Source organism: Notolepis coatsorum (genome assembly GCF_963971535.1).
Source record: "Notolepis coatsorum genome assembly, chromosome: 15".
In the NCBI taxonomy this organism is placed as follows: domain Eukaryota; kingdom Metazoa; phylum Chordata; class Actinopteri; order Aulopiformes; family Paralepididae; genus Notolepis; species Notolepis coatsorum.
In genome coordinates this window covers 83031513-83170921 of record NC_140179.1, presented here as the reverse complement: position 1 = coordinate 83170921, position 139409 = coordinate 83031513, and the positions used below count along the sequence as shown (strand labels likewise).

At 44.6% G+C, this 139409-nt stretch overlaps 2 protein-coding genes across 2 annotated transcripts in view; one reads left to right on the top strand and one right to left on the bottom strand.

Annotated features, from left to right (window-relative positions):
• The window catches only part of LOC311242115 (receptor-type tyrosine-protein phosphatase beta-like), a gene marked incomplete at its 5' end in the record, with an annotated part of 12875 nt that extends 12119 nt beyond the window's left edge, over nt 1-756 (top strand). Inside the window, one exon of the mRNA XM_084331071.1 lies at nt 1-756. This exon is cut by the window's left edge and continues 1430 nt beyond it.
• Nucleotides 757-52665: 51909 nt separating this feature from the next.
• LOC311241357 (calcium-activated potassium channel subunit beta-4-like) lies at nt 52666-126974 on the bottom strand (the record flags this gene model as incomplete). Its single annotated transcript, XM_084330144.1, has 4 exons — nt 52666-52984; nt 58489-58616; nt 118073-118243; nt 126810-126974. 4 exons carry the CDS (start codon nt 126972-126974, stop codon nt 52666-52668), a joined length of 783 nt encoding a protein of 260 aa, XP_084186270.1.
• Between the last annotated feature and the right edge of the window lie 12435 nt (nt 126975-139409).

Sequence of the window (139409 nt, the reverse complement as noted above, 5' to 3'; positions counted from 1 at the left end):
AGGAGTAGGAAGACGTTGGGAACTAGGCTAATGGAGGAACCTACTTCCAGTGACTGACGCTAAGCTAGGCTAACGGTGCGCGTCTTCCTACTCCTACTGCACGCACAGAGAAGAAAAAAGGTATGTATCTCCTTGTCTAACTCCAGGGTAGATGGCAAATAAGCGAATTTCCCAAAATGTTGGAGTTTTCCTTTAATACCCTTTTTTTAATATATATGTAATATAATTTAAAGATGATAGATAACATTCAGCCACTAGATGTCATTTATCCAATCAGGTGCATTCCACATGGGGGGGGGGGGGGGGGGAGTAGGGAGGGCGTACTGTACATGCCTGCAACATGTAAACAACAACAACCCGCAAAACATTTTAAAATTTTGAATTCATTAATCAATATTATTTTGGGGGGGGGGAAAAGCAATACTTTTATTCCACACCGTTCTAAAAAGGTCTGTGGATGTATACTTTTTTTTAATGATTACTCAACATAAAATGTTATCTATAGCAGCAAATAATGTTAATAATAATATAGTATCAAATGATGGACATAAACGTGTTGAAAGACAGTCAGTGTAGAGGTGTGTTCTGTCAATCCATTCTAAACATGTATACTGTCACTTGTAAACAACATTGAATGTTAAATTCTTACTAATTAAGTGCCAACATAAATTAGCCTCTTTATCAATATTTCTGTTTGTATAAAGCATTCAAATGTGCCAAAATGTCTGTCCAAAATGTTAATAAATGCAACTTACATTTCCCTTGATATTGTCTAATTTGCAACTGAATTATTAAGGTATTGGATGCAATATTTTCCATATACATTAGTTTTGTATTGCATGATGATACAGAATGCCAAATATGCAACAAGCTCACGAGTTTACTGTATATAAAAAAAATATGAATATTCAGGAAGCTGATTGAGTTTCTAGGAGGGCAGTAGGAGTGTCCTGGCTTCCAGAGGGTTGACGCTCATATCATGTATTCAAAAAACAGTGGGTTGAATCTTTGAATCTTGATTATGACCTTTGTCACATGAACTCTCTCTCTATCTATCCCCTCTTTCCATCTCTCTCTCCCTCCATCTTTCTTTCTTTCTCTCTTTTCTTTCTTTCTCTCTCTCTCCCCCCCCCCCCATATCTCCTTTATCTCTCTCTCTCTCTCTCTCTCTCTCTCTCTCTCTCTCTCTCTCTCTCTCTCATCCATCCATCCATTTGAGTTGCTGTGTGGAAGTGTGGGGTAACATGTATGAAAGCAACATAAAGCCATTATTTATATTCAGTTTGGGTGGACACTCCTCCCCCACAGCTAGTCTACCGTATGGGGTCCCCCAAGGTTCCATCCTGGCCCCCATACTCTTCTCCATCTATATGCTCCCCCTGGCCGAAATCATCCAGAAACACAACATTTCATATCACTTTTATGCCGATGACTCCCAAATCTACCTTCCCCTCAACCCCTCTGACACAGCTAACCTAGACTCTCTTAAAAACTGTCTTAGGGACATAAAAAGCTGGATGGCCCTCAACTTCTTACAGCTAAATGAAAATAAAACAGAGATAATTTTGTTTGGCCCCCCCTCTTCCACCAAAACACTCTCCAACAGCCTAGGACAACTCTCCACCCACCTCAAACCCCACGTCAAGAGCCTGGGTGTAATCTTTGACCCAGAGCTCAAATTCGACCGGCAGGTAAATGCCGTAGTCAAGTCATGCTTCTTCCAACTTCGCAACATCAGTCAAATAAAACCAATCCTTTCACCCGTCGACCTGGAAACCGTAGTCAATGCATTCATCACATCACGCCTTGACTACTGCAATGCCCTCTACACCGGCATCAGTCAGGCAGCCATGTCCCGCCTCAAAATGGTCCAGCACTCTGCAGCTAGGTTCCTTACCAGCACCAGAAAGAGAGAGCACATCACACCAGTCCTAGCCTCCCTACACTGGCTCCCAGTCCCACTTAGAATAGATTTCAAAATCCTCCTCCTCACCTTCAAGGCACTATCGGGTGCAGCACCCCTATACATCACCGAGCTCATCACCCCCTACGCAGCACCCAGGTCACTAAGATCCTCCAACCAGGCTCGGCTGGTCCCCCCCCCCGCACCAGACTAAAAAAGAGAGGCAATCGCTCCTTCAAGGCCATAGCCCCCAAACTATGGAACCAGCTTCCCCTGGAGATTCGATCTGCCACTACGCTGGAGACATTTAAGGCCCGTTTAAAAACCCACTTTTATTCCCTAGCCTTCGATTAATCCTGATTCTCCCACACCCTAACCCACACACTCCCATGCAATTTTATCCTGCCCCCACCCTCTTGTATCTCTTCTTGTGCTCCTCTGTCCCTGGTGTGCTATACTGTACTTTGTGCTCCCCTATCCGCTTGTCCTACTTTTTTAATGTACTGTCCTGTCCTGTTGTGCCTTTTTGTATTTGTGTATTTTATAGGACATTGATTTTATGCTTTGACTGTACTGTACAGCACTTTGGTTGGCTCTAGAGCTTTTAAATGTGCTCTATAAATAAATTACTTGACTTGACTTGACTATATTACAGAAGAGAGCAGTAAGAATAGTTCACAAAGTAGATTCAAGAGAACATACCAATGAATTATTTATTAAATCCAGACTATTGAAACTTAAAGAGTTAGCTGAAATACAGACTTTATTCGTTTTGTTTAGAGCAAAATGCAGAGTATTACCAGCAAATATACAGAGGTTGTTCGTTCCTTGTCCAGATGACAGCAGAAGGAAATTCAATTTTAAGCACCAATTTGCACGAACCACAACAAAGGTGCACCTCAGTTATAGGTATCAAACTATGGAACTCTTTGCAGAATGATGAAAAGAGTTCTACTAATATATTTCACTTCAAAAGGTTGTACAAAGAAAAGATAAATAGACAGTATAGCAGTTTAGTATAATATTGCAGTTTAGCATAACAGGATAACATAGCATAGCATTGCAGTATAGGATAGTATGAGTATAGTAATATAGTATATAGCATGTAACATAGAATAATAATATATACAAATATTGTATAATACTGTATACTAATATGGTGTAGTATAAATAGTATGATTTAGTTATATTATAATACAATTAAAATTATAAAATCATATAGTATATAGAAGTATAATATAGAATAATACATTATATAAATGTATAGATAGTGTGTGTGTGTGTGTGTGTGTGTGTGTGTGTGTGTGTGTGTGTGTGTGTGTGTGTGTGTGTGTGTGTGTGTGTGTGTGTGTGTGTGTGTGTGTGTGTGTGTGTGTGTGTGTGTGTGTGTGTGTGTGTGTGTGTGTGTGTGTGTGTGTGTGTGTGAATGAACCTCAATATGTAGTTTGACTGATGGGTTTATTTATGTTGATTTAATTTAGTTGTGTTGATGTTTCCATTTTTGCAAAATGGGTATATTCTGTTTGATTTTACGCAATAAGTCTATCGGTGCGCTGTATGTGTGTAGGGGCAGGCATTGAATTTGTCTTCTTCCTGTTCCTTTCAGCCATCGCATTTGGTGGATTATATGTACTGTTGGACTGTGGTAAATAATTCCATGTACGAATAAATAAATGATGATGATGATGATCCCTCTACATGTATCTCTCCCCTTCCTCTCACTTGACATTTTACATGCTATTAATCTTTCTTTCTCTTTTATTTATTTCTCACTCTTTCTCTCTCTCTCTCCCCTCTCTTTCTCTCTCTCGCTCTCTTTCTTTCTTTCTCTTTCTCCCTCTCTCTCCCCCCTCTCTATTTCTCACCCCCTCTCCCTCTCTCTCCCCTATATCTCCTCTCTCTCTCTCTCTCTCTCTCTCTCTCTCTCTCTCTCTCTCTCTCTCTCTCTCTCTCTCACTGGACATTTTACATGCTATTAATCACTATTAGAAACACTGGAAGACGTGAATTCCCTCGACTACAAACCGCTGTTTATTGGACCTAAGCACTTTCTACTAAAGATCAGAGGATCAAGGCTGATCCAGAATCAGTGTCTGCAGCAGAGCTCCCATTACTAAACACTTTGTCTAAAGGCTGGATATACGCATTCAGTAAGCTGACTGGGTTCTACTGGGAGACCCTCCCCACAGAGCAGGACAGAGGTCTGAAGAAGAAGGATGTGATTACGCTCCACTGGCTCCAGTAATAAGACTAGTCGTCATGAGGACAGGATTCTGAGACGCCAGGGCAGGGAGCAGGTAGAGGACCATGAACTCTGATCAGTTGAACATTGATAGTTATATAATGTAGCTAATCTACATGTGTTATTATGTGTATTATGTGTTATCTCTCCACCCCACACAAGTGGTATACAGTACATTTGTTGAAACAATATCTTTGTTGGCTCCTTCTGATCAACACTGCTATCTAACGTTAGCAAGCTAAGCATGTGTAGCAGGGTGGATTATCCCTGCTTCGTGGGAACGGTTGCTGGCAGTCACAAGGTACAGTAGCTGGACACAGTAGAGCTCCGTCTGACTGCACCCGACTGGGGAATGTTCAGGAGGAGTAACAGTGACGTCAGCGATTACACAGACGCTGTGGTGTCATTCATAACAACACTGGCTGATAGTATCGTCCCCACAAAGAAGGCGAGGGTGTTCCCAAACCAGAAACCATGGGTGGACAGTACCATCAGAGCAGCCCTGAACTCTCGCACCACTGCTTATAACTGGGGCAGAGAGTCAGGAAACATGGAAGAGTACAAGACAACAGTCTACACTCTGCGCAAGGCTGTCAAACATGCTAAGAGGACGTATGCCGACAAGATGGAGGCACAAATGGCACAGAATGACACAAGAGGCTTATGGCAGGGACTGAGGGCTATAACTGACTACAAAGTCAGCGCCCCCTCAATGGGGAGCGACGACGCCTCCCTTGCGGACCAGCTCAACACCTTCTACGCGCGGTTTGGTGCAAACAGTGGCACTGCTAGCCCAACGGCTAGTGACGTCACTGGTGCGCCGGCTGTTGTGGAGGGGGGGGGGGCATCCGCGGGGGGGCGGGGACGCTCTCTCATTGACGGTACACAGTGTGAGAAGAGCATTTATGCAGGTGAACACCAGGAAGGCTGCTGGCCCAGATGGTATAACAGGATGCATACTTAAGTCCTGTGCCAACCAGCTTGCCCCGGTGTTCACCGCCATATTTAATCAATCCCTGGCGGAGTCAGTGGTCCCTGCCTGCTTCAAGATGTCTACCATCATCCCTGTACCGAAGAAACCCTCCCCAACACGTCCAAATGACTACAGACCGGTGGCACTCACCTCTGTGGTCATGAAATGTTTTGAGAGGCTGGTCAAGGACCACATTTGTGCCTCCCTCCCCAGTGATATGGACCCTATGCAATTTGCATACAGGACAAACAGGTCCACTGACGACGCGGTCTCCCAGGTACTGCACAGCACCCTCTCCCACCTTGACCGTCAGAAGGGGGGCTATGTGAGACTGTTGTTCATTGACTACAGCTCAGCGTTCAACACCATAGTCCCCACCAGACTGGTGGACAAGCTGATCGAGCTGGGTCTGAGCTCTGCCCTGAGCGCCTGGGTACTGGACTTTCTGAGCGAGAGACCCCAGGCGGTCAGGGTGGGGGGTCAGACCTCCAACACCATCACCCTGAGCATCGGGTCCCCCCAGGGCTGTGTTCTAAGCCCCCTGCTGTACTCACTCTACACACACGACTGTGTGGCCAAGTTCAGCTCCAACTCCATAGTGAAGTTCGCAGACGACACAGTGGTGGTGGGGCTGATCTCGGACAACGACGAGAAGGCCTACCGGGAGGAGGTTGAGGTACTGGAACACTGGTGCCAGGACAACAGCCTGCTCCTGAACATTGGTAAAACCAAGGAGCTGATTGTGGATTATAGGAGAGGACAGCAGGAGACACACACACCACTGATGATTAACGGGGCTACCGTGGACAGGGTGAGCAGCTTTAAGTACCTGGGGGTCCACATCTCAGAGGATCTGACATGGTCAACACACATAGACACAGTAGTAAAGAAGGCGAAACAGCGCCTCTACCACCTGAGACAGTTAAGGAAGTTCAGAGTATCGGGGAAGATACTCCAGTCCTTCTACTCAGGAGCTGTAGAGAGCATCTTGACCGGAAACATCCCTGCCTGGTATGGAAACAGCACGGCACAAGACAAGAAGGCCCTACAGAGAGTGGTGCGCTCAGCCGAGCGTACCACGGGTATTGCACTACCTCCCCTGCAGGTTCTATACAACAAGAGGTGCAAATCCAGAGCCTGCAGGATAATGAAAGACCCTCACCACCCCAATAACAGCCTGTTCCAGCTGCTGAGGTCAGGCAGACGCCTGCGAACCCCAGCTACTAGGACAGAGCGGCTTAGGCTCAGCTTCTTCCCCCAGGCCATCAGAGCCCTGAACAATGAACATTGAGTGCCACAGAACACTGAACTACCCACACACAAGCACACATGAACACACACACGACACGCACGCTGTGCACGCTCACACACTAGCAGCCACTTAACACTTTAACATGAGCGGGCACACACTCATGCCGCACACACGCACACTTATGGCCAAAAGGAAAGGCCACTTTAAATTAGAATAACAGGAACAGTGTATTGCACTACCAAAGCTACCTAGCATGTCCTATATGCTCTGTAAATAACTATGTACAGATACCGAGATGTCACACCATGTTACGTGTTACCTGTTTATTGCACAATGTTGTTTTTTATTGGATTCTATTATATGTTGTACCACTGTATTGCACATCGTTGCGGGCAAGACCATCCGCATTTCATTGTATACTTGTATGCCGTGACAATTAAAACTCTTGACTTGACTTGACCCTCGTCTTTGGGCCTGGAGCGTCAACCTGGGACCCGGTAGTGGGAGGGAATGGGGCCCGGGATTTACCAACCTGGTTTGGTACTCTGGTCCTCCTCGCGTCAGCAGTACTCCCCAACTCGCTCTCACTTCCCTGATTACCTCCATGGGCCCTCCCACACCTAGTGACTGATATATCTAAATAGATTTGTCCCTCCCGCAAGCAGTACCCTCCCTTGATGACCACTAGAAACCTTACAATGAAAAGGGGAGAGTGGGGTAGGAAGGGGTTAATTATGTTAACGTTACCCACACCAAAAGAGTTGTTAAACGGCTCATGGATAGACACGCACACAGAACTCCCATCTAATTCTTTAATGTTAATTCTACTGTCAGTTACAATGATTTAATAATAGTGACCAAATGGACTGAAGTCCCACTATAGTTCCGTTTGTAACTCCATACCTCATAAACACGTATATTATACACCCACCTCTGGGTTAATATCAGGGATAATATACTTCAATGTGTTTGACTCATCGCCCACGTCTGGGTCTTCACCCTGTATAATACCTCTGACAGGCTTTAATTATACGGCAAGAATAATACCTCTCTAGGCTTTATTTATAATACACCAGGTCTGTAACCTCCCCACAGGGAAAGGGTTAATTAGATGGGGAAATATTATTAAACACAAACACGTTATCACCCTCAAAGAAAATGAAAAGAAATCAAAAGGTGGGCCCACAAATACCTAACAAAGTCCTATGCTAATGCCGGCATGTATTGTTAATGGGGTACCCCTAGAACTGTGGTTAGCAACGTTAGCTTCGCCCGCAGGCTGCACCACACTGTGTACTGTGTAATAGATCCGGAGCATTGATGCTCAATTGTACTCAACCCAAAATGGCGGCCGCGCCGCGCCACCACCGTCCGGGTGGCAAGATGGCGTCAAACGCTCTCGTCACAGGTGCTAGCAAGCGGGGCTGGAGCAGGGGCAGTAGTGAGCTGAGAGCGTGTGCTGGGTGTTGGCGACCTCTGCCGGTCGGGACGATCTCCCGTGTTGGCCTGAAGTCAGCCGGTGCAGAACGGTTGTAGACAGCCGGAGCAGACTAGACGGCGCGCATCCATAAGCTTGCCCTCAATCACACTGAAGCTACACTCTGGGTCCCAAACAGCTCACCTGCTACACGATTATACTGTGGCGCAACGTGGTTGACTATACCACCGGTCGTCTTCAGCGCCTCGCGCTAGGGTTGCACTGGAGTCGATATAGCCGTTAGCCGCATGCTAATTATACCGTCACTCTGCTACTGTAACCCGATAACTATGGACGTCCGTCCTGTGGCTCAGTCTCTCTTACTCACGCACTATCACGGATACTCCTATGATAACCCGTTGCTCGCTCCGGCGGGGCTCTCTGGGGGTTCTTTAACGGGGCTATTCCAAAGCACCTCCCGTTGCAGCTGCGACCGTTCACAGCAACATCCCAAGCAGAAGAGAACTCGTCTCCCCTCTTCCGCCTCCATTTATTTCCTTCCCATCTCTCTCGGACACTCTCTGCCTGCCACCGCCCCCTGCTGGTACCGCCTGCTAGTCACACAGGGAAAAGGATGATGAATATGGTCCAGAGATACTGCGTATAATCCATATTCCAGCCGATAGAAGAAAGAGACACCCGCGTCATTGTTCGTGAGAATATCAATGGAAACTAGTCAACTGTAACACTTCCTCCGGCCCTGGCCCTGTGGGACCAGGACTCAGACAGTATTCACAAGTACCTCCCATTAACAATAACCCTCAGTCTACATTGCCACCCGGTGGGCTGATGCCAATCTGGCATCAGCTCACACACCAACTTATTGTTATTTATTGTCAGTTGTGTTTGTTGTGTTTATTATCTGTTGTCTCCACTTTGTTAGTCTTGTGTTCCCCTGTCTGTGGTTTGTAATTATGTTTTAGTCTGGTTGTTTGTTATTGTTTTCCCAGTACTCTGTGCTCTATTGTTTCTGTCTACCACACCTGTGTCTTGTTTGTAAATTACCCTCTGTGTCTTGTCAATTAGTCTTGTGTATATAGTCCTGTCTGTCCTGCCCTGCTGTGCGCGGTCATTGTTAAATGTTACCTGTGTCGTGTATGTACCTTGTGTGTTAGTAAACTGTTCATCGTCACGCTCTGTCTCCGGTCTCATCTATACTCTGCCATCTGGGTCCATCTGTCCATCATGCCAAAGAAGCGTAGGACTAATCGTAACAGAATGACCGCGCCGAACTTGGACCCGGCAGAGAGGAGAGACGGAGCCAGCTTCACGCTCGGGATCCTGGGCGCTTCCGTCCTGCGTGCCGACCAGGCGACCGCTATGGGTCTGGCACCATGGGACGCAGTGGCTGGGCCAGCGGCACCGATGATATCGGGTGCTTGCGCCGCGGCCACCCCGGTGCTGGATCCCTGGGTGGGAAGTCGCCTGGTCCGCAGGGGAGCGTCGGGGACGGGGCGCGGATCCCGACGCCACAGCCCCAGGGGAGGGGGTTTCCAGGACCGCAGGTCTTCCTCGCCGGCCTGGTCGAGGTCTCCTCCGCCCTGGGAGGTTCCAGAAGACGAGCCACCACCATGGCAGACCTGGAGGAAGACGTCGGATTCCGCTGCCGGAGGGACCCCGGTTGGGGGTCCTGCACCGCGTCCTGTCGCCAGGGAGCCTCCGGTTCGGGGTTCGGCGGGGGGTCTCGCCACCGTGGAGACCCCAGCCCCAGGTCGCGCTCCGGAGCCGTCGTCTCTTCCTCCCATCCTTCCCTGCTCCAGCCCTCCTCGTCAGCCCCCTCCCCCTGTTCCTGTTCCCGCAGGCCCCGTCCCTCGAACCCCCATCCTCCCCCCTCTTCTTTTCGCCGATGCGGCTTCCGTCCCCCCCACCCTCCCCGTTCCCGGGGGGCCTGTTGGGTCGCCTGGGAGTCGACCTTCGAGGGCGGGGTACTGTAACACTTCCTCCGGTCCTGGCCCTGTGGGACCAGGACTCAGACAGTATTCACAAGTACCTCCCATTAACAATAACCCTCAGTCTACATTGCCACCCGGTGGGCTGATGCCAATCTGGCATCAGCTCACACACCAACTTATTGTTATTTATTGTCAGTTGTGTTTGTTGTGTTTATTATCTGTTGTCTCCACTTTGTTAGTCTTGTGTTCCCCTGTCTGTGGTTTGTAATTATGTTTTAGTCTGGTTGTTTGTTATTGTTTTCCCAGTACTCTGTGCTCTATTGTTTCTGTCTACCACACCTGTGTCTTGTTTGTAAATTACCCTCTGTGTCTTGTCAATTAGTCTTGTGTATATAGTCCTGTCTGTCCTGCCCTGCTGTGCGCGGTCATTGTTAAATGTTACCTGTGTCGTGTATGTACCTTGTGTGTTAGTAAACTGTTCATCGTCACGCTCTGTCTCCGGTCTCATCTATACTCTGCCATCTGGGTCCATCTGTCCATCATGCCAAAGAAGCGTAGGACTAATCGTAACAGTCAACATGTCTTTGTGCACAAAGGGGAGATAAAAGGCAAGTCAGCACATCTGAATAATAGGCATATTTTCAGGTTGCTACACATGCATAGCGCGACCTGTGTAGCATTGAGTAACTTGTGTTCTGCTGGGAAAGACCGTTCATCACTGTACAACTTGGTTTAATACCAACATCGGTAACACTTTATAATAACACTCAGTTATAAGACCTTTATAAGGTATTTGTAGATAATGAACTAATCATGGACAAACCATTTATATTAGGGATGTCCGATATTATCGGCCGACCGATATTATCGGCCGATATCGGCAGTAAAATGTGATATCGGAAAATATCGGTATCGAAAAAAATAAATAAAAAAGAAACAATATTTTTTTTTTTTTTACATTTATTTAACCTTTATTTACCCAGGCAAGCAAGTAAGAACCAATTCTTATTTTATTTATTGTCAAAAGTATGCATGTTGGTTTAATTCAACAACAAGAGATATGTAATGTTAATTTTTACTTTTTTAATTATCATATTTTGCACAGATAATGCTTACATTTAGAAAGCCTTTTGAATGCATCCAGTGAAATTATTAATTACCTGAAATTATTCAGTTTTTTTGGGGGGAAACCCTACATATATCGGTATCGGTTGATATCGGTATCGGTATCGGTATCGAAATTAAGAGTTGGACAATATCGGAATATCGGTATCGGTAAAAAAGCCAATATCGAGCATCCCTAATTTATATACATTCGTAAATTATTATTAAATCATTTATAACTATATTTGTATAACATTCACAAAGAAGGGTGTATCCGAAAGCCGTCTGCAACATTTGTAACAGGTGATGAAAAAGTCAACCAATAATGAACTGTATTAGACATTTGTTAATGATGAATAGGCTTCACTTCAGATTAGGGTGCACAATAGCATCTGCAAATGATTTATAGGTGTTTTATGAATGTCTTAACAAATCATTTGTTGAACATGAACAAATAAATGGAGGTACAGTATAGTTGTTTTTTCATATACATTTTTCAAAGCATCTACAAATGTGTTACTACACATTAAACAACATTATTTAATGATGAACAAATCAAGTACAAACAATGTTGATAATGAGTTATAAATAATGTAGAACTAATTTGAAAATGTTATACAAATATAGTTATAAATGATTTAATAATAATTTACGAATGTATATAAATGGTTTGTTCATGAGTAGTTCATTATCTACAAATACCTTATAAAGGTCTTATAAGTGAGTGTTATTATAAAGTGTTACCCAAACATCTATTCAGAAACTTTGTATTATGAAATAAGACATTCAGGGATGTCTGTGGCATGTTCCCTATGCCTTGGTACAAATATGCAACAGGCTATTATTCCAAAAGTATCGATACTAATAAAGTATCGAACCGTTTTTAACTGGGTATTGTGATACTTTTCTAGTATCGATGTGTCGTGCAACCCTAGCAGGCAGACTGAGTAACCTTAATTCACACTTTAACAACATTAGTCTTTTTTAATTAAACTTCTCAGCTGTTCTTACACAGCGTCTCAGTGTAGAAGTTAAATAAAAGTTTGATTTCCTATTGATGTAGGCCATGTTGAGGCCGACGTAGAACTAGGTAACCTAGATACAGCAGGACCTAAATGAGCCAGAACTCCCTGTCAGAGCCAGAACCAGAACTCGGGCCAGAGAGGGTCCCCAGTGGATCCCGGCAGAACTGTCTGTATTAATAAAAAGTTAGTTTATGTCAGAAATAACTAGATATGCCCTTAATAGGTGTTGATGAGTTTTAAAGTATTCAGAGAGACAGCTTTAGAAATCATTCAACACTCCATATATATGTATAGCTTTGCGCTCTGCTCTATTGGAACTGTCCCTTTAATCATATGCTATCATGAAAACTTTCAACCACATGCACGCTCATCACCTGCCTGCCCACGCCCACATCCGCTCATACATAAGCGGGGCCATGGCCATACTACTAGCTCCTTCCCTACTTTCACCACCGTGAAGTCCTTGTATAGCACTGCTTCAAGTTTAGTGCTTTAAAGTAGTTAGTTAGTTATAGGAGCTGTGTTGGCGTTGTCTTTTGTTTCTCCCTCTCTCACTAATTTACGGGAGAAAGAAAGGATAATGTCGTCACCACCGGAGAGTCTAGAGGATTATTCTGACCTCCACCGGCGCTTCACATTTGGGGAGTGCGCGTCGCTGGGCAGTTCCCCCGCCAACGTTGCGCTCCGGCTGTGCAGCTGGATACTATTGCATGAGAGGCAGTCGGCTGGCCGACAGTCTCTCTGGGCGGGTGGTGTTTTGTGACGCGGGCCTCAGATGTGTCAGTTGTGCATGACAAACCAATAAAATCGCTACAGAGCTCTCATATTTGCTATGAGTGGCGACGACTTGACTTTCACTTTCGTATTTCACTTTCGTCTTGTTTAATCAGCCGCTTCTAAAGTCGCTGTCGAAGCCTGTTTCCGCCTCCGCGTGCTAAAGTTATGGTAAGTTTAAAGTGCTAAGTGCTGCTAAGTGCTTTATAATATTGTATTTTATAATATTGTCGCGCATCACGCGCAACGCCACTCTGAGTCAAGAGCTCTGTCATTGAAGTGGGTGGTGTTACCAACAGCGTTCACCCTGATGTAAAGTAGCAATTTTATTGGTTTGTCATGACAAGGCGTAGCGGCAGGCGTGGATAAGGGGGCGTGCTAGCGCGGGGTCACGTGGGCGTCGTGGCCAATCAGAGGAACCCGGAAACCGAACTGCGTTGTATTTGGCATAGGGGAGGGGACGGGAGGTTCTTGTTTGACGCCCCACAAAAACAGAGGCTTTGTTTTCCTGGGAGCCCCGATTCCGAGTCTGGGTTCGAGTCCCAAGTCTCTGAGGAGGGATGCCCTCTGCCAGCCGCACTGGACGTTGGCCCCTGCCTTTCAAGAAGAAAGTGGGCTGGCCTCCCGGCGCGAGGGGTGCAAGCTTGCATGTTTTTTAGCCCGAGCTCAAGGCGGCAGCAGCCCGCATAAAATGGGGCTTGGCTGCCGACGCCACTGTATCTCTGGTAACGCTGTCCGGTGAGGGAGGCGGGTGTTGTCTGCCCTTTTTTTCTTTGGGCTAAAGAAGAGGCAGTCGGCTGTCTGAAGTGATCAGGCCTGCATCGCTATTCCTCACATTACACAGCTTCAGTAGTAGCCAGTAGCTAACAGTGGGCCCATGAGAGCTAGCTGTTAGCTTGCTGCTGCGTTAGCCGGTAGCTATCGGTGGGCCGGTAAGAGCTAGCTGTTAGCCGGTAGCTGGCCGTTGGTCGGAGCCGACGGTGGGCCTGTGAAGGCTAGCCGTTAGCTTGGTGCTAACCGTCAGCCTGGAGTTAGCCGTTAGCTTGTGCTAACCGTTGGCGTTAGCCGTGGGGAGGTAGCGGGCCCTGAACACTCTTATTCGGCGTCATCTCTGGCAGAAGATGTCGTCAGCCTGCACCATGGCCGGCCGCAGGATGTGGGCGAAACGCCAGAGCGAGACTCCAGCCCTCGCCACTTCTGGTCCCGCCAGCAAGAGGCCTCGTCAACAAGGTGGACCAGCCATTGTTGCGGCCATTCATCCTGCGTCCGGGGGTCAGGTAGGACATGTTACACTATGCCCCACTCTCCCTCCCCCCCAAAAAAGGTTTTTGGTTAATAACAATGTTTTTGTTTAACAAAACGTGTGTTTACTTCACTGTATTGTGGGGGATACGACGTGTGCTATGTGAACCCACAGCTACAAATGCTGGGGGCGCCTTCTTGCTTGGAGTTTGTGCAGATTTCTCTGAAATATGCTTGGTTGCTGTTGTATAACTTGCAAGGCTGTGTTCTAGCACTTAGCCGGGGCTTGTGTCCTTTCTCTACTTAAGCCGGTGTTTTTTCTTACATGGTAAGAGTGAACTTGACGGCTTCATTGTATAATGAGGGTTGTGTGTGTTTCATGAAATACGTTTTTAGGTTAAAACGTAGCTTTTGAGTCCGCAACTGGTGTGCATGTGAACCAAGGACTTTTGGTCCCTCTCTTCAGTCTGTTAATTTTTTCTTTGCTTAAGGTTAAAGGTAAAAAAAATAGCAGGCGGCAAGTTTTTTCGCACATAAGAAGAGCCGTGGATAAAGCCAGTTTTTTACAGAAACGAGGTTATCGGCTGAGGTTGGCGTGCATGATGTAAAGCTTTTACTCTACAGGTAGAAGTATGTGCTTTCATGTAGCGCGCTATGCAACTGGTGTCACGGCTCTGCTTCTTTATGTCGTCGTATCAGGGGTGAGGTGTTGAGGGGGGTGGACAGAATAACCCCCCCCCACCACGGATATTGTTATATCCTTTACGTAACTGATTGGCCGGGAGGTTGTGCCTTTCTACCTATCAGTTTCCCTGACAAGGGTGTTCTCTCTCTCTTGTCACGGGGAGGGGGGGGGGGATTTCCCTGTTTCCCACACCAAATTAGGGTAGGTGGGATACAGGATTCCCCCAGCCATTTGAAGACGAACACAGGCGCGTTTTCTTATTGGCCAAGAGACAAGTCCGTGAGTTACAGGGCCTGTGCCATTACAGGCCGCTGTCATTGTAAAGGAGGGGATGCAATGCAGTCGAGACTATTGGTTCTTCTGCTTTTCTCCCTACCAGTAGTGTATATTGGGCCGTTTTGAGTTTTCAGAGCCTCCTCAGAGAGTTTCGGAGCCTCCTCAGAGAGTTTCAGAGCCTCCTCCTCAGGGAGTGTCAGAGCCTCCTCCTCAGGGAGTGTCAGGGCCTCCTCCTCAGAGAGTTTCAGAGTCTCCCTCTCAGTGAGAGAGCCTCCTCAGAGGAGCCTTCTCCTCAGAGAGTCTTAGTCTACTTAGTCCAATTGTTACATGAACCTTTTTCAATTGTACTCACGTTGAGGTCTCTCTGGGAAAATCGCTGTCTTCTCCTCTTACATAAAGAGCAGAATTGACACGCTTTTATTCCCAGGCTCGAGAGGCCATTGAAGACGCCACAAGCGCGTTTTCTTATTGGCCAAGAGACATGTCCGTGAGTTACAGGGCCTGTGCTGCAGACCGCTGTCATTGTAAAGGATGGATGATGCGATGCAGTTGAGACTATTGGTCCTTCTGCTCTGCTCTCTAACAGTAGTGTATATTGGGCCGTTTTGTCTACTTAGTCCAATGTGTTACATGAACCTTTTTCAATTGTTTTACTCATGTAGAGGTCTCTCTGGAAAAACCGCTGTCTTCCCCTCTTACATAAAGAGCAGAATTGACACGGTTGTTATTCCCAGGCTCGTCGTATGAGAGCCCGTGTCTGTGTCTCTAGACCGGCTTCCTGCTCGTCCCAGACAGCGAGGGGAAACATTGTGGGGCTCTTTCTTAAATTCGCCGTCACTGTTCTCGGGTTCTTTACGAGCATACACGCTGTTTCATAAATCAGCGTTTGATCAGCGCTGGCCCAGGGTGTTTTTCAATGATTGAATCCGCTTTTTGGGACCGGCGCGCCTTGGTTGCCCAACATCATAAAAACCGGCTGGGAAGGGGATTTTTGTCTCTACCGAGCGCCAGTGCACTAGGTTAGACTCGAGGACTCGCATACATCTCCGGGGGGAGATGACGGAGTAGATCAAAACATTGGCAGAGGGGTTTCACACCCGTTAGGTGGGCCACCGGGAGCAGTGCGTTCGCGTACTGACCGTCTTGGTGGCGCCCTCTGTGATGTTTTGGATCGACAGACACGCGTACCTACCCCCCTCTTAGGACTGGGGGCGGCGGCGTGACAAGGGCACGGGACTTGTCCTGGTTGCGCCGGACCGGATTAGTTTAACCCGTTGTCCGCCGGGGCGCAGACGAGTTCTAGTACCCCGAAGGACCCTGAGCTTTCCGGGGGGAAAATGCCAGGGCGGGCCGGACGTCACAGGGATTGATGTCATGAATGTGTGTGTCATATAGGTGCCACTACGAGTGGTGTGCATTGGTCCATACTATGTTGTACCTTTTTTGCACAATGTTAGGTGGGTTGGTCCTTCTCCATTCGTTTTCACCCCTCCCTCCCTGCTAAATCAGGGATGGGAGGGGGCTGTCGGGGAGGCTGCTTCTGTCAACTCCTCTATGCATCCCTGTGTAGGTCCCGGTCCTCCAGGCCCAGGTCGGGCCTCCCCCTCATTGACCTGTTGGCCTCGGTTAACCCTTTTTAAACCTGAAACGCTTGAACTGCATTGTATAGCCTGTGTATACACGCAGTTATGTTTCCGGGGTTTCTTAGTGGGTTAAGGTGAGCAACCACTTTCTGTTAATAAACATAGGGGGGTGATTGTCTCCTCAGTGTGTTGGTAGCAGAGTCGACTCTCTGGTTGAGCCCGGGTCTGACCCCGGCTGCCCGAGAGTATGCCCCCGCATCTTTCATGACGTCTGCCAATTGTGTCAAACTCTTTCTCCGAACCTCGACCCCGCAGGATTAATAAATTGGCTGGGTCAGGGTTCGTGGTGGAATCTGTTCGCTGGCGGAGTTGGCTAACTCCGACTCCGCGAGGTTCGTGGCCCCATGAGATTGTGACATGGTGCACGGCATACCGAACACCCTTTCCGCCGGGATACTGTTCTTACAGTAAGCCCCTTAGGCGCCTGTCTAGTCCGCAGTGCTCCAGGCGCAGGTCGAGTTCTGCTCTTAAGACCTGTCGACCTGGATTGAGGGATCGACCTCCTTGGAGGGTTGTCTCCCCGGCGCGCCAGCTGGCCCCACGACATTGTGGGCGGGAAGCCTCCTTGGGAGCGCTTCGGAGCGGCGTGCCAGGGGGAGAAGGGCCTTCACTTATTTTAGGCCTTGTCCGACACGCTGGCGATGTGGGGTGTTGTGAAGGGCCAGATTAAACCGAATATATATATTTATTTATATATATATATTTAATTGTATTTGTATATTCTCTAATATTCCCTGATATCCCTTGTATATTCCTTGTACAATATGCATTGAATATCCATTCTAGCCTACTGAACATCCCATAATAGTCTCCATTCTACTATTGGTCGAGACCTTGGTGCCAGGCTGCCATACCCCTCAGACCCAGTTCAAACGTACCGCTCCACATGTACGAACAAGTCCTAGTTCCGCGTAGGAATCTGACTACCGCACCACTAATGGGACTATTTGTTCATAGTGCGTATATATACTGCGCTACTAAAGTAGGACTTTCTTTTCAGTCCAGTTTCTTACCCTCCAATAGAGTCACAGACGTAAAGCCTCCCCGCGACGCCACGTGTGGGAGTAAGGCCAAGTTCGCCTACCATCGGTATTGAGACATTGTGTATATTAATATTTGAATAGTCATATTTGGCACTATATCGTCGAGTTGGACGTAGTCTATTAAGCTAATAATAGTCTGTTAATATATAGTGCTTCGTGCGGTGAGAATACTACCGTAGTCAGTACCCCATCGTTTCGGGCAGAGAACTGGCTGCTTACCCAGGGTGGTTGACCCCATGTGAAGCTGCACCCGAGGAGCCCCAGAGCCGACGAGCGAGTGGACCTGTATACCGGATTATTCTACCGACGACAGCCCGCCTTCCCAGGCACGGATTATGCTTTGTATACTTTGATTATTCCATGGATAAAGACCCCCGACACTGCCGTGTGTTGGAACCCCCCCCCCTGGAGAGGACGCAAGGTGAGGAAACGCTCTGCAAGACGAGGTCGCTTCACGTCTCTCCCCCGTGGACCGGAGAGAGCCGGCCCACAAAGAGTCCACCTGCTTTCATCTGTGGTCCAAGGATCGCCGGCGCATTGAACGGCACTACAGTGGGTTCACCTGGGATACCCTTGGCCGGACGAGGCAGCCGGATTCTACCCCCCCCCCCCCTCCTACTCCTGTCGGCTTACAAGCGACCGGATTAACCCCCTCTAGTGTATCTAGTATGTAATCATTAAAGTATCATTGCTGTTATTCCTTAACTTCCTTCATTCCTTAACCACCCTCACCAGATCCGGACCCATCACACTCACCATCAACGACTCCACCATCACCCCCTCCCCCCTAGTCCGCAACCTTGGTGTCCTCCTTGACCCCACCCTCTCATTTGACCCCCACGTCCGCTCCATCGTCAAAACATCCTACTTTCACCTCCGCAACATCGCAAAAATCCGTCACTGCCTCTCCCCCCCCCGCTGCTGAATCCCTCATTCACGCCTTCATCTCCTCCCGCCTGGACTACTGCAACTCCCTCCTCACTGGTATCACCTCCCGCTCCCTCCATAAACTGCAAATGGTCCAAAATTCAGCCGCCCGCCTCCTCACTAACACCCGGTCCCGCGAACACATCACTCCTGTCCTCCACTCCCTCCACTGGCTCCCGATCAAACACCGCATTAACTTCAAAACACTACTCCTCACCTTCAAAGCCCTCCACAGCCTGGCCCCCCCCTACCTGACTGATCTCCTTCTCCCCTACCGCCCAACCCGTTCCCTCCGGTCCTCCTCCACTGCCTCCCTCACTGTCCCGACATCCAAGCTCAAATACTTCGGAGATCGGGCCTTCTCTCGCACTGCACCCCGACTCTGGAACTCCCTCCCCCAGTCCATCAGAGACTCCCCTACACTCTCCACCTTCAAAGCTCGCCTCAAAACCCACCTGTTCTCCCTTGCCTTCAACCCCCCCCACCCCTAAACCCCCCCCTCCCCTCCAACCTGATCGATATGTCTCTAGTCTTTTTTTTTTGTGCCATCAGGCTGTCTCCCCCGTTCCCCCCATGGTCTCATGTTCCTTTGTTTTGTTTCTTTGTTGTTTTGTTTTGTTTCTTTGCTTTCGCCTCTTTGTTTGTACCCCTGCTCCCGACTACTGTCAGCGACTTCGGGTTATTGAGAAGCGCTATATAAATTAAATGAATTATTATTTATTATTTATTATTAACTATTCCAGGTCGTATATTTACCACCTGCGCCTTCAGAGATTGGACATTCTCTATTGATATACCGACGAATACTCTTTGCCATAAAAGTGCATACTATTTCAATTCATAAATGTAATTAAGTGATTAAGTGCTTGTTCTACACACCATCGCTGTGTAGAAATAAAGACCTGTTTCGACTTCGTACATTTGTGTTGGATCCGTTTCATCTACGTGAGAGTGTTTATGATAATATATTTATGCCGTGTACTGGGTGGCCGAATATTAAGTACAAAGGTAGTGGTAGTAAGTATCATATCTAGTAATACAGTCAGGGAATTGTACCCCTCAGTTACAATTGGTCCTTCGAGCCGGAGGGTAATTAGTGTAATATTAATATAGTGTTATTAATATTGAAATGGCCTATGATGAACACTCCACGAAACGATCCTCCTAACCAACGCCCGCAGCGCGAACGACGGCTCCCTCAGTACTTAGAGGCTTACGCTGTCAGTCAACAACCTAGTCTTCTACTAACAGTAAACGCGGTAAAACTAGAAAGTAAAAGTATGTCTAACCCCAACGCCCAGACTACCCCGACCATAGAGGCCCCTACGGGCTCTAATGTAACTGACCAAGTTCACGGTGGGGACCAGTGGGAACCAGACATGACTTCACACCCCGCCAGTACTGAAGAAGTAGTCCCCGATGAGTCCCGGGAGGAATACAACGCTACCGAGAGAGAACTCGGCACGGAAGAAGACGGGGAGAGCACCGTGGAGATAGAGCTCCAAGGCTCCGCAAGGAGTACCCCGAGGGAAGGCTCCCCTATACAACCGCCTTCTCCCAGCGAGGCAGAGAGGACCCTACAGCAGGCCTTCCTCATCAGCCTGAACGCCGCTGCTGAACGCGACCGACTGCAGATCCAGCAGCGAAGCGAACACGAGCAGATACGTCTAGAAATAAGACGCATTCAGATGGAAGAGAATGTGGCCCGAGAACGAGCCGGTGCTCAACGGGACGCAGCGCGCGACAGACAGCAGTCGCAACTAATAGAACAGCTGATCAGACGGACAACACCCTCTCCCTCCGCCAGAGGCTCCAGGAACTCGTCTAGACACACCTCCAGGGCGGCATCCCCTAGCCGAGTAAACAACCCTGAACTTGACCAACAGACGAGGTCTATACCCCCCACAGACCACCTCCCCCCACCGGTCCAAGCGAGACCTAGCAACCGGGAAGGAGCAGCATATCCTGTGGAGAGGCTAAACCAGAGACTACAAGCACTGGATGACCTAACTGAAGACGAAGAGGAAGAGGAGGAGAACCATGCCCGAAGACAGCACAGTACTCTACCGGACCAGGAGGCCCGGTACAGCCCAGGCTATACTCCCGCGGAGCTGCGCTACAGACCCCCGACTCTATACCCGGGTGAGCACGACGCACGACCCGCACCGAGGAACAGCACCTGGACAAGCGGGCCATGGTACACTGCCGGTACCAGCCCATACCAAGGAGCGGGAGGAGACTCGCCTAGGAGGCCTCTCCCCCAACGCTCGCCGATGTATCCACAGTCAGCGTCATACATTGGCACGCCTATGGTACCCGACTTCACCCAAGAGAACCGGGCCCAGTATACAGAACTCCGCATGTGTCTGGAGACCATGTTGGTGGATGTATTGGATGAACGCCACAAATACGCCATCCTACTGAAGCACTTAAAGGTACCCCGCGCACATAATATAGCGCTCGCCTACGCGACAGCAGCGCTGGTAGCATTGGACCAGAGGTATGGGCGCATATGGGATTACGTGATCCAGGAGATCCGACACATCGACCGCTTACCCCCAGCAATAGACAATCGAGCACTGGACGACCTGTCCATCAGAGTGCAGTCCCTGGTAGGGATGTTGGGAGCGCAAAGAGAGAAGGGGAGGCATGAACTTTACGCCAACTCAAATGTGGAAAGGATTCTGGAGAAGCTGCCGCCCGCTCGTCAGGAGCGCTTTAGGCGGCAGAGGGACCACAGAGACCCGAATGGCCCCGAACCGAACCTCCTCGATCTAGCAGACTTCCTGGCGAGAGAAGTCAGCAGCCTACGGCTAGATACATTCGGACGGAGCACCCCTGGCTCCAGAGAAGGAACCAGACGACTAAATGATGGAAGAAGATCGGTGACTGTGATGCACCAATCGGAGTCAGTACCGAGCAGCAGGAGCCACAGTACCCCCTCCAGAACGGAGAAGTGGAAGATAGTGTGCCCCTACTGTGAGAAAGAACACTGGCTAGCGCAATGTGACTCCTTCCCCAAGCTGAACGCGGAGGAAGCAGGTCAATGGATAAAGTCCAACAAGCGCTGTTTTCGCTGTGCGCGCTCACACATGGCAGCCGAATGCCGCTTAAAGAAAAGGTGCACCAAGTGCGATGGAGCCCATCTGGACATACTTCACGACAGTAACAGACGGCGCCCTTCACCTGCACCATCCAGCTGCAAAGCGAGCGTCATGTACATCGATCCCGCCAGCAGCAGTGGAGCCTGAGTACTCCTAAAAGTAGTGCGTGTGACACTAAGCTACCAGAATAAAGTCCTGGACACTTACGCCGTCCTCGATGACGGGTCAGAGAAGACCCTGCTGCTCGCCTCCGCTGCGGCCCAGCTAGGGCTGCGGGGAAGCAAAACCCAAATGACAATTCGGACAATAAGATGAGATTTGAAGACGATAAAGGGCGAGAATGTCTCATTCTCTATCGCAGCAAGCGGCCAGCCTGAGCGACGGTACCAGATTGCAGACGCTTTCACCAGCCAAGAAATAGGACTGTCGCGGTACACATACCCCGTCGCCAAGCTGATGGAGAAATATGCACATCTGCGCAAGTTACCGATCCCGCTCATAGACAATGCTATGCCGACCCTGTTGATAGGCTCCGACCATGCAGACCTCATTGTCCCGATAGACCGGGTTCATACCGGACCCCGAGGCTGTCCTGCAGCAGTCGAGACCCGTTTGGGATGGACTCTCCAAGGCCTGCTCGCCAAATCTCTCAACCGAAGTACAGCCACTAGATGTCTCCACTCCCGAGTCACAGAGGGAGAAACCGCACTCCTGCAACACGTAGAGCGGCTATGGACCTTGGAACAAATGCCCTTTAAGAACGGAAAGAAAGACATTCGCTCTAAAGATGACATTTACGCCATTCACCTCCTCGAGACAGGGACCAAGAGAGTCCCGGTCAACGGCGTGTTGAGATACGCCACGCCACTCCTGCGGCGAGAAGGAATGCCTACTTTCCACGCCAAGACAGACGCCACAGAACGGTACCTGCTGAACACGGAGCGGCGCTTAGCCAAGAACCCCGCCCAAGAGAGTGTATACCGCGCTGAGATTGAGAAGCTCATCACAGCGGGACACGTCACAAAGATGGACATTAAAGAGGCTGACCAGACCACTGAATCGTGGTACGTGCCCCACCACAAGGTCCATCACAACGGTAAAGACCGCATAGTATTTAACTGCAGCTACCAGATCGGATCCCAAAATCTGAATAAAGAGTTACTGCCCGGTCCCACACTCGGCCCCTCCCTACTCGGCGTTCTACTCCGCTTCCGCCAGGAAAAGGTGGCCATCAGCGGGGACATTAAAGGAATGTTCCTGCAGGTGAGATTAGTAGAGGCGGACAAGCCCCTGTTACGGTTCCTATGGAGAGAGAAGCCAGGAGATGAGCACCCAGCCATCTACCAATGGGAAGTCCTCCCCTTCGGAACGACGTGCAGCCCCTGCTGTGCGACATTTGCACTACAGAAACATGTAGCAGAGGACCCAGCAGCGGACGAAGAGGTCCGACACAGCGTAAAGAACAGCTTCTACGTAGACAACTGTCTACAAAGCCTTTCAACCCAGGAAGAAGCCGAGGCTCTCCTGATTAAACTCCGCGCCTCATTGATCAAAGGCGGCTTTGATCTCAGGCAGTGGGCCAGCAGCGATCCGCAAGTACTGCGCAGCCTCTCCTCCGAGGACAAGGCAGCCAGCAGCGAGACCTGGATGGCTACAATCCCGGGAGAAGCCCAGGAGATGACCCTGGGATTGGTGTGGCGATTCAAAACAGATTCGCTTCACTACAGACACAAGCCCCTGACTACGGAGCAGGGAAGGCCGGCGGCGGTGCCGACCACCAGACGGAGTGTGTACACAACACTCGCCCGACAATATGACCCGCTAGGATGTATTCTACCGTACACCACCAGGGCAAAAATGATTGTACGAGCATTGTGGGACAAGGACAGGAACAGTGTATTGCACTACCAAAGCTAACTAGCATGTCACACATGCGCTGTAAATAACTATGTACAGATACCGAGATGTCACTCCATGTTACCTGCTATCTGTTACTGCACAATGTTGTTTCTTCTTTTGATTCTATTATATGTACCACTGTATTGCACATCGTTGCGGGCAAGACCACCCGCATTTCATTGTATACCTGTATGCCGTGACAATTAAAACTCTTGACTTGACTTGACTTGAGGGCTGGGACGACCCCATTCCCGCACACCTTGCATCCACCTGGAGAGAGTGGGAGATGGAGCTCCACTCACTCCCAGGCGTTAATATGCGCCGAAGCTACTTCCCACCCACGGTGAGGCCAGAGACATGTAAAATGGACTTACACGTCTTCAGTGACGCCTCAGAGGTCGCATACGGATCAGTAGCCTACTTGCGGGCCCAAGACTAGGGGGGAGAGATCTACACAGCATTTGTCCTCGCCCGCTCGAGAATAGCCCCACGCAAGCAACAATCTATCCCACGTCTAGAGCTCTGCGCAGCCCTAGCCGGAGCGCACCTAGCCACGCTCATCCAACGTGAGCTCACCATACCGGTGTCTAGAACAATCCTGTGGTCAGATTCCACGACGGTACTCGCCTGGATCAAATCGGACTCATGCAAGTACAAAGTCTTCGTGGGAGTCAGAGTCACCGAGATTCAAGACTTAACCGAAGAGTTAACCGGAGAAACAGAGTGGCGCTACGTTGATACAAAACAGAACCCAGCTGACGTCATCACCCGGGGGATGCCCCTGGATGACCTCACCCGTCGCAATGTCTACAGTGACGGCCCCGCATTCCTAAGACTCCCGGAAGGACAGTGGCCCATGCCTATCCCGAGGGAAGCAAGTCCAGAGGAGGTGGAAAATAAGAAGTCTGTGTTCTGTGGATTGAGCACCGTAGCCTCCACCGACCCTAACATAGACGATTGCACGTCCATAGAGAGTGCACAACAAAGAACATTCCTGCGGTACCACCCGGAGTGCAAGTCCCCCGCTGATATGTCAGCAGCTAACTACGAGGAAGCAGAATTGCTTCTACTGCAGCGAGCCCAGAGAGACTCGTTCCCCGATGAATTGGCCTGTCTACAGGGAGGAAAGCCCGTCCCATCCGACAGCAGATTAATTCACCTGGCCCCCGAGAGCGACGCTCATACCCTCATCAGAGTGGGTGGTCGCCTACGCAGAGCCCCCAATCTACCGGATGACATTAAATACCCGATCGTATTGAACAGCCGACACAAGGTCACAGAGCTGATTATAAAGAAATACGATGAGGATGTACATCACGCAGGAGCAGAAAGAGTCTTCGCGGAAATCAGACGTCGTTACTGGATCCTACAAGGAAGAGAGGCGGTACGACGCTTCCAGCGAACATGTCTAGACTGCCGCAAGTGGCGCGCGCAGCCCAGCATACCAAGGATGGCTGACCTTCCTCCATGTCGCCTCCGAATCGGTGACAAGCCATTCCACTCAACGGGTATGGACTGCTTTGGCCCGCTGCACATAAAGAAAGGAAGAGGAACCGAGAAGCGGTGGGGTATTGTATTCAAATGCATGACCACCAGAGCGATACACATCGAGCTTCTCCCGACCATGAGCACAGACTCATTCCTTATGGCCTTCCGAAGATTCACATCACGGAAAGGAAGACCGTCTACCCTATTGTCCGATCATGGGACAAACTTCAAAGGCGGCGAAAGAGAGCTGAGAGAGAGCTTCCAAGCTATGGGCCCAGAACTTAAGACCCACCTCGCTCCAGCACAGGTTGATTTCCAATTCAACCCCCCAAACGCACCCCACTTCGGTGGCACTTGGGAACGAGAAGTGCGCTCCATAAAGACAGCCCTGTACGCAGTACTTGGGGCCCAGACTGTGGCGGAAGAAGTCCTAATGACAGTCCTCACGGAGATTGAGGGAGTACTTAACTCGAAACCCCTCGGATATGTCTCCAGTGATGTGGCGGATATCGACCCAGTTACCCCCAACACACTCCTGATGGGGCGGCTAGATCCTGCATTACCCCAGACAATGTACCGGCCTGAAGAAGCGAACGGCCGACGAATGTGGAGGTACAGCCAAGTATTAGCCGACAAGTTTTGGAACAGTTTCCTACTGCACTACCTACCGTCTCTACAGACCCGCCAGAAGTGGGTAAAGGAGAGAGACAATTTGACAGAAGGAACAGTCGTCATGATTATTGATCAATCACTGCCCAGAGCTATGTGGCCGGCCGGCCGCGTAAGCAAAGTGATCACCGGTGCCGACGGCAAGGTCCGAGCAGCTGAAGTGCTCGTCCAGGGTCGCACTTACACCCGTCCCGTGGCGAGGCTCATAGAACTGCCTCGACTCCCAGACACAATCGATGATGACCATGACCCTACAACCCTATGACTTTGTGAAGTTGACTGACCCCTACAGCAAACCCTTATGTGTAAATAGACAACGCGATTAATCTGTCTCTGTTTAACTGATTAGGTCTGGGACCTATTCAGGGGGTGGCTGTTGTGAAGGGCCAGATTAAACCGAATATATATATTTATTTATATATATATATTTAATTGTATTTGTATATTCTCTAATATTCCCTGATATCCCTTGTATATTCCTTGTACAATATGCATTGAATATCCATTCTAGCCTACTGAACATCCCATAATAGTCTCCATTCTACTATTGGTCGAGACCTTGGTGCCAGGCTGCCATACCCCTCAGACCCAGTTCAAACGTACCGCTCCACATGTACGAACAAGTCCTAGTTCCGCGTAGGAATCTGACTACCGCACCACTAATGGGACTATTTGTTCATAGTGCGTATATATACTGCGCTACTAAAGTAGGACTTTCTTTTCAGTCCAGTTTCTTACCCTCCAATAGAGTCACAGACGTAAAGCCTCCCCGCGACGCCACGTGTGGGAGTAAGGCCAAGTTCGCCTACCATCGGTATTGAGACATCGTGTATATTAATATTTGAATAGTCATATTTGGCACTATATCGTCGAGTTGGACGTAGTCTATTAAGCTAATAATAGTCTGTTAATATATAGTGCTTCGTGCGGTGAGAATACTACCGTAGTCAGTACCCCATCGTTTCGGGCAGAGAACTGGCTGCTTACCCAGGGTGGTTGACCCCATGTGAAGCTGCACCCGAGGAGCCCCAGAGCCGACGAGCGAGTGGACCTGTATACCGGATTATTCTACCGACGACAGCCCGCCTTCCCAGGCACGGATTATGCTTTGTATACTTTGATTATTCCATGGATAAAGACCCCCGACACTGCCGTGTGTTGGAACCCCCCCCCCTGGAGAGGACGCAAGGTGAGGAGACGCTCTGCAAGACGAGGTCGCTTCACGTCTCTCCCCCGTACACCGGAGAGAGCCGGCCCACAAAGAGTCCACCTGCTTTCATCTGTGGTCCAAGGATCGCCGGCGCATTGAACGGCACTACAGTGGGTTCACCTGGGATACCCTTGGCCGGACGAGGCAGCCGGATTCTACCCCCCCCCCCTCCTACTCCTGTCGGCTTACAAGCGACCGGATTAACCCCCTCTAGTGTATCTAGTATATAATCATTAAAGTATCATTGCTGTTATTCCTTAACTATTCCAGGTCGTATATTTACCACCTGCGCCTTCAGAGATTGGACATTCTCTATTGATATACCGACGAATACTCTTTGCCATAAAAGTGCATACTATTTCAATTCATAAATGTAATTAAGTGATTAAGTGCTTGTTCTACACACCATCGCTGTGTAGAAATAAAGACCTGTTTCGACTTCGTACATTTGTGTTGGATCCGTTTCATCTACGTGAGAGTGTTTATGATAATATATTTATGCCGTGTACTGGGTGGCCGAATATTAAGTACAAAGGTAGTGGTAGTAAGTATCATATCTAGTAATACAGTCAGGGAATTGTACCCCTCAGTTACATGGGGGGTGGTGTCACCAGTGACCGTCTGGTGGGGTCTCGATGCCGCGGTCTCGTTGTCATGCACTTGTCCTAATAAACGAACCTACACTGTAACACGCAACACTTGAACATTGTTACTCAGCTGATAGAGTTGTACCCTTCTTGCTGTCTTGTTGTACAGAACTTGTAAGTCGCTTTGGATAAAAGCGTCAGCTAAATGACTAAATGTAAATGTAAATGTAAATGTTGTCCTCACCAGGCCCCTTTTTCAGGGGGGCCTAGCCCCCGGGATGTGGCCTGGGGCTGGGACCTCCTCCGCGGCCCGCTGCTACGGCCTTGCCACAGGGTTGGGGCTTTTTGATCCTGACCCCGCGATGTTGGGGGCTGTGACAGGGTTTTTTTGCTTCACGTCCGTTCCCTGGTGGTGTGCGGGATGCGCGTCCGAGTAGTCGCGGGCCCCTCTTAACAAAGGTAAGTCCCACGGTCTGCTCACCCTGTGCGTTTGAGGTGCTAAACCCTCTTCGCACAGTCGGGTCCGATCTCCCTCCCGTCCCTCACTAGGGGGGGCCGGGGGGCCCGGATCCTCCCCGGATTCTGATGGTTGTAGGGGGCCTCAGCGGGTACATCTGTCAGGCTTTCCACTCTGCTCCACTCTTGTGTTCCAATAGAGCAGAGCGCAAAGCTATACGAAAAATAACGAAGGTTATCCTATAACCCTAGTTATTTGAGTATAGCGAGCGCTCTGCTCTGACTCACTGAGGACCCTACCTGTCTTCCGTTTCGGCGGTGAAAGACTAGGGAAGGAGCTGGTAGTATGGCCATGGCCCCGCTTATGTATGAGCGGATGTGGGCATGGCCAGGCAGGTGAGGAGCGTGCATGTGGTTGAAAGTTTTCATGATAGCTTATGATTAAAGAGACAGTTCCAATAGAGCAGAGCGCTCGCTATACTCAAATAACTAGGGTTATAGGATAACCTTCATTATGGTTAGATTAGGTTAGGGTTATGGTTATCGTTAGGTTAGGGTTATGATTAGATTAGGTTAGGGTTATGGTTAGGTTATTGTTACATCCCAATGTATATATTCCCCAGTGTGTGTCTCCATGTGTGTGTGTTCTCCATTTTGTTTCCTCCCTCCAGCCATTGTTCCCTTCCCCATTGGTCCCTGCCAGGCCAATCCTTCCATTATTGCAACACAGCAGTGATTGGTGGTTGGCTTTCCAGACTCTAACACTCAATCCACACCCCCCAATCATGGATCACCCCACACCTGTTAAAACATGGCTTTCTCCCTTCAGTCTTTCTCTCTCTCTGGCATGAGGCTAGGCTTGTTGTGATTTTGGTAAACCTGTAACTTTGACAGCATTGCATTTCGTTTATTGGCCTTTGGTGCTTAGTAGTAATTTCCTTGTGTGTGTATGGCCACAGAGAGAGCATTGTTAAGTTATAGTTTGTTTTTGTATATATTCTGCTTTTGTTTCTGTATAATTAATGTGTTTTTCTCTCTTTCTCAGGAAGCACAGATGGGGTGAGCTGCCATTTCCTTTGGACATTGTTTTCTCCTGTTTTGGTTAGGTAAGAGTAGTTTAGGTAATGTAATCTCTTTTACCATAGATTAGATTGTGTTTATTTGGAGTATAGTGGTGTTTGTTTGTTGTTTTGGCCTGGGCTCACCCCTGAGCTACATGTGCTTCCTTTGCATTTACCAATAAATATCATTGTTGTTTACAAACGTGGTCCATCTTTTCTGTCAACCAACTGTTATGTTACAGCCCTTTACCCTTAGACACACAGGGGTCGTAACATAAATGGGGGCTCTGCCTGGATCTTGTAACCCGTGTTCAATTGTTGGTTGATGGATTTGGTGAACTGTGTTTGTTTACACTTGTATAGTAATTAATTAATTTGTGTAAAAATGGCATTTGTGTAAAAAATAATAATGGCAGTTAGTACTTTTGATCTGGGGAAATTCTTGAGCAATCCTACTTGGGAAGCGCTAGATAGCTGCCGCAAGGCAGACTTAGTGGAGATTGCCACACATTTTAAACTCTCGGTTCAACAAAAGCATCTTAAGCAGGATATCAGGTGTCTTGTGGTAGATAAGCTGTTGGAGCAGGGGGCGCTTGTTTTACCTGCGGTCTCTGATGAACATGCAAGTCCTCCTGGTGAACCTACGGAAGCACCGCCTTCTGAGGAGCAAGCCCATGGTGCTGAAAAGGCAGGTGTGAACGTCACATTGCCACATTTTCACTTGACCTCTCCTGTGTCAACTGGGTCTCGAGAAGGGGCCCAGGTCAAGGTTAGAATAGCACGTCTCCAGATGGAGGCTCAGGAGAAGGCACAAGCACGTGAGGCGGAGTATCGGCTTCGTAGAATGGAGCTTGAGGCAGAAAATGAAAGGGCTGTTAACATTCGTAGGTTGGAGCTTGAGCATGAAGTGGAAAAAGAGCTCAGACTGCGGAGGTTGGAGCTGGAAGTCCTAAGGAGTGAATCCAACTCTGCTACACCGACTCCTCCACAAGGCCCTGGTATGTCCTCCTCCACAGCTTATTCATCACACACTTTTGATATAAGTAAACACATTGCTTTGGTGCCTCCGTTCCGAGAGACAGAAGTTGATACTTATTTTAATGTGTTTGAGCGTATTGCTGCTTCATTGCGCTGGCCAAGAGAGGTCTGGCCTTTGTTGCTTCAATGCAAATTGACTGGTAAAGCCCAAGAGGTTTGTTCAACACTTTCCCTAGAAGATAGTCTATTGTATGATACTGTGAAGGCTGCCATCCTTCGTGCATATGAGCTTGTGCCCGAAGCTTATAGGCAGAGGTTTCGCAGTCACAAGAGAGCTGTCAACCAGACCTTTGTAGAGTTTGCTAGAGAGAAGGGAACTCTCTTTGATAAATGGTGTGCAGCAAGCAAGGCCTCAGATCTTAACTCTCTCAGAGAACTCATTCTATTAGAAGAGTTTAAGAATCGTTTGCCAGAGCGTATTGTAATTTACCTGAGTGAGCAGAAAGTGTCCACTCTGCAGCAAGCTGCTGTATTAGCTGATGAGTTTGCGCTAACCCATAAAACTGTGTTTGTTGATAGGCGTGACTCGTTTCCCCCCCATGATTTCTCTCAGAGACCTTCTGTCCCCAACCATTCAGAATTCACACACCCCCGACCAAGAATGTCACCTCCACGCTCAAAAGAGGAGCGGACATGTTACTACTGTCATAAATCTGGTCATGTTATTTCTGACTGTTTAACATTGAAACGTAAGCAGCAACCGTCCTCTCAGAACTTTAGACAACCCAAAGGGGTTGGTCTGATTAAAATGGCACCTGATTCCGATCAACAGATGCACAATGATCAGGATGTTCTCGATCCTTGTTTCAGGCCATTTATTTCCAAGGGTTTAGTTTCCTTGACAGGGGATCCAAAAGATCAGTGTACAGTTCAGATCTTACGAGATACTGGAGCCTCACAATCCTTTATCCTCTCTGATGTACTACCTCTGTCTGAGAAATCTTCCTGTGGTTCTAGTGTCCTGGTTCAAGGTATTGAGATGGGTTTCGTGCCAGCCCCGTTACACTGTATTCATGTACAATCTGATTTGGTCACTGGTTTCTTTAAAATAGGGGTGAGACCTTCCTTGCCAGTTAAAGGCATTTCCTTTATCATGGGAAATGATTTAGCTGGAGGACAGGTGAACGCTGTGCTGGAAGTGTTGGATCACCCAGACACAGATTCTCTGCCTGATGACTTGTCACAGAACTTCCCTGAAGTTTTTTCTGCAAGTGTTGTCACTCGGGCTCAATTGAAAAAGAGAGGTGATGAAATTAATTTGTCTGACTCTGTTTTTGCTTCAGCCTTTGTCAGGGAGGAGTTGCTGGCTCCAACTTCTGATACCGCTGACAAACCACCGACTCATAGTAAGGTACCCCCACAGACAACTGTAACTAGTTCCGACGCATTGAAGTTACCCGTTACTCGTGAAATGCTAATTACTGCCCAGAAGGCTGACCCTTCTCTTGCAAAATGTTTCTCTTCTCTTGAAACAGAACAGAGGAGAGAGTTGCATTCTTATTTTGTGGATGAAGGAGTTTTGATGCGTACATGGAGGTCCCATGGTACTAGACTGGCAGAGCATGCACAATCGGAGATAGGGCTACCAGATCAGGTACCAGACTGGAGCACTGTTTATCACAGTGTTGTCCCTGCAGTTTATCGTCAGCATGTACTGTTCTTGGCCCATGACCACCCTTGGTCTGGACACTTGGGAGTCACTAAAACATACAACAGAATACTTCAACATTTCTTTTGGCCCGGTTTGAAGTCCGATGTAGCACAGTACTGTCGTACCTGTAGTACTTGTCAGATCACCGGAAAGCCAAACCAGGTAATTCCACCTGCTCCCCTCTGTCCTATACCAGCAGTCGGTGAACCATTTGAACATGTCATAGTTGACTGTGTTGGTCCATTGCCAAGGACCAGAGCCGGCAATCAGTTTTTGTTGACAATAATGTGTACCGCCACCCGTTTCCCTGAGGCTATCCCTCTTCGCAGAATTACAGCGCCTGTAATAATTAAGGCTTTGACGAAGTTCTTCTCCACGTTTGGACTGCCTAAGGTAGTACAAACGGACCAAGGCACCAACTTCCTGTCTAGGTTATTTGAGCAAGTGTTACAGTCCCTGGGTATCCGACATATAGTGTCCAGTGCCTACCACCCTGAAACTCAGGGGGCTCTAGAACGTTGGCATCAGACCTTAAAGTCCATGCTGCGTAAATATTGCTTAGACACAGAGAAAGATTGGGATGAGGGTGTCCCCCTTGTTCTATTTGCTGCGCGAGAGACCATACAGGAGTCTCTTGGTTTCAGTCCTGCTGAGCTCGTTTTTGGGCACACTGTTAGAGGGCCTCTGAAAGTTCTTAAAGAACGGTTCATGTCAAAGGGTGCCAGCACACCCACTAATGTGCTAGATTTTGTTAGCCAGTTTCGAGAGCGACTGCATCAGGCGTGCTCTCTCGCAAAAGAAGCGCTCTCTTCTTCCCAGAGAACTATGAAACGGCACTATGACGAGAAAGCTGTTTCTCGATCTTTCCAGCCAGGTGATAAGGTTCTAGTCCTGTTACCTATCCTTGGTTCTGCTCTTTCCGCTCGTTTTTCCGGACCGTATGCAATAGACAAGAAGATAAGTGATACAGACTATGTGGTTCGCACCCCTGATCGTAAACGTCACTCTCGTGTTTGCCACATCAATATGCTTAAACCATATTTTTCCAGAGATAGTGTGCAGGTGAAGACCTCAGACCAGACAGCCGGACTGGCCGTCTCTGCTGTTGCCTCAACTCCAATAGTTCCGGACTCTCCTGACGTTAGTGGTGAGGACGTAGATGGCTTGGAGTTGCGCAATGCAGCCCATCAGGGTGCTAGATTGTCCAACACTGAGATGTTATTGAACCTGCCCACTCACTTAGCACACTTACCTGAGGAGCAGCGAGAGGACATCACAAATTTGATTCAGGCCTACATGGCTCTGTTTGGTGATGTTCCCTCCTGTACTTCTGTATTGGCCCATGATATTAAAGTTAACAATGCTGTGCCTATCAAGCAACATGCATACCGTGTTAACATCACCAAGAGGGCCATGATGCAACAGGAGGTTGACTATTTGTTAAAACATGGTTTAGCCAAGCCAAGTTGCAGTCCCTGGAGTTCACCTTGCTTGTTAGCTCCCAAATCGGATGGAACTCCTAGATTTTGTACTGATTTCCGAAAGGTAAATGCTGTCACCGTGCCTGATTCCTTCCCACTGCCCCGCATGGAAGATTGTATTGACAACCTTGGATTTGCCACCTATGTTAGCAAACTAGATTTGTTAAAGGGTTACTGGCAGGTCCCTTTGACCCCCCGTGCCTCGGAAATCTCTGCGTTTGTTACTCCTGACAATTTTTTGCAATATACTGTAATGCCTTTTGGAATGCGTAATGCCCCGGCCACTTTCCAGCGACTGGTGACCCTAGTCCTGGCTGGTGTTCCAAATTGTAATGCCTATCTCGATGACCTGGTTGTCTATTCGACCAACTGGCGTGACCACATGACAACCTTGCAAACTGTCTTTGACCGCTTAGCTGGAGCCTCCCTGACCCTTAACCTTGCCAAGTGTGAGTTCGGCAAGGCTACGGTTACCTATCTTGGTAAGCAGGTAGGACAAGGCCAAGTGCGTCCGGTGGATGCAAAAATATCTGCAATCACAACTTTTCCAGTGCCTACTACTAGGCGGGAATTGCGTAGATTCCTTGGGATGGCTGGGTATTACCGTGGTTTTTGCCGGAACTTTTCTTCTGTCGTCACTTCTCTCACTAGCCTGTGTAGCCCGTCCAAACCATTCATTTGGACAGCTGATTGTCAAAATGCATTTGATAGTGTTAAAGCTCTCTTATGCAGTTCCCCTGTTCTCTCTGCTCCAGATTTCTCCCTGCCGTTCCAGCTGGAGGTGGATGCCAGCGGGGTGGGAGCTGGAGGGGTGTTATTACAGGAAGATCACGATGGTGTCAGTCACCCGGTTTGTTATTTCTCCCGGAAATTTAACAAACATCAACTAAACTATTCCACTATTGAAAAGGAGACTTTGGCTATGTTGTATGCGTTGCAACATTTTGAGGTGTATGTCGGTTCGAGCGTATTACCAGTGGTAGTATACACCGACCACAACCCATTGATTTTTCTGTCGCGGATGTACAACCACAATCAGCGCCTCATGCGTTGGGCGCTCATAGTGCAAAATTATAACCTCAGCATAAAGCATAAGAAGGGGTCTGATAATGTGTTGGCGGATGCTCTGTCTCGTAGTTGAAATCTCTGTTGCTGTCGACTCGTTCTACTGTATATTGCTGTCGACTTGTTCTATTTTGCTGTCGACTCGTTCTACTGTATATTGCTGTCGACTTGATCTATTTTTTCTGTCTACTCGGTCTATGTTGCTGTGGACTCGTTTTATGTTGCTGCTAGTTTTTTCATAGCTCTTTGTTTTGGAGTGCATGTTATCTCGGGATGTTATCTCGTTGTTAAAGAAGAAAAAAAAAACATGTTTAGTTGGTAGTTTATGTAGGCATGTTTTTTGTCTTATGTATGGGGGTGTTACATCCCAATGTATATATTCCCCAGTGTGTGTCTCCATGTGTGTGTGTTCTCCATTTTGTTTCCTCCCTCCAGCCATTGTTCCCTTCCCCATTGGTCCCTGCCAGGCCAATCCTTCCATTATTGCAACACAGCAGTGATTGGTGGTTGGCTTTCCAGACTCTAACACTCAATCCACACCCCCCAATCATGGATCACCCCACACCTGTTAAAACATGGCTTTCTCCCTTCAGTCTTTCTCTCTCTCTGGCATGAGGCTTGTTGTGATTTTGGTAAACCTGTAACTTTGACAGCATTGCATTTCGTTTATTGGCCTTTGGTGCTTAGTAGTAATTTCCTTGTGTGTGTATGGCCACAGAGAGAGCATTGTTAAGTTATAGTTTGTTTTTGTATATATTCTGCTTTTGTTTCTGTATAATTAATGTGTTTTTCTCTCTTTCTCAGGAAGCACAGATGGGGTGAGCTGCCATTTCCTTTGGACATTGTTTTCTCCTGTTTTGGTTAGGTAAGAGTAGTTTAGGTAATGTAATCTCTTTTACCATAGATTAGATTGTGTTTATTTGGAGTATAGTGGTGTTTGTTTGTTGTTTTGGCCTGGGCTCACCCCTGAGCTACATGTGCTTCCTTTGCATTTACCAATAAATATCATTGTTGTTTACAAACGTGGTCCATCTTTTCTGTCAACCAACTGTTATGTTACAGCCCTTTACCCTTAGACACACAGGGGTCGTAACATAAATGGGGGCTCTGCCTGGATCTTGTAACCCGTGTTCAATTGTTGGTTGATGGATTTGGTGAACTGTGTTTGTTTACACTTGTATAGTAATTAATTAATTTGTGTAAAAATGGCATTTGTGTAAAAAATAATAATGGCAGTTAGTACTTTTGATCTGGGGAAATTCTTGAGCAATCCTACTTGGGAAGCGCTAGATAGCTGCCGCAAGGCAGACTTAGTGGAGATTGCCACACATTTTAAACTCTCGGTTCAACAAAAGCATCTTAAGCAGGATATCAGGTGTCTTGTGGTAGATAAGCTGTTGGAGCAGGGGGCGCTTGTTTTACCTGCGGTCTCTGATGAACATGCAAGTCCTCCTGGTGAACCTACGGAAGCACCGCCTTCTGAGGAGCAAGCCCATGGTGCTGAAAAGGCAGGTGTGAACGTCACATTGCCACATTTTCACTTGACCTCTCCTGTGTCAACTGGGTCTCGAGAAGGGGCCCAGGTCAAGGTTAGAATAGCACGTCTCCAGATGGAGGCTCAGGAGAAGGCACAAGCACGTGAGGCGGAGTATCGGCTTCGTAGAATGGAGCTTGAGGCAGAAAATGAAAGGGCTGTTAACATTCGTAGGTTGGAGCTTGAGCATGAAGTGGAAAAAGAGCTCAGACTGCGGAGGTTGGAGCTGGAAGTCCTAAGGAGTGAATCCAACTCTGCTACACCGACTCCTCCACAAGGCCCTGGTATGTCCTCCTCCACAGCTTATTCATCACACACTTTTGATATAAGTAAACACATTGCTTTGGTGCCTCCGTTCCGAGAGACAGAAGTTGATACTTATTTTAATGTGTTTGAGCGTATTGCTGCTTCATTGCGCTGGCCAAGAGAGGTCTGGCCTTTGTTGCTTCAATGCAAATTGACTGGTAAAGCCCAAGAGGTTTGTTCAACACTTTCCCTAGAAGATAGTCTATTGTATGATACTGTGAAGGCTGCCATCCTTCGTGCATATGAGCTTGTGCCCGAAGCTTATAGGCAGAGGTTTCGCAGTCACAAGAGAGCTGTCAACCAGACCTTTGTAGAGTTTGCTAGAGAGAAGGGAACTCTCTTTGATAAATGGTGTGCAGCAAGCAAGGCCTCAGATCTTAACTCTCTCAGAGAACTCATTCTATTAGAAGAGTTTAAGAATCGTTTGCCAGAGCGTATTGTAATTTACCTGAGTGAGCAGAAAGTGTCCACTCTGCAGCAAGCTGCTGTATTAGCTGATGAGTTTGCGCTAACCCATAAAACTGTGTTTGTTGATAGGCGTGACTCGTTTCCCCCCCATGATTTCTCTCAGAGACCTTCTGTCCCCAACCATTCAGAATTCACACACCCCCGACCAAGAATGTCACCTCCACGCTCAAAAGAGGAGCGGACATGTTACTACTGTCATAAATCTGGTCATGTTATTTCTGACTGTTTAACATTGAAACGTAAGCAGCAACCGTCCTCTCAGAACTTTAGACAACCCAAAGGGGTTGGTCTGATTAAAATGGCACCTGATTCCGATCAACAGATGCACAATGATCAGGATGTTCTCGATCCTTGTTTCAGGCCATTTATTTCCAAGGGTTTAGTTTCCTTGACAGGGGATCCAAAAGATCAGTGTACAGTTCAGATCTTACGAGATACTGGAGCCTCACAATCCTTTATCCTCTCTGATGTACTACCTCTGTCTGAGAAATCTTCCTGTGGTTCTAGTGTCCTGGTTCAAGGTATTGAGATGGGTTTCGTGCCAGCCCCGTTACACTGTATTCATGTACAATCTGATTTGGTCACTGGTTTCTTTAAAATAGGGGTGAGACCTTCCTTGCCAGTTAAAGGCATTTCCTTTATCATGGGAAATGATTTAGCTGGAGGACAGGTGAACGCTGTGCTGGAAGTGTTGGATCACCCAGACACAGATTCTCTGCCTGATGACTTGTCACAGAACTTCCCTGAAGTTTTTTCTGCAAGTGTTGTCACTCGGGCTCAATTGAAAAAGAGAGGTGATGAAATTAATTTGTCTGACTCTGTTTTTGCTTCAGCCTTTGTCAGGGAGGAGTTGCTGGCTCCAACTTCTGATACCGCTGACAAACCACCGACTCATAGTAAGGTACCCCCACAGACAACTGTAACTAGTTCCGACGCATTGAAGTTACCCGTTACTCGTGAAATGCTAATTACTGCCCAGAAGGCTGACCCTTCTCTTGCAAAATGTTTCTCTTCTCTTGAAACAGAACAGAGGAGAGAGTTGCATTCTTATTTTGTGGATGAAGGAGTTTTGATGCGTACATGGAGGTCCCATGGTACTAGACTGGCAGAGCATGCACAATCGGAGATAGGGCTACCAGATCAGGTACCAGACTGGAGCACTGTTTATCACAGTGTTGTCCCTGCAGTTTATCGTCAGCATGTACTGTTCTTGGCCCATGACCACCCTTGGTCTGGACACTTGGGAGTCACTAAAACATACAACAGAATACTTCAACATTTCTTTTGGCCCGGTTTGAAGTCCGATGTAGCACAGTACTGTCGTACCTGTAGTACTTGTCAGATCACCGGAAAGCCAAACCAGGTAATTCCACCTGCTCCCCTCTGTCCTATACCAGCAGTCGGTGAACCATTTGAACATGTCATAGTTGACTGTGTTGGTCCATTGCCAAGGACCAGAGCCGGCAATCAGTTTTTGTTGACAATAATGTGTACCGCCACCCGTTTCCCTGAGGCTATCCCTCTTCGCAGAATTACAGCGCCTGTAATAATTAAGGCTTTGACGAAGTTCTTCTCCACGTTTGGACTGCCTAAGGTAGTACAAACGGACCAAGGCACCAACTTCCTGTCTAGGTTATTTGAGCAAGTGTTACAGTCCCTGGGTATCCGACATATAGTGTCCAGTGCCTACCACCCTGAAACTCAGGGGGCTCTAGAACGTTGGCATCAGACCTTAAAGTCCATGCTGCGTAAATATTGCTTAGACACAGAGAAAGATTGGGATGAGGGTGTCCCCCTTGTTCTATTTGCTGCGCGAGAGACCATACAGGAGTCTCTTGGTTTCAGTCCTGCTGAGCTCGTTTTTGGGCACACTGTTAGAGGGCCTCTGAAAGTTCTTAAAGAACGGTTCATGTCAAAGGGTGCCAGCACACCCACTAATGTGCTAGATTTTGTTAGCCAGTTTCGAGAGCGACTGCATCAGGCGTGCTCTCTCGCAAAAGAAGCGCTCTCTTCTTCCCAGAGAACTATGAAACGGCACTATGACGAGAAAGCTGTTTCTCGATCTTTCCAGCCAGGTGATAAGGTTCTAGTCCTGTTACCTATCCTTGGTTCTGCTCTTTCCGCTCGTTTTTCCGGACCGTATGCAATAGACAAGAAGATAAGTGATACAGACTATGTGGTTCGCACCCCTGATCGTAAACGTCACTCTCGTGTTTGCCACATCAATATGCTTAAACCATATTTTTCCAGAGATAGTGTGCAGGTGAAGACCTCAGACCAGACAGCCGGACTGGCCGTCTCTGCTGTTGCCTCAACTCCAATAGTTCCGGACTCTCCTGACGTTAGTGGTGAGGACGTAGATGGCTTGGAGTTGCGCAATGCAGCCCATCAGGGTGCTAGATTGTCCAACACTGAGATGTTATTGAACCTGCCCACTCACTTAGCACACTTACCTGAGGAGCAGCGAGAGGACATCACAAATTTGATTCAGGCCTACATGGCTCTGTTTGGTGATGTTCCCTCCTGTACTTCTGTATTGGCCCATGATATTAAAGTTAACAATGCTGTGCCTATCAAGCAACATGCATACCGTGTTAACATCACCAAGAGGGCCATGATGCAACAGGAGGTTGACTATTTGTTAAAACATGGTTTAGCCAAGCCAAGTTGCAGTCCCTGGAGTTCACCTTGCTTGTTAGCTCCCAAATCGGATGGAACTCCTAGATTTTGTACTGATTTCCGAAAGGTAAATGCTGTCACCGTGCCTGATTCCTTCCCACTGCCCCGCATGGAAGATTGTATTGACAACCTTGGATTTGCCACCTATGTTAGCAAACTAGATTTGTTAAAGGGTTACTGGCAGGTCCCTTTGACCCCCGTGCCTCGGAAATCTCTGCGTTTGTTACTCCTGACAATTTTTTGCAATATACTGTAATGCCTTTTGGAATGCGTAATGCCCCGACCACTTTCCAGCGACTGGTGACCCTAGTCCTGGCTGGTGTTCCAAATTGTAATGCCTATCTCGATGACCTGGTTGTCTATTCGACCAACTGGCGTGACCACATGACAACCTTGCAAACTGTCTTTGACCGCTTAGCTGGAGCCTCCCTGACCCTTAACCTTGCCAAGTGTGAGTTCGGCAAGGCTACGGTTACCTATCTTGGTAAGCAGGTAGGACAAGGCCAAGTGCGTCCGGTGGATGCAAAAATATCTGCAATCACAACTTTTCCAGTGCCTACTACTAGGCGGGAATTGCGTAGATTCCTTGGGATGGCTGGGTATTACCGTGGTTTTTGCCGGAACTTTTCTTCTGTCGTCACTTCTCTCACTAGCCTGTGTAGCCCGTCCAAACCATTCATTTGGACAGCTGATTGTCAAAATGCATTTGATAGTGTTAAAGCTCTCTTATGCAGTTCCCCTGTTCTCTCTGCTCCAGATTTCTCCCTGCCGTTCCAGCTGGAGGTGGATGCCAGCGGGGTGGGAGCTGGAGGGGTGTTATTACAGGAAGATCACGATGGTGTCAGTCACCCGGTTTGTTATTTCTCCCGGAAATTTAACAAACATCAACTAAACTATTCCACTATTGAAAAGGAGACTTTGGCTATGTTGTATGCGTTGCAACATTTTGAGGTGTATGTCGGTTCGAGCGTATTACCAGTGGTAGTATACACCGACCACAACCCATTGATTTTTCTGTCGCGGATGTACAACCACAATCAGCGCCTCATGCGTTGGGCGCTCATAGTGCAAAATTATAACCTCAGCATAAAGCATAAGAAGGGGTCTGATAATGTGTTGGCGGATGCTCTGTCTCGTAGTTGAAATCTCTGTTGCTGTCGACTCGTTCTACTGTATATTGCTGTCGACTTGTTCTATTTTGCTGTCGACTCGTTCTACTGTATATTGCTGTCGACTTGATCTATTTTTTCTGTCTACTCGGTCTATGTTGCTGTGGACTCGTTTTATGTTGCTGCTAGTTTTTTCATAGCTCTTTGTTTTGGAGTGCATGTTATCTCAGGATGTTATCTCGTTGTTAAAGAAGAAAAAAAAAACATGTTTAGTTGGTAGTTTATGTAGGCATGTTTTTTGTCTTATGTATGGGGGTGTTACATCCCAATGTATATATTCCCCAGTGTGTGTCTCCATGTGTGTGTGTTCTCCATTTTGTTTCCTCCCTCCAGCCATTGTTCCCTTCCCCATTGGTCCCTGCCAGGCCAATCCTTCCATTATTGCAACACAGCAGTGATTGGTGGTTGGCTTTCCAGACTCTAACACTCAATCCACACCCCCCAATCATGGATCACCCCACACCTGTTAAAACATGGCTTTCTCCCTTCAGTCTTTCTCTCTCTCTGGCATGAGGCTTGTTGTGATTTTGGTAAACCTGTAACTTTGACAGCATTGCATTTCGTTTATTGGCCTTTGGTGCTTAGTAGTAATTTCCTTGTGTGTGTATGGCCACAGAGAGAGCATTGTTAAGTTATAGTTTGTTTTTGTATATATTCTGCTTTTGTTTCTGTATAATTAATGTGTTTTTCTCTCTTTCTCAGGAAGCACAGATGGGGTGAGCTGCCATTTCCTTTGGACATTGTTTTCTCCTGTTTTGGTTAGGTAAGAGTAGTTTAGGTAATGTAATCTCTTTTACCATAGATTAGATTGTGTTTATTTGGAGTATAGTGGTGTTTGTTTGTTGTTTTGGCCTGGGCTCACCCCTGAGCTACATGTGCTTCCTTTGCATTTACCAATAAATATCATTGTTGTTTACAAACGTGGTCCATCTTTTCTGTCAACCAACTGTTATGTTACAGCCCTTTACCCTTAGACACACAGGGGTCGTAACAGTTATGGTTAGGTTAGGGTTATGGTTAGTTTAGGTTATGGTTAGGGTTATGGTTAAATTAGGTTATGGTTAGGTTAGGGTTATGGCTAAGTCGAGCCCATTGGTTGGATTTTGGTTGGTTATTTCCATGTAAAATGAGGAGATTTCAGCACCACTCCACACATAATGTAAGGTTATCCTATAACCCTAGTTATATGAGTATAGCGAGCACTCTGCTCTTTATGGAACTATCCCTTTATCCACTCCAATAATGAATAATTTTCTCCACATGCACACACCCATTCACCTGGCCACACCCACATCCGCTCCTCTATATAAGCAGGGTCGTGGCCACACCATCAGCTCCTTCCCAAGTCTTTCACCACCGAAGGCGAAGACCACGGGGTCCTCAGTGAGTCAGAGCAGAGCGCTCGCTATACTCATATAACTAGGGTTATAGGATAACCTTACGTTATAGATCGTATAGCTTACGCTCTGCTCTTTATGGAACACAGGAGCTGAGCAGAGCGGAAGCTCGACAGATGTACCCGCTGAGGCCCCCCACAACCATCAGAAACGGGGAGGACCCGAGCCCCCTGGACCCCCCTAGTGGAGGACGGGAGGGAATCGGATCCGACTGTGCGAAGAGGGTTTAGCACCTCAAAACGCACAGGGTGAGCAGACCGTGGGACTTACCTTCACTCAGAAGGACCCGCGACCAATCAGGCGCGCATCCCACATGCCACCAGGGAACGGACGGGAAGCAAAAACACCTCCGTCACAGCCCCCAACATCACAGGGTTGAAGGTCAAGAACCCAACGCCGTGGCAAGGCCGTAGCAGTGGAGCGCGGAGGAGGACCCAGCCCTAGGACAACCTGAGGGCCAGGACCCCTGAAAAAAGGGGGCCCGGTGAGGTCAACGATGCCGTAGCATCGGGACCCCACCAGATGGTCACGGGTGACACCACCCCCCACATCGCCAGCGTATCGGACAGGGCCCAAATCAAGAGCAGGCCATTCCCCCCTCGGCACGCCGCTCTGAAGCACTCCACAGAGGCTACACCCCCACAACACTGCGGGGCCAGTCGGCGTGCTGGGGAGACAACCCCCAAGGAGGTTGATCCCTCAATCCAGGCAATAGGCCCTAAGAGCATAACTCGACCTGTGCCTAGCACAAAGTCCCAGTACACAGACTTACACAGGAGCCACATTGACACAAATTTTGTTTAAGAGATTGACAGAAAACAGCCCGTTCCTCAACAAAACCAACATCAGGCTACTAACAAGCTAGGAAAAAGATGGTCATGTACTGCATGCTGTACCAGTAGGCTACTGAAATGTAGTACTGGTACCATGGCAACCGTACCTATTACACATGGCAAAATCAAAAGCAGTGTATAATTATGGTCATGGTTTCCCCTGGCAATTCAAATGCCTCAAGTGCCCCTGTAGTAGCCTAGGCTACAGACACACACAGACACACACACGCACGCACGCACGCACGCACACATACACACATACACACACACACACACACACACACACACACACCAATTACAGCACAGTCAGACCACAATTAATGAACGATGCCTAACATGTTGACCTTCTCACTAATGCCCTTTACACTCCCAATACTATTGGGTACCATACACACACACACACACACACACACACACACACACACACACACACACACACACACACACACACACACACACACACACACACCTACACACACACACACACACTCTCACACACACACACACACACACACACACACACACACACACACACACACACACACACACACACACACACACACACACACACACCAGAGAGCTGGCAGAAGTATTTGCCTCGTCTCCATAATTAACCATGGTCAGATCAGCAGGATGCGGACCTATTTGGGACCATGAGTCAACGCCTCTCTCTGCAGCTGACAGTGTGAACACGCTTTTGAACACGCTAGCAGAAATAGTAGCAATCTGCATGATTGTGCAGTTTCTTACTGCAAACTGTGTCAGGGTTAGGAGTTCCATTCCTAGTTTGGTACCTATTATTAGTACCTATAGGGAGGTGTTGTCAGGATCCGCGCTACCAGCCTGGTTCGATTCCTCCCCAGGCTGGCCACACGATCCCTCCGCCTCAGAAGGCCTGCCCTGCAGCTCCCTCTAGTGGACTCAATGTGTTACTCCCTCTGTTAATCGGTTTCCATATGTTTAATCTCCTGATGTCCCTAATGTGTACCTCAATGCTCAATATGTTTATGGTATTCCTGTGTGTGTTGCCCACTCTGTTCCCCGGTCTGGTTTAGTGTTGTATTTGTATGTATCATTGTTGTTCCTTACTGTCATGTTTTGTATTGTTGTCATTGTTTGTTCTGTCCAGGTGTGTCTTGTTAGTGATTAGTGTCCCTATTATGTCTGTTCCTGTCACTCCCCTGTCGGTTCGTAAACGTTTCTTGTCACATCCGTTGTTATCCTTATCTGCCAGCTTATGCTGTGGTACTTATTATTTTGTTGTTGTAGTTGAAGCCAAGTAAAGCCTTTTTCCAACTACACCCCGTTGTGTCCTGCCTATCTATCTCTCTCGTTCCTGTTATTGCGATTGGGTCCACAGTCCACACCACCAACAACGAACCTTACAGGTGTAGTCTGACGTCACTTTAGTTTCCTGCACGGTCCACCCGTATAGTGATTTATCATTGGGAAACTGTATTATCGGCTATTGTAATAATTCTGCCTCATGAACATGGGCAAGCTTTCCATTTTACACAAAATGAGTTCCCTTCTATCACTAACATTATTGTTTAAGCCTTTTTGGCTAAAATACAATTATATGTAATTATTTTACGATTAATTACTAATTGTTTCATGTTGAGCTATAGATTGTGGAGAAAGGTACACCATGCCAATGTGCATGCTTTATTTCTTTTAAACGAGACAATTTAGAAATGTGTCTATTGGAAATACATTGGACCGGCCGGAAACAACAATGACGTAACCACTACACTCCCTATAAGTAGCTATTATCAGAAACGTCTTCTTTCTTCTTCTTCATAACAGTTTGTTTTCACATATTTAACTAGAAGAGTGAAAACCTCCACCAGGCTGACTGCTTCTTATATCCAAATAAGCTACACAGTGTTGTCAGGTCTGAAACAGAACACTGGCTCAGGGCTCTACACAGTGTTGTCAGGTCTGAAACAGAACACTGGCTCAGGGCTCTACACAGTGTTGCCAGGTCTGAAACAGAACACTGGCTCAGGGCTCTACACAGTGTTGTCAGGTCTGAAACAGAACACTGGCTCAGGGCTCTACACAGTGTTGCCAGGTCTGAAACAGAACACTGGCTCAGGGCTCTACACAGTGTTGTCAGGTCTGAAACAGAACACTGGCTCAGGGCTCTACACAGTGTTCTCAGGTCTGAAACAGAACACTGGCTCAGGGCTCTACACAGTGTTGTCAGGTCTGAAACAGAACACTGGCTCAGGGCATTTTGTCAGCTATTTAAATTAACTTAAACTTAGTCATATGTAAAATGCTAATTTTTCATCATATTTAGTCACCTTCATTTATTTTTCGTTTAATCAGTTTTAGACCCTTCCTTCTTTTATTGTTTCCTTGCACAGAAAAGGAAATAAACTTGGGTCCATTTATAATGTTTATGTATCACTATGTATATAGACTCATGTATCGTATAGACTCATGTATCACTAGTATGTATAGACTCATGTATACAGACCACAGACCGGTGTTGACCAAAAACACCTCTGACTCCCGGAGTTTTAAGCTATAGGCTATAGTGGTTTGTATCCGCTTCCATTCATTTGGGCTAAGCTAGGCTAGCTTGCAGCCGGATAGCTTTCTACTGAACACACACAGAGAGGAAATTCGTATCTATCTTCTCGTATGACTCTGGAGAAGAAGCACATTTCCCCTAATGTTATCGTGTTCCTTTAAGCACATACAGTACATATATAAAATCGAACTTGAATATTTCTATAAGCGAGGTCCTGCTAATGATACCATTTTGGGTAAAATAATTATGTTGTGAGGGAGTGAAATATGACACAACAAAGGTTCATGTTTAAAGACAATATTTCTTGTTTTATTAAGGTTTTCTATCAGGCACTAGTCATTATCGTCATTGTTACACATCTGTAAAGTGTCTCTTTGGCAACTTCCTGAGGCAAGGAAAATGGACAAGACAGCTGTAAACATGGATGGGACCAACTGGGACATAATCACTGTTGTAAGGGACTAAAGCATCATGGGAAATATCATTGGAACCAAGTTAGAGACATAATGTCCGTCTTCATTGCCTGAAAATGTTGCCCGTGAAATCACGTCATTATAAGAACTAACCATCAACACTTCTCTAAGAGGCTGGATCTCCACAAGAGATCTGCTTTTTAAAGGTTCATTGCACAGATTTGATCTTCTCATAGCTAGTCTCGCGCCTCCCAGACCTTTAGTCACACTAGTGTGTTTAGCAGTGCAAGCGAAAGGTCACATTTTGGAATAGCGGCGTGTTCTGGGTTGTTGGAATTCCTTCAACCAATCAGTCTTCTAGGGTGGCACTGTACCCCTATCATGGGATCTGCATTTAAGTGATATTTCACCTTCAAATATGGTTGTTTTTTACCTTAACCTCCGTTTATAAACCTAACCCTTACCTTAACCTTACTGTTTATAAACCTAACCATTACCTTAACCTGTTTATAAACCGAACCCTTACCTTAACCTCACTGTTTATAAACCGAACCCTTACCTTAACCTCACTGTTTATAAACCGAACCCTTACCTTAACCTCACTGTTTATAAATGTAACCCTTACCTTAACCTCACTGTTTATAAATGTAACCCTTACCTTAACCCTAACATTGCTGTTTATAAATCTAAATCTACTGGAGACATCACGCCACACCCTAACTTCAAATAAAGATGAAAAAAAGAATTTGTGTGATCATTGATTTTCAACGTTATAGTTCATCTCAGCGCTGTGCGGATGTGTTCACCACAGCTCTGACCTTGAGGGGGAGGAGACAAAATACTGCAGAAGTGGAGGAGACTTCTGACGGAGTCGTCCAATGGGAGAGTTTCCTCCACTAGCAACATCCTGTAGGTCAGACTCTCTCATAGGAGAAACCACAAGGAATCTGTTCTGAGATCAGATCACATCTGTTCAACCAACGGTAAAAATCTGATCTCCTGTCTGTGTCAGTGCAGCCAAAAAACCCATCTGGATTCGTTTTACTGGGGGAGGCCCTGTCGTTGAAATGACTACAAACAGCGTCCATCATTTTAATCCAGTAGTCTGTCTTTAAGCCTTTAAACACCCAGAAGGTAAAGAAACCCTGAGCAAAGTACCTGCTTTTATCAGTCCTACTGAACCTTCCTGTTTCTCTGGTCAACTCAGAGGTCCTACGATGATATCAGTCCAGTTCAAATTGACATCTTGGTGATCATGAGTAATATCATGTAATATCATTGTTGTTTTTTGGTGGGCGACATTTAAAATCCAGGCGAGGGGGCAATAAAGGGATGGAAATGAGAGAGATCCTTTATCCAGTGTTAAATGTCAACTAGAATTAAACACATACAGTAGCATATATTAAACATGACATCACAGGACTTCCCCGATAAAACGAATCCAGTTCAAAGGGGTAAAAGATTGTGTGACAAGAAGTTATCCAGACGGTCTCTCCTTGAAGAAGCAAAGTGACATTATGCAAAGTGACATTATTATCTACAGGCCTACAGTGTTAAGCCGCTACTGCTGTCACAGCAGAGCGTATGGCTTTAAGAAGTTAGTTAACACATCATTCATCATCAAGACGCCAATGCCTCAAGTCTCAGAAAAACACGTTGCTACTTTAAGCTACATCAGACGATGGACAAGACAGTCAATAGGACTTGTTTTTGGGGAGGAAAGTCAGTTTGAAAGGAAAACAAGAAAATGTAATGGCTGTGTTCATTTTGTATCCTAAAACTGATTAAAACCAAGTAACAGACAATGGTAAATAATTAACTAATTATCGTAAATTAAATTAATCTGTGTGTGATGTAATTCAGTCATCCAGGTCTACACCCACAGTTACAAGCATCTAACTTAGTTTTTATACTGAAATTAGCCTTACTCTATAGTAGTGTTCTCAGTTCTGAAACAGAAAACGTGTACTCAGAGCATTCTCCTGGGTGTCTCTCAGTGTCATCTTTACCATCATATACTCAGAACATTCTCCTGGGTGTTCAGTGTCATCTTTACCATCATATACTCAGAACATTCTCCTGGGTGCTCTCAGTTTCATCTTTACCATCAAATACTCAGAGCATTCTCCTGGGTGTTCAGTGTCATCTTTACCATCAAATACTCAGAACATTCTCCTGGGTGCTCTCAGTGTCATCTTTACCATCAAATACTCAGAACATTCTCCTGGGTGTCTCTCAGTGTCATCTTTACCATCATATACTCAGAACATTCTCCTGGGTGTTCTCAGTGTCATCTTTACCATCATAATATGATTTATACTCAGAACATTCTCCTGGGTTCTTTCAGTGTCAACTTTACCATCTCTCCTAATTCATTGTCTATGGAGCAGCTTCAGACTTTAAACCTGATGATATCACAAGATTGCGTTTTAGCATCCCGGTTGTTGGATTTTGGTGAGTCGTTCATGTTCAGTAATATATTTGGACTGTCTTAGGCCATATGAATAAAGGTTCCCCTTTAAAGATGAGACCTGACCAGCTCCCTTCATGAAGAATTGACTGATTGATTGACTGAACTAAACACACTTTTAGCATTCTAATCTCCACTGAGACCACCCCTGTGTAGTTACATTTCTCCTCTCATGTTGTGAAAAAGAGTTAAAGGTGCTATAGATAGAGGGAATAAATGCACGCAACATGTAAAAAAAAACATTCATTTTGGACCCGCAATTTCTTTTTTTAAATGATAAATTAATTAATCAATGATTTTTCTGGGGTTAAAGCAGTATTTCTATTCCACACCTTTCTAAAAGCTCTGTGGACGTATTATTATTATTTTAGTTTTTAATTAAATGATTACTCTGCGTAAAATGTTATCACCTTTAACTCATTCAGTGCCAGACCCGATGATAGTCGGGTTAACTCGCCATCGCTTGAGCGATGTCCATTAATTTTCATCCATCCAGCCTGATGTTATCGTTGGGAATGGGTCTGAGCTCGCAAAAGAGCAAATACTGCCGCCTATGCCTTCCAGCTGGTATTGCACCCCATTGGGAATGGTGTAGTTTCTTTTCTGGGACGATCCAAGCCGTGCGGGCGGGGTTTAAATACTCAGGTGAGGTAGGCCTCAACAACGATGGCATGGAACAGTAACCCCGCCCGCCCGTCAGTGTGTAACGGTCGGTAATGTGGTACGGACCTCCATGAGCTGTATTTGGAATGGCGATCAGATAATTGGATTATTTCTTTTGCATTACATCAGATACAAGGTAAGAATACTATATATAAATTTGATCGTTGATCTGATATTTATTTCTATCCCGATCGACGCTGTCTCTGTGTGTGTATGTGTGGCTGTGTGCCGTTGGTGGCAGGAGGGGGGGGGGGGAGCCCCACGGTCCAGGGCTCTTTTCATTCTTGCATGAGGAAGGATAATAATGATGATCTAGCGTTGATTTCAGGAGGATTCGATAATCAGGCGAAAAATTACGTGTTTTGTGTATTCCACTAAAGGGCTATTATCGCGTCTTTTCCTGGGATTACTAGAAATCGCCAAAACTATACTCGTATTCAAAACGGTATAAAACGGAAATGTACCAATGAAAAAACTATCCGTTTTGTACATGTTGACTGGAAGCAACTCACTGATAATCGACGGGTGTATTAGACCCATAGCTATAATTTTATATATATTTTAAGCACTTGCAAATCTCGCAGTTAAAGCGGTGGCGTTCTAGACCTATATCGGGCATATCGCTCCGGCGCTGAATGAGGTAATGAACAAAACCAAAAAAAATACATAATGTTGAAAATGTGGATGTGATACAGACCTACAGAAAACCAGACACATTATTAATGAACTATTACTCCATAAAGCTGTTGCAGAACTGTGCTATGGTGGCATAAAGCAACATTAACATTTCCCCACATAAGTCACAGTGAGACTGTGACAAAAACTGCTTTAAGACGATGGCAATTTCAAAATCCCTGTAGGACGTGTGTCATTTTCAACTGTTTGTGATCCAGATTCAACCTCTCATGGCTTTAAACATCTGATTTAGGCCTTTTAAAGACCCAGTCCCCAATCCAAACAGAAACAAGTAGCCATCACAAAGAAAACTGAGCTGAGCTCTTGATACAAGGACTAGGACCAGGAACAGGTAGATATAATTATATATATTATAATTATAAATATATTCAAATGTTTTTACGTTTGTCATTGTGTTGTTTATGTTCAAATAAATCTTCCATAAAGATTATTTTTAAAACCAAACTCCTCTAGAATGTATGTGAATACTGTACCCAGTGGGGCTGGCGATTCATCCAGTTTAGATTTCAATAGTGATTTTGGCTTCCCATGATCATGAAAACAACATAATAGATATAACTATTATTGTTAGGAGAACTGTTAGGACTATGGTGCAGTGTGTTACTATGGTTTGGACCATGTATACCATCATCACTATGACTACTGTCTGACTGAATCCTGCCACTCACTACTGTTCACTACTGTTATCACTATCATCATTATTACTTTGATTATATTATTGATTACTTCTATTCTCTATTATTATTATTATTATGACTAATTCTACCTATGAGAACATTGGTTCTGTGCCATGGAGGGTTGAGAATCAGATCCTTTGTGTGTAAACCAGCCACGATACTGACACAACGGCTGGGTTTGGTCAAACTGGTAAAATACAAAGAGGAAAGATGAGAGAACAGCATATACAGTATGTACATAACATAACATATACATAACATAACATATATACACCTTTCACAAGTCCGGTCTGGTCTCTCTGGCCTGGAACATCAAACAACCAGTGGGCACAGAATATAACCAGTTGACTCCACGTTGAGAACAATGTCCGCTCTCTTTTCCATGGACCAACGCTAGTCCGAACACTGACTCACAAACGGACACACAGACAGATACACAGACAGAAGGACGGGTATTATACCATATCGACAGTACATTTTCAAGAAGGCAGGATAGACTGGTGCTACTGTACATGTCTAGAAAAATAAGCTAAACCCAGGATAACTTAACCCAGGGTAATTTAACCCAGGATAGCTAAACCCAAGATAATTGCACTCAGCATAATTTAACCAAGGATAATCTTACCCATGCAGGATAAATAAACCCAGGATAACTGATCCCAGCATAACTAAATCCAAGAGAAACATCTAGGGGCTCTGCGGTACTTGAGGAACTGATTTTGGTGCGTGCTGTGAAAATAATTAGTACCAACAATGAGCAAGATGGAACACACACAAAATTGCAATGACATCAGAGCCAGGAAGATTATTAAGGGGGTAGATGAATTTGTAGGAAAAATAATACAGACACAAATGATGGCAGACATTTGAAGAATAATGATGTTAGGAGAACAGATGGGTATCAGATACTAAACAGATGGGTGTCAGATACTAAACAGGTGGGTGTCAGATACTAACAGGTACTGTAGATGTTTTGTAGAACATAAAGCAGGACGTGGGTGCAGACAAACAGAAACACCATCGCATATTCACGCCAATGACCCCCATTTGCGCTTTGCGTCTTGCTCATCTGTTAAAAACTGATTGAGAGAAGCTTCTCTTTGACTGTGTGCACAGAGAGCCTGAGGCTTTAGAAATGACCTTTGTCTAGAATGAGTCATTTTTATCATGTTGTTATTTTATTAAATTCCCACACTAGAACCAAACTGGTACCAGAGTGGGGCCACAGTCATGACTGAGAAAATCAACCTCAGTCCCAAAGCAGCACTGCTACAGTAGAAGAACAGAACCCTGTTTTGGTCAGAAGTTTCGCTGGAATCCATATTGTCTGTCTCAATTGTTTCAGTTGTCCTTATTTCACTATTAGGTTGCTCTTGAAATAGAACAACTCATGGAAGTGAGTCATCTTGTCAAAACAAACTGGGATTTTGTCATTTGTTTTTGCTACTGAAACGGCTGCTCGACAAACTAAAAGAAAAGGCTTAGACGTTACGTTTATCAATTGATTAAACAAGTTATACTGTACAACTGAAATGAAGAAGGTTTTCATAACTTGCCGTTTTACAGAGGAAAGTTCAATACAGCTCTCGTTGTATGAGCTCCCCCATATGTTCTGTTTCCATGACGACATAATAGTAAAATAGGTAAACGGCTGCCTGTGTGTCATCACATAATAAACACATGTTGCAATGTACCAGGGTTAAAGGAGGAACATTCAGCCTGCCTGCTAGTGCTGCTACAAAAATCAACAACAGAAGTAGGAATTAGTGTTCCAAGGTTCCAGTGTTCTCTGGACTAAATGGCTAATACATGAAACCCCCCAGAAATACGTTCTAGTCTCTAGGTTTCTCACACTGTGGGGGTGGGAACCCACATTACAAGATAATGATGGAGAGTACTAGAGTTTATTCTGGACTGGTTCTTGAGGCAAGAAACGAAATGACTTATCAGGATCCCAGGATGAAATGTTTTTGATGTGACATTTTCTTCTTCAGAAGAGATTGTTGTACTACCCCTCACATTCTAGAGTTGTAGTCCCCTTGATCCAGCGGTTTCCCCTGGGTTCTAGATGAGTCTGAAATTGTCCATAGAAATTCTAGAATGACCCATGACAGTTCTGTAATGTTTCCAGTATTCCAAAGGCTTCCTGAAGAATGCAACTCAATCCTTTTGGCATCAGTGGACCAGCGAGCAATGGAGAAGCCACTTCCTGGGCCTACTTACTGTAAAACTACCATAGCACTAGAGACATGTCAGGCCCTATGTGACATTAGAGTCTAGCTTGGTAAACTACAAGTCAGAACCCACGCTGGAATGATTTTTGGTGTTTCAACATAATAGCAAGAGTAAAGTATGTTTCAGGGAGCCTGGTTCTAAGAAAGTGAAACTAAAACTAAAATGGTCGATCCTTCAGAACTTGGGTCACTCTGGAAAGGTTGGAGCTTGTGATCAGTCAATTCCACTCAGCAATGTCCTGAAGAAACCTTTTCATTTTGAGAACCTTTGTGGTTTCCAGAAGAAGCTTTCTAACACTGGAGGACAATAAGGTGCCAAGGTCCCAGGAAGAGGCACCAGCCAAAGGATCTGAACAACTGACATTCTGAACGCTGACATTAACAGAATCTAGAAGATTCCCAAGGTTTCAGAAGCTTCTAGTGTTCTCTGTCCCGGCGTCGTACGGGCACGGCAAACAACGGCAGTGCCCTGGAAGTCGTTGACGACTCAGGGTCAACAGGAGAGGTTGTCACCAGGGGGGCAGCCTTGTTACTGCGGTCCACAACCCCTAGGTCTTGGCACACCTCGTACGAACACTTCCTCTTCTGGAGCGCCTCGGCGCGGACCGCCAGGGAGTGAGCGCACACCGTCAGGAGCACAATGAGCGTGCCCAGGAGGAGGGAGACCATTGGCCAGAGGACACAGTGCAGGAGGACGCTGGCGTCATGGGAACTACGCCACAGGACATCATCTGGTCTGAAACACAGATCCAGATATTAATAATAGATCAATATGACATCTGGTCTGAAACATAGATCAATATATTACAGTTTTTCTCAATTGCTTTGGTGCATTTCTCTGATCAGAATTAAAGTTCTCATAACTGTTAGTTCAACCTCCACAACATTTTGTCATTTGTGCACATCATAGTAGCAGTTTCTCATTCCTCCGAACAAATTGCAAATGCTTTTGGACACGCATCAATTGCTTTCATACAATTCTCTGCTGTTTTATAACATTATCATTTGCTTATGTCATGTCAGTCAAAATGAACTATACTTATGACTGCTGAATAGTCATTCTCTATAAAACTAATAGTCCTCATTTCATTGTTTGAGTCATTACAGTACATACAAAAATGTTGAACTAGTTGTCAAAATCTGTCAATTGTGGACCATGTTGTCAATCATGGCCTCACAATGGCTGAGGCTGGTCAAAGGGTGCAGCCAAATGTTGAGAGAACCACTGTAAATTAAATTACAGTTTTTCTCAATTGCTTTGGTGCATTTCTCTGATCAGAATTAAAGTTCTCATAACTGTTAGTTCAACCTCCACAACATTTTGTCATTTGTGCACATCATAGTAGCAGTTTCTCATTCCTCCGAACAAATTGCAAATGCTTTTGGACACGCATCAATTGCTTTCATACAATTCTCTGCTGTTTTATAACATTATCATTTGCTTATGTCATGTCAGTAAAGATTAACTACACTTATGACTGCTGAATAGTCATTCCCTATAAAACTAATAGTCCTCATTTCATTGCTTGAGTCATTACATACAAAAATGTTGAACTAGTTGTCAAAATCTGTCAATCACGGCCTCACAATGGCTGAGACTGGTCAAAGGGTGCAGCCAAATGTTGAGAGAACCACTGTAAATAAAATGACTGTATTCAAACATTTCATCGGAAGAGCAGGTGTGTATACTGGACAGTAATTCAGCACTAAACAATCTGCACTGCACTACTGCCATTGTGTCATACATGAAGCTTGCAGTGGGACAAGAACTTGTCACTTTTTACATTTAGACAGCTTTACTGCAGCACAGATTTACTGTATTGTAGTGTAAAGTAGTGTTACAGTAAAGATTTGCCATATTTACAGTATGGTACTGTACTGCGGCATTTTACAAGTGGGAAGCACTGTTATTGTACACTACAGTAATATGGGTTACTGTAAAGCAGTATATCTCATGTTTGCTGTACATTACTGTAATTTTACTCTGCACCACATAGGATTGCAAGACAACCTCGCAGAGGTGGAAGAGGGCCCCTTTTTACTCCGCAACAAGAGGAAGCCATTTGTGCATAAGGTTGAGATCGATACAAAGCGCTGTTAGAGGATGACAATATCTTTGGGAATATTTCATCTGTTTCAATCGCTACAAGTGCTCAGGGGAAATTAAATGCGCATGAAACAATTGTAGTACAATGTGCCATTTGACCGGAACAGCGACAGAGTGAAGGAGATCCGTCGCCAGTATGTATAGAACACATTTATGTGTTCTATGCATACACTAATGTTCAGTGCTGTAAACTGGTTACTTTGTGTAGTGCCATGCAGTACACTTACATGACAGTTCATAGTGTATAATATGTTGTCCAAAATGCATTATGTTACACAGGAAAAGTTTTTATAGTTTTTCTCTCTCTCTTTTCTGGGATAAAGCGTGTGCCAGGGAACCGCTGCACACATTCATATACGTTGATGAGGCGGGTTTCAATCTGGCAAAAGGTAGAAGGCGTGGAAGAAATCACATTGGACAAAGAGAAACCAGACCAACAAGGAGGGAATATTACAATGTGTACAGTAATGTGTAACTTAACTGTAGATTTCAAATGGCTGTGCAAATAGTGTATAGTGCTGTCTTGAGCATTTTCAGGTAGATCTGACTTTTTTGCATTGGAAAACACTTACAGAGTGATCTGTCATAATGAAAACATGACAAAGCCATTTGACTATGTTGTTCATAAACAATGGTGTCAGGACTTTTCATTTTGATGACCCTGACACTTTCATTGACAAGAATACTTGCTTTTGAGGAAGGAACTATCCATTTTGAGCAAGTGACATGCTTTTGCAGGTTATCAACTAGGTTTTGCAGTTTGTACTAATTGTTTTGAGAAATGCACTAACTGTTGTGCAAATGTTAAAGGTGATGTGAGAAATGCACCAAAGCGACTGAGAAAAACTGTAATAATAATAGATCAATATACCATCTGGTCTGAAACATAGATCCATTTATTTTTAATAGATCCATATATTATTAATAATAATATAACAATATAACATCTGGTCTGAAACATAGATCCATATATTAATAATATATCAATATATTAATAACAATAGATCAATATGTTAACAATAATAAATCAATATAATGACAATAATAAATCAATACAAAATGTCAGATAGATAGATAGATAGATAGATAGATAGATAGATAGATAGATAGATAGATAGATAGATAGATAGATAGATAGATAGATAGATAGATAGATAGATAGATAGATAGATAGATAGATAGATAGATAGATAGATAGATAGATAGATAGATAGATAGATAGATAGATAGATAGATAGATAGATAGATAGATAGATAGATAGATAGATAGATAGATAGATAGACAATAAATAGACAATAATAAAAAGAGTAAAATAAAATAGTGCAATAGTGCAGTACAATAAAATTGTAGAATAATAGAATAGATAGTACAATTATGCAATAGAATGTACAGAGTAAAATAGTGCTACAGTACAATCAACAGCAGAGTGTATTAGAAGGCTATGGTGAAGAGGTACGTTTTTAGCTTATTTTTGAAAATATTAAGGGATATAGCTTCCCTAATGTCCATAGGTAGTGTGTTCCATAACTTTGGTGCATAGTTTGCAAAGGCTGCATCCCCGATTTTCCTTAGACTGTGGCTTGGAACCTTCAATAGACCAGTAGTAGATGATCGCAATATTTTAGAAGGCACATAGTTGACTAGAGAATTTGCAATGTAGCTTGGTCCTGTTCCATTTAGTGCTTTGTATATAAGGAGGAGGACCTTGAAATCAATTCTAAATGTTACCGGAAGCCAGTTTAGGTTAGCTAATACTGGACTGATGTGGTCTCTCCTCTTGGTTCTAGTTAGTAGCCTAGCTAGATAGCTAGATAATGCTGTCTAGAATTAAAGGAGGTGTGGTTTGTAAAGGGTTAACATTTTCAGAAGCTTGTTCTGACGTGTGTAAATTAAAGTTATTCTAGATATTCTTTTATTTATTAATTAATTTATTCGTAATGACATTTTTGCATGGCACCATGAACGGTATGACAAGAACTGTTCAAATCTGAGTTTGAACCTGTGAATACATAACATCTTTAGTGTGCTGAGCTAATCAGCCACAATGAGCACAAATAGACTTACAGCCTCCAGAAGTGTATTCCCCTCTAGGTCTAGACCTCAGCAGCATGTGAGAAAACGTTGGAGACAAGAAGAGAAGGTTTTTCTGAAAAAAGTTGTGTGTGGTAGTGTTGCTGAGGTCCAAACTTAGAGAGAAATGCACTTTTGGAAGCTGTAACACATTCCTGGAGTGAGAGAATTGTGGTGTAAAATTGTAAAATTCCAAGATTTATTTTTGATAAAAATACTTATTTTGGAGTGCGGCTGGGTAGCGCAGTGGATTAAGCACTCGCCTACCACTGCAGATACTCTGGGATCGAATCCAGCTGTCAGCGGTACCTCCGGCTTGGTCAGTCGTCCCTACTAACACAATCTTACTAACGCAGTGTTAGCGGGTGGGAAGCCGGTGGGGTATGTGTCCTGGTTGTTGTAAAATGCGACTCCTACTGGTCAGTCGGGGCGCCTGTTCAGCAGGGAGGGGATCTGGGGGAAATAGCGTGAACCTCTGGACGCGTTACGTTCCCCCAGTGAAACTCCTCGCTGCATGTGAAAAGAAGTGGCTGGCGACTCCACATGTATCGGAGGAGGCATGTGGTAGTTCTACACCCTCCCCAGGCCGACAGTGGGGCAATACGCGCAACGACCAGGAAGGGAATTGGTATAACGACAAAATTGGGAGAGGGGAAAGAGAGAGAGAGAGAGAGAGAGAGAGAGAGAGAGAGAGAGAGAGAGAGAGAGAGAGAGAGAGAGAGACAGGGAAGAAAAAAGGCTCAGCTCCTCCGATGCTGCAGTGGATGTCATGCAAGTGAAATGTGCACTGTCGAGTCTTGGCTTTAGGCACTAGTTAGATGACATGTTGCTCATGTTATGACTTGAATGTCTGCCATTTCCACTGCACAGATGGCACATAAGTAACGATACATTGCGTCGGTCGTGAATATGCAAATAGCCATTGACAATGTCGACTCAATGTCGCAGCCCTAGACATAGCTGAGCGATTCCAACGAACATCAACCCTGATTGGCTTAACCTCAGACTAGCTTCATAATAGCATAGACACAGTGGGCTTAACCCTTTCACTGTTGCACTACCAAACGGTTAACCCTTTCACTGCCACACAACAGCAGGTTAACCCTTTCACTGCCACACTACAGAAGGTTAACCCTTTACTATCATAGTAAAGGGTTAACCTTCTGTAGTGTGGCAGTGAAAGGGTTAACCTCAGACTGGCTTCATAATAGCATAGACACAGTGGGCTTAACCTCAGACTGACTGCATCCCTCACCTTGTGAGATTGAGGTCATGGGTCGTCTTTGTCATAGGGCAAACGTAAATCAAAAGACCAATCAGACACTGCCGGGTGTCTCATCCAGAACGCTGGTTGCCGGGACAACAGCATTCTGTCATCACTTAGACTTCACACCTCTCCATCACACCCCGGAATAGACTATATAGAATGGTGTGTGTGTGTGTGTGTGTGTGTGTGTGTGTGTGTGTGTGTGTGTGTGTGTGTGTGTGTGTGTGTGTGTGTGTGTGTGTGTGTGTGTGTGTGTGTGTGTGTGTGTGTGTGTGTGTGTGTGTGTGTGTGTGTGTGTGTGTGTGTGTGTGTGTGTGTGTGTGTGTGTGTGTGTGTGTGTGTGTGTGTGTGTGTGTGTGTGTGCGTGCGTGCGTGTGTGTGTGTGCGTGGATCAATCAAGAAAAAAAGGGAGAACGAGAGTGACGAAAAAAGTGTGAGAGAAGGAGAGAGAGAAAGTAGGCGAGAGAGAGGGAGAGTGTGTAAAAGTGACAGAAAGAAAGGACAGAGAGAGACAGACAGAGAGAGAGAGAGAGATAGAGAGAGAGTGACATAGAGAGTGACATAGAGAGAAAGAGAGAGAGAAAGAGAGAGAAATAGAGAGACATGGAGAGAGAAAGGGGGAAATAGAGAGAGAGAGACAGTATAACATAACACAATACAGTACATATCACCTTCAAATACAGGTTGCTGCAGCATGTGTGTGTGTGTGTGTGTGTGTGTGTGTGTGTGTGTGTGTGTGTGTGTGTGTGTGTGTGTGTGTGTGTGTGTGTGTGTGTGTGTGTTGTGTGTGTGTACCGTCTCTGCTGGTTAAAGTAGCATGTGAATGGCTGAGCGCTTCCCTCTTGGCTCCAGTAGTTGTCCCACATCAAGACACTGTCTCTGTTCTTCTGGTTGTCTCTCTCACAGGGAGGAACATAGGAGCACTGAAACACACAACACAACACATTAATACACATATTCCTGACCAGTACACATATAATACACACATTATCACTACCAGCTATTTTGTACTAGTCAGTAATACACATATTACTGACCAGTACACATATAATACACACATTATCACTACCAGCTAGTTTGTATTGATTGATTGATTGATTGATTTTTATTTGGAAATTACAAACACATCATAAAAACTAATTATCATGACCAATTTGTATTCCTGAGGATATCACCTAAAAGCATTAATTAAAAACACTTATTTCCAAGGTGGTCCTCGATGGAAGACATAAAAACACAGCACCTATAGCCTACGATGAACTAGAGTTTCAGTACCCCCCGTGTCTACTCTAGCCCTGGAATCTGATGTTCTGCCCTGTGGCTGCTGAGCCATTTGCTCTTCCCATAATTTAGCCTTTACCTTTGTTTTAAAAATGCTTTTGGTTGGCGCCCCAGTGGCAAACCACATAGCGCGCTCAGCCGCGACACGGCTGACCCGGGTTCGACTCCCGAACCCGTCGTTATTTGCCGAATGTCTTCCCCCCACTCTGTCTCCCATTCCTCCTCTGTCTCTCTCTACTGGACTGCCCAGTAGCAATAAAGCGATAAAAACGCCAAAAAAATATATAAAAAAAAAAAATATAAAAAAAAAAAAATGCTTTTGGTTTGACTTTGCTTGGTAGGCAGAGGTCGTTTATTCCAGAGTACTACACATGTGAAAAAAAAAAAAAGGAGCTTCTCTGTAACGGTTCAGTGTTCCCTGGCCAGACTCTGCCTGCTGCTCCCCCCTCCCCTCCTGTCCATCCAAGGACTCATGAACAGCCCCCTCCCTCTCACAGACTGCTACCTCCCCCTGCTGGTAATTCATCTTCACTACCCCTTATCTTCCTCATGCATACCCTCCTGGTGCACTGGTGGCTCTTTAATGTTTACATGTCTCTCTGTGCCCTTCCCCTGTTACTTTGTCTCTTGCCCTTCTTGTTCCCCTGTTAAAGTTTGTTAGTCCCTTGTGGTGTTGTATGGTTGTTGTTATGTTTCTCTGTTTAGTGTTTCAGTCTTTTCTTGTGTGTGTTTCCTTCTGGTTGTTCTCCCTCCCCATGTGTGTCTCGTTTGCTGATTGCCCTGCTGTGTCTCATGTTGTTAATTAGTCTGTCTATATATGCTGTGTGTTTCCTGTACTCCTTGTCGGTTCATTGTTTGGTGTCCACGCCTGTTTGATGTTTGCTGTTCCACGTCCTTGTTCATGTTCTGTCTCCTGTGCGTCTTATAGTAAGTTTCCTTGTGTTAGTCTGTTTTCCACCTTTTGTTTTCGTGTTCAGTCCGTCTTGTTTGTTAGTGTTTTACTTGTAGTTAGGTGTATTTTTCCCCCTACCAGCTCTGCTGTGGTTTTTGTACGTGCTCTCATTGTGAGCTATTCCTTGTTTTGTTTGCTGCTGCCCTTTGAAGTAAAGATTTTTTTTTACTACACTTCACCCCTGGCTCCACGTCTCATCTGCCTATTGCCTTTTTCTCCTCGCCCTGTTCTGCGCTTGGGTCCTCCACCAACACTATCCCTAACATTCTTGCTATCTTACTTAACTTAACTTTAGGAACACTGCAAGACATAATTCTAGCTCTGGTGTTATGATTGTGTAGCTCTCATACCATAACCACATGACCTGTCATTAACAATGTTATACATGTGGTTTAGCTTAAGTTGTTTTACTCTTTTATCTACTGGTAATAGTCCTACTTCTTTTCTTTCTATCGGTCCTATGTGTGTCCTGAGAGGGGCGTTTAGCATGTATCTACACTAGGGGTGTAACGGTACACAAAAACCACGGTACGGTACGTTACACTGGCACTGTCTTTGATCAATCTAGCTGGCATTTCATCTAGACCTGTTGCTTTAGCTGTATTCATCTTGTTGAGAATATCAATAACAACAGTTTCCATAGCTTCGGCTACACACACGCACGCACGCACGCACGCACGCACACACACACACACACACACACACACACACACACACACACACACACAGACACAGACACAGACACAGACACAGACACAGACACAGACACAGACACAGACACAGACACAGACACTGACACACACACACACACAACTATTAGTTCTGGTTGAGGAACCCAGACTTGGGGATCAATCACTTTCTGACAGGATGACAGCACAGACAATCTCACCCCTGATTGGGTCACTCAAGGAGAGGAGGCCTTTGATTGGTCTGTAATGAGGAAATAACCTTTGTCCAATCAGGAAGTGTGGGTGCAACAGAGTGTGAATGAGCTGCTAACAGCCGATTACAGACTGAAGAGGGGTCCAGCAAAAGTAAGAAAAGGGACGTTTCTGTCCCACCTAGGAGGGCAAACCAGGAGAGGACAGTGATGAGGATGTATTTACAGTACGTAAAACGTACAGTACGTAAAATATGCCCCATAGATTTTTAGATCCAGATTCAGCCACTGTCTGTTCAGCTCACAAACTAACCAGTCCAGCCACTGTCTGTTCAGCTCACAAACTAACCAGTCCAGCCACTGTCTGTTCAGCTCACAAACTAACCAGTCCAGCCACTGTCTGTTCAGCTCACAAACTAACCAGTCCAGCCACTGTCTGTTCAGCTCACAAACTAACCAGTCCAGACACTGTCTGTTCAGCTCACAAACTAACCAGTCCAGCCACTGTCTGTTCAGCTCACAAACTAACCAGTCCAGCCACTGTCTGTTCAGCTCACAAACTAACCAGTCCAGCCACTGTCTGTTCAGCTCACAAACTAACCAGTCCAGCCACTGTCTGTTCAGCTCACAAACTAACCAGTCCAGCCAGCTCACAAACTAAAGAAAGAGAAAGAAAGAAAGAAAGAAAGAAAGAAAGAAAGAAAGAAAGAAAGAAAGAAAGAAAGAAAGAAAGAAAGAAAGAAAGAAAGAAAGAAAGAAAGAAAGAAAGAAAGAAAGAAAGATATGAACTGAACAGAGCCGATATAATTTAAACATCAAATAAATGAAATAGAACATATGTAATGCACACGCACACATGGGTAGGTAGAACACACATATATATAGCACACATAGGTAATGCACACACATAAGAGCCACATTTATTTTTAGTTAAATTTTTATTGTTTTACTTTCTTGTTTGCCTGTCTTGTACTGTTATTATTGTTGTCGTCGCTGTTGTTATTGTTACTATTATTATTATTGTCAATGTTATTGTATTGTGATGTCTTGTTCTATGTATGAAAAATGGAAAATAAAAACATTTAAAAAAAGAATAAAAAAAAATGAAATAGAACAAACTTGTTGCCTGGAGACCAGAGTAACCATGGTAGCCGTTGGGTTCTAGGATGCTGATTGGACACCCATGTCGACCCACAGACCTGTTGACTTCATGAGAATAGAATAGTTGAGCCATTTTCTACTTTACTGACCACAGAATCTCTGGTCTCATCGTTAATTCTCCTATGTACAGGTATACTACATTGTATAGAAAATGCAATTTGGCTTAACATACTCAGTTTGTTTTGTTATAAGTTATGTCCCTCTGTAAATCTAGTCTGTATCTTTCTCTCATCCTTCAATCTTATCTAAAACGTTATGTTCTGTATATCTGTCTCACAGTCTCTCTACTTCTCTCTAACCCGCCCCCCCCCCCCGTTTCTCTCTCCCTCCCTACCCACTCTCTCTCACACACAGAAACACATTCGATTGCAATCAAATATCAAGAGAGAGAGAGAGAGAGAGAGAGAGAGAGAGAGAGAGAGAGAGAGAGAGAGAGAGAGAGAGAGAGAGAGAGAGAGAGAGAGAGAGAGAGAGACTGGCTAATTTCCTGGTTCATAACTTAATTATGTTGTAAACGCAAATGTCAAATCCTGCAGTTATCCTGAAGGCTTTCACAATGATTTAATACCACAGACACACACACACAGACCCCTCCCCCTAAATACGCACACACACACACACACACAATTGATTTATAAATTATATTTGTTCTACCAATTAACCGCCTCGTTACTCAGTAAAAGGTTGTTAACGTCTACACATGAATGCTATTTTACACAACATCGGTGGAGCTTGAAAAAGAGCAGCGTCTCCTTCCTGGTGGTTTGTGAAGTCAAACTGAAAAGGTCAAAGGTCATCAACATCCTCACACAGACGACTGACTCATTACCCAGAAACCCCCGGGGGAGTGATAACCGACTCCCCACTTCTCCCTCCATAACGGTGGTTATCCGATAACCCTAGTTATATGATATTGGCGTAGCTTTCTGCTTCAGCCTATGGGACGTTCTCAGCGCCTGTTGCACGTCAACTGAAACTTCTCACATGCACCTTTCATCTGCCCGACCACGCCCACCTCTGGCCAGTACTTAGCACAGGTGTGGTGATCAACTCCCCCTTCCGAGTCTGAATTTCAACGAAACACAGCCAAGGGTCCTCAGGGCTTATCTTTTGCTTGTAAAAGCAGAAAGCTACGCCAATATCATATAACTAGGGTTATCGGATAACCACCGTTATATTTCTATTGGCTATCGCTTTCTGCTTCAGCCTATGGGACAACGGTGAAGCAGGACGCGTAGCCCTGACAGATGCACCCCCTGAGGTCCCCTTCCCGACCTATCAGAAAAACATGGGGTGGGGTCTCCTAACGAGGTGCGGGGGGTAGGACTCCGACCATGCGTAGTCGGGTGCAGTTACCCCAAAAACGCACAAGGTGAGTAGATCATGCGGAAAACCGCTGCCTACCTCACCATGCACCCCGCCAGCCGCCCGGCTGCGGGATGCAGGAGGGGTTCCAGCTCCAAGGGCCGCACCTCTTCTTTACAGAGGTGGGGCCCCCGGCCACCGCCGCGAGACAGGACCCCCCCAAAGGTTCCAATGAGGACCAAGGTCCTCTCCCGGATATATATATATTTTTTATATATATTTTATTGGTGAAACATAGGTGGTACAGAGAAGCAAAAGTTAGTTATCAATGTATAACATATCACCATGTTTCTTTTTTTGCTTTTATGGGACATGACGAGACACGGACAGGAGTCACAGGACTGAAATTAAACAGGGACGACAAAAAACAATAAGGACAAGAACTAAACAAAGTCGAAAACAGGCAAAAAGAAAGCAAAAAAAAGCAAAATTAAATAAAAATAAAATAAAAATAATAATGATAATAAGTTAAATTAAAAATAAAAATAATAATGGTGATGATAATAATAAATAACCAGGATAGAATATACAGTGGGCGGAGTTTACAACAGGGTATCTAAGGTGCTCGCCTCAGAGAAGAAGTATTTCTTTAGAATCAGTATTTCTATTTCTTTAGGATCAGTCAGGGTCCAGGGATGTGAGAGTGTTTGTGAATGTGATTAGAGGTTGCCATCTGTCATAAAAATTAGCAATTGAGCCTCTTAGAGAGTACTTTACCTTTTCCGATGAAAGATATGACATCAAGTCCTTGAGCCAGGAGGAGGTGGACTTGATGAGGAATAACAACAACTGCCTCAAGAGTCGTCAATAACGAACAACAAAGAGGCCTCTCCCGGATTTATGACAGCGTCCTATCCCCCCTCCCCAGGGCCACTGCGCTACTTATCGAGCCGAGCGCCGAGAGAGGGAGTGTGCACGTACAGGCGACCAGCAAAGCGGAGCATGACTGACACCTGGTGGACACTAGGTTAAGACTGACCCCGCCCGGCGCGGCCAGGATGAGTCCTGCGTCCCCTAACATAGCTGCCCCTCCGTAAAACCAGACAGGGGGCGTACGTTTGGCCGTAAGTCACAGAGGCGCTCCTTCCCATCTGTACACATAGAAAACGCTGTTTCTATGCTGTTCCGACAGATCCGGGGGCGTGCCCGTTTCCTAACGGCAGTGTTGCAAAACACCCGGAACCCGGAAGCACTGACCTCTAATTACCAATACGTTAGGCCGTAGGGAGGCAGAATAGGCCCACTACCTCCCCACCGTATTGGGCCGGCAACCCACGTTAGGGGGAGTCGGCGAAGTCCACCACGTGAGATGTGACATAACCCAGTGGCCGAGGTCCCACATCATTGATTGATTAACTAATTGAAAATTACTATACATTTTCCCTTTTTTAATTCAACACTTTGGAGAACGGGTACCACACCGTACGCTCAATACACGCAATCGCTAAGGGGGGTGCAGCCCAGAGAAAGACCTTTCGTCTTGTTCACCTCCGTGCCCCCCCCCCCCCCCCCCCCCCCTTTCCAACTCATAATAATGAAGACGATCAGAGATGTGGGATCACAGTCTAAAAACCTCTACTTGCCATCGAACCACTTGTGGGTCGGAGGGAAATAACGCAGCACAGTACCACTGTGCGTTCCTCTCCCCTATACTCGGATGACAAGCAGGGCCACAGTGTGGGCCGACGTCATCCCCCTTTCCTAGCAGAGGGGGCTGCCTAGCAGCCTACACCGAGGATGGAAACCTTCACCATGACTCCTCTAAAATCAAATGATCGGGAGGCATGCGTGGTATGGCTCTGCCTTGACGAAAGAGAAAAACGGTTGAATTTGTTTGTTTTTTAACCGTGTCGAGCCTGAACACCACCAGGTTCGTCACAATAGTTACGTGCATGTCCCAGGATAAACTGTAGAGTTAGGCTACTGCCATGAATGTGTATGTGGCTCTGCTGGGCCATAGGTCAGTGGTGCATTAACCCCCCCTCCCAAGATTCTGCATGATCATATGTTTTGTTTCATTGTATGGGCAGGGATTTCAATGTACTGTAGCGACCCTGGGATTTGGGTGATTGGTCAGCCAAGCTGTCACTCTGCACTCTACCAACCTGGTAGAAAAAGATATAAGAGGGTGTGGCAATGGCATTTGAGGCACGGGGAAGTTGTAGAGATGAGTGTAATGATTGCAAGCAGAGGTGATGCACCCCGTCTTGATACGGAGAACCTGTAACTGAAGTGTGCAATAAAGACCTGAGTGAGGAATAACAACAACTGCCTCAAGAGTCGTCAATAACGAACAACAAAGAGGGTTTGTTACAGTACATTAAATAAGTATGTGAAGGAAGAGCAGACCTGTTATTTAACTGTTCAGGAAGTTGTCTGAGCCCAGGTCTATCAGCAGTTAACAAAGGAATCTTGTAACTGAGGGGTACAATTCCCTGACTGTATTGATAAGTATGGTATTATTAAACCACTACCGCTTGTACTTTAACTTCTGGCCATCCAGTACATGATATAGATATGATGAACACTTTCCCACCTGATGAAACGAAGTCCACACAAATGTATAAATCGAATATTTTATATAGCAAAGGGTATATACAACGTTCACTTAATGACATTTATGATTTGAAATGCACTTGTAAGGCAAATGAGTATTCGTAGGTAAATCAACATTGAATGTCCAATCTCTGGTTACGCAGGGAGCAAGTATACAACCTGGTTCTTTAGGGAACTATAGCAATGGTACTTAAATGATTATAGCTGGATACACTAAAGGGGGGGGGGGGGTCCCGCTGGTTGTAAGTCAGTAGGGGGGGGGGGGTTAGGAGAGCCGCTGGCGGTATCCCATCTGGCCGACGATTTCTTGGGAGAATTCAGAGTGCTGAACACGGTGCCCACAGAACCTCGGTCCGCAGATGAATACAGCTGGGCCCTCTGGTGGATGGTAGCTGCCGGTCCACAACGAAGAGACGTGAGGCGACCTCACTCGGGGTAGAGCGCCGTCTCACCTGGACTCCTCTCGGGGGGTAGTTCCAACACTCAGCAGTGTTGGCCGTTATCCATGGCATAATCAAAGCACCCAAAGCATGTAGATAATCCAAGCCGTGGAAGGCTCGCCGTCGTCCGGGTAAAGTAATCCAATGTACAGGTCCACTCGTCCTGGCCCAGAGCTCCTCGGATGCAAGCACCACACGTGGTCTGCCCAGCCTGGTTAAGACTCCAGATAACGTCAGGAACGATGGGGGTACTGCTCACTTTATAACTCTAACCGAACGATGCACCATACATAATAGACTATTATTAACTTAATAGAAATACGTCCCACTCGACGGTATAGTGCCAAACTATGACAATTCAACTATTAATCCACACGATGTCTCAATGCCTATTCTGAGGCCAAGTAGGCCTTACTGCACCACACGTGCGTCGTGGGTGAGGCTTCGCGTCTGTTACTAGGTTGGAGGGTAAAGGACTAATGGACTAAAAGAAAGTTCTACTTTACTTGCGCCATATATATATGCGCTGTGAACAAATAGTACCATTCGTATTTCGCCAGACGTATTCCTACGCGGAACCGGGCTTGTAACGACATGTTCGTCGGCACGATTGAACTTGAACCAAGGGGCTTGGCTGCTGGCGCCAGGTTCTCGTCCAATGGTAGAATGAAACTATTATGGGCTGTTAGTAGACTAAAGGGATATTCAGTGTATATTGTACAAGGAATATACAGGGGATATCAGCGATATACAAATACTATTAAATATATATCCATAAATAAATATATATATTCAGTTTAATCTGATCCTTCACAACAAATCTGATATATGCGTATGTGCTCTGCTAAAGCCCTGTTCAGTTTCTTAACTTAATTTGAAGTTTGCATCATACTTTCAAGGGTCAAGGTTCAAGGTTGTCTTTATTATCCCTTTGGGGGACATTTCTTTTGCTGCCAGGGTTCACATTAAAGACGGAATATAAAAGGACATCATCGATGACAACAAACCAGCCGCTCAATAAATCACAGAGCAAGTGCAGGGAAATGGAAATTCATACCGGGTACAAAATGTGACAGTATGCAAATGTGTGTAAATATGCAAGGCTAGTGCCAGGAATGTATTTAGAGTGCTATTCTCCATTAAGTCTATCAATAGCACTGGGGTTGAAGGAGACATGGAATCCTCTGGTCCTCCAAACAGGTGCAATGAAACGACGGCCGGAGGGCAATAGCTCAAACTCCCTCTGGAGTGGATGGTGCTGGCAGGCTAATATAGCATTAGCACTAAGGACCTGCCGGTTATAAATGCTTGGCTTGGCTTGACTCCCCCATGAGATCTTGTTGTTGTTCCGATACAGCTGGTAGGGTAGACTGCAAGTGTGTCGTATAGCTTCTCCCTGGTACTATAAGAGAAAATATAACACTTTGACTTAGAGCACACCAGCATCTAAGTTAATTTACTTCTGACCATAGTCAAAGTATTTTCCTAACAACTGAAACTCAGCTGTCTAATTCCTCAGGTCTGATAACATTAGTTTAACTTTCCTCAGGTCTGATAACGTTAGCTTAGCTTTCCTCAGGCTAATGTTAGCTTAGCTTTCCTCAGGTCTGATAAGTGATAACGTTCGCTTAGCTTTCCTCAGGCCTGATAACGTTAGCTTAACTTTGAGAATTATAAATGGCTGTTGGGGCAACAAAGGGAACTGTCACATTTCAAAAGTTGGACCCCAAAACAAAGGGTGGCTGGGTAGCGCAGTGGACTAAGAACTCGCCTACCACCGCAGACACTCTGGGATCTAATCCAGCTGTCAGCGGTACCTCCGGCTTGGTCAGTCGTCCCTACTAACACAATTGGCCTTAGCGGGTGGGAAGCCGGTTGTGTCCTGGTCATTGTAAACTGCGACTCCTACTGGTTGGTCGGGGCGCCTGTTCAGCAGGGAGGGGATCTGGGGGAAATAGCGTGAACCTCTGCAAGAAAGCAGCCAGGGACGACAAGAAAGCAGCCAGGGCGCTGCCAGAGTGACACACCAAATCGACAAGCCGCAATTATCTGACACTGGAATGGAGATCAAACCAGGGTTTTATTGTCTGGGAGTTTGGATGAGATGAGTGAAAACACTCATCAACAACCATCTTGTTTAATGCTTCAGTGATGTTAACATGGGAGCCATCACCAACCTCTTGACATTCTTTATAGAGGTTGTTGCGTCTGCCTGTGAGGTGTTTTGCTAAATGTGTTGCGTTAGCACCCTTCGGTGGCATATCTTTGTAGCATTGCTTGCATATGGGCTTGTATCCTTTGCCTTTCCTTGTTCATCAAAGTATTTCCAAACAGCGGTTTTCGTTGTCAACCACAACCAGCCGCACAGGCTCTGAATTTGCCATCTGTAATGAGCTAAACACCGTAACAAGACCAGGAAATAACACCATAACAACATCCACAAATTAGTATATTCAACAGGAGCGCGTGAGACAAGTAACAAGAAGAGAAGAGAAGAGAAGAGAAGAGAAGAGAAGACAGCACTGTCTGGGAGTGACAGGAGGAGGCACTGCAGAGCTGCATGTGTCACACTCGCTGGTAAATGGTAAATGGACTGCTTTTATCAAAAGCGCTTTACAACTTATGCCTCACATTCACGCATTCACTCACACATTTACCCACCAGATGGCGGAGGTGACCATGCAAGGTGCCAACCTGCTCATCGGGAGCCGGGACACCCTGCCGGGAGGAGCCAGAATCTAACCGGGAACCTTCTGATAACCAGACAACCGCTCTACCTCCTGAGCCATTGTCACTCCTTAGTGGTTAGCTGGCTGGTTTCTGGCTGAGAGAAGAGAGAGTGAGAGGTATCGACATTGCGGACAATTGTCCTCATTCTCGAACGTGTTCGTAAGTGCCTTGGCTAGTATCTTGGTAAAAATTTCGTACCAACAGATTTACGGAAATCTTCCTCCGGATTCCTGAACGCATGAAATGGTCTTAGTAAATGGGGGGAAACATTCACAGCTGTGCTCCGCTGAATGAAATACGTCATTCATTCTTAAACTGAAATGCACGTTCTCCTTGATTGATTTTGCACACAGACACGCCCCACCAGCTCCTTATAAGGCGAGGTGTGGCATTGCCCTCCACCATGCTATTCAACAGAAGCATTCAAATGTATTGTCACCATACAGCACATGTACAATACAGCGCAAGAGCACACACACGCACGCGCACGCACGCACGCGCACGCACACACACACACACACACACACACACACACACACACACACACACACACACACACACACACACACACACACACACAACCTTAGCTCGTGCGCTGAGGTTGCCTCACCAGTCACCAACGCATTTATTTTGTTTAGCAATGGAAGGAGTATCAAACCAATAAATCATATCATAGAGAAGAAGACAGTATATGGCATATTATTATAAATACAGTATATTCCACTATACAGTAGCTATATCTGCGGTGATCGGTTTAGTTCTTATTTATTTAGTTTGCAGTGTGTAATGCTCACGATGCCTCATTGAGTCGGGACTATAAATGCAAAACGTAATTATTAATTATACAAATATTGTCGTATTAATTATAATTATCATTATATCCACGGATGTCTGTAATATCGGCAATCCCCAATGACTTGTCCCAGAGAAAGCTGTTGAAACCACGGGCGCACACTGGTCTGTCCGATTTACAACTGCCTTTTCGAGTACGTAATTCCTACGTAAATCCTACAAAGAATTTACAATACCAAGCCGTTCGAGAATGCCGAATAAGTACGTAAATCGAGTTACGAAGGGAATCCTTGCTAAGTTTTAAGTATGTCCATTCGAGAATGAGGACCAATGAGTATTGAAACCATTTCAAATATTCTGGATTTGTATGGAAATATCTATATAATATAACACTAGTTTGATCTGAATTTCGTTCAACGATACAGGCTCATGCTAGATGTACGATAATCATCGTATTTGTATGATAAAAGCAGAGAAGAAGAGAGGTAGGCTATAGAGGCTGCTAAAATGTGTTTTTTTCAGCAAAATAATCAAGTATTTGTGAACTCCCTACTCTCTCAACATAAAAAAAAAACTAAAAGCATTGTATTTGGAACAAATCATGTACTACATCATAAACCGCAGTTAAATAGAATGTTAAATAATGTAATGGTTGAGCAGGTGGAGGAAACTAAGCTCCTAGGACTAGGAGTTACTCTAGTGAACAAACTATCATGGACGAGACACATAGAATCAGTGGTGATAAGAATGGGGAGAAATATATCGGTAATAAGGAGGTGTTCAGAGTTTTTAACACCGCAACTAACCAAACAAGTAATTGAAACTCTAGTACTTTCACATCTTGACTATATTGCTCAATGATTTGGTCAGGGGCAAACAAGGGAGACTTGGGAAAGTTGCAGCTGGTTCAAAACAGAGCAGCTCGGCTTGCCCTAAGCTGTACATCACGTTGTAATTAGGGATGTCCGATATTATCGGCCGACCGATATTATCGGCCGATATCGGCAGTAAAATGTGATATCGGAAAATATCGGTATCGGTTTAAAAAAACAAAAAAACAATAACAATATTTGTTATATATATATCCAGTGAAATTATTAGTTACCTGAAATTATTCAGTTTTTTGGGGGGAGAAACCCTGCATATATCGGTATCGGTTGATATCGGTTGATATCGGTATCGGAAATTAAGAGTTGGACAATATCGGAATATCGGTATCGGTAAAAAAGCCAATATCGAGCATCGCTAGTTGTAATGTTAAAAAAATGCATGTCAAGCTCTCATGGTCGACAGTCCAAGAGAGGCTGACGGTATCACTCCTTGTCTTTTTAAGAAATATCAAGCTGATGAGTCATCCTACGTGTCTATATAGCCAATTAACACCCAGCTCTGAAATACACACATGCAAGACGAGACATGCCACAAGAGGGTGATATCAAGTCCCTAAAGCAAAAACAGGCTCAATGCAACGAAAAGTGCTGTATAGAGCCATGAGACTGAATGGAACACTTTGCTGGATCACATCTCTAATGAAAAAACTAAATCAAGTTTCAAAAGACAATTGAAAAGGCATCTAAACCCAAATATCGTAAGTTAATGACACAGCAGGGCACACATTTAGCACACAAACACACACACACACACACACACACCCACACCCACACACACACACACACACACACACACACAAACACACACACAAACACACACACACACACACACACACACACGTGAGTGAGCCCTCATCAGTGCGATTCATTCTTCTCTTTTATTTTCATGTCAGGTATTTGTACCTTAAGAGAATTGAAGGCTGGCATCTGTAAATGCAGATATAAGTACTTTATTCTTATTTTATTATCATTATTTTCTTTCCAATGAAATGAAAATCAGAAAATAAGTGGTATATGATGGAAAATATTAAAGTCAATGCTTGAAGGAAAATGGACTTCGGAAATCAGTTTTCCTTCTATTTATGTACTGTTCTGTAAAAGTCTTGATGAATGTAATGTTTTATGTTTTGTGTGGACCCCAGGAAGACTAGTTGTTGTCATGCAACAGCTAATGGGGATCCTAATAAACTCAATAAACTCAATAAACTCTCTATACCTACGACAGCACATCGACCCAAAGCACAAAGACAATCATACGTTTGCACTGCTGTGTCTGTGACTGATACAGAATGTGCGATGAGTCTGCCTACAGGGATGACGTTCACAAACGGTGCTCCATCCACAGCCTTGCACTCAACACCACCAAAAGAAAAAACAGCTGGTAATCAACCTCAGGAGCCAGAAAAAGAACCCTGCTCGGAGGAGATGTGGTGGAGAAAGTAACCCACTGCAAATTCCCAGGCAGCACATCTCCCAGGACCTCACATGGACTGTCGAGTGTCAATATAACCTCTACTTTGTAAGAACACTGCAAAGAGCTAACCTGCGCTAGCAGCTGCTGGTGTCCTTCTATCACTGCTCTGTGTAAAGCATACTTACCCATGGCATCCTGGTGGCATGTAGTCTTTTACCAACAAACTTGCAGTTCCGTGTTCGGGTTCTGCGATCTGATTGGCCACTGACGTACGCTCTCTCTACGCCCAAACAGCGCGTTACGCTAGTTCTGCCTCTAACCTCTAACAGCCTGCAGTGCAGCCTGCTAGCATTATCCAATTCATATCAATCGAAATAACGTATTGTTTTCATCTCTCTATATTAACGTGATTCCATCAACACAACATAAATGTTCAAAACACGACCTCATTATTGTGCGATCTTTCAGTGGTGGACGGATATCGCACCATTCAAAAACGTCCTGTCGTTCTCGCCTCGGTCTCGCAACTCAAGACAGTTTGCATCACTTCCCACGGTTCTCGGCACTTATTCTAAATCTACCGGTAGTGCGGTAGTTGTTGCCACGGTATTGGGTCTTTGGGTGAATACTTCATTGGCGGGGAAGAAGAACACTGATAGCGGTGTGTGGACCGTCCTGCGAGCCCCAGGCCACCGTCCCGCGAGCCCCAGGCCACCGTCCCGCGAGTCCCAGTCCACCGTCCCGCGAGCCCCAGGCCACCGTCCCGCGAGCCCCAGACCACCGTCCCGCGAGCCCCAGACCACCGTCCCGCAAGCCCCAGGCCACGTCCCGCGAGCCCCAGGCCACCGTCCCGCGAGCCCCAGACTACCGTCCCGCGAGCCCCAGACCACCGTCCCGCGAGCCCCAGACCACGTCCCGCGAGCCCCAGGCCACCGTCCCGCGAGCCCCCGGCCACCGTCCCGCGAGCCCCAGACCACCGTCCCGCGAGCCCCAGGCCACCGTCCCGCGAGCCCCAGGCCACCGTCCCGCGAGCCCCAGGCCACCGTCCCGCGAGCCCCAGACCACCGTCCCGCGAGCCCCAGGCCACCGTCCCGCGAGCCCCAGGCCACGTCCCGCGAGCCCCAGGCCACCGTCCCGCAAGCCCCAGGCCACCGTCCCGCGAGCCCCAGACCACCGTCCCGCGAGCCCCAGACCACCGTCCCGCGAGCCCCAGACCACCGTCCCGCGAGCCCCAGACCACCGCCCGCGAGCCCCAGACCACCGCCCTGCGAGCCCCAGACCACCGTCCTGCGAGCCCCAGACCACCGTCCTGCGAGCCCCAGACCACCGCCCCGCGAGCCCCAGACCACCGCCCTGCGAGCCCCAGACCACCGCCCTGCGAGCCCCAGACCACCGCCCTGCGAGCCCCAGACCACCGCCCCGCGAGCCCCAGACCACCGCCCTGCGAGCCCCAGACCACCGTCCCGCGAGCCCCAGACCACCGTCCCGCGAGCCCCAGACCACCGCCCGCGAGCCCCAGACCACCGCCCTGCGAGCCCCAGACCACCGCCCTGCGAGCCCCAGACCACCGCCCTGCGAGCCCCAGACCACCGTCCTGCGAGCCCCAGACCACCGCCCCGCGAGCCCCAGACCACCGCCCTGCGAGCCCCAGACCACCGCCCTGCGAGCCCCAGACCACCGCCCTGCGAGCCCCAGACCACCGTCCTGCGAGCCCCAGACCACCGCCCCGCGAGCCCCAGACCACCGCCCTGCGAGCCCCAGACCACCGCCCTGCGAGCCCCAGACCACCGCCCTGCGAGCCCCAGACCACCGCCCCGCGAGCCCCAGACCACCGCCCTGCGAGCCCCAGACCACCGCCCCGCGAGACTTGTTTCCCGTGCGCCTAAAATTCTACCTGGTCTCGTCCCGTGGGGCTCGTGCGGGGGGGGGGGGGGGGGGGTCGTGATTGCCAGTAACAGCATTCGTTGTGAACCCCACACACGCTGATCAGCTGGATCGATATGAAAACATTGTACGATCAAGCTGGAATTGACGTCAGATAGTCCTTACCTTTGATCGGGCGTATTCCAAAAATAATATTCCAATTGTCTGCTCGCGATTTCCAGTATTGGTGTCCATCTGGTCCCGGACATAATTTGGCACAATTTATGGATAGAGTGTGCTAGATGCGTTTCGAAGTGGTCAGATGAAGCGATCTACTTGGCTCCGTCTAAATTCAGCGCCCGGACGGGTTTAAACGTAACACATGGTCTGGAACAGGGTTTACTGCACTCTTTCAAGATTCAAGATTCAAGATTGTTTAGCGGAGCGGCAGAGCTTGCGGCATTATGTAGCCATAATCCCCGCTGTTTTTCCATCTACGCTTAGCTCAACTGGTACGCCGCCGTGCTGTGGAGCCTGCGGTGCGTTTGGTCACAAGTTCGAATCACTTCAATTTCTTTTTTTTTCTTCTTTTTTACGTTTATCATCTCTCTCATCTCAGTTCAGAGGCACAGCCATGAGCGGTCGCAAATTCCTGAGCTCCCGGAGCCCTCGTCAATACAGCAAGCAAAAGAGATTTTGCGCACATTTTCTCCTCGTTATGTTTTGGATAACGGATTCGTACCTCTACTCAACGATGAAGCACAACCAGACAGAAGAGGAGAGAAGAGAAAAAATAGAAAAGGAGGTACACAGCGACTTTTATTTCCAAAACGGCACGGAGCATAAGCACCTGGCCGTGGGGACAGCGACCGTTCACGCAACATTAACGGCCAATCCTGAAAGAAAGAACAGACCCCCGAATGGCAGAATGGACCGAAAGACCTTTTTGTCCCTTATCCTGCTACTCTCGGGAGACATTCATCTAAACCCAGGCCCGGTCTTGACCAGAACTCAGGCGAGAAGACTTGGTCTGGCAGCGCAAGAAGCGAGGGAGGTTTCCATCGCGACCAACAACAACATCAACAACTCGACCTGTGGCAACATCCACTGCGCGGACGGCAACGCTTCCCCAATGCCGCCGCAGCAGACGAGCACACGTGAGGCAGAGACGAGAGGAGGTGAACCGAGGGTCGAAACCATGACGACCATCTCGACGCGGGATTTAAACATCTCAACGCCAGATAGCCGGCTAGCCAGCGGAGCTAACAACGAAAACATCCAGGAACGAGTCCTTTGTTGTTCCAGCACGGCGCGGGACCCGACCCCCCCCCTCCCCCCTTCTTTGTTGTTCCAGCACGGAGCGGGACACGACCCCCCCCTCCCCCCTTTCCACCCACAACAACAAAGCCCCCCAGCCCCACACAGAGGAACAGATCACAAACGAACAATACTTCGAACCTGCCAACATCAATGAAATAACCAACGCCAATGGACTGAACATTTTTCACATTAACATTAACAGCTTAAAAAATTAATTGGATGAAATCAAACAATTATTCATAAATGGTAAGGCAAACATACTGTGCTTCTCAGAAACTAAGCTTGACGATTCTGTAAAAGATCCAGAGATAGAGATTGAGAACTACTCAATAATCAGGAATGATAGGAACAAACATGGAGGTGGTGTCTGTATGTACATACACAAGGACACCAATTTCATCAACAGAAATGACCTGAATCATAAATCAATTGAAACTGTATGGGTGGAAATCCTATTCGAAAGGGCGAAATCCCTACTGGTTGGCACAGTCTACAGGCCGCCAGATCATAGTGGCTTTTATGATACACTGGATGGGTGTTTAGCTGGAGTTGAGGATGTAGACAAAATTCTTATTGGAGACTGGAACACGGATATGCAACGAAAAGATGCACCCGTCTTCAAGTCATTCAGTAGGTTTTGTGATCTGCACGGCCTCAGTCAGCTAATCACCCAACCCACACGTGTATGTGAATCAACTCAGACTACCATTGACCTCATTCTGACCTCCGACAAGTCCAAGATCTCCAATAAAGGGGTTATAGCATGCGGGTTAAGTGATCATTATATGATATTCTGTACCCGCAAAAAACTAAAACAAAAGGCTGGCTGCCACAAAACAGTCACATCTAGAGACCTCAAAACCTACTCTAGCGAGGCCTTCAACCTTGAACTGGAGAGTCTGGACTGGTCAGATGAACTCAATGGTACACTGGCTGAAGAAACATGGCTTGGTTTCAAAACCAAATTCTCAACAATACTAAACGACATGGCCCCCCTAAGAACCACCAGGGTAAAAAATCGCGCGGAGCCGTGGATGCACTCCGAAATACTGGCCGCTATGAAAACCAGAGACAAAAAATTCTCTGAGTTTCGTAAAAGTCAGTCAAAGCTTACTAAAAGCACGAGCAGTGAACTCCAAGCCCACGTGACTGAACTCAAACTAGAAAGAAACAGACTAAGAAACGACGTAAACTCCATGATCAAAACTGCAAAAAAGAATTTCATCAATGACAAAACTGAGGAAAACAAAAACAAACCACGTGAACTTTGGAAATTACTCAATAATCAACTAGGATGCAGTAAAAAACTTAAAACCAGATTCTCAAACATAAACATAAAAACGGACAACACGCTCATCACAGACAAGCTGGATGTAGCCAATTACTTAAACATTTTCTTCACAAACATAGCCACAACACTGGTAAACAAACTACCCTCCCACTCAGGGCTTTATGGGGTAGAACACATAGTAGCTTACTACAAAAACCTAGGGGTCCGCAAGGACGACTTCAAGCTGGAAATGGTAACAACAGATGAGGTACTCAATAAACTGAGCGCCCTCCAACCTAACAAGGCCACTGGCCATGACAACATCCCCTCCAAATTCCTCAGAGACTCAGCAGCCGCCATCACCCCAATCATCACACACATAATAAACCTCTCCATAAAACAGGGACACGTCCCCAAGGACTTCAAATTTGCGAGGGTGACCCCTCTGCACAAAAAGGGCAGCAAATTAGACCCAGGCAACTACCGCCCTGTTTCTATTCTCACCTCCATCTCGAAAGTCATGGAAAAAATAGTCTACGAACAGGTCGAAAAGTACCTAGCGGAAAAAAATCTAATCTACAAATTCCAATCTGGCTTCAGAACATCCCACTCCACTGACACATGCCTTCTCTATTTGAATGACCACATCAAACAAGAGGTGGACGCAGGCAAATACTGCGGCATGGTCATGCTGGACCTACAAAAGGCCTTTGACACGGTCAATCACTCCATTCTGATTGACAAGCTAAAAGCAATTGGTTTTGATAGTCTATCAGTGAGCTGGATGGATGCAATCCTACCTTGAGGGGAGGGAACAGATGGTGGAGGTAAACGGTACCCTATCCCCCCCCCTCACAGTGAGCTGTGGTGTTCCACAAGGAAGCATACTAGGACCGCTACTGTTCCTAATTTATGCAAATGACATGTCGTCAGCTTGTGACTGCAACTTGTTCCTGTTTGCGGACGACTCAGCCCTGCTGGTCTCTGACAAGAACAAGTTACAGGTTGAAAAAACCCTCAGCTCGGAACTAGGCAGAATCTGCATATGGCTCGCTGATAACAAACTATCATTACACCTGGGCAAAACAGAGTCCATTCTCTTCGGTTCAAATAACAAACTCAGCAAGACCGACGGCTTCTCAGTTACAGTGGGTGACAATATTGTAACAAGGAAAGATGAAATTACCTACCTGGGTTCCATCCTAGAGGCTAATCTCTCCTGTGACAAAATGGCATCCAATGTAATAAAAAAAGTCAACCAACGAACTCGATTCTTGTACCGGATCTCTTCTCTGGTAAATAAGAATACCCTGAAGACTCTGGCAGGAGCACTCATTCAGGGGTACTACGACTATGCTTGCACCTCATGGTACCAAATTACCTCAAAGGCGCTAAAAACAAAATTACAAACATCTCAAAACAAACTGGTCAGACTACTGCTTGACCTTACTCCTAGAACCCACCTCACCCCTGCCCACTTTGACAACCTAGGATGGCTTAGAGTAGACGACAGAGTACAGCAACTTGCAATGGGCCTGGTCTACAAGATAAACTACACGACCAAGGTACCCATGTACATGTCAAAATACTTCCCAAAGGTCAGTGAATACCACGATCACAACACCAGAGGGAGCTCCACAAATCATGTTAAACCCAGATTCGGCTCAAATAAGGGACTAAACACGTTTCGCAATTATGCCACATCAATGTGGAACGCCCTACCCAAAGCTGTAAAGGAATGTGGATCACTACCCACTTTCAAAACCTCTCTCAAGGGACACCTACGGGAGACTGCAATTCAACACTGGCCCCTGTAAATATCCTAACCCAACCCCCTCCAATGTACAGTCATTTACCTAGTATGGTTTTGTCAATAGTCCAATGTACAATTTTGTTTGTTTGTACAGTGTCTCCCCCCCCCCCTCAATGTACAGTTTTGCTTGTTTATACAGTGTGCCCCCCCCCCCCCCCCAACCACCTCCAATGTAAATTACCCAGTATGGTTGTCAATATCCCAACGTACCCAACCCCCCCCACCCAACCTCCTCCAATGTACAGTTTCTACGTCAAATGTATATACTCCCTTTTCTTGACTCCTTCTGTATCACAAACAGTACTGTATTTGCAAATCTGGTATGTCATAAATGTATAGATGTAGCAGTACTGACTATCTGTATGTCATGTATGTCATATATGTCCTGATGAATTGAAAATGGGGGACCCTGATGTAAACAAGACGAAAGTCTTTCTCTGGTCTGCATCCCCTTAACAATTGTGTGTATTGAGCTGTACTGTATTGTACCCATTCTGCAATCTGTTAATAAAGTTTTCAATCAATTCAATCAATCAATCAATCGCTATAAACGTGCATTCTTTCGCTGGTTAAGTTTAGGCATTCTTTCGGAGTTGGTTAAGGTTAGGGTTAAGTTAAGGTTAGGGTTAAGGTTAGGCATTATTTCGGAGTTGGTTAAGGTTAGGGTTAAGTTAAGGTTAGGGTTAAGGTTAGGCATTATTTCGGAGTTGGTTAAGGTTAGGGTTAAGTTAAGGTTAGGGTTAAGGTTAGGCATTCTTTCGGAGTTGGTTAAGGTTAGGGTTAAGTTAAGGTTAGGGTTAAGGTTAGGCATTATTTCGGAGTTGGTTAAGGTTAGGGTTTGTCGCAGAGAATGCCTGTCTGTCTTTCTTGACGTGGAGGATGCAGCCTATTTCCGCACTGCCGCTCTCTCGCGCTGCCGCGGTCACATGGCCAATCAGAGAAACGCAACGCACTCTTCGGCTAATATAGACGTATGCCTTTTTTTAAAGATTTATTTTTTGGCGTTTTATCGCTTTATCCAGTCCAGTAGGGAGAGACAGAGGAGGAATGGGAGACAGAGTGGGGGGAAGACATTCGGCAAATAACGACGGGTTCGGGAGTCGAACCCGGGTCGGCCGTGTCGCGCGGCTGAGCACGCTATGTGGTTCGCCACTGCAGGGGCGCCCACCAGTATGCCTTTTAACGGCAACATACAGGTCCGTGACATTGAATAGAATATTAAAATCAACCAATCGACGGACCAAATAACGTATACGTGGTTGGCATTCAACGGTTGTCGAGCAAACACGTATATGTGACTCGGCGTCACCAAGCCCGACTTAGTGCGTCGAGATCAGTGATGCCGGTAACGCGTTACTAAGTAACGCGTTATTGTAATCTGATTACTTTTCCCCGAAAATAGTAATCTAACGCGTTAATCTTTAAAAGCCAGTAATCTGATTGCAGTTACTTGTCCAAGTGGCTGTGCGTTACTATTTCGTTACTATCTCATCATAAATTCATAATGCAGGCGGAATGCAGTATTTTATTTCGTTTTCGACAGTCAAAAATACATTTTTGAGCTGTTTTTCTTATTTGGGAGTGACGTGGTGTGGCAGTGAAAGGGTTACACAAGAATGTGTCCCGCGGCGTGACTGGACTCTCTGTCTGTGAGTGACTCTGCTTTGGCCCAATCACATTCCCCATCCACAGTCTGCGAATCAGAGGCAGAGTAGGGCGGGTCTTCACAGCACGTCATGTGACATATGCGCCAATCGTGTGACAGCAGGGCTCCGTTGCATTCGTCTGAGAATTCCACCCCAAAACGCTTACAGGAAGAAAAAACGCGGCTTATTATTATTACCGAGGCGCGCGGCTTATTATATTATTAAAACAGCTACTTGTGGGCACTCATAAAAACACCGTGGTCTACAAGTTGTTTAGCGAGAGGATGGTGGTAATGTGCTTCAATAGAACAATGGATCGTTGCCATGTCAAAACTCGGCTCCGCTGATCTGAAGGGCTCCGCAGTACACACACAGACACACACACGCGCGCGCGCGCACACACGGGATCGCAGCAGCCACATACACATTTCCACTGTCCAATAGACAAGCGCCCTTTTCGACCGCGTGACATTGTTCAGAAGGTCTCGGTCCGCCTCTGTGTGAAAGCAGGCGAACCAAATGAAGAATGCAACAATGTTGCAACTTCACCCCCAGAACCGCACCGAGTCCACCAAAACTATATGTGAAAGCGACCTAAACGTAAATACTGTCTACCGCTAAAAACAGCACATCCAATCGCATTGAAAGCATCTGGAATCACAACACTACGACGCTCCGACTAGGTACAGGAGGACTCGGAGGCCAGCCAAACAGCAAAAGAGAGAGATTGTTTCTTTCCCTATTGATTAATGTATATTTGATGGTGGCAGAGCAAAAGCTCTTATTTGCCAGATTTACAGTTAATTTACATGTTAAAGAGAGACTGATTGTATGTTTATAGAGAGACATTTATAAAAACAATTTAATAGTTACAGTTGATATAATTGAATAGTTCAGCCTGCATTTGTTAGATGTGAATGGATACACTGGTTTTGTAAAACCACTGGCTGGCTGCTCTAATGCTGTGAGCATCATAGACTGTTGCTTTACCATACTTGATGGTACAGAAGCTGAAGCACTAGTTTAACAATTTACGTTATGTGCAGAGAAACAAGTTAAAAACAATTTATGCACTTTCAATAAAGCGTTTTAAAAAAAACTGTTGGGGGAACGACGACGACTTCGTAACCTAGTTACTTTCAAAGTAACTAAGTTACTCTGATAATCAAGTAATCAGTAAAGTAACTTGGATTACTTTTTAAAGGAGTAATCAGTAATCAGTAATCGGATTACTTTTACAAGTAATCTGTGGCATCACTGGTCGAGATACAAGCGTCAGAAAATGCGAAAATGTCTTGCACTTCAGAAAATCGAAAAAAATCGAAATCTTGCTTTTTTGACTGCTTTTGTTCCCTTATTTGCAAACTTTAATACAACTTGTAAATGAGTTAATAATTGTTGGATTGTCCGACAGTATTGTGTCTCAATACTGTGGAAAGACTACAGGCGAGGGCTTATGCTGCGTGGTCTGTCTGCGTGTGCTTCATGCATTAATCTTCACAGGTTCTTAACAAGGTGTTAAAAACACACACAAGGACACAAGCTCTCTTTTCTTAGCAGAGAGAACGAAAAATGTTAATACACTTTTCTTAACGTTATAAGTTATAGCAACTTAACTTGTGACAAACGCAGTGTCTATATTAAAAAGACCTTCATCATAAAACGCGAGTCGGGACTCGGGTGTATTGTCATTAAACAACATTAAAACACATTTAGAATGTCACGGATTTTATGAGCGAACAAATTTCGTTCGAATGGATTTATTGCAACCTAATGCCATTCATTCAATAGGGAAACTCAAAGAAAATAACAAACAACTTAGGTATTATATTTCGTCAGCATTTTATATACAGGCATTTCACGTTTAACGTTGGGTTTCATTTCAGCCATTGTTATGCTTTATTGTCATTAAACACATCCACTTGTAAACAGCTGTCCTTATTTTAATGTTGTGCTTTGTTATTGCGTGGCTTGAATCCGCTTGAATTAAGCCAGATAAACAAATGTATTATCGCGCCTTTCAAGATGCGCTATTGGTCAGGACAGGCCGCCACGGCGGTGATGTCATTAAGTTGATGGCTATTGATGGATATTTACAGCGTTTTGACAGTGCTCTGCTGATAATTCACCATGCATACTACAGCGTGGGACGTGGCTGATGCGTTAAACCGGTTTGGTGAATTCGGTGGACACTGCGCCGAGGACAATAACGCGCTGGCGACATTCTGTGATGATGATGATTATTATTATTATTATTATTATTATTATTATTATTATTATTATTATTATTATTATTATTATTATTATTATTTATGAAGCCCAAGACATCACATGCCCTGTGTTTAAACCGCCACCCAGCAGAGAGGCTCAGTGTTTAAACCTCCACCCAGCAGAGAGGCTCAGTGTTTAAACCTCCACCCAGCAGAGAGGCTCAGTGTTTAAACCTCCACCCAGCAGAGAGGCTCAGTGTTTAAACCTCCACCCAGCAGAGAGGCTCAGTGTTTAAACCGCCACCCAGCAGAGAGGCTCAGTGTTTAAACCTCCACCCAGCAGAGAGAGACTCAGGGCTAGATCCACAAAGAATGGATTGCACGGAGCAAGTTGCACCCTTACTTACAATTCATTATGAATTGAAAATGGGGGACCCTGATGTAAACAAGACGAAGGTCCCCTTAACAATTGTGTGTATTGAGCCGTACTGTATTGTACTCATTCTGCAATCTGTTAATAAAATTTTCATTCAATCAATCACCGTGCAGATTGATTGATTGAATGAAAGTTTTATTAACAGATTGCAGTTTTAGGATTATGGAGATGTAGTTTATGGACATGCTGCTGCTTCCACTCTAAAGCCTCTGGACTCTGTATAGCATGCCTCCCTTGGATTTATAACCGGTGACAGTTATATTGCATGCTATATCATGGTACAGTAAGGTTGGGTGGTCCTCTCTGGCAGAGAGACGTGCCATGCACTGGCCTCTGTTTCAGTATGAAGCCATTATTGATTATCTCTCACCCTACATCACTTCATTACTGGACTGGAACTCTGGACCGTATCATACTCGCTCTGGTGACTGGCTTATGCTTAATGTCCCCAGAGTCTACACTGAATTAGGAAAATCTGCTTTTAGCTTCTGTGCCCCCGACACGTGGAACGATTTGCAAAGCACTTTAAAACTCAATACATTAGTATCTATTGGTCGGTTTAAACCTTAATAGCCAAACATTTCACCTCAGTCTTTAGTTGTGTTAAATGTTTAATTGATTGACTTTCTGTTTCTACACTGTTTTTGTATTTATTTTGTGCTGTATTTCTCTGTCATTGTAAATGAGAGCTCTCAATGATGCGTGCGTGTTTGCGTGTGTGTGTGTGTGTGTGTGTGTGTGTGTGTGTGTGTGTGTGTGTGTGTGTGTGTGTGTGTGTGTGTGTGTGTGTGTGTGCGTGTGTGTGTGTGTGAGAGACACTGAAGTCTTAATGACAGCAGGTTAAGCTGCTTTAGCTTCTGAACAGGCCACTAAGGTCAGGCTTAAAACACATATACACACACACACACACACACACACACACACACACACACACACATACACACACACACACACACACACACACACACACACACACACACAATTATTAAAATTAATGATGTGCTTTAGCTGCAGAGGGACTGAGCCTCTCTGGATTTGATGGATTTTACAGGATGTGATTTACAGACAGATGTTTCGGCATACACTGGTAACAATAGCCCTGTGTGTGTGTGTGTGTGTGTGTGTGTGTGTGTGTGTGTGTGTGTGTGTGTGTGTGTGTGTGTGTGTGTGTGTGTGTGTGTGTGTGTGTGTGTGTGTGTGTGTGTGTGTGTGTGTGTGTGTATGTGTGTGTGTGTGTGTGTATACGCTTTGAGTATACGCTTTGAGTACGCTTTGTCGTATACGCTTTGAGTATACGCTTTGAGTATACGCTTTGAGCACGCTTTGAGTATACGCTTTGAGTATACGCTTTGAGTACGCTTTGAGTATACGCTTTGAGTATACGCTTTGAGTACGCTTTGAGTATACGCTTTGAGTATACGCTTTGAGTATACGCTTTGAGCACGCTTTGAGTATACGCTTTGAGTACGCTTTGAGTATACGCTTTGAGTACGCTTTGAGTATACGCTTTGAGTACGCTTTGAGTATACGCTTTGAGTACGCTTTGAGTATACGCTTTGAGTACGCTTTGAGTATACGCTTTGAGTATACGCTTTGAGTACGCTTTGAGTACGCTTTGAGTATACGCTTTGAGTATACGCTTTGAGTATACGCTTTGAGTACGCTTTGAGTATACGCTTTGAGTACGCTTTGAGTACGCTTTGAGTATACGCTTTGAGTATACGCTTTGAGTACGCTTTGAGTATACGCTTTGAGTATACGCTTTGAGTACGCTTTGAGTATACGCTTTGAGTACGCTTTGAGTACGCTTTGAGTATATAGTTGGTAATAAATATGTCCACAGCATGCTATAGTTGGTAATAATATGTCCACAGCATGCTATAGTTGGTAATAATATGTCCACAGCATGCTATAGTTGGTAATAAATATGTCGACAGCTTGCTATAGTTGGTGTAACTGCAGTGGTGATGTCATAATAGAACCGGTTATAACAGGCTAGAATGCCCTGGTTCATTGTGATGTCATAATAGATCGCCCTGTGTGGGCGGTCCTGCGGCCTTGTGATGTCATAATAGATCGCCACTAGTGTATAAATAGGGAGAGCCCGATGATATTTGTATTGTGATTGTATGACAAGAGGAGCAGAGAAGAAGGAGACAGAGACGATAGAAATGTGTTTTGAAGATGAGAAGAAGAAGAAGAAGAGGAGTGTAAACTTTCTCAAGTGTGGACGAAGCAAGAATTGTGGAGGGCAGTAATACGCCACGATGCGTCTACACTGCCGGAAATTCAAATAAGAAGAAGAAGAAGGTTCTTCCTTTCTCTCCTCACCATCTTCAGACAAGCCACATCGACACCAAGCTCCATAACAGTCCTCTCATATTGCATGCAGTCAATAAGGTACGTTTGGGACCGTACTGCGCTTGTAGTTAAGTTCAGTGGGTTAACAACCACCCTTGTAACGATCGATAACTTGTATGTATGTTGTTATGGTTTGATCCGTGATTGATTGTATTTCATGTATGTTTTCACAGTTTTACGGTTCGGAATAAAGATGTTCTCTTCGAACGGAAATAAAGCCAATCAGTAAACATCAAAGACGAGTTGCTTCATCATTGCAAGAGGGACAGTTACAGTAAAACTTAATGCACCACGATGACCGTGCAATTCTAGACCATCGAACATCCACAACCTTCTGGAACATTCTAGAACATCGAACATCCACAACCTTCCGGAACATTCTAGAACATCGAACATCCACAACCTTCCGGAACATTCTAGAACATCGACCATCCTGGCATTACATCAAGATGTCTGATAGTGGCAGCCCGTCCAAGACGGTGGTGGAGGAGAAGATCACATCCTGGGCAGAGGGCCGAGTACGCAGGCCGACGGCCGCGGCTCAAGAACGGCAGGATGAGCGAAGGACAAAGATTGAACGGAAGTTCTCTAAGTGCCAGGAGGCATGGAAGGCGGCGATGCGGAAGGCCGAGGCAGAGCTGAGCGTCACAGGCGCATGTGCCCCAGCGGGCATACTCGACGCAATGCACCACATCACTGCAGTTGGCGTCGCCAACAAGAAGCTGGTGGCGGCCTTTGAGGAGTGGAAGCGCGTGGAAGTGCCGGAAGACTCCGTACGGCACACCATCGACCGCTGCAGCCAGCAGACAGCGGACATCGCAAGGAAGCTGTTCGCGGCAACAGAGCCCATACAGGGCGAGCTGGACGACGCAGGCATGCTCGAGAGCTTGTCGGTAGCCTCAGGAAAGACAGGCACCAGCTCGCGCCACAGGAACTCCGCAGGGAAGCGGTTCGAGGCACCAGAGCCCATACCGGGCGAGCTGGAAGAAGCAGGCGGTCGCGCGAGCGCGTCGGTAGCCTCAGGAAAGACAGGCACCAGCTCGCGCCAGAGGCACTCCGCCGCATCCGACGCTACATCATCCGGCAAGACAGGCAGCAGCCCTCGCCGCAGGTACACCGCCGCCGCTGAGGTGCGGTCTCTACAAGCCCTCGTAGAGGGCCTGCAAGCTCAAGAGGAGCACAGTGAAGCAATGCGGAAACTGGCAGCCGAAGATGCACAGGCAAGGGCACAAGCGGCAGCTGAAAGCGCGGAAAGACAAGGAAGGCTAGAGGCTAAACGCAGCGAAGGAGTACGAATGGAAGCCATGCGGAAGCTAAGTGCGGCTCAAGCAGCTCAAGCAGCCAGCAAAGGTGACGACCCAGCTGTATACGGACGGGAGTGGCCCGAAGGGAGTTTCATAGGCGCTAGGGTAAAAGAGGAAGGCCCGTCTCCAGCACTGCTGCAGGCAGCCCCAAGACAGTCACCTCAACTGCGAGCTGCACCACCAGCAGGGCCAGAAAGGGACCAGGCGCCAGCGTCTCCAGCACCGCTGCATGCAGCCCCAAGCCAGCCACCGCCATAAATATGTCCACAGCTTGCTATAGTTGGTAATAAATATGTCCACAGCTTGCTATAGTTGGTAATAATATGTCCACAGCATGCTATAGTTGGTAATAATATGTCCACAGCATGCTATAGTTGGTAATAATATGTCCACAGCATGCTATAGTTGGTAATAATATGTCCACAGCTTGCTATAGTTGGTAATAAATATGTCCACAGCTTGCTATAGTTGGTAATAAATATGTCCACAGCTTGCTATAGTTGGTAATAAATATGTCCACAGCTTGCTATAGTTGGTAATAAATATGTCCACAGCTTGCTATAGTTGGTAATAATATGACCACAGCTTGCTATAGTTGGTAATAATATGTCCACAGCTTGCTATAGTTGGTAATAATATGTCCACAGCTTGCTATAGTTGGTAATAATATGTCCACAGCTTGCTATAGTTGGTAATAAATATGTCCACAGCTTGCTATAGTTGGTAATAATATGTCCACAGCTTGCTATAGTTGGTAATAAATATGTCCACAGCTTGCTATAGTTGGTAATAAATATGACCACAGCTTGCTATAGTTGGTAATAATATGTCCACAGCTTGCTATAGTTGGTAATAAATATGTCCACAGCTTGCTATAGTTGGTAATAATATGTCCACAGCTTGCTATAGTTGGTAATAAATATGTCCACAGCTTGCTATAGTTGGTAATAAATATGACCACAGCTTGCTATAGTTGGTAATAAATATGACCACAGCTTGCTATAGTTGGTAATAATATGACCACAGCTTGCTATAGTTGGTAATAAATATGTCCACAGTGTTATGGTTTGACACCGACCCCAAACGCTAACGACACAAGAGAGTAGGATTCAGAGTTGCCAAATACGAGGGCTTGTTTATTTGATATATGAATAAGTGAAACAGGGAAAGCAGGTCACAAGAACAGGTACAATGAAACAAGGGGCAAAGTTCTGCTGCTCTGCAGCTTCTCCCGGAAGGGTAGTCTTGGGAAGCAGGAGCAGACCTCTGTACCGCTCTGCAGAATCTCACGGCGGACCTCTCAGATGTTGTGCAAGACCGAGAGAGGGAGAGAGGGAACGGGTCAGTGACAGAGCAGACTTGAAACGAGCTGGAGGACAGGGTGTTATATTCTTCGTGTTAAACAACACAGTGAAGTGCAATCCTCCAAAAACAGCCCAAGTGAAATATCTTCATGTAAACACACAGTGAGCAAAAATCCAAACACCGTCCAAATGTGAAATACTATCTTCGTGTAAACACACAGTGAGCAAAAATCCAAACACAGTCCAAATGTGAAAACAATATCTTCGTGTAAATACACAGTGAGCAAAATCCAACACAGTCCAAATGTGAAATAATATCTTCGTGTAAATACACAGTGGGAGGTGGAAGATCCCGAAAATATTATTCCATAAAGGAAAGGGCAAAAACGATAATGGCTGGGTGAGTGACTGTCTGACAAAAAGGTGGTAGACTTCAGTGTAAAGGTTACACACGAAAATTGGAAATAGGTCAAGACAGTCAATCTAGAAAAACTCACCCAGACGAGCTGCGTAAAGGAACAGGAACAAACAGTGGAGGCGAGCGCGCGCCACGGAGCAGGTATCCAAGCGAAGGCTTCTAGGAATTTCCTGGAGAGTAGCACAGTGAAACAGAAGCAACGGGGAAAAACATCCAGCGACAAATCAAGACGAACCAACAACTTAGGGTGGGGAAAACGGGGTATAAATAATGAGGGATCGATTGATTGAAAGGCAGTGACAGCTGGGGAATGTGATTGAAAAGCGTGGGGAAGTGAGGGAACCAATCAGCGACGTCTCAGATGACGTCAGCGGGGAGAAACGTGTGAACGAGGGAATTGAAATACTTGACAGAAAAAATGAATGAAAACAAAGCGAGGGTGGTTAAAGGAACAGAACGAGTGAGAAGGCAAGGACAGAAACCTCACAGTACCCCCCCCTCAACGGGAGCCGCCCGGCGACCAGGCCGACCCGGCTCGTCAGGATGGGCCCGATGGAAGTCGGTGATCAAGCCGGGATCCACGATGAGCTGCCGGGAGACCCAGCTACGCTCCTCAGGGCCGTAACCCTCCCAGTCCACCAGGTATTGGAATCCCCGGCCCCGCCGACGAACGCCCATCAACCGGCGGACCTGCCACTGGGGGTGACCATCCACTAGCACAGGAGGCGGTGGATCAGGAGCCGGAGGCATAAGGGGACTGAGGGAGACGGGCTTAACCCGGGAGACATGGAACACGGGGTGGATGTGCATGGATGCAGGAAGCTTCAGACGCAGGGCCGCCGGACTGAGTACCTTCAGGACCTCGAAAGGACCGACGAAGCGAGGGTTGAGCTTCTTGGCCGAGGACCGTAGCGGGAGGTCCTTCGCGGAGAGCCACACCCTCTGCCCAGGGCGGTAAGTCGGCGCGGGAACCCGGCGCCGGTCGGCACCACGACAGGCGCGCTCAGATGTCCGGAGCAGCGCGGTCCTGGTGATCTCCCAAACGCGACGGCAGCGGTCGAGGTGGACCTGCACGGAGGGAACTGCCACTTCCGTCTCCAGTGCGGGAAAAAGAGGGGGCTGGTAGCCTAGGGAGGCCTCAAAGGGGGAGAGGCCGGTGGCGGAACTGACCATTGAGTTGATCGAGTATTCAACCCAGGGAAGGAAACGACTCCAGGATGCCGGCCTCTCGGCTGCCACACACCGAAGAGCAGACTCCACGCTCTGGTTCATCCTCTCCGTCTGCCCGTTTGTCTGGGGATGGTAGCCGGAGGAGAGACTGACCGTTGCCCCCAATCCCTTGCAGAAAGCCCGCCAAACCTGGGAGGTGAACTGGGGCCCCCGGTCAGAGACGATGTCCTGGGGGAAACCGTGAAGGCGGAACACGTGGTGCGTCAGGAGGTCCGCCGTCTCGGCTGCTGAGGGAAGCTTGGAGAGGGCCACGAGGTGGACCCCCTTGCTGAATCGATCCACCACGGTCAGAAGGCAGGTGTTCCCCTGGGAGGAGGGTAGTCCAGTGACGAAGTCGAGCGCCACATGTGACCACGGACGGCTTGGAACGGGAAGTGGCTGCAAGAGCCCGGAGGGTGCCTGGTGAGAGGCCTTGCTGCGGGCACAGACCGCGCAGGCCAATACGAACTCCTTGACGTCGTTTCGCATGGTGGGCCACCAGAAACGACGAGCCAGGAAGGAGAACGTGCGATGGACGCCTGGGTGGCAGGCGAACCGGCTGGTATGGCCCCACAGCAGTACCTGGGACCGGACAGAGTCAGGGACGAAGAGACGGCTCCTAGGGACGTTGCTTGGAGCACGTTGGAAGCGTAGGGCACGCCTCACCACACCCTCGATGCCCAAGGTGATGGCTCCAACCACTCGGGCCTCCGGGATGATGGGAGATGGGTCCTCAGAGGGTGGAGCCCCCTTGGAGTGCATCCGGGACAGGGAGTCGGCCTTCGTGTTGCGGGAACCGGGGCGGAAGGTCAGCGAGAAGTCGAACCGACTGAGGAAACTGGCCCATCTCGCCTGCCGACCGTTGAGGCGCCTGGAAGCGCGGATGAACGTTAGGTTCTTGTGGTCCGTCCAGATGGTAAAAGGCTCCTCGGCACCCTCTAGCCAATGACGCCACTCCTCCAGAGCCGCCACGACCGCCAGTAGCTCCCGATTGCCGGTGTCGTAGTTCCTCTCGGCGGGGAGGAAGCGACGCGAGTAGAAGGCGCAAGGATGTACCTTCTGGTCGGAAGGAGAACGCTGGGATAGGACAGCGCCCAGGCCAGAATCCGAGGCGTCCACCTCCACGATGAACTGTCTCTTGGGGTCAGGGTGGAGCAGGATAGGAGCGGAAGTGAACCTTCTCTTGAGGGAGCGGAACGCAGCGCATGCCGCTGGGGACCAGTCGAACGGCAGAGCGGGGGAGGTCAGCTTGGTAAGAGGCTCCGCCACTTGGCTGTAGTTCCGGATGAACCTTCGGTAGAAGTTTGCGAACCCGAGGAAACTCTGTAGCTCCTTCCGAGTGGTGGGTTCCGGCCAATCCTCCACAGCCTGGATCTTGCGAGGATCCGCTCGGGTCAAGCCCTTCTCCACGATGAAGCCCAGGTAGTCGACGGAGTTGGAGTGGAAACGGCACTTCTCCGCCTTGACGAAGAGCCGATTGTGGAGGAGGCGCTCCAGCACCCGGCGGACATGCAGGATGTGTTCCTCGAGGGTCCTGGAAAAGATAAGAATGTCGTCCAGGTACACCACCACGAACACCTCCAGCATGTCACGGAGGACATCGTTCATGAGTGCCTGGAATACCGCCGGGGCGTTGGTGAGACCGAACGGCATCACAAGGTACTCATAGTGGCCCCTGGGGGTCTTGAAGGCGGTCTTCCATTCATCGCCCTCACGGATACGGACAAGATGATAGGCACTTCGGAGATCCAGCTTGGTGAAGAACGAGGCCTGGGTCAGTGGCTCGAAGGTGGAGCTCATGAGAGGTAGGGGGTATTTGTTCTTGATGGTGATCTCGTTGAGCTGACGATAGTCGATGCAGGGTCGCAGGTCCCCATCCTTCTTTCCAACAAAGAAGAACCCGGCCGCCACCGGGGAGGAGGAAGGCCGAATGAGTCCTGCTTCCAATGACTCAGAGATGTAGAGATCCATCGCCTTCTTCTCCGGGGCAGTCAGACTGTAGAGGCGGCTGCCGGGAAGGGGAGCCCCTTGGCGGAGGTTGATGGCGCAGTCATAGGGGCGGTGAGGTGGAAGGGACTGAGCCCTGGTCTTACTGAATACCTCCATGAGGTCGTGGTACTCGGGAGGAACGGACGAGGGATCCGGGGGCAACTCACCAGCCGGTCTCCGGGGCGGGGGACAAGACGCCGCCTGTAGACAGCGGGCGTGACAGGAGGAGCTCCAGCCCCTGATGGTACCGGAGGCCCAGGCGATGTGGGGCTCGTGCAGCGCGAGCCAGGGCCTACCCAGGACCACCGGGACAAGGGGGGATTGGGTAATGAGGAACTGGATCCTCTCTACGTGGTTCCCAGCAATGGTCAGCAAGACTGGGCCGGTCCGTTGAGAGATGTCGGCCAGGCGGTGTTGGTCCAACGAAAAGATCTCCAAGGGCCTCACAAGGGCCTCAAGAGGTATGTTGGCTTGGGTGGCAAACTCGAAGTCGAGGAAGTTCTCGTCTGCCCCAGAGTCGATGAGGGCCTCCACCGTGGCACGTTGGTCCCCCCAGGCCAGGGTGACGCTCAACAGATGGTCAGGTGGTGCGCGGCGTTGGGAATGGGAAAAACGGCTCACCAGGATCTCCCGGGGTCTTGGTGAGCCCGATCTTTTGGCCGGGTAGGGCAGTCGGCGATACGGTGTCCCGCACCTCCGCAGTAGAGGCAGAGACCGGACCTGAGCCTTGCCTGACGCTCCGCCTGGCTCAGATGAGAGCGTCCCAGCTGCATGGGTTCCTCCTCGCGCACCGGACGGGGAAGCCTGTTACCCACAGTAGTGTTGGGGACGGGGCGTCCAGGAGTCCGGGGTGCTTCAGGAGGTGACAGTCGGGCCCTCTCGCGCCTTCTCTCCAGGAGGCGTCCGTCAATACGGATGACAAGGCTAAACAGCTCCTCGAGGGAGTCGGGCACCTCCCTGGTAGCGAGCTGGTCCCGGACTGCGTCACTGAGCCCCCTTATGAAGGTTAGGCGAAGAGCAGGTTCGTTCCATCCGCTCTCCACCGCCGCCAGTCGAAACTCCATGACATAGTCCGTCACCCTGCTGCTCCCTTGCCGGAAGGTTCCCAACCGGGCTCCAGGGTCCAGACCTCGGGCTGGATGGTGGAACACTCTGCGGAGCTCCGCCACGAAGTCTGGGTAGGAGAACAAAAAATCTGCTTCCATTGCCCAGGAGGATGTGACCCACTGGGCAGCATGGCCTGAAAGTAGGTTGGTTATATAAGCCACTCGGGACCCATGAGCTGAAAAACGGCTTGGCTGATGACGGAAAACCAACTCACATTGCATGATGAATGTGGCACACTCCTCGGGATTACCGTCAAACAGCCGTGGGACGGAGAGAAGGGGTTCCCGAGGTGCGAGATCTGCTGGGGCTGCGGGGAATGTTCCTGGAGGGTGTGAGAGATGAAAAGTATTAACGGCGTCGCCCAGCGAGTTAAGCTGGGCGAGAATCTCGGACTGTTGTCCCGCCATAGCGGCCATTGAACCCTGCATAGGCAGGACCTGGTCCCTGAGGTTCTGCACCGCAGCCGCAGCCCGCTCTAGTTGGAGACCGTGATCCCTGGTCAACTCGACTTGAAATGCAAGTGCGGTTCTGACCCCCTCTGTGTCGGCTGGGGTCGTCATGGTTGGTTCGTAATGTTATGGTTTGACACCGACCCCAAACGCTAACGACACAAGAGAGTAGGATTCAGAGTTGCCAAATACGAGGGCTTGTTTATTTGATATATGAATAAGTGAAACAGGGAAAGCAGGTCACAAGAACAGGTACAATGAAACAAGGGGCAAAGTTCTGCTGCTCTGCAGCTTCTCCCGGAAGGGTAGTCTTGGGAAGCAGGAGCAGACCTCTGTACCGCTCTGCAGAATCTCACGGCGGACCTCTCAGATGTTGTGCAAGACCGAGAGAGGGAGAGAGGGAACGGGTCAGTGACAGAGCAGACTTGAAACGAGCTGGAGGACAGGGTGTTATATTCTTCGTGTTAAACAACACAGTGAAGTGCAATCCTCCAAAAACAGCCCAAGTGAAATATCTTCATGTAAACACACAGTGAGCAAAAATCCAAACACCGTCCAAATGTGAAATACTATCTTCGTGTAAACACACAGTGAGCAAAAATCCAAACACAGTCCAAATGTGAAAACAATATCTTCGTGTAAATACACAGTGAGCAAAATCCAACACAGTCCAAATGTGAAATAATATCTTCGTGTAAATACACAGTGGGAGGTGGAAGATCCCGAAAATATTATTCCATAAAGGAAAGGGCAAAAACGATAATGGCTGGGTGAGTGACTGTCTGACAAAAAGGTGGTAGACTTCAGTGTAAAGGTTACACACGAAAATTGGAAATAGGTCAAGACAGTCAATCTAGAAAAACTCACCCAGACGAGCTGCGTAAAGGAACAGGAACAAACAGTGGAGGCGAGCGCGCGCCACGGAGCAGGTATCCAAGCGAAGGCTTCTAGGAATTTCCTGGAGAGTAGCACAGTGAAACAGAAGCAACGGGGAAAAACATCCAGCGACAAATCAAGACGAACCAACAACTTAGGGTGGGGAAAACGGGGTATAAATAATGAGGGATCGATTGATTGAAAGGCAGTGACAGCTGGGGAATGTGATTGAAAAGCGTGGGGAAGTGAGGGAACCAATCAGCGACGTCTCAGATGACGTCAGCGGGGAGAAACGTGTGAACGAGGGAATTGAAATACTTGACAGAAAAAATGAATGAAAACAAAGCGAGGGTGGTTAAAGGAACAGAACGAGTGAGAAGGCAAGGACAGAAACCTCACACACAGCTTGCTATAGTTGGTAATAAATATGTCCACAGCTTGCTATAGTTGGTAATAAATATGACCACAGCTTGCTATAGTTGGTAATATGTCCACAGCATGCTATAGTTGGTAATAAATATGTCCACAGCATGCTATAGTTGGTAATATGTCCACAGCTTGCTATAGTTGGTAATAAATATGACCACAGCTTGCTATAGTTGGTAATAATATGTCCACAGCTTGCTATAGTTGGTAATAATATGTCCACAGCATGCTATAGTTGGTAATAAATATGTCCACAGCTTGCTATAGTTGGTAATAAATATGACCACAGCATGCTATAGTTGGTAATAAATATGTCCACAGCTTGCTATAGTTGGTAATAAATATGTCCACAGCTTGCTATAGTTGGTAATAAATATGACCACAGCTTGCTATAGTTGGTAATATGTCCACAGCATGCTATAGTTGGTAATAAATATGTCCACAGCATGCTATAGTTGGTAATATGTCCACAGCTTGCTATAGTTGGTAATAAATATGACCACAGCTTGCTATAGTTGGTAATAATATGTCCACAGCTTGCTATAGTTGGTAATAATATGTCCACAGCATGCTATAGTTGGTAATAAATATGTCCACAGCTTGCTATAGTTGGTAATAAATATGACCACAGCATGCTATAGTTGGTAATAAATATGTCCACAGCTTGCTATAGTTGGTAATAAATATGTCCACAGCTTGCTATAGTTGGTAATAAATATGACCACAGCTTGCTATAGTTGGTAATAAATATGTCCACAGCTTGCTATAGTTGGTAATAAATATGTCCACAGCTTGCTATAGTTGGTAATAATATGTCCACAGCTTGCTATAGTTGGTAATAAATATGACCACAGCTTGCTATAGTTGGTAATAATATGTCCACAGCTTGCTATAGTTGGTAATAAATATGACCACAGCTTGCTATAGTTGGTAATAAATATGACCACAGCTTGCTATAGTTGGTAATAATATGTCCACAGCTTGCTATAGTTGGTAATAATATGTCCACAGCTTGCTATAGTTGGTAATAAATATGTCCACAGCTTGCTATAGTTGGTAATAATATGTCCACAGCATGCTATAGTTGGTAATAATATGTCCACAGCTTGCTATAGTTGGTAATATTATGTCCACAGCTTGCTATAGTTGGTAATAAATATGTCCACAGCTTGCTATAGTTGGTAATAATATGTCCACAGCTTGCTATAGTTGGTAATAAATATGTCCACAGCTTGCTATAGTTGGTAATAATATGTCCACAGCTTGCTATAGTTGGTAATAAATATGTCCACAGCTTGCTATAGTTGGTAATAATATGTCCACAGCATGCTATAGTTGGTAATAATATGTCCACAGCTTGCTATAGTTGGTAATATTATGTCCACAGCTTGCTATAGTTGGTAATAAATATGTCCACAGCTTGCTATAGTTGGTAATAAATATGTCCACAGCTTGCTATAGTTGGTAATAAATATGTCCACAGCTTGCTATAGTTGGTAATAAATATGTCCACAGCTTGCTATAGTTGGTAATAAATATGTCCACAGCTTGCTATAGTTGGTAATAATATGTCCACAGCATGCTATAGTTGGTAATAATATGTCCACAGCTTGCTATAGTTGGTAATAAATATGTCCACAGCTTGCTATAGTTGGTAATAATTTGTCCACAGCATGCTATAGTTGGTAATAAATATGTCCACAGCTTGCTATAGTTGGTAATAAATATGTCCACAGCTTGCTATAGTTGGTAATAATATGTCCACAGCTTGCTATAGTTGGTAATATGTCCACAGCTTGCTATAGTTGGTAATAAATATGTCCACAGCTTGCTATAGTTGGTAATAAATATGTCCACAGCTTGCTATAGTTGGTAATAAATATGTCCACAGCTTGCTATAGTTGGTAATAATATGTCCACAGCATGCTATAGTTGGTAATAATATGTCCACAGCTTGCTATAGTTGGTAATAAATATGTCCACAGCTTGCTATAGTTGGTAATAATTTGTCCACAGCATGCTATAGTTGGTAATAAATATGTCCACAGCTTGCTATAGTTGGTAATAATTTGTCCACAGCATGCTATAGTTGGTAATAAATATGTCCACAGCTTGCTATAGTTGGTAATAAATATGTCCACAGCTTGCTATAGTTGGTAATAATATGTCCACAGCTTGCTATAGTTGGTAATAAATATGTCCACAGCTTGCTATAGTTGGTAATAAATATGTCCACAGCTTGCTATAGTTGGTAATAATATGTCCACAGCATGCTATAGTTGGTAATAAATATGTCCACAGCATGCTATAGTTGGTAATAAATATGACCACAGCTTGCTATAGTTGGTAATAAATATGTCCACAGCATGCTATAGTTGGTAATAATTTGTCCACAGCTTGCTATAGTTGGTAATAAATATGTCCACAGCTTGCTATAGTTGGTAATAATTTGTCCACAGCTTGCTATAGTTGGTAATAATATGTCCACAGCTTGCTATAGTTGGTAATAATATGACCACAGCTTGCTATAGTTGGTAATAATATGTCCACAGCTTGCTATAGTTGGTAATAAATATGTCCACAGCTTGCTATAGTTGGTAATAAATATGTCCACAGCATGCTATAGTTGGTAATAAATATGACCACAGCTTGCTATAGTTGGTAATAATATGTCCACAGCTTGCTATAGTTGGTAATAAATATGTCCACAGCATGCTATAGTTGGTAATAAATATGTCCACAGCATGCTATAGTTGGTAATATGTCCACAGCTTGCTATAGTTGGTAATAAATATGTCCACAGCTTGCTATAGTTGGTAATATGTCCACAGCTTGCTATAGTTGGTAATAAATATGTCCACAGCTTGCTATAGTTGGTAATAAATATGTCCACAGCATGCTATAGTTGGTAATAAATATGTCCACAGCTTGCTATAGTTGGTAATAAATATGTCCACAGCTTGCTATAGTTGGTAATAAATATGTCCACAGCATGCTATAGTTGGTAATAAATATGTCCACAGCTTGCTATAGTTGGTAATAAATATGTCCACAGCATGCTATAGTTGGTAATAAATATGTCCACAGCTTGCTATAGTTGGTAATAAATATGTCCACAGCTTGCTATAGTTGGTAATATGTCCACAGCTTGCTATAGTTGGTAATAAACATGTCCACAGCTTGCTATAGTTGGTAATATGTCCACAGCTTGCTATAGTTGGTAATAATATGTCCACAGCTTGCTATAGTTGGTAATAAATATGTCCACAGCTTGCTATAGTTGGTAACATGTCCACAGCTTGCTATAGTTGGTAATAAATATGTCCACAGCTTGCTATAGTTGGTAATATGACCACAGCTTGCTATAGTTGGTAATAAATATGTCCACAGCATGCTATAGTTGGTAATATGTCCACAGCTTGCTATAGTTGGTAATAAATATCTCCACAGCTTGCTATAGTTGGTAATATGTCCACAGCTTGCTATAGATGGTAATAAATATGTCCACAGCATGCTATAGTTGGTAATATGTCCACAGCTTGCTATAGTTGGTAATAAATATGTCCACAGCTTGCTATAGTTGGTAATAATATGTCCACAGCTTGCTATAGTTGGTAATAAATATGTCCACAGCTTGCTATAGTTGGTAACATGTCCACAGCTTGCTATAGTTGGTAATAAATATGTCCACAGCTTGCTATAGTTGGTAATATGTCCACAGCTTGCTATAGTTGGTAATAAATATGTCCACAGCATGCTATAGTTGGTAATATGACCACAGCTTGCTATAGTTGGTAATAAATATGTCCACAGCATGCTATAGTTGGTAATATGTCCACAGCTTGCTATAGTTGGTAATAAATATGTCCACAGCTTGCTATAGTTGGTAATAATATGTCCACAGCTTGCTATAGTTGGTAATAAATATGTCCACAGCTTGCTATAGTTGGTAATATGTCCACAGCTTGCTATAGTTGGTAATAAATATGTCCACAGCATGCTATAGTTGGTAATATGACCACAGCTTGCTATAGTTGGTAATATGTCCACAGCTTGCTATAGTTGGTAATAATATGTCTACAGCTTGCTATAGTTGGTAATAAATATGTCCACAGCTTGCTATAGTTGGTAATAATATGTCCACAGCTTGCTATAGTTGGTAATAAATATGTCCACAGCTTGCTATAGTTGGTAATAAATATGTCCACAGCATGCTATAGTTGGTAATAAATATGTCCACAGCATGCTATAGTTGGTAATAAATATGTCCACAGCTTGCTATAGTTGGTAATAAATATGTCCACAGCTTGCTATAGTTGGTAATAATATGTCCACAGCATGCTATAGTTGGTAATATGTCCACAGCTTGCTATAGTTGGTAATAAATATGTCCACAGCATGCTATAGTTGGTAATATGTCCACAGCTTGCTATAGTTGGTAATAATATGTCCACAGCTTGCTATAGTTGGTAATATGTCCACAGCATGCTATAGTTGGTAATAAATATGTCCACAGCTTGCTATAGTTGGTAATAAATATGTCCACAGCATGCTATAGTTGGTAATAAATATGTCCACAGCTTGCTATAGTTGGTAATATGTCCACAGCTTGCTATAGTTGGTAATAAATATGTCCACAGCTTGCTATAGTTGGTAATATGTCCACAGCTTGCTATAGTTGGTAATAAATATGTCCACAGCATGCTATAGTTGGTAATATGTCCACAGCTTGCTATAGTTGGTAATAAATATGTCCACAGCTTGCTATAGTTGGTAATAATATGTCCACAGCTTGCTATAGTTGGTAATAAATATGTCCACAGCATGCTATAGTTGGTAATAATATGTCCACAGCTTGCTATAGTTGGTAATAAATATGTCCACAGCTTGCTATAGTTGGTAACATGTCCACAGCTTGCTATAGTTGGTAATAAATATGTCCACAGCTTGCTATAGTTGGTAATATGTCCACAGCTTGCTATAGTTGGTAATAAATATGTCCACAGCATGCTATAGTTGGTAATATGACCACAGCTTGCTATAGTTGGTAATAAATATGTCCACAGCATGCTATAGTTGGTAATAAATATGTCCACAGCTTGCTATAGTTGGTAATAATATGTCCACAGCTTGCTATAGTTGGTAATAAATATGTCCACAGCTTGCTATAGTTGGTAATAATATGTCCACAGCTTGCTATAGTTGGTAATAAATATGTCCACAGCTTGCTATAGTTGGTAATATGTCCACAGCTTGCTATAGTTGGTAATAAATATGTCCACAGCTTGCTATAGTTGGTAATATGACCACAGCTTGCTATAGTTGGTAATATGTCCACAGCTTGCTATAGTTGGTAATAATATGTCCACAGCTTGCTATAGTTGGTAATAAATATGTCCACAGCTTGCTATAGTTGGTAATAATATGTCCACAGCTTGCTATAGTTGGTAATAAATATGTCCACAGCTTGCTATAGTTGGTAATAAATATGTCCACAGCATGCTATAGTTGGTAATAAATATGTCCACAGCATGCTATAGTTGGTAATAAATATGTCCACAGCTTGCTATAGTTGGTAATATGTCCACAGCTTGCTATAGTTGGTAATAAATATGTCCACAGCATGCTATAGTTGGTAATATGTCCACAGCTTGCTATAGTTTGTAATAAATATGTCCACAGCATGCTATAGTTGGTAATAAATATGTCCACAGCTTGCTATAGTTGGTAATAAATATGTCCACAGCTTGCTATAGTTGGTAATATGTCCACAGTTTGCTATAGTTGGTAATAAATATGTCCACAGCATGCTATAGTTGGTAATAAATATGTCCACAGCATGCTATAGTTGGTAATAAATAAGTCCACAGCATGCTATAGTTGGTAATAAATATGTCCACAGCTTGCTATAGTTGGTAATATGTCCACAGCTTGCTATAGTTGGTAATAAATATGTCCACAGCATGCTATAGTTGGTAATATGTCCACAGCTTGCTATAGTTGGTAATAAATATGTCCACAGCATGCTATAGTTGGTAATAAATATGTCCACAGCTTGCTATAGTTGGTAATAAATATGTCCACAGCTTGCTATAGTTGGTAATAATATGTCCACAGCTTGCTATAGTTGGTAATAAATATGTCCACAGCATGCTATAGTTGGTAATATGACCACAGCTTGCTATAGTTGGTAATAAATATGTCCACAGCTTGCTATAGTTGGTAATAAATATGTCCACAGCTTGCTATAGTTGGTAATATGTCCACAGCTTGCTATAGTTGGTAATAAATATGACCACAGCTTGCTATAGTTGGTAATAAATATGTCCACAGCTTGCTATAGTTGGTAATATGTCCACAGCTTGCTATAGTTGGTAATAAATATGTCCACAGCATGCTATAGTTGGTAATAAATATGTCCACAGCTTGCTATAGTTGGTAATAATATGTCCACAGCTTGCTATAGTTGGTAATATGTCCACAGCTTGCTATAGTTGGTAATAAATATGACCACAGCATGCTATAGTTGGTAATAAATATGTCCACAGCTTGCTATAGTTGGTAATAAATATGTCCACAGCTTGCTATAGTTGGTAATAAATATGTCCACAGCATGCTATAATTGGTAATAAATATGTCCACAGCATGCTATAGTTGGTAATAAATATGTCCACAGCTTGCTATAGTTGGTAATAAATATGTCCACAGCTTGCTATAGTTGGTAATAAATATGTCCACAGCATGCTATAGTTGGTAATAATATGTCCACAGCATGCTATAGTTGGTAATAAATATGTCCACAGCTTGCTATAGTTGGTAATAAATATGTCCACAGCTTGCTATAGTTGGTAATAAATATGTCCACAGCATGCTATAGTTGGTAATAATATGTCCACAGCATGCTATAGTTGGTAATATGTCCACAGCATGCTATAGTTGGTAATAATATGACCACAGCATGCTATAGTTGGTAATAATATGTCCACAGCTTGCTATAGTTGGTAATAATATGTCCACAGCTTGCTATAGTTGGTAATAAATATGTCCACAGCTTGCTATAGTTGGTAATAATATGTCCACAGCTTGCTATAGTTGGTAATAATATGTCCACAGCATGCTATAGTTGGTAATAAATATGTCCACAGCTTGCTATAGTTGGTAATATGTCCACAGCTTGCTATAGTTGGTAATAAATATGTCCACAGCTTGCTATAGTTGGTAATAATATGTCCACAGCTTGCTATAGTTGGTAATATGTCCACAGCTTGCTATAGTTGGTAATAAATATGTCCACAGCATGCTATAGTTGGTAATAAATATGACCACAGCTTGCTATAGTTGGTAATAATATGTCCACAGCTTGCTATAGTTGGTAATAATATGTCCACAGCTTGCTATAGTTGGTAATAATATGTCCACAGCTTGCTATAGTTGGTAATAATATGTCCACAGCTTGCTATAGTTGGTAATAATATGTCCACAGCATGCTATAGTTGGTAATAAATATGTCCACAGCTTGCTATAGTTGGTAATAATATGTCCACAGCTTGCTATAGTTGGTAATAATATGTCCACATCATGCTATAGTTGGTAATAAATATGTCCACAGCTTGCTATAGTTGGTAATAAATATGTCCACAGCTTGCTATAGTTGGTAATAATATGTCCACAGCTTGCTATAGTTGGTAATAAATATGTCCACAGCTTGCTATAGTTGGTAATAATATGTCCACAGCTTGCTATAGTTGGTAATAAATATGACCACAGCTTGCTATAGTTGGTAATATGTCCACAGCATGCTATAGTTGGTAATAAATATGTCCACAGCTTGCTATAGTTGGTAATAATATGTCCACAGCATGCTATAGTTGGTAATAAATATGTCCACAGCTTGCTATAGTTGGTAATATGTCCACAGCTTGCTATAGTTGGTAATAAATATGTCCACAGCATGCTATAGTTGGTAATATGTCCACAGCTTGCTATAGTTGGTAATAAATATGTCCACAGCTTGCTATAGTTGGTAATATGTCCACAGCTTGCTATAGTTGGTAATAAATATGTCCACAGCATGCTATAGTTGGTAATATGTCCACAGCTTGCTATAGTTGGTAATAAATATGTCCACAGCTTGCTATAGTTGGTAATATGTCCACAGCTTGCTATAGTTGGTAATAAATATGTCCACAGCATGCTATAGTTGGTAATAAATATGTCCACAGCTTGCTATAGTTGGTAATATGTCCACAGCTTGCTATAGTTGGTAATAAATATGTCCACAGCTTGCTATAGTTGGTAATAAATATGTCCACAGCATGCTATAGTTGGTAATAAATATGTCCACAGCTTGCTATAGTTGGTAATAAATATGTCCACAGCTTGCTATAGTTGGTAATAAATATGTCCACAGCTTGCTATAGTTGGTAATAAATATGTCCACAGCTTGCTATAGTTGGTAATAAATATGTCCACAGCTTGCTATAGTTGGTAATAAATATGTCCACAGCTTGCTATAGTTGGTAACAAATATGTCCACAGCTTGCTATAGTTGGTAATAAATATGTCCACAGCTTGCTATAGTTGGTAATAAATATGTCCACAGCTTGCTATAGTTGGTAATATGTCCACAGCTTGCTATAGTTGGTAATAAATATGTCCACAGCTTGCTATAGTTGGTAATAAATATGTCCACAGCTTGCTATAGTTGGTAATAAATATGTCCACAGCTTGCTATAGTTGGTAATAAATATGTCCACAGCTTGCTATAGTTGGTAATAAATATGTCCACAGCATGCTATAGTTGGTAATAAATATGTCCACAGCTTGCTATAGTTGGTAATATGTCCACAGCTTGCTATAGTTGGTAATAAATATGTCCACAGCTTGCTATAGTTGGTAATAAATATGTCCACAGCTTGCTATAGTTGGTAATAAATATGTCCACAGCTTGCTATAGTTGGTAATAAATATGTCCACAGCTTGCTATAGTTGGTAATAAATATGTCCACAGCTTGCTATAGTTGGTAATAAATATGTCCACAGCTTGCTATAGTTGGTAATAAATATGTCCACAGCTTGCTATAGTTGGTAATAAATATGTCCACAGCTTGCTATAGTTGGTAATATGTCCACAGCTTGCTATAGTTGGTAATAAATATGTCCACAGCATGCTATAGTTGGTAATATGTCCACAGCTTGCTATAGTTGGTAATAAATATGTCCACAGCATGCTATAGTTGGTAATATGTCCACAGCTTGCTATAGTTGGTAATAAATATGTCCACAGCATGCTATAGTTGGTAATATGTCCACAGCATGCTATAGTTGGTAATATGTCCACAGCTTGCTATAGTTGGTAATAAATATGACCACAGCATGCTATAGTTGGTAATATGTCCACAGCATGCTATAGTTGGTAATAAATATGTCCACAGCTTGCTATAGTTGGTAATAATATGTCCACAGCTTGCTATAGTTGGTAATAAATATGTCCACAGCTTGCTATAGTTGGTAATAAATATGTCCACAGCATGCTATAGTTGGTAATATGTCCACAGCTTGCTATAGTTGGTAATAAATATGTCCACAGCTTGCTATAGTTGGTAATAAATATGACCACAGCTTGCTATAGTTGGTAATAAATATGTCCACAGCTTGCTATAGTTGGTAATAAATATGTCCACAGCTTGCTATAGTTGGTAATAAATATGACCACAGCATGCTATAGTTGGTAATAAATATGTCCACAGCTTGCTATAGTTGGTAATAAATATGACCACAGCTTGCTATAGTTGGTAATAAATATGTCCACAGCTTGCTATAGTTGGTAATAATATGTCCACAGCATGCTATAGTTGGTAATAATATGTCCACAGCATGCTATAGTTGGTAATAAATATGTCCACAGCTTGCTATAGTTGGTAATAAATATGTCCACAGCTTGCTATAGTTGGTAATATGTCCACAGCTTGCTATAGTTGGTAATAAATATGTCCACAGCTTGCTATAGTTGGTAATAAATATGTCCACAGCTTGCTATAGTTGGTAATAATATGTCCACAGCATGCTATAGTTGGTAATAAATATGTCCACAGCTTGCTATAGTTGGTAATAAATATGTCCACAGCTTGCTATAGTTGGTAATATGTCCACAGCTTGCTATAGTTGGTAATAAATATGTCCACAGCTTGCTATAGTTGGTAATATGTCCACAGCTTGCTATAGTTGGTAATATGTCCACAGCTTGCTATAGTTGGTAATAATATGTCCACAGCTTGCTATAGTTGGTAATAAATATGTCCACAGCTTGCTATAGTTGGTAATAAATATGTCCACAGCTTGCTATAGTTGGTAATAAATATGTCCACAGCATGCTATAGTTGGTAATAAATATGTCCACAGCATGCTATAGTTGGTAATAAATATGTCCACAGCTTGCTATAGTTGGTAATATGTCCACAGCTTGCTATAGTTGGTAATAAATATGTCCACAGCTTGCTATAGTTGGTAATATGTCCACAGCTTGCTATAGTTGGTAATATGTCCACAGCTTGCTATAGTTGGTAATAAATATGTCCACAGCATGCTATAGTTGGTAATAATATGTCCACAGCATGCTATAGTTGGTAATAAATATGTCCACAGCTTGCTATAGTTGGTAATAATATGTCCACAGCATGCTATAGTTGGTAATAAATATGTCCACAGCTTGCTATAGTTGGTAATATGTCCACAGCTTGCTATAGTTGGTAATATGTCCACAGCTTGCTATAGTTGGTAATAAATATGTCTACAGCTTGCTATAGTTGGTAATAATATGTCCACAGCTTGCTATAGTTGGTAATAAATATGACCACAGCTTGCTATAGTTGGTAATAAATATGTCCACAGCTTGCTATAGTTGGTAATAATATGTCCACAGCATGCTATAGTTGGTAATAAATATGTCCACAGCTTGCTATAGTTGGTAATAAATATGTCCACAGCTTGCTATAGTTGGTAATAAATATGTCCACAGCTTGCTATAGTTGGTAATAAATATGACCACAGCTTGCTATAGTTGGTAATAAATATGTCCACAGCTTGCTATAGTTGGTAATAAATATGACCACAGCTTGCTATAGTTGGTAATAAATATGACCACAGCTTGCTATAGTTGGTAATAAATATGTCCACAGCTTGCTATAGTTGGTAATAATATGTCCACAGCATGCTATAGTTGGTAATAAATATGTCCACAGCTTGCTATAGTTGGTAATAAATATGTCCACAGCTTGCTATAGTTGGTAATAAATATGTCCACAGCTTGCTATAGTTGGTAATAAATATGACCACAGCTTGCTATAGTTGGTAATAAATATGTCCACAGCTTGCTATAGTTGGTAATAAATATGTCCACAGCTTGCTATAGTTGGTAATAAATATGTCCACAGCTTGCTATAGTTGGTAATAAATTTGTCCACAGCTTGCTATAGTTGGTAATAAATATGTCCACAGCTTGCTATAGTTGGTAATAAATATGTCCACAGCTTGCTATAGTTGGTAATAAATATGTCCACAGCTTGCTATAGTTGGTAATAAATATGTCCACAGCTTGCTATAGTTGGTAATAATATGTCCACAGCTTGCTATAGTTGGTAATAAATATGTCCACAGCTTGCTATAGTTGGTAATAAATATGTTCACAGCTTGCTATAGTTGGTAATAAATATGTCCACAGCTTGCTATAGTTGGTAATAAATATGTCCACAGCTTGCTATAGTTGGTAATAATATGTCCACAGCTTGCTATAGTTGGTAATAAATATGTCCACAGCTTGCTATAGTTGGTAATAAATATGTCCACAGCTTGCTATAGTTGGTAATAAATATGTCCACAGCTTGCTATAGTTGGTAATAATATGTCCACAGCTTGCTATAGTTGGTAATAATATGTCCACAGCATGCTATAGTTGGTAATAAATATGTCCACAGCTTGCTATAGTTGGTAATAAATATGTCCACAGCTTGCTATAGTTGGTAATAATATGTCCACAGCTTGCTATAGTTGGTAATAATATGTCCACAGCATGCTATAGTTGGTAATAAATATGACCACAGCTTGCTATAGTTGGTAATAAATATGTCCACAGCTTGCTATAGTTGGTAATAAATATGTCCACAGCTTGCTATAGTTGGTAATAAATATGTCCACAGCATGCTATAGTTGGTAATAAATATGTCCACAGCATGCTATAGTTGGTAATAAATATGTCCACAGCTTGCTATAGTTGGTAATAAATATGTCCACAGCTTGCTATAGTTGGTAATAAATATGTCCACAGCATGCTATAGTTGGTAATAAATATGTCCACAGCTTGCTATAGTTGGTAATAAATATGTCCACAGCTTGCTATAGTTGGTAATAAATATGTCCACAGCTTGCTATAGTTGGTAATAAATATGTCCACAGCATGCTATAGTTGGTAATAAATATGTCCACAGCTTGCTATAGTTGGTAATAAATATGTCCACAGCTTGCTATAGTTGGTAATAAATATGTCCACAGCTTGCTATAGTTGGTAATAAATATGTCCACAGCTTGCTATAATTGGTAATAAATATGTCCACAGCATGCTATAGTTGGTAATAATATGTCCACAGCTTGCTATAGTTGGTAATAATATGTCCACAGCATGCTATAGTTGGTAATAAATATGTCCACAGCTTGCTATAGTTGGTAATATGACCACAGCTTGCTATAGTTGGTAATAAATATGTCCACAGCTTGCTATAGTTGGTAATAAATATGTCCACAGCTTGCTATAGTTGGTAATATGACCACAGCTTGCTATAGTTGGTAATAAATATGTCCACAGCTTGCTATAGTTGGTAATAAATATGTCCACAGCTTGCTATAGTTGGTAATAAATATGTCCACAGCTTGCTATAGTTGGTAATATGACCACAGCTTGCTATAGTTGGTAATAAATATGTCCACAGCTTGCTATAGTTGGTAATAAATATGTCCACAGCTTGCTATAGTTGGTAATATGACCACAGCTTGCTATAGTTGGTAATAAATATGTCCACAGCTTGCTATAGTTGGTAATAATATGTCCACAGCTTGCTATAGTTGGTAATAATATGTCCACAGCTTGCTATAGTTGGTAATAAATATGTCCACAGCTTGCTATAGTTGGTAATATGTCCACAGCATGCTATAGTTGGTAATAAATATGTCCACAGCATGCTATAATTGGTAATAAATATGTCCACAGCATGCTATAGTTGGTAATAATATGTCCACAGCTTGCTATAGTTGGTAATATGTCCACAGCATGCTATAGTTGGTAATAATATGTCCACAGCTTGCTATAGTTGGTAATATGTCCACAGCTTGCTATAGTTGGTAATAATATGTCCACAGCATGCTATAGTTGGTAATAAATATGTCCACAGCATGCTATAGTTGGTAATAAATATGTCCACAGCATGCTATAGTTGGTAATAAATATGTCCACAGCTTGCTATAGTTGGTAATATGACCACAGCTTGCTATAGTTGGTAATAAATATGTCCACAGCTTGCTATAGTTGGTAATAAATATGTCCACAGCTTGCTATAGTTGGTAATATGACCACAGCTTGCTATAGTTGGTAATAAATATGTCCACAGCTTGCTATAGTTGGTAATAAATATGTCCACAGCTTGCTATAGTTGGTAATAAATATGTCCACAGCTTGCTATAGTTGGTAATATGACCACAGCTTGCTATAGTTGGTAATAAATATGTCCACAGCTTGCTATAGTTGGTAATAAATATGTCCACAGCTTGCTATAGTTGGTAATATGACCACAGCTTGCTATAGTTGGTAATAAATATGTCCACAGCTTGCTATAGTTGGTAATAATATGTCCACAGCTTGCTATAGTTGGTAATAATATGTCCACAGCTTGCTATAGTTGGTAATAAATATGTCCACAGCTTGCTATAGTTGGTAATATGTCCACAGCATGCTATAGTTGGTAATAAATATGTCCACAGCATGCTATAATTGGTAATAAATATGTCCACAGCATGCTATAGTTGGTAATAATATGTCCACAGCTTGCTATAGTTGGTAATATGTCCACAGCATGCTATAGTTGGTAATAATATGTCCACAGCTTGCTATAGTTGGTAATATGTCCACAGCTTGCTATAGTTGGTAATAATATGTCCACAGCATGCTATAGTTGGTAATAAATATGTCCACAGCATGCTATAGTTGGTAATAAATATGTCCACAGCATGCTATAGTTGGTAATAAATATGTCCACAGCATGCTATAATTGGTAATAAATATGTCCACAGCATGCTATAGTTGGTAATAATATGTCCACAGCTTGCTATAGTTGGTAATATGTCCACAGCATGCTATAGTTGGTAATAATATGTCCACAGCTTGCTATAGTTGGTAATAATATGTCCACAGCATGCTATAGTTGGTAATAAATATGTCCACAGCATGCTATAGTTGGTAATAAATATGTCCACAGCTTGCTATAGTTGGTAATAAATATGTCCACAGCATGCTATAGTTGGTAATAATATGTCCACAGCATGCTATAGTTGGTAATAAATATTTCCCCCCAACGAATGAAGGTGCTTTCTTGCATACACAAGCATACACAAATTTTTTTCAATAGGAAACATTGGAGTTTATGTTAGGTAATCCACAATTTTAAATTGAAACTCTGACTCTGCAAATCATGTTATGATTTACTAGCTGGTTATTGGAAACGAGAGGCACACAGGTGGGTGAGGCTCAGCCAAGAGGGTGGCCAAATGAACTCCCCACTCCCAAAATGTCTAATTTATATTGTCATTTTCAAAATCATAATCATTGCCCCAAGCTAAACTGTTGCCAGGTCAAACAAATTCACACACATACACACACACAGACACTACCGAATGCATAATTGTAACGTTTGGGGTTTTTCTCTCCTCTGGGAGCAAAGCGTTACCTGGTGGTAATTGACCTGTCTATCTGCCCTAATTGCATTCATTGGCACCTGGTGTGTCTACCTGTTCCACACGATGTGAAACGGTATATATCTATTAAATCTGGTTTATTTATAATCTGTTTCCTGTGTCTGTCTGTTCCGGGGTACTGCCACATTTGACCACTTGGTTCGACCGTAACAGACAGGGCTAGATCCACAAAGAATGGATTGCACGATGCTAATTGCACCCTTACTTACAATTCATTATGAATTGAAAATGGGGGACCCTGATGTAAACAAGACGAAAGTCTTTCTCCGGTCTGCATCCCCTTAACAATTGTGTGTATATTGAGCCGTACTGTATTGTACCCATTCTGCAATCTGTTAATACAATTTTCAATCAATCAATCACCGTGCAGGTGATTGATTGAAAATGGATGATAGATGGATGGAGAATAGAACAGGCGAATAATTGGTATGAATGTATATATACATGTAATGAAACATATATATATATACGTTTGGCTCAGCGGAGTAGCAATACAATCGTCAAATTTGCTGACGACACAGTGGTGGTGGGCCTGATCTCTGCCAACGACGAGAGGGCCTACCTGGAAGAGGTCAAGGTCCTGGCGGGATGGTGCCAGGAAAACAGCCTCTCCCTGAACGTCAGCAAAACAAAGGAGATGATTGTGGACTTCAGGAGGTCGGGGGTCAAGGACTACAGCCCCCTCAGCATCGACGGGGCACCGGTTGAGAGAGTCAACAGCTTCAAGTACCTCGGAGCCCACATATCCGAGGACTTGACATGGACCATACACATTAACAGTGTGGTGAAGAAGGCACGACAACGCCTCTACTTCCTCAGGCGCCTAAGGAAGTTCCAAGTCAGCCAGAAGATCCTTAAGAACTTCTACTCATGTACAATAGAGAGCATCTTGACCGGCAACATCACCTCCTGGTTTGGGAATAGCACTGCAAAAGACCAAAGCAGACTACAAAGAGTGACACGTTCAGCCGAACGCACAATTGGAGGGGGGCTCCCCACCCTCCAGAACATTTACTACAAGCGTTGCAAGGGGAAGGCTAAGAGAATTATTAAGGACTCGAGCCACCCGAACAACTGCCTCTTTGAACTGCTGCCGTCAGGCAAGCGATACAGGAGTCTCAAGGCGAGCACAGAAAGACTCAGAAGTAGCTTCTATCCCCAGGCCATCAGGCTGCTAAACGAACAATGAATGAACACTACACAACAACAACCACCAAACACACATAGCACACACATCCACACGCACACACTCACTTTAAACAAACACACTGTAGCACCCACTACACACACTTTATAGCACACACCCACTTTAAACAAACACACTGTAGCACCCACTCCCCACACTTTATATTTATGGATGAAGGATTGCACTACAACTCGTACACCTTACTGTAAATTGTACCTAAAATTGTACCTCATCCCATTTCTGCTTTGCACTAGATAGTACTGTACATTAGTACACTGCATAGTATTGTGTATTGTATATTATATGGTAACTCAGAACATTGTACATATGTCTATACCGAACAACTGTGACCTCATTTTCTTCTTCTAAATTCATGCTATATTATGTTATTATGTTATTTGATACTATCTTGTCTAGCACAGTCTCTGGAGCGTAACAGTAAGAAGCATTTTGTATGAAAGTATTCTGTACTTCTGTATGACAACTATTAAAGAACTTGAACTTGAACTTGACATATACATGGTAGTAGTAGTATCTAAGGTAAAAAGAAATGTATTAAAATAAATAAAGCTAAGAACAACTGTCTGTATGTCTGTCTGTCTGTCTGTCTACCACTCTGTCTATATGTCTATCTATTCCTCTGTCTCTCTGTCTGTCTGTCTGTCTGTCTGTCTATTTCTCTGTCTGTCTGTCTGTCTGTCTGTCTGTCTGTCTGTCTGTCTGTCTGTCTGTCTGTCTGTCTGTCTGTCTGTCTGTCTGTCTATTTCTCTGTCTGTCTGTCTGTCTGTCTGTCTGTCTGTCTGTCTGTCTGTCTGTCTGTCTGTCTATTTCTCTGTCTGTCTGTCTGTCTGTCTGTCTGTCTGTCTGTCTGTCTGTCTGTCTGTCTGTCTGTCTGTCTGTCTGTCTGTCTGTCTGTCTGTCTGTCTGTCTGTCTGTCTGTCTGTCTGTCTGTCTGTCTGTCTATTTCTCTGTATGTCTGTCTGTCTGTCTGTCTGTCTATTTCTCTGTATGTCTGTGGCACATGCTCCTCCTGGTTGTAATGATGCGAGCCCAGACCATCACTATGGCAACAGAGTAAATATAGAGGGAAACGTGACATTGATGCTGTTGAGTAACCATGGCGCCCGCTGGGGCATGACGTGGGGTACTTTATCTCTCTCTATCTCTCTCTCTCTTTCTCTCTCTGTCTCTCTCCATCTCTCCCTCTTTCTCTCACACACATAGTCAGTAATGTTTTCTAGGAGGTTGTTTACAATGGTTTAATGTTTGTGTCTGTTCCCTCTAGACCTTTCACTCACACCCATACACACACACACACACACACACACACACACACACACACACACACACACACACACACACAAACACACACACACACAAACACACACACACACACACACGCTAATGGTTGTATCAGTAGGTGATTCATTCTCTCTCTGTCTCTGTCTGTCTGTGTCACACACACACACACACACACACACACACACACACACACACACACACACACACACACACACACACACACACACACACACAACATACACACACACACACACACAAGCACACACACAGTTCTGCCAGTTGAGTTGTGTTGTAGCATTAATGAAGACTGTGTTGAGTCTCAGAGGTCTATTTACTGACTGACCTCTCTCTCTCGCAAGCTCTATTTCTGCCCTGCATAGAGCACACACACACACACACACACACACACACACACACACACACACACACACACACACACACACACACACACACACACACACACACACACACACACACACACACACACACACACACACACACACACACACACACACACACACACACACACACACACTTGAAATGTGACTCTGTAGTAGGGCTGGGCAGTTCATTTGAATCATGATTTTAATTTTTAGATTCCCATGATCACGAAAACAAGATAATCAAGATATGAATTGAAAATAAAATATTTTTGTCTCGTGTTATAAATGCAGTGCATGGTTCCTTCCCATCGGTGCGCTCTGCCCCTCCCGCCCTCAAGGTGCGCTCTGCCCCTCCCGCCCTCAAGGTGCGCTCTGCCCCTCCCGCCCTCGAGCCCAAACAGTAGTTTCAGCTAGTGTTGAGAGGGGGGAAAGTGCTATGGTGTGTTTCTCCAGATATTTTGAAACGTCTTTGGTAACTTGTAGAAGACGACAGAAAGGCTGCCTTTGATCGAGAAGAAAGGTAAAACTAATGACTAAATTAGTTCTCAATTTAGTGTTCTAAATGTTCTCAAATCAATGATTAATCGTGTTTAATCATCGTGATTTCAATATCAATCTAAGTAATCATGATTATGATTTTCCCCATAATCGAGCAGCCCTGCTGTGTGGTTTAAGATGTGGCCGATCCTACTTAACCTCTTAACAACCACTTTCCAGCCCTTATTTAAGGTTGATTAAAGGTTAACACCTTCTTGAGATCAAGTGTACAAAAAATCTGAGCAAATGAACAAAGGGCAGATGATTTACAGGGGTTTTTGTAGATACAGTACTGAATTTTGCATTCAATGTGAAATATGAATATACTGTAGAATATCAGGCCTATAAATTACCTTATTATGGCCAAGTCATACATCTATGGATCGCACCAAATCTCCTCTTTCCAATGGCAACCGGATTGAGACGTGTTTTTTTTTTGCTAGACGTTCAGAGAAAGGTAAAGAAACAATATACGTTGTATTTTATGGCAATAGTGTTGAGGTTTGTTCGACCCGTGAGATATAAACACAAAGATCACGTCAATATCTGCGGCTGCAGCTTTGACTGCAGCTGGTGTGAGCTGCGTAGTGTAGTTTTATGAGATTTCGACATCCATCGAAAGCCCTGGCTCTCCTCTTTCTTATTAGGACTACAACGATTTCATGACGCCGTCATGTCCTCGGGTTTAAATCATCCAGTTTCCAATGCAATGCGCGGATATGTTTATAAGCTCATATTTCACTAATAACACTTAAAATCATTGGTAAACAAACGTAATGCTGAAAAGATACACTTTGACTGCTGTTTTGATAGGGTTAGGGTCTTTACTCTTGGCTACATTTGAAAAAGAAACGCATACAGACTGTATTGATCTATTTGTGATGTGAAATAAATCTCGGCCCGGTACCGGTTCCGATCGGGCATAAGAGGTTAACAACCACTTTCCAGCCCACACTTAAGGTTGATTAAAGGAGCGATTGCTCTACTAACCTCTTAGCAACCACTTTCCAACCCTTACTTAAGGTTGATTAAAGGAGCGATCTTCTAGCCTCTTAATAACCACTTTACAGACCTTACTTAAAGTTGGTTAAAGGAGCAGCCATAAAATACAACGTATATTGTTTCTTTACCTTTCTGTGAACGTCTAGAAATTTGTTCGCAAATCTGGTGAAACATGGCGGAGCTATGGACATTATACAAAAGTAACTGTACTTACAGTAGATCTCATTCACGGCCTTTGCTGCCCTGTAACGGGTGCCTGGTGGTACTAAATCCAGATTTAACTCCATAATAAGGTATTTTTTTTTTTTTTTACCTTTATTTTACCAGGTAGTCACTTGAGATCAAAGATCTCTTTTTCGAGCAAGACCTGGTTCGAAAAACCCCTGTATATCATCTGCCCTTATTTGCTTAAATTTTTTGTACACTTGATCTATAGGGCGATATGGCCTCTAAATGATATCGCGATATTTTTTGGCCATATCACGATACACGATATATATCGCGATATTTTGACATTTCCTCTAAAGCACTTAAAAATTCTTGATTTAACCCTTTGATGCATACAGTCACGCTAATATGATGATTATAATAAGTCCCTGCAACATATGTTTGCATTATTAAACCATGAAGATGCTTTAAAAAATTATTAAATGAAAATGTACTAAGAGTAGTCTACTGACACACTAATAAAAAAAATTATTTACATCTAAGACAATTTATATAAAAACTCTTGGGTTTTGCACAGTACTGTGTTTTCTATCCACTTTAGCCAAACACACATATATATATATACACACTACTGTGAGAAAATAATAATCACACACAAAGGGATAATGACTTATAGCGGACTTAATGATTTTAGAATATTTTAGATAATGAAATGAAATTTTTATATCATCAACTATCCAGTTAGTATTTATACTGTAACGTTTGGCTACTTTAAATCATTGAATGTAGAGAGAGAGAGAGAGAGAGAGAGAGAGAGTGAGGGCGAGAACGCGCGAGAGAGCCAGCTCTCCCTCTGGTTTTGTTCTAGGTTTGCATTTTGATCGTCTAAGCTGCCGTAAGTGATGTCACACTCTAATGTAAACAGGAAGAGTTTAACACACTGAGATGGAAACTGGATGATATAAAGAAACGAATAACCAATAAATATGAAGTTGATATTTAAACTTCTGTTGTCAAGCGTCGTCAATATAACCCACCCCCTTTCCTCATGAATGGAACTAGTGTCGTGGAGTCCGCTTTGAGCGTTTTCCAGGGTTAGCATCTAACGCTAGTTAGCTTAGCCTAGTCATCATGGATAACTTGGTTAGCAGCTAACATTAGCCCATTGCTTGCGTCAATTAAATTGCATGTCATTAAAGGTCCGCGCCGGTCTGTCTAATGAAATTACAATTGCATGTCATTAAAGGTCCCCGCCGGTCTGTCTAATGAAATTACAATTGCATGTCATTAAAGGTCCGCGCTGGTCTGTCTAATGAAATTACAATTGCATGTCATTTAAGGTCCGTGCCGGTCTGTCTAATGAAATGAGAGGACAGCTCTGCGCTAAAGCAAGTCTCATCTCAGCCGCGACGTGACAACATATACTCGATGTTCATGATATAGTAATTTACTACATCTCATGTAGAACAAGCCGCGATACATCGAGTATACTGCTGGATGAGCTCAGTGGCAATTGTCCATGTCTGGTCAATGTTAGCATGGTGTTATCTTCCATCTTACCTGTGCAACTGTATAGGTTAAAGTAATGTCACATCTTACCTGTGCAACGTATAGGTTAAAGTAATGTCACATCTTACCTGTGCAACTGTATAGGTTAAAGTAATGTCACATCTTACCTGTGCAACTGTATAGGTTAAAGTAATGTCACATCTTACCTGTGCAACTGTATAGGTTAAAGTAATGTCACATCTTACCTGTGCAACTGTATAGGTTAAAGTAATGTCACATCTTACCTGTGCAACGGTATAGGTTAAAGTAATGTCACATCTTACCTGTGCAACTGTATAGGTTAAAGTAATGTCACATCTTACCTGTGCAACTGTATAGGTTAAAGTAATGTCACATCTTACCTGTGCAACTGTATAGGTTAAAGTAATGTCACATCTTACCTGTGCAACTGTATAGGTTAAAGTAATGTCACATCTTACCTGTGCAACTGTATAGGTTAAAGTAATGTCACATCTTACCTGTGCAACTGTATAGGTTAAAGTAATGTCACATCTTACCTGTGCAATGGTATAGGTTAAAGTGATGATGTCACACTACTTTTACATGTTTTTAATTTTATGTGTCTATGTTATGTCTATGTGATGTATCTTTACGATGTCTGTATGATGCATGTCTGAACACTTCGTCCGTCCCCCGTCCCCCCTACAAGGACCACAATGGAAATAAGCTCTGAGCGTGTTTGTGTCAATCCTTGGCAGTATTCCAGACATGTGCTTCTGTCACATGTTTATTTATATATTGTCAAAATAAAGTCAAGTCAAGTTATTCACCATCAAAATAATTTATATTCTCCTTTGGTTCATTACAATTTACTCAGGCATAGTAACAGACACAATGTTTCTGACACTGGGAATACATTCCCTGAGGTCCATAGATGTCCCTAGATACCAAGAACATGCAAATGGACCTTGTAGAAATGGAGCAATGTACTTTTAGACGCATTTTCTGAGAATATGGCTAGGGCTTAAGAGGTTACGGTTGATTAAAGGAGCGATTGCTCTACAAAACTGATTTTTTTTTCTTTTTCGACTCATTTTAGCATTTTAGATCTGCCGCTCTCATTACGACCAAACCATACAACCTACTGTACATTACCCAGGGGGCCGTGCTCGGTCCTGTCTTTGGAATCAGATCGTAATTGAAGACAGCGCAGGCTAAACCACATACAAACAAATGCAGGCCGGCTGAAATGAGGATATAATTGGAAGGGTCATGCATACACACATTCACACCAGGGAGCTGCCCAGTATACAACCATAGTACGACAGAACCCTTTCACCCAGACAGCCTTGGCCAGTAAGGCGGCCACAGATAAAAACACGTCTTAGATCACATGAGTTGTGTAGCTGACTGTAGCCGTAGCTCGTCTGTGGGCTGAGCACCTGTTGTTTTTCTCGACCAAGAGTGACAAGACCAAAGACAAAAACATCGGCCTCTGGAGAGTGATACAGAAGCACTTTGGTAGCGGACGACCAGTTCCCTCAGAGAAAATAAAAACATCCATATCTCTGTGGACAGTACAGTGAGTTATCATATTTCAATATGACCATAAACCCAGTGTAAACAGAACACATGTTGCTGCCGCATGAGAGCGGGGTAAATGTCACGCGTTGTCATGGAAAACAAGGTCTCTTATTATTAAATTATCTCTTTGAATTGACTAATGACTAACGTTCTAACGCTCACTCAGTCGTAGTGTTTGTTAGTGGTTGTTAGATACAGTTCAGCCTGGCATATGAAATGACGCACACTGCTGCTGGAACGAGGACAGAGCTTTGTTCACCAGGCTCTTTAGAAACAGCTTCAGTGACGGTCGAATCAATCAATGCTGTCATATCTAAGGCCCCCCATCCACGACTCTGTGAAAACAACAGAGATTTAGGTCACTGAAAATGGAGCATTTAGAAAACGCCCTCCAGAGTGGACATTTCTTTTAAACTCAGTTTTGTCTGTATACGTGTGGACCGGTAAAACGGAGCTTAAATGGATATTTTTCCTGTAATCAGGACCATGGAGAGATCCCTGCAGCCTGCCATCGGGTCTGTTCATGTGAGCATGTTTGCGTTGTTCTTGTGCGGACGGTGAGAAAGGGTGAACATTTATTTTATTGAAATATCTGTGTGTGGGCGTGGCCTAAGCCTTGTTGTTTAATTTACCAAGCAGCCTTTGCAGTAGCTAAAAATAGCAAAGCCCGGGTTTGTTTTGGCTAAGACTCCTCCATGAGATGTTCTATTTCTACAGATACAGAACAATGGCATAGAGAAGGTTCTAACATACAGAACCATGGAATAGAGAAGGTTCTAACATACAGAACAGTGACATAGAGAAGGTTCTAACATACAGAACAGTGACATAGAGAAGGTTCTAACATACAGAACCATGGAATAGAGAAGGTTCTAACATACAGAACAGTGACATAGTGAAGGTTCTAACATACAGAACAGTGACATAGAGAAGGTTCTAACATACAGAACCATGGAATAGAGAAGGTTCTAACATACAGAACAGTGACATAGAGAAGGTTCTAACATACAGAACCATGGAATAGAGAAGGTTCTAACATACAGAACAGTGACATAGAGAAGGTTCTAGCATACAGAACAGTGACATAGAGAAGGTTCTAACATACAGAACAGTGGAATAGAAAAGGTTCTAACATACAGAACAGTGACATAGAGAAGGTTCTAACATACAGAACAGTGACATAGAGAAGGTTCTAACATACAGAACAGTGACATAGAGAAGGTTATCCTACCTTTGGGTTGAGAACCAGTTGCTGCTCGTCAAAATGTAGCAACGCCAGAGAGTTGGACTCTGAGTTGTTGACAAAGATCTGCAGGCACGGATACAGAGAGGTGCCCTTACAGTCTGTACCACATGTAAACACACACTCAAACATCTCCTCTGGCCTCAGGACAGACACCACCTGAGGAAAACAGAGGAACAACTTCATTCATGAGATTAAGTTAATTAACCTAAAACACATGTTCAAATATCTCTCTAGTTCTCAGAGAGAAGGATACATAAAGAGAGGAGAAGAGGGGAGAGGAGAGGAGAAGAGAGTTGAGGCGGGGAGAGGAGAGGAGAGGGGAGGAGAGGGGAGGTGGAGAGAGGAGAGGAGAGGGGAGGAGAGGAGAGGGGGGAGAGGAGAGGAGAGGAGAGAAGAGAGGCGGGGAGAGGAGAGGAGAGGAGAGGTGGAGAGAGGAGAGGAGAGGGGAGGAGAGGAGAGGGGGGAGAGGAGAGGAGAGGAGAGAAGAGAGGCGGGGAGAGGAGAGGAGAGAAGAGAAGAGAAGAGAAGAGAAGAGAAGAGAAGAGAAGAGAAGAGAAGAGAAGAGAAGAGAAGAGAAGAGAAGAGAAGAGAAGAGAAGCAGTGGCGTCGCGTGGGTAAAATAACAGGGGAAGCCAAAAAAAAATTATTAAAAAAAAAATTATTAAATATTTTTATTACTTTTTTTTTTTTTTTTTTTAAGTCAAACAATCACCATGTACACTACAGTATGGCTCGGCGGCCAGTCAAACTTTCTTTTTATTTATTTAACAGATTGCAGAATGGGTACAATACAGTACGGCTCAATACACACAATTGTATAAGGGGATGCAGACCAGAGAAAGACGTTTGTCTTGTTTACATCAGGGTCATTAATACTGCTGGAGCATTGGTTCATTTTTGGTCCGATTTTTCCTTGCACGATTTTGCGCGCCGCGTGGGCGCAAATTCGGAAAAGTTTCTGCACGCCGAGAGGTCCCCATGGATTTAATCTCGTGAGGATCGGAGCAATATTCGGCCCGTGGGAACAGTTACGGGTTAATACAATGTTCAGAGTGCAGAGGGGAAAATATGCTGAGTGTTTTCCTCACAGCCCCGTTTTAAACTTTTAGGGTGTGGCAGTCAGCTCGAATCTGATTGGTTAGGATCGGATTTGGACTCTATAATGCTGGAAGCCTGGAGAAAGAGACCTACCCCCTGCCTCTCTCCTATACTAGCATCAGTGAGCACAGTGAGTCTGACAGTGTGTTAGAGGGAGTGAGAAGGAGAAGAGGGAGACATTTAAAAAAAAAAAAAAAAATTATAACACAGATGCACAGATGAAAAAGAATGTAAACTATATTATCTTTTTTTTTTTTTTTTTTTTTTTTTTCATATTTCATATTTGATATTAATTCATATTTTAATATTAGGGAGGCATGGCTTCCGTTGGCTTCCATAAGGATTCGCCACTGAAGAGAAGAGAAGAGAAGAGAAGAGAAGAGAAGAGAAGAGAAGAGAAGAGAAGAGAAGAGAAGAGAAGAGAAGAGAAGAGAAGAGAAGAGAAGAGAAGAGAAGAGCCTCAGATGCATAACATGAACCTGTAACAATACACTCATACACAACAATAACACCTCTGGGAAGCATTAGAGCAGTGAGCTGACTGTGTCCTGTGTGTGCTTTATGTCAATATGAAAGGCTTCCTGTTAGATCAGGAGAGAGCTGGTTGTAAAGGTCTTGACAGAAAGGATACTGTATCTCCTGGGTGATACAGCAGAGACAGAACTGGGACGGAATACATGACCCGTCTGAAAAATCTGACCCGTTTACCACGGCCTTGGAGAGCAGCGTGTTCTGTAGTTACAGCAATTTTAAACTAATTTACCAGATTGAGGCACGGCTGATTAATTATCTCTATAGGTGGCCAAAGCCTCGGAAGGTGTTAATTTTGGCTGAGTCAAACGTCATAATAATAATAATAATAATAATAATAATAATAATAATAATAATAATAATAATAATAATAATAATAATAATAATAATAATAATAATAATAATAATAATAATAATAATAATAATAATAATAATAATAATAATAATAATAATAATAATAATAATAATAATAATAATAATAATAATAATAATAATAATAATAATAATAATAATAATAATAATAATAATAATAATAATAATAATAATAATAATAATAATAATAATAATAATAATAATAATAATAATAGATTCAATTTGTACCGCACTTTATATTTGTGAGAATCTCAAAGTGCTACAGGAGATAAAGATAAAAAGTTAAATGAATAAAACAATTAAAATGAATAAAACAACCAATGAAATGGAAGAACATAAAAGTAAAATAAAATAAAATAATAATAAAATGAATAGAAGTAAAAATAAAAGTAAAAGAAAAATTCAGGCAAAAGGTTTTTAGGCCCCTTTTAAAAGCACAAAACAAACACATAAGCTCTATCGTCATGATATAATGACACATAGCTCTATCGTCATGATGTCATAATGACACATAGCTCTATCGTCATGAGGACACATCAGCTCTATCGTCATGATGTCATAATGACACATAGCTCTATCGTCATGAGGACACATCAGCTCTATCGTCATGATGTCATAATGACACATAGCTCTATCGTCATGAGGACACATCAGCTCTATCGTCATGATGTCATAATGACACATAGCTCTATCGTCATGAGGACACATCAGCTCTATCGTCATGATGTCATAATGACACATAGCTCTATCGTCATGATGTCATAATGACACATAGCTCTATCGTCATGAGGACACATCAGCTCTATCGTCATGATGTCATAATGACACATAGCTCTATCGTCATGATGTCATAATGACACATCAGCTCTATCGTCATGATGTCATAATGACACATAGCTCTATCGTCATGAGGACACATCAGCTCTATCGTCATGATGTCATAATGACACATAGCTCTATCGTCATGAGGACACATCAGCTCTATCGTCATGATGTCATAATGACACATAGCTCTATCGTCATGGGGACACATCAGCTCTATCGTCATGATGTCATAATGACACATAGCTCTATCGTCATGAGGACACATCAGCTCTATCGTCATGATGTCATAATGACACATAGCTCTATCGTCATGAGGACACATCAGCTCTATCGTCATGATGTCATAATGACACATAGCTCTATCGTCATGTCATAATGACACATAGCTCTATCCTCACTCAAATTAGAAGGGTAGTTTAGATTTTCTGACACTTCAACTCTCAATCAGCTTCACGAGATTCACACGTGATCTAACCGGCAACCTTTGGAAAACTATGAACTTTGGTGGACGATCGGGATTTGATTTGATTTTATTAGGGATCCCCATTAGCTGGTGCGATAGCAACCAGCTAGTCTTCCTGGGGTCCACACACAAAAAAACTAGTGCTGTCAGGCGATTAAAAAAATTAATCTAATTAATTACAGGATTTGTAATTAATTAATCTAATTAATCGCATTTTAATCGCATAACCATTTTATGCCTGATATTCTATATTATATAATCATATTTCAAATTGCATGTGTCCGGATGGCAGAATTCAGTACTGTATCTACAAAACCTTCTGTTTAATCATCTTCCATCTATTAATTTGCTTAGATTTTTCAGGTCTGGTCAATTTGAGCATGGTGTTATTCACAGTCAAAGATACAAAAAAAATTATTGATATTCTCATTTGGTTCATTACAATTTACTCAAAATAAAATTTTCATTCAATCAATCACCGCGCAGATTGATTGATTGAATGAAAATGTTATTAACAGATTGCAGAATGGGTACAATACAGTACGGCACACAATTGTTAAGGGGATGCAGACCAGGGTGCAACTTGCACCGTGCAATCCATTCTTTGTGGATCTAGCCCACAGTATTTCTGACACTGGGAATACATTCCCTGAGATTCATAGATGTCCCTAGAATCAGATACCAAGAACATGCAAATGGACCATATTAAAAAATAAAAAAGTCTGTAAATGTGTATTCTACATTCTTATGGAATGAATGAGATACAAAAAAAATATTATTAAAAAAAAAAAAAAAAAAAAAAAACTTTTTTTTTGTAATTAATTTTGAGTTAATTTTCATAACGCGATAATTTGCTGTGTAATTAATTAATCTAATTAACGCGATAAACTGACAGCCCTAAAAAAAACATACAAAAACAATCACTATTGCAAAAACAAAATTATTAAAAGTCAGTACACACAATGCATAATGAACCTACTGTAACAATTAAGATAGCTAAAATTACATTAGTGTAAAACAAAAACAAAAAATTACTTTACAGTGTTAAAAACAATTTAAAAACAATTTAAGATTCTTTTTAAAGGTGAATCTACTGTAAATGCAGCAGAGGTTCCGAGGCAGGCCATTCCAAAGAGTTAATGCTCTAAAAATAAAAGATCTCCCCAAAGCGCTGGTTCTAGGACTTGGCAATTCAAGCTGCCCACTACTGGAACCTCTAGTGTAATGCTCGTGCACAGTATTACTAAAAACAATCTGATTATGTATAAAAACAGGAGTTTTACTGCTCATGACCAACTTGAACAGCACAAGTATATTAAAAGACAATCTATTTTCAACGTTAAGCCAAGAGAGGCGGGCATGCATACGGCTCACATTAGACCTTAGTGAGCAGCCCAGTACCAACCGTGCTGCCCTGTTCGGGACCACCTGGAGCTTCCTGAGGTCACCACTGGCAGCAGATGACCACATCGCAGAGCAATAGTCAAGATGACATAAAACTAAACTTTGCACTATCTGACATAAAAGGGAACGGGCAACAAAAGAAGCACATTTCCTGGAAATACCAATTGCTCTTCCCATTTTTAAAACAATATAATTAATTAATATGCTGAGACCAAGACAGAGTGCAATCCAGCATCACTCCAAGGAGTTTAGTACTTTCAACTTGTTGAACTGCTGAATTACACAAGTTTAAATGAAGAAATACGTACAGACCAGATGAATACAGCAGAGAGAGGGGGGTGGAGAAAGAGAGAGAGAGAGAGAGAGAGAGAGAGAGAGAGAGAGAGAGAGAGAGAGAGAGAGAGAGAGAGAGAGAGAGAGACACAGACACAGACACAGACACAGTCACAGACACAGACAGACAGACAGACAGATAGACAGACAGACAGACAGACAGACAGACAGACAGACAGACAGACAGACAGACAGACAGACAGACAGACAGACAGACAGACAGACAGACAGACAGACAGACAGACAGACAGACAGACAGACAGACAGACAGACAGACAGACAGATTGTGAGGATTGGTCCGATTCCGCACGCTTCAAGGTACCAATTACCTTTGCGCACCTGAAGTGAGTTCTAATCAGCTCGGTGGAGCCCTTATATACTCTGGTGTTCCTAACGTTCTGTGTCGGGTCGTTTTGGGCTTACCACTAGCTGCTGCTTGTTTTCCTCCCGTGCTGTACCTCGTCTGTTTTTCTCCAGGACGTCTATGGAGGTCGCCGCTGTTGCTATTCTCTGCCATCCGTTGGATCTCTGCCTCGTAGACCGCTTTGCGCAATTGCGCCTTGGTGAGTTTTGGAACGTACTTTTTTTCTCGCATTTTCCTGGACTCGGGACCTTTCTGTTTTTTGTGTGTTTGGGTAACACTGAAGAGGAGCCGCTTGTGTTGTTACTGACTCAGCTAAACAATACTGGACTGCCTCGTTTGCCATACGCCCGTTTGTTGACATTTCTCTCTCCCTCTGTTCCTTCCCGAGCGGACCTCCAAGTAGCTGCAGAGCCGCAGAGTCAGAGGCGCAACGCTACAGTGCCGTCTCTGCTCTGAGCCGAGCTGCAGAGCCGCAGAGCCTACTCTGCCCAAGAACATTTCTCCCCTTGTGCTTTTGTTGTTTTCGCTCATTTCTGTTTTGTAAATAAATACGCCCTGGTTTTTGGCTAACTCTGAACTACCTGTCTGTGCCGTGCTATTGGGGTTGGTGACAAACCATAACACAGACAGACAGACAGACAGACAGACAGACAGACAGACAGACAGACAGACAGACAGACAGACAGACAGACAGACAGACAGACAGACAGACAGACAGACAGACAGACAGACAGACAGACAGACAGACAGACAGACAGACAGACAAACAGAGATAGTGGGAGAGAGAGACAGACAGAGAGAGGGGGAGAGAGAGAGAGTGAGGGAGAGAGATGGGGGAGAGGAAGGGAGGGAGGGAGAGAGGGAGAGAGGGAGGGGGAGAGAGAGAGAGGGGAGAGAGAGCAAGAGCGAGAGACGGGGAGAAAGAGAGGGAGAGAGAGATGGAGAGAGATATAGAGCACGAGAGAGAGGGGGAGAGAGAGGGAAAGAGAGAAAGATGGGGAGATATAGAGAGCAAGAGAGGGAGAGAGAGAGAGCAACAGAGAGGGGGGCAGTGAGTGTAAGTGATTGCGTTGTAGGTGTAATATATATATGGTTTCTACATTAAAAGGTTACCATGAGGCAGAGGACAGACTTGTAGACTAATATCTCCCTATGCCATGGGTGGTGTAGTTCCAACACCCTTCGGTTGACAGGTAGGATGTCCCAGAAGACACAGGTTTAAACCAGTGAGAGGTTTACTGGGTGGTTTACTGCTCTCAGACACATCCAAAACACATTCGGGAAAATTAAAAAAAGAACAGGAGTGGTTCTTGTATAGTAAATAGATGGATATAGCAAGATAGCATAGGGATATATAGTATAACTGTATATTGTATAGTATAATTGTATAGTAGTGTACATAAGACCCAGTGCCTCGTCCGTAGCTAACACTGTATCGCAGGACCTTAGCATGTTTTTTACCATGCTTTTTGTAAACTTTATGTACATTATACCTGTTATGTCTTATTCTTATTACTTGTATTATTGCACAATCGCTGCGGGCATGACCACCCGCATTTCACTGTATGCTTGCATGCCGTGACAAATAAAACTCTTGACTTGACTTCATTTAGTTTAATTGACTTCACTGATTAATTATACAGCTCAATGAAAAAATGCCTTGTCTTATAGGAACTGCTACCTTATCATTTAATTGAGCTGTAATTAACACAACACAAGGATTCAATGTCCCCCGATGACATCACCACAGAGGCCATATTCAAACTCAGTTAGGCTACTCTCAATAACTGTCAAACTAAAAGAATGTGTGCTGTTTTCAATGTGTGAGATCATGTGCGAAATAAATCGGAATTGGTGAAGGGCCCCTTTAAATGACTTATTTTAAATATATTTTATATATATAATTATAAAAAAGGAAAACAAAACTAATCTTGAGTTTCCGACCCCCCAGTGAGCTAACCATGGATAAATCCAAAAAAAGGAAAGTCTGAGGAAAATAGAGGGTTTAATTCAGCGTGGACAGATTAATTTGCTTTCACGACTAATGATGCAGGCTTACCTGTATGCCTGATATGTGGTGCGAAATTTGCGAACAACGAAAAATGTACTTTTTTTATAGATTTTCCACAAATAAGGGAAGGACTCAAATAGAGCTGCATAGTTCAGGGTTTTATTTCAAAGTAGGTCTACAGATGCCAGTGTTTTTTCTCCTTTTCTGTGTTTTATTTTAAAGTAGGTCTACACAGCCAGTATTTTTTCAATCAACATTTTTCTTTTTGTTGCTTTATTATAATTCCATTAATGCAACAAACTGTGTGCTATAAGTATAAAGTATAATACATCGCAAATTACTTTGGGTATGCAATTGTCAGGCGTTTTATGCTAAATGTGGGGTATGCTTGGGGATATATAAAACATTATACACTGTGTTATCTTCATTTTAAGGGTAAATAGGTTGTGCGGCTCCCTGAGCATTTTATTTTGTGGGAGGGGGGAAAAGTGGCTCTTTTGATAGTAAAGGTTGCTGACCCCTGAACTAGACAGACATAAAATTAGCAGAATAAAAGCAGAGAGAGAGAGGGGGGGAGAGAGTAGTATTAGTAGTAGTAGTAGTAGTAGTAGTAGTAGTAGTAGTAGTAGTAGTAGTAGTAGTAGTAGTATAGTAGTAGTATAGTAGTATAGTAGTAGTAGTAGTAGTAGTAGTAATAGTAGTAGTAGTAGTAGTAGTAGTAGTAGTAGTAGTAGTAGTAGTAGTAGTAGTAGTAGTAGTAGTAGTAGTAGTAGTAGTAGTAGTAGTAATAGTAGTAGTAGTAGTAGTAGTAGTATAGTAGTAGTAGTAGTAGTAGTAATAGTAGTAGTAGTAGTAGTAGTAGTAGTAGTAGTAGTAGTAGTAGTAGTAGTAGTAGTAGTAGTAGTAGTAGTAGTAGTAGTAGTAGTAGTAGTAGTAGTAGTAGTAGTAGCAGCAGTAGTAGTAGTAGTAGTAGTAGTAGTAGTAGTAGTAGTAGTAGTAGTAGTAGTAGTAGTAGTAGTAGTAGTAGTAGTAGTAGTAGTAGCAGCAGTAGTAGTAGTAGTAGTAGTAGTAGTAGTATTAGTAGTAATAGTAGTAGTAGTAGTAGTAGTAGTAGTAGTAGTAGTAGCAGCAGTAGTAGTAGTAGTAGTAGTAGTAGTAGTAGTAGTAGTAGTAGTAGTAGTAGTAGTAGTAGTAGTAGTAGTAGTAGTAGTAGTAGTAGTAGTAGTAGTAGTAGTAGTAGTAGTAGTAGTAGTAGTAGTAGTAGTAGTAGCAGTAGTAGCAGTAGTAATAGTATAGTATAGTAATAATAGTAGGTCCTCACCGTGCAGTTGGCCGGCTTGCTCTGCATGCTCTGCAGTGTGGGGCTCAGCCAACAGAAGCCCAGGATGAACAGACTCAGGACCCCGCAGGCGACGAGGAACAAGCCCAGCCGGATGCTCCTGTCCTCGGCCTCAGAGTACTCGTAGCTCACCCGGATCCTCCCCATCGTCATATCCAAGCGGCAGTCAGCTGGACCCCTCTAGCCCGGCATGAGGGAGGAGAGGTGGGGAGGAGGAGAGAGGAGGATACAGCGGTCGGAACGTGGAGACAGCGTGTGTGTGTGTGTGTGTGTGTGTGTGTGTGAGAGAGAGAGAGAGAGAGAGAGAGAGAGAGAGAGAGAGAGAGAGAGAGAGAGAGAGAGAGAGAGAGAGAGAGAGAGAGAGAGAGAGAGAGAGGTAGAGATAGAAATGAAGGAGTACGGAGGAGGAGAAAGTGTAGATGTGGAGAGGGGAGGAGAGTGATAGATATAAAGAGAGGGGAGGGTGTACTGTAAATAGAGGGTGTGAATGTGTGATGGTGCCGCCTGCTTTTCAATTAGAAGAATCAATTTGGTATCTCTCACTTTCCCCTTCCTCTCTCTCCCTCCCCCTTTCTTTCTCCCCTCCCCATCTCCCTCTCTCTCTCTCAACTTGGAAAGCAGCTGCTCTACTCCCTCGTGCCACGGCCCTGCCCTCCTCCTCCTCCTCTTCCTCCACCACCAGTCACCATGCACGAGTGTACCATCGACGACCCCGCCCTCTCCTCCTTCCTTGCGCTCTACGCCGGGCTGGTAGAGCGGGAGTAGCCATGCAAACCTGCCAACGGTTTGCGGCGCCACTCGTTGCGAGCGGGTCTGAGAGATGTGACATGGGCTAGAGATAAGCCTCTTAGCTGAAACAAGCGCACGCATCTCTCTCTCTCTCTCTCTCTCTCTCTCTCTCTCTCTCTCTCTCTCTCTCTCTCTCTCTCTCTCTCTCTCCCTTTCTCCCATCTCTAGTCTCAATTAAATACAATTAAAAAAAAAATGTATCCACTTTTTCTCCTTATTTTTCTATTTTTCTCCCATCCCAATTTCGTATTTCCAATTCTCCCCTCCCCTGTCTTGAACGTTGCTTGACTATGCCCCCCACTGGTCGGTTGTAGTGAGGATAGAAGCCTTGCATCACGTGTCCCCTCCGGTACACGAGGAGGCAGCCTGTCACATCTTTTCACCTGCCAGCGCGGACTCTCAGTGGCGAGGTGTAACGCATGGGAGGCTCACACTACCCCCGCTACTTCCTGTCTCTGCTGTGCAGGCGTCCCCCAACCGACCTGTAGGAGTCGCTGTCCACAACGTCCAAATCCCCACCCATCGACTTCCACCCTCTAACTCTGCCAATTGAGTTAGTATGATGGCTGGCCCAAGCCGGAGGCAATGCTGACACCCGGATTCGAGACCGGAGTCTCTTGCATTGGTGACGAGCGCAATCTCCGCTGCGCCACCCAGCCGCGATACAATTCAAAGGTTTATAAAAACAAAAATAAATAATACTGATAATAATAAATAAGAAGCTTGACTCCACCTGCAAATTAGCAGTATAAACTTACAAAAATAGTACAAAATAGACATAAATAAAACAATATTTGACATGAAGTCACGACAACACTGTCCCTCAGGCTATGGTGTGCTGCTTACTGGACAGCTAGTCCAGCAGTGGCTCCTCCCCAAAGAGAACTTGTTCCTTCTCTCTTATTAGAAACATTTGGGATTCTTTCTGTATATTTTAAAATGTCTCACGAATGTTGCTAATTTTTTCACAATATAGGAGAAAGTGCACCTGGTTCTCAACCTCACCAGTGACCATGTTCTTTGGTTTCTTGGTAACCATGTTTTTTTTTACGTCTGCCTTTCTCAATGGCTAGACTCTGGTCACTGAGCCTGTACCAGTTAAGGGTTAGGGTTAAACTGTGGTCACTGAATCTGATGGATTTTTATATTTATTTTGGAAGCAGTACTCAGGTGTATTATTGATACTCTCATTGATGTTTGTTTCTGACTCAAAGTGTGTGTGTGTGTGTGTGTGTGTGTGTGTGTGTGTGTGTGTGTGTGTGTGTGTGTGTGTGTGTGTGTGTGTGTGTGTGTGTGTGTGTGTGTGTGTGTGTGTGTGTGTGTGTGTGTGTGTGTGTGTGTGTGTGTGTGTGTGTGTGTGTGTGTGTGTGTGTGTGTGTGTGTGTGTGTGTGTGTGTGTGTGTGTGTGTGCGTGTGTAACGGATGTTCTGTCCGTGTCTCCTGCTGCGTTGTGTTCTGGGTGTGATGCTTAGTGACGAGTCGGCACACATGGACAACGGTTCATCATTTATTCGTGGTCTGCAATGGAGGCCACCTGCATGGGTGGTCAATGCCACAAAAGGAACAGCGTCACGATACATTCACTCGTCAAGTCTCTCACGTTGAGTTCTTGTTGCAGACTCATAAACAATTATATTTGCACAATAAATCACATATTAAGGCACATACCTGCATGGAACGGGTGGTCAATGCCACAAAAGGAACAGCGTCACAATACATTCACTCGTCAAGTCTGTTGACAAAGAACAACCAATTGACTATATTGCCACGGTGAAATACACCGACTAAAACCTTCAATTGTGCATATAATATAACCACACCGTTCATCAGATTCAGATTCAGATTCAGATTCCTTTATTGAGCCATTTGTGTAAAACACATTGGTAATTGTTGCAGCAATACAGTGTATGCATTTTTTCTTTTTTCACAGTAAACAAACACCAACACAGACAAGAAACGAAAACAGTGCAGTAGGGGATTAATCAATAAATAAAATACATATATATATATATATATATATATATATATATATATATATATATATATATATATATATATATATATATATATATATATATATATATATATATATATATAAAGTGAAGTGTGCAGAGATCCAGTACGGACTAGTGCAGTGCAGTCAATGTCATTTAGCCAGTGTCACTTGGGGGCAGAGGGGGGGGGGGGGGGGGGGGGATCACAACACTATCGAGTCATTATTATCTATTTACATTCAATTCTCATACAAAATATATACACAACAGTGTGAAACACAATTCTCCACTTGCACAACCTGAAAGTAGGCACTTCCGGCTGACTTCCGGTTGCGAATGGTACTTCCTGTCCCATCCAAATACATTGGTTTTAGCTACTTTTCTCCCCTTATTTAAACAACTTTGTCGTCACAGAGAGGCAATGAAACGTTTGTATTATACCAACATTTGTAAACAGGATTTGGTGACATTTCATTCCTTAATAAAATAATAAACAATGTTCAATTGACACTTGTTACACGTGCGTGCGTGCGTGCGTGCGTGTGTGTGTGTGTGTGTGTGTGAGAGAGAGAGAGAGAAAATAGATAATTCAATGTTTTAAATGATTATTTTCTTTTAAGTTATTTTGTTTGTTTTGAATTTATGCAAATTTGCAATGCATGAGGGTCATCCTTTTGTGTTAAATGGGGATGAATAGTTCAAGTGTAAAGTTCAACACACTACTGTGTTAGTAATCATTACTATGTAAAGTTACAGTTAGTAAATTGGTATGCCCATCTGCAATTTTTTTGTTGGGCTTTTTTTAATGAAAAATATTTACAATGCAGTTTGCACATCTTAGTTACTTGAAGATTCTGGACAGTATTTCTCATTGTGGCAATAAAAAAATGTGTCGACTCTCCTGTTGATAAGAGTATATAAAAAATTTAAAAAGATGGCGCCCCCCGTGGCTGACGTCTTTGCGTCGTCCTCCCGACAACAACTTAGTTTTTTTTTACTTATTATTGTCTTAATTTGCATCCTTTATAATATTTTATTTTCAGCTTTTATAGTTTCACAAACATACATCAAGACAAATCACAAACACAAAGAAAATAAAAAATAAATAAAAAGAACACAAACAGTATGTTGCCAGACACTGTCACATCAATGAACAAACATACACCATGTCAAATGCTATACACTAAGGACGCAAGGGGCTGATTCTCTGACATATATACACATACATATATATATACATATATATATACACACATACATAGTAGTGTTGTCAATACATAGTACAGAAAATACACAGGAGGACATTGAGAAGCACTTATGTTCTAGCTAAGCATTCCAAAAAGGGACCCCATATCATTTCAAATTTGTTCAAGGTCTCAGACCTACTGTGACGAATGCTTTCCAGCTGCAGAGAGGAGACCATCTCAGTGAGCCACCTTTTAAAATTTGGAGACGACGTGTCTTTCCATTCCTTCAGGATAATTCTTTTGGCCACAGCCATACCAAACATCAGGGCCTCCTGCTCATTGTAAGGTAATTCTGCAGTGTTAGCTGAACAGCCGAGTAAAGCTAGAAGGCAGTCTGGGGCAATCTCTCTTTTGTACGCCTTGGTATACCAGTCAAAAATGTCTACCCAGTACTTAAATAGCTTGGGACAAAACCAAAACATATGTGAAAGATTACCCTCTGCGGACATGCAACGATCACAGATAGGCGATACAGAGGGATAGATTCTATGCAGTTTGGTTTTAGAGTAATGTAGTCTGTGAATGACCTTAAACTGTATAAGTTGGACTCTGGCATTAATAGAACATTTATGTATCCTGCTAAGTCCCTCCTCCCACATCTCATCAGAGATTTCCATACTAAGCTCTGTGGACCATACATCTTTAATGTGGTCGGAGGAAGCCATAGATTGGACAGAGAAATATGAAACAAAATCAGAGATCAGGTGTTTTGAAACTGGTGATCGGCTCATGAGATTATAAAACTTAATTTGCATCCTAAATGCAAAGTTATTGCAAGCAACAGTGAGTTACAACAGAGATGCACTAATGGACATTGGCAAAGCTCACCATGAGCTCACTTATAGCTTGACGGACTTTCACTTTCTGCTACGACGAGACCCCACTATCCACATCAAAACAACAAGACGGAGAGGCAAGAGAGCGGGGCTACATGCTAGGCTAAAGGCTAGGCCTATGGAGTCGCTCACCTTCCTTGCAGATTGCAGGGCTATAACTTTTTTAATATTATACTGTAGCTATATCGACATTACTATGGCCCATTCAACATCGGGTACACTCGAGGTGTTTGTCTGGATCCACGTAACAAGATAGCTCTGCCGGAACTTTTTCCCCGATGCACAGAGCGCCACATCCGGTTTAGAGTGGAGTGCAACTCGCCCAAAATCCACCATATATTGAGGTGTTGCAATATCAGACAGGGTCCAGCTGGATCCCAGAGCCTTCCTGGATGAATTATGAATGCCAATAGCGAATAAAGGATTGGCGGGCAATAACAAGTAAACTCGTTTTTGGCGCAGGATGTGTTAACACTATGCCGTCCGAGAACGAGTATATACGTGTTTTGAAAAAGCGCGATGTGGACCAGAGCCACGAGTATATACGTGACGAGTTGTTATTGTTTTATTCCATATTTATAGCGCTTCTTAGGTACCCGATCCACTACCAGCATCTTTTCAGATATTTGATTTTCGAAACATGCAGTACCGGCCAAACCCGCTTAGGGGCGCCATCGCTCCACTGCAGTATCATTGTGATTTTTTTTTTTTTTTTTTAAAGTACAATTCTGTGGGCGGATCATAGTTCCTTGATCCCAGCCGAACATCCTCCATCTTGGATCAGTTTGGCGAGCGGTTTTTTCAGCGTGGAATAATGGGATTTATGATTAGCCAATGTGCATATCGATCTACCAGAATCCGATGACTGGTGAGGAAATTTTGACGGTGATCACATGGCCTGACGGTAGGATAATATTACCCCAAATTACAGCTGGATTGGACATTGTTTTATAACGTAACGTGATTGGTCAATGAAAATGCTATATTGAACGCACACTGTATTGCAGATCAATAATAGTAATTGGCGTTCCCCGCCGCCCCCATTTCATCCATAGATGCTCTGTAATAGTCCGGATGCTACGCAGTTTGTTTTATTTCATTCGTATATATACAGCAGAAATGGCGTTTGATATAACGGCGCCAACGTTTAGCCTATTATCTAGCTTCCTGCAGAAAAGCCTAGACGAAAAGTGTGTTATACCTTATATTCACGACGCTATAAAATGACAACCAACCGATGGATTTTTATTTTCTTTAAGCCATTATGAAGGCACGGTTTATGCACTCAAGTGACAATGAGAATGGACAGATAGCAATACTCTAAATGATATATAAAGCTCTTTGAAAGTACATCGGTTTGTTTACTTTCTGCTGTCCTCTGAGGCCTAAATCCGCGGGCCGCGCCAGTCGTCATAGTGTTAATGGAATTATAAAGCAACAAAAAGATATTTTTTGACTTTTTATTGCTGTTTTTAATCTTTTTCCCCCTCCTTTTTCCGATTTTTCTCCCATCCCACTGTTAGTCGTTATGCCAATTCCCAACCCCCTTCCTGGTTGTTGCGCACTCCCCCCTACTGTTGGTCCGGGAGGCCGGAGACTGTCACATGCTTTCCTCCGACACATGTGCAGCCAGCCGGCAGCCAGCCTGGCAGCGCAGATTCTCACCGGGAGAGTGTAACGTGTGGAAGGTCACACTACCTTTCTCCAGATCCTACCCTCGCTGTGCAGGCGCCCTGACCGAACTGTAGGGGTCGCTGTCCACAACGCCCAGGAGCCACCCACGGCTTCCCTCCCCCTAACTCAGCCAAACGAGTTAGTATAGCGATCAGCCCAAGCCAAGGCAATGCTGACTCTCCGGAAGTCGAGACCGCAGCCTCTTGCATTGGTGACTAGCACAATCTCCGCTACGCCACCTGACCGCCCATTGTTTTGTTAACTAGCCAGAGCTGCGGGTATCCAGGATGAGGAACGGCATGGATTGTGCTGAGAAAGGACTCTACTGATCAACATCATCATTGGTCAGTAAGAAATGGCACTAGGGTTCAAACCAGAAGGATCCCTTGAATCTCTGACCTTTAGGTGACATCTGCTCCAACACTGACGCTGGACTTAACCAGGATGACATCATTAAACAGACATGGTTATATTGCAACATATTGGATTGTTGGACAAAGCTAAAGCCTTCTTTCTGAGCTTTGGAATAAAACATTGATAATCAAGAATTGTGCGTAGATGGGATTATCATCATCCTCATCATCACTGCCAGATCAGAGGATCAGAATAATAACAGACATCTCTGTGGGAGAGAATATGGACCACGTGACTACACACACTAGCTCCACCACCACAATAGAAAATAAGAATGGAGACATCTTTTTATTCTCTAGTTGATTGACTGAGCTCTTGATACAAGGACTAGATGACTGGGAAATATGAGGTTTCAATTGTATTTGATATATAATGTGTGTGTGTCTTAGTGTTTTAACAGTTATCACCAAGCTGCCAGACAGACAGATGATGGCAATGACCGAGAGAGAGAGAGGGAGAATTAATTAATGATCATTGCATTTATAAAGCTATTTTCTAGACACTCAAAGTGCTTTACAATGTAGGGTGGAGATTGCCTCCTTCACCACCACTGTGTAGCAGCCAACATTGGGCTACGCAGCTCAATGACTGCCATGTACTGGCACCAGGGCACACACCACACTACACAATGGCTGAAAGCCTCAGGAGACAGGGACTGATATCAGCAAGAGGGAGGGATGATTTAGGTGGCTTTCATGTCAGAGACCTGATTCGGAATTTGACCACGAACATCGAGGGACCCCCTACTCTTTATGATAGACACCCTGGGTTCTCTAATGTCAGGGAACCCCCTACTCTTTATGATAGACACCCTGGGTTCTTTAATGACCAAATTAATTCGGGACCTCAGTTTAACGTCTCATCTGAAGGACGGCACTCACAACTGTACTGTGACAGGGGCATTGTTACTGCCAGGTTCAGACAAGAGTGCTCCCTGCTGGACAACAACACCACCAGGTCCAGAGGACAGAGTGTCTCTCTGCTGGATAACAACACCACCAGGTCCAGAGGACAGAGTGATCCCTGCTGGACACCAACAACACCACCAGGTCCAGAGGACAGAGTGCTCCCTGCTGGACAACAACACCACCAGGTCCAAAGAACAGAGTGCTGGACAACAACACCACCAGGTCCAGAGGACAGAGCGCTCCCTGCTGGACAACAACACCACCAGGTCCAGAGGACAGAGTGCTCCCTGCTGGACAACAACACCACCAGGTCCAGAGGACAGAGAGCTCCCTGCTGGACAACAACACCACCAGGTCCAGAGGACAGAGTGCCCCCTGCTGGACAACAACACCATCAGGTCCAGAGGACAGAGTGTCTCCCTGCTGGACAACAACACCACCAGGTCCAGAGGACAGAGTGCTCCCTGCTGGACAACAACACCACCAGGTCCAGAGGACAGAGTGCTCCCTGCTGGACAACAACACCACCAGGTCCAGAGGACAGAGTGTCTCCCTGCTGGACAACAACACCACCAGGTCCAGAGGACAGAGTGCTCCCTGCTGGACAACAACACCACCAGGTCCAGAGGACAGAGTGTCTCCCTGCTGGACAACAACACCACCAGGTCCAGAGGACAGAGTGTCTCCCTGCTGGACAACAACACCACCAGGTCCAGAGGACAGAGTGCTCCCTGCTGGACAACAACACCACCAGGTCCAGAGGACAGAGTGTCTCCCTGCTGGACAACAACACCACCAGGTCCAGAGGACAGAGTGCTCCCTGCTGGACAACACCACCACCAGGTCCAGAGGACAGAGTGTCTCCCTGCTGGACAACAACACCACCAGGTCCAGAGGACAGAGTGTCTCCCTGCTGGACAACAACACCACCAGGTCCAGAGGACAGAGTGTCTCCCTGCTGGACAACAAGACTACCAGGTCCAGAGGACAGAGTGCTCCCTGCTGGACAACAACACCACCAGGTCCAGAGGACAGAGTGTCTCCCTGCTGGACAACAACACCACCAGGTCCAGAGGACAGAGTGTCTCCCTGCTGGACAACAACACCACCAGGTCCAGAGGACAGAGTGTTCCCTGCTGGACAACAACACCACCAGGTCCAGAGGACAGAGTGTCTCCCTGCTGGACAACAACACCACCAGGTCCAGAGGACAGAGTGTCTCCCTGCTGGACAACAACACCACCAGGTCCAGAGGACAGAGTGTCTCCCTGCTGGACAACAACACCACCAGGTCCAGAGGACAGAGTGTCTCCCTGCTGGACAACAACACCACCAGGTCCAGAGGACAGAGTGCTCCCTGCTGGACAACAACACCACCAGGTCCAGAGGACAGAGTGTCTCCCTGCTGGACAACAACACCACCAGGTCCAGAGGACAGAGTGTCTCCCTGCTGGACAACAACACCACCAGGTCCAGAGGACAGAGTGTCTCCCTGCTGGACAACAACACCACTTAGGTCTGTCTGCCTGTCTCTCAGAAAAAGAAAGACAGAGACAGAGAGAGATACAGAGAGAGAGAGAGAGAGAGATACAGAGAGAGAGAGATACAGAGACAGAGAGAGATACAGAGAGAGAGAGAGATTAAACAGTAATATCGGGACTCAGCACGGCTGACTTCTCTTCTCTTTCACCCAATCTCCCTCCATCACATCTCTCTCCATCACATCTCTCAACACACCTCTCTCTATCACATCTCTCAACACACCTCTCTCTATCACATCTCTCCATCACATCTCTCTCTCCATCACATCTCTCCACCACATATCTCCATCACATCTCTCCATCGCATCTCTCTCTCCATCACATCTCTCCATCGCATCTCTCTCTCTCCATCACATCTCTCCACCACATATCTCTATCACATCTCTCTCTGCTATCTGCTCTCCTCCTTCCAGCCTCCTTTTCTTCCTTCCAACCTCCCCCTCCTCCTCCTTCCAGCCTCCATCTCTTCCTTCCAGCCTACCTGTCCTCCTTCTAGCCTCTCTCCCCCTTTCTCTCTGTCTCTTCTCCTTCATTCTCTCTTTCTCTCCTCTCCTTCCTTCTCTTTCTCTCCTCCTTCATTCTCTCTCTCTCTCTCTCCTCTCCTTCCTTCTCTCTTTCCTCCTTCCTTCTCTCTATCCATCTCTCCTTTCTCTCTCTCTCTCTCTCTCTCTCTCTCTCTGTTCCAGTTGGATAATCATGACCCATCAGCCTCATGTTGGTTTATTTATCACTAGCAGATGCTGACAGACAGACAGACAGACAGACAGACAGACAGACAGACAGACAGACAGACAGACAGACAGACAGACAGACAGACAGACAGACAGACAGACAGACAGACAGACAGACAGACAGACAGACAGACAGACAGACAGATAACAGAAACGTCATATTGGGACTCAAGACTGAAAACCTCTTGTTCTGTTGACTCAGCACTAGGGTTGGGCATCGTTTGGATTTGAACGATTCCGATTCTCCATTTCGATTCCTGTTCTAAACGATTCTTGTTTCTTTGAGGTGCAGGTCAAAACAGGTCACAGCTTATTTCACAGGAGAAAAAATGTATTTGAAAAATCCTAAATTTTTTTTCATACTATTCACATCAGTTGACTTGATACAGTTTAATTTGGTTGCTGTACTGTAACTAGGGTATTAATTAACAAAGTAATAAATTTTTTCCCCCTTTTTTTTAAGAATCGAAATCGAAATCGAAACATCTTCTTAACCGTTCCGGAACCTATTAGAACCGGTTCTCGGTGACCAATCCTACTCAGCACATCTGTCGTCTCTTCTCTTTCTCCCAATCCATCTCCTGGACGCTGCAGGCTATACATTAAGTGCTATTCAAGGTCTCCTGACAGTGAGGAGGTGCTGCCCCCCTTTAAAGGGGAACTATTTTACTATTTATTTCACTATTTGGGCACTTTTACACAATTCCTGTGAGTCTATGGAACACCTCTGTAATATATATATTTTTTGTATTCATTGTTTTGTATTTCTAATCAAGTCCTCAAAAACAGCATTTTTCTACCTCAAGATCTCGAGCCGTTTTGAGCTGACTGTGTGGAGTGGGTACAGAACTGTGTGCAGCTCATCTTGTATCTCTCCATTATCATGCAGCGGTGTCTCTCTGACATCACAAATCGCGCACATTTTCAAATGACTCAGTTCAGTGAGGGTGAATATTGTGAGAGGAGAATTGGAAGAATGCGCCAATATGAGAATTTTGAGACATAGATCATATTAATATAAGTTCACATAGCTAGGAAACAATGCTAAACACTCAAAAAGGCCATTTATAAGATAGTTCCCCTTTAAACATTGTTGTTATTCTCTCTATGCAAATCCAGGCCTCATTTGATTTGATTTGATTTTATTAGGGATCCCCATTAGCTGGTGGTGCGATAGCAACCAGCTAGTCTTCCTGGGGTCCACACACAAAAACATACAAAAACAATCACTATTGCAAAAACAAAATGATTAAAAGTCAGTACACACAATGCATAATGAAACTACTGTAACAATTAAGATAGCTACAATTACATTAGTGTAAAACTAAAACTAAAACTTACTTTACAGTGTTAAAAACAATTTAAAAACTATTTAAGATTCTTTTTAAAAGTGAATCTACTGTAAATGCAGCAGAGGTTCCGAGGCAGGCCATTCCACATAGTTAATGCTCTAAAAAATAAAAGATCTCACCAAAGCGCTGGTTCTAGGACCTGGCAATTCAAGCTGCCCACTACTGGAACCTCTAGTGTAATGCTTGTGCACAGTATTACTAAAAACAATCTGATTATGTATAAAAACTGGACTTTTACTGCTCATGACCAACTTGAACAGCACAAGTATATTAAAAGACAATCTATTTTCAACGTTAAGCCAAGAGAGGCGGGCATGCATACGGCTCACATTAGACCTTAGTGAGCAGCCCAGTACCAACCGTGCTGCCCTGTTCTGGACCACCTGGAGCTTCCTGAGGTCACCACTGGCCTCATCATTGGCTCGTGAATCGCCTCAACACAGACCACCGACCAATCGGCAACTTGTTGCTAGAGCGCCACTGTTAAACAACAGAAACACCCGTTTCATCATGACAAACATTTCTTACAAAGGTTGGTAAGTTCCCTCCATTAAATTCCCCCTAGAGATCAACTTCCACACAATGGAATTTTAAAGGAACACACCAACATTATGTGAAATGCACTTACTGCCTTCTCCAGAGTCAGACAGATAGAAAAGATAGATACCAATTTCCTCTGTGCATCCAGTGGAAAGCTATCCGGTTAAAAGCTAGCTTAGCTTATCACAAATGAATGGAAGCGTATACGGACCACTAGCCTACCATAAAACTCCGGGAGAGGTGTTTTGGGCCAACAGCTAGGCCCGCTTCCATTCATTTTTGCTAAGCGAGGCTATCTTGCAGCCGGATAGCTTTCTACTGATCATGCAGAGAGGAAATCTGTGTTCTTGTCTGTCTCTGGAGAAGACAGTAAGAGCATTTCACATAATGTTGGCGTGTTCCTTTAGCTGTTGTCACTGGAGGCGCTGTATCATTCATGAGAGACAAGTTACCTGCAGGTTTATATCTTCGGTATATTTGATTTCTTAAGGGGGACCACCAGCTTGTGATTAGTATAGTTCTACAGCCTGGGCTCCTGAAAGCGATTGGTTGTTTT